Below are 118325 nucleotides of genomic sequence, written 5' to 3'. Positions count from 1 at the left end.
TAATTCACTATCAACAGCTCCACAGATTATCCACTAATCTTCTCACTGTACATTTAGACAATTCAAGCTCTGATTAACTGAATTGCACTAACTTCATTTGTTAGTCCAAAGTTCAATCCATCCATCCATTTTCTGTACCGCTTATCCTACACAGGGTCACAGGAAGCCTGGAGCCTATTCCAGGGGACTCAGGGCGCAAGGCAGGGGACACCCTGGACAGGGTGCAAATCCATCGCAGGGCACAATCGCACACACACTCTGGAAAATTTAGAGATGCCAATCAGCCTACAATGTATGTCTTTGGACTAGGGGAGGAAACCAGAGTACCCGGAGGAAACCTCCGAAGCGTGGGGAGAACATGAAAGCTCCACACACACGGGGCAGAGGCAGGAATCGAACCCCCAGCCCTAGAGGTGCAAGGCAAGCGTGCACACATTCCACCACATAATTAGGGATGTGGCTGTGTTCAGCATGAACCAATCACATTCAATCTCATGTTCAAAAGTAATTATCATACAGCTGTCATCAATGAAATTATTCTGATTAACCCCAAATAAAGACCAGCTGTTTCTGTAGGATTTTTTTCTTCACATCTTTTTGGTTTCATCTGACTTCTGAAGCCGTGGTCTGCAAAGAGCTTACAAAGCCTGTACAGGGTCCCACTGTCGAAAGGAATCGATTAGGAGAGAGGTCCAATAATTTCCAAAACATTAGATATACCATGGAACACTGTGAAGGCCATCATCAACAAGTAGAGAAAATGAAGCACCACAGTGATATCACCAAGAACAGGACGTCCCTCCAAAATTCATAAAAGGACAAGACAAAACTTAACAGGGAGGCTGCATAGAGACCTACGGCAACATTAAAGGAGCTGCGGGAATATCTAACAAGTACTGATTACTCTCTGCATGTGACAACAATCTCTCATCTTCTTCACATGTCTGGGCTATGGGGTAGGAGGGCTAGACAAAGCCCTTTCTCACAAAAAACATCCAAGCTCAACTAAATCACCCCAAACCATGTGGCAAAATGTGTTATGGTCTGATGAGAACAATTTCAAAAGTTATATTTGGTGCCATATTTGGTGCCACATCACCAAGAGTACACCATACCCATGGTGAAGCATGGTGGTGGCAGCATCATGCTTTAGGGCTGCTTTTCTTTAGCCAGAACTGGGGCTGTTATCCAGGTGGAGGGAATCATGAATAGCTACAAATACCAGTTGATTTTAGTGCAAAACATTCAGACATCTGCTAATAAGCTGAAGATGGAGAGGAATTTCACATTTCCACGTGATAGTGACCCAAATCATACATCTAGATTAACAAAGGAGTGGCTTAACCAAAAGAAGATAAGTGTTTTTGAATGGCCTAGCCAGAGCCCAGACCTGAATCCAACAAAAAATCTGTGGAGTGAGTGACCTGAAGCAGGTTTTGCACAGGAGACGCCCTTATAATTTGATAGATCTAGAATGTTTTTGCAAGAAAGAGTGAGAAAATATTGCCAAGTCAAGATGTTGCTGATAGACTCTTAGCCAAAAAGACTTGAGTGGTGTAATAAAATGAAAAGGTGCTTCAACATTGTTTTAGTTTAGGGGTATGCACACTCAAGAAACCTTGAAAGTAACCAGATGCAGAAAGGAACCCATCCTCATCTGGGTGATACCAGACACCAGACAGCAGGTTCTGTTTAATCCTAAAGATTGCTGATAATATAAAGCATATGGTGGATAATTCCACTATTAGGGTTCCATTAATCTTTGTAGTGCTTAAATAAATAAATAAATAAAAATAGATTTTCATTGATTTTAAGAAAATGTGCATTTAACCATTCAAAATGTGTTGACCCAACTCAGATAACAATAAACTCAGAAAATAAACTCTGTAGAGAAACCCTTGTAGAAAATAAACTCATTTTCTTTGCTGACACTGGCTGCTTTTTGCTCTTAAATCAGTAACATGGTTGAAAGTAACATGGCTGAGGATTTTGGTGTTGTTGTTTTTAGCTTAGACTTACAGCAAATACATCAAATCTGGTTAGCTAGCATTCATACTAATGACATGATGACAGTAAGGACTTTCTAATGATTTACTTCAAATGTATTGTTTTAACTGATCATTTACTTTCAATTTATGATTTGGTTTCCAAGCTTGTACTTTCAAACTGACTTTGTCAGTCAAAATCATAAAAAATTAAAAAAAGAATCTCCACTGCGAACCTCCCATTCACCCACATCCCAAAGGTGTTCTGTTGGACTCAGATCCATAACTGGGAAAGCCACTGACGAACACTGGTCTCATTATCGTTGTTCATGAAATCAGTTTGAGATGACTTTTGCTTTGTGACATGGTGCTTTATAATGCTGGAAGTAGCCATTAAAACATGGGTAAATTGCAGCCATGAAGGGATGCACATGGTCAGCAACAATACTCAAATACGCTATGGCATTCAAGCGATGATTGATTGGTACTAACAGGCCCAATGTGTGCCAAGAAAACATTCCCCACACCATTACACCACCTCCACCAGCCTGGACTGTTCACACAAGGCAGATTGGGACCATGGATTCATGCTGCTGGTGCCAAATTCTAACCCTGTGTGCCTCAACAGAAATTGAGATTCATCAGACCAGGCTACGTTTTTCCAGTCTTCAAATGTCCAGTTTTGGTCAATCTGTGCCCAATGCAGACCCAGCTTTCTGTTCTTGGCTGACAGAAGTGGAACCCGATGTGGTTATCTGCTGTTGTAGCCCATCCACCTCAATGCTTTTCTGCTCACCACAATTGTACAGAGTGGTCATCTGAGTAACTGTAGCCTTTCTGTCAGCTCGAACTAATCTGGCCATTATCCCTTGACCTCTCTCATCAACAAGTCATTTCCGTCAGCAGAACTGATGTTTTTTCTTTATTGCGTCATTCTGAGTAAACTCTAGAGACTGTTTTGCATGAAAATCCCAGGAAATCAGCAGGTACAAAAATACACAAACCAGCCCGCCTGGCACCAACAATCATACCACAGTCAAAATCACTAAGATCACATTTTTCCCCATTCTGATGTTTGTGAACATTAACTGAAGCTGCTGGCCCATATCTGCACGATTTTATGCATTGCAATGCTGCCACATGATTGACTGATTAGATAATTGCATGAACGTATAGGTGTACAGGTGTTCCTAATAAAGTGCTCAATGAGTGTATGTAGGACTGAGTTTTCACAAGAGGTTCACTGTTTAGCAGTATGCTCAATATTGCATCTTATTTTCTATAGTGCACTATTTTGGGAGTTTTGCCATTTTGTTGCCATGCTAGAAATCATAGTGGAGAGATCCTATGTAGTGTATTCATGAAATGCCACAATGCACTGCAATACAGGGTACAGAATACCCATAATCCACATAATGCCTTTTGTACTGAATAGGAAGTAGGGTGTCATCAGACTCAAAGCAATATTGCTTCAAGATGACTTCCATTGCAGATGCAGGCAGATCCCACTCTTACACGGTATTACAGAGGAATGAAAACACTGCTATATAAAAGAACTAGTTATGAACGATTTGGTTTATGGGACATATTGGTACTCTTAAGCCACTGGGGCTTTGGGGCTTTTCATTGTCAACACTCAAAATCTTTGAATTATGCTATTCTAGTCAGGTTCATCAGTAACAATGACAGAAATGAGTTGGCACAGCTAGTCACAGCATGCTCATAGAAAAAAAATTGAGAATTGGGACACAGCCATAACCCATTCTGCTAAACCCAGGGCTTTCAGATATGGTAGGTCATGTCTTACTGTATACTATACCCTGCATTTTGGACTGCATCCTCAGTCTGTGTCTGCCCTGCCAACTTAACGTGAGCTGGCCCAGGAGCCAAATATGCACCTGCATAATTTTATACTGGAGGCAACTATATATTCCTAAAATTGTAGTCACATAATTGTTATGAGTATATGGATCAAATTCAGAGTAACTGTGTTTTATTGGTAACTATACAGTAGCATTATATGCTATCCTGGTGAATTATGCTATTATTGCACCACTGTCTTATACTGTATATTAAACCATCTCTGTTATGTGATCTATCCATTATCCTGAATCATTTCAATTGTTCAAAGGTCAACATCTACTTTTTTCACATTCTCACTGAGATATGTGATTATTAAGAGAATCAGGGTGAATGAATTATTCAGATTGAGTGGGAGGATAATTTCCTTCAATTACTGCAATCACAGTGAGAGTGTCTTCTTTGATTCATAAGCACTTCTCCAAAGTTAAGTAAGTAAGTATTTGACCAAGGAAACTGAAATAATCTGATGTGGTCTTCCAACCGAAGCTCTTACAGCTCTTACTTACACTTATTTATTGCTACTAGTGATATCATTTCCTATTGTTATGTCTCTTAACAGTAGTAAGTATCTCTTCTTCCACATCTTGCTACATACCAATGTAATAATCAATGAATGAGAAGTACTGTTAAAGCAGTCAACAACTCAATACAATATGAAAAAGTGCCTCTCTGATGCAATATGGTATGGTGCAATAGTGTGCTACAATGTCATTTGCATTGTGCAAACAGTTTGATTTTAACCGGAACTGGCAGGCACACGTCACACTACCTTTACTGGGAAAGAGAGGGACAAAGGTCATGCCCCATTCACTGATGCCAAAGAAAATGTATTTGATTTTAATTCTAAATAATACTATACTAGTAAAATAAACAGATGCTACATGGTATTGCACTGTACTAATACAGAGATGCTCATATCATCATCGCCTCCCATATTGTATCATAAATATTGAAATCACTACTTAAAATGAAACTACTGATTAAAAATGGTGAGAGCAGAAAGTCATTTATGGTAAAAGTGCAATATATTTTGCTGGGACAGGATCAGTCTTAGCTCCCCAGTGGAGCTGTCTAAGAGTCTTGTCTAAGACTATTAGCAAGAGGACACAAGACATAGCTTAAATTGGAGATATGACCTTAAACTTATGTCAGTGAAGAAGAAGCTTAAGTTGTTAAAATTAAATCAATTTCTTCCAAAAGAGATCTTTTTTAATTGCAAAAAAAAAGAGATGCAGTGGCTGGTAGCTGTGGGATGATAGAGGTGACTCTGCTAGCATGTGTAAACTGGTTACAATTTAATAGGGAAAAGAAGTAAAATGAAGAAACAATAAGTAAACAAATACTGTACATGTGTCTCAGTAAAGGAATGTGGTTTGAGTTCAGTTGGAAAAGTTATTAATAAGTATAGAAGAGTAATCCACTGGAAAACCATTTAAGTATCAGTAAAAGGCTAATAGTCCTAATAGTCTAAATGATTTGGATGTCCTTTCCAACCTTAGAAGCTGATTTGTTTAGTAGTGCTGTAGTAAAGACTGCCATTGTCAAATCCACGTCAAGTCCAAGACAAGGACTAAGAGAGATCGAATCAAAACTGATTCTTAAATGGGTCGAAGCAAAGTAATGGTCGAGACCGAATCCATCAAATCCTTTTCAAGGCCAACCCTTTACTTCAACTAGTTGGATTTATTGGTGCATTGTGCCAATGATTTTCTGAAAGAAGGATTTACTTCCTGTCAAACTTTATGCATAAGAAAAGAAAGGACAACATGAACATTATTTTTTCAAACTCTCAGTTGAGACCAAAATCATATTTAGCAAGATCAATAGCCAAGACCGAGACAAGTACAAGTACAAATGTCAATAGTTCTGAGACACGTCAAAGTTAATACAAAAGAAAAAAATGTCTCAAGCCCAGACTCAAATCCTACAGCCCTAATTTTTAGACATGGTGATGACTGACATGAAATGATCAGTATGTACAGGACTAATTTTATTCACCAGCAGTGCTCAGCACAATATAGCAGGTAAAATACAAACCATTTCATTAAAAAGTATACTCATAAGGACTCCTAAGTGGTGCAATTGTGAAGCATCCGTCCTATAATCAAGAGTCACAAAAAGACCAAGAGAGCATAATTGATCTCTGCTGTCTCAGTGGGAAGGAAGACATTCCTCTCTCCTCTTTTGATCAGCCATTCAAGGGTATCTGTGAGCTTATTTATACAGAAAAGACATTAAATGGGCAGCAATTCAAAAAGATGCAAGAAGCACATGGCCGGTGCTTTATCATGTGATATGAGAGATTTTGCTAATAGATAGGAATTAGCAACGACTAAATTTGGAGAAAATGGTTTAAACAGTGCACTTAGCTAAGTATAGTAGTATAATATAAATAATACAAATTGTCAAAGACAGCTATTTAAATGCAGTAGAGCTTTCTGTATCTCCACTGACATGAGTTTGAGGACAGGTTTGATTGAAAAAATGTTATTTTCCTCATCATATGTGTCCTCAATATGTGTTGGCGGGGGAAATGGCCAAAAGTTCTGTTCACACATTTCAAAAATAGCATGTGGATCACAACCTAATCATTATAAACACAAACGCCAAGAAAGTGCCTAACCATAAGTGGTTCATGTGGTGTGTTGTTATGGAGAGGACTGACATGGCTGGGATATAAATGTTTTGGAGACCGTAAAGGCATCTGTGTTGGTATCACCTATATTTTGCTTAACTTCCTGAATCTAATTCAGAGAGACTTACAGTACTGAGGTGGGAAAGAGTCTTATCAGCATGGCGTTTGAACACTTAAGAAAGGCATTTTATGGCCAGACTTTATTAAACAGGAATTATCCACAACCCAACACCCACAGTCTTGATTAGTAGCCCTGAATAAAGACATAAAGTTAATGTTTAATGTCTGTGTAATCTGGATTTTTACCTCTGCCCATAAAAAAAGAAAGCAAACAGATTTGTGAGTCACAGTTCAAATTGCAGACACCGCATTTCTTGCTGTGCTGCTCAGGCATGCCGGACTTAAGCTTGTTCAATTGCAAGGTCAGTTGGTTTGTTGGTAGTGAAATATTGCCTCAGATTTTAATGATGGCTTCTAGCGCACATCACTTATCTTGAGCGATGGGAGCGGGTAAATGAGTTCTGAAGGCACTTGAAGTATTCTTTGTGTTTGATTTGTAATGTTTCCTTTTCATAAACTTTTTCATTTTTTTTTAAAAAATGAATTTATAAAACGAATAGGTCAAAATAAACTATAATGAGAGACTAATTAGTGCTATTAAAACAAACACAATGATTGATGAGTAAGAAGTCTACCAGAGATGAAGCTCAGATTTACACGATTGTCCTAGTACCTCAAATGTAGTTGACCGAGATATATTTAGTGTCTTACATGTTACTAATAAATAAGGAATGATTATCGCTGCCACTTTAGCATTGTGTAAACTGTATGCCTAAATCATCCTACAGTTGCCTCAAGCCATGTTAAGCTATTCATTACCTCGATAACAGACTGGCACGTTTGGTTTCTTACAATGTATGACACAATTTTATCTATAACAAAATGTTAAAGGCAATCTTGGAGCAGGAATTTTTTTTTCAATATCACATAGTTTAGTATCACACCATACAAACATCCTCATACTCAGGTAGATGGTACAACCCAAAGTTTGAAGCCAGAATTGCATGTCAGTTACAACAGTTACAGTGTATTTTAGCATTGCTGCATTTTTTTAGCAACTTCTGCTATGGGAAATCATGATACAGCTCACACACAAGCAGCATTATTTCCCTCTTTACCTGTCTCTAGCAGCGTATGCCTTTCTAACCCACGTGGGAGGTATTTATATAACTCTGCTGCCCACATCTAGCATATATTGGCGGGTGTGCATGTGTGTATGTTGTTGTGAGATTGGAAGTCTAATAATGTCACAGCTCTCCTCAGCGTAGGCAGGCAGGTCAGTGTGTGTAGTTCATAGGTGGTTATGGCACTGTGTCACTACCCTGTGAGTCATTTGTACAAACAAACAGATGGAAGGCTGACATGAACAGCATGGCTTGCATATTTATCATTTTCTGTTATACAGAATTTTTAATGTCTGTGATCTTATTTAAGTGGCACTTAAATTGTGCATTGCTAGGTCATTAGACTCATTCATTCATTCATTCACTCATTCATTCATCTTCTGTAACTGCTTTATCCCAGTCAGGATCATAGTAGGCCAGAACTCTGGGCGTAAGGCAGGAATACACCTTGGATGGAACACCAGGCCATCAGAGTCCTCAGGGCACCATGCACACACAGTCGCATACTCATTCACACCTAAGGGTAATTAAGAGTTGCCAATCCACCTACCAGCCTGTTTTCAGGAGGTGAGAAGAAACCAGAGAACATGGAGGAAGCCCAGGTGGACACAGGAAGAACATGCACAGAAGCTCACGGAAAATAACCCGAGGTCAGGATCAAACTGGGGACCTTGGAACTACGAGGTGGCAATGCTTGAGTAGATGCAATTAAATTGAAAGCATGTTTGACAGTTCCATCATTATTCTTGCAATAGAAAGGAAGAATTGTAACAGTTCTCACTATAGTGCCTTCTTAAATGAATCGATTTAGCCTACATGGACAGTGGTTAAGGTTCTGTGATAACGGCTGGAAGGTTGTGAATTCAAATCCCAAGACTGTCCTTAAGCAAGGCCCATAACCCTGGACTGGAATGAATACTACCTCTTTTGTAAGCTGCTTTGGATGAAATCATTTCCTAATGGATTAAATGTAAATTAAAACCTCTCCTATGAGTTTTAAAATGGAATTGTATACTCGTAGGCATGTGCTGCCATCTAGTGTGTAGACTTCAATGACACATCTTCCATTGACAATTTGGACCTGTCACATTGAAGTCCAAAATGTTATACTAAAGCATTTAATGTGTGAATTAATATTTAAGTGATTGTAAATAAGTATTGATCAGTGTGAGAGTGTATAATAATATAAAACAGTCTGACAGTAATCTGTGGAATAATCCACAATCTCATTTTAATCTACCAACAGACGAAAAAATTGACCCTTAATTAAAATTGGAAAGTAAATTCTAAAAAAAAAAAAATAGTTACCTGTCTATTAGCTAACAGTTAAAATAAAGCTTATTAACAAGCTGGAGAGCCTACATTATTAAATATTAAATTAGGTATTAGAAACATTATACAACTTGTAAAATCCTAACAGATTAATCATATCAGATTAATCCACAATCTCATTTTTAATCTGACTACCAACAGACAAAAAAATTACCCTTAATGAAAACTGTAAAGTAAATTCTAAAAAAATAAAAATAAAAAATAACAGTTACCTGTCTATTAGGAAACAGTTCCCATCCCAAAGTTGATTATTTTTCTACAAGCAGCAGTGTCATATTCCTCTAATATCACAGCAATTTGCCAATTATTTCAATTCTGTTTATTTATTAATGAAGTACATGGTTTGTTGTATATATGCAATAATCATATATTAATATGCTTTTAATATTATTATTTTACACACTCTGATACTGAGTGTGAGAATGTGTGTGTGCAGCTGGTGTTCCTGGGATAGGTTCCAGATCCACTGCAACCCTGACCAGGATAAAGTGGATACTTATGAATGTAGATGAACAATGAAGGAAGGAAGGAAGGAGTGGATGAATGAACTCATTTTCCCATGCCAGTTGATAGTCAGAAGACATGACCCAGCACTGTCAACCTGCAATGCTGTGCATATCTGCAAACTATAATTTCCATTAAGATGAATGTTAAGGTTCTAAGGAGGCTCAAACTTAAATGCCTACAAACTGACATGTATAAAATTATTAACCGTGTTTTTAGATGCTTTTACTCATTTCAAACATTAAAGTTTCTTGTGCTATTGACAGATATTTTTGCTTCTATTTAGAAATTAGTGCTTAAAATATAAATAAATGATTTCAAGCATGAAATTAGTATAATGTGTCTAAAAAATAGATTTAATAATCTTATATTTGATTCATTGTAATCTTAAATTAGGAAATACTAGATAAATGTGACTATATTCAAGACTTTTCACTTATTAAGATGTTTTTTTTTTCTTTTTTGCAGCAAGGGATACAGAAAGTGAAAGAGATATAGAGAGAGTGAGAGCGGGATATAGTGAGTGAGAGGAGTAGAGAAAGAGTGAGATAGAGAAAGTGCAAAAGGTATGCAGAAAGAGTATGTGATGATAGAGAGAGAGCAAGGGAGGCACAGAGAAAGCTAAAGACTGGGATAGAGAAAGTGAGAGAGGGATAGGAAAAGAGTATGACAGATAGAGAAAGCAAGAAGGAATAGAGAGAGAGAGAGAGAGAAAGAGAGAGCTTTAATTGCACTAGTCTCTGTGTGTGCATTTATTTTGCTCCTGTTCCTATGGCGACTGTTTCGGGCCGAATAACACTCCTCCACACTAACACTCAAAAGCTCCTCTGTTTCATAAACCTTGCTGTAATCAGGGCTAAGCAAAGCTATAAACAAGCTTGGTGGATTCAAGTGCATGAAAAGACCCCTCTCCTGCATGTCAGAGATGGTACAGGCCTTGTCTCAAATTGTACTTTAATGATGTGTACTAATAATCTCAATTTTAAATCCAGAAAGAATAATTTTTTGTTATTATTCTATAATTAATAATGATAATATAATTAATTAATAGAATTATAGGGAAAAACACTAGGACAGGGGTGAGTTTAAAAGCATATCCATCCTTGGACTCGTTATTGTCTGACCTTGCCTGGTGTTCACTATTGATTTCTTTCTCTTTCACTGGAGTTAATTAAATTTTGGACTAAGTTCTGCAGCTTCATTAAGGCCTAATCTTAATGAAATGATAGCTTTGGAGCAGGGAAGGGTTGCTGAATTGGGAATGTGGGATTAGCTTGACTAAAATGACCATTGGACGTTGTCCATTACAAACCACGCTTGAGCTGAAATACAAATACAGCAAGAAGCATTATGGAAGCTCTTTTTCCATAGGTTTCCACAGGTAGTTACAGCTGAGATTTGCAGTATAATATAAAATGACAATATATATATATATATATATATATATATATATATATATATATATATATATATATATATATATATATATATATATATAAAATATGCCATTTGTAGACCCACTTTAGCTCAGACGTAATCCTTTCTCCCTCACTTCATTAACTGTAATAATACTACAGCAACAGGGTATGTTTTATTTGTTTCCTGACTCAAACTAAAAGGTGGTCACCAGCTTTTAGTGTTGTGATGCTGATAACACAGTGACACCTTGAATGTTTGCCTACCAAATGTGTTCTCTCACTAAGTTAATTATTACTGTCACTTGCTCTAAGTAAAACCACGGCAAAGACAGCGAACTGGGCTGAAATAGAGATTAAAAACAAAATCTTCTGTCCAGGAATCAGCAGAACTGTAGATACAACAAAAATCTATGTGTGGTGTGTTCAGAAGCCAGATTACGGTGAGCCTGCAGTTTCAAGGTATCCAGACTCCTGCTGATAGACAATATATCGCACGAAGTAGGGAAGATCTTATTGCTGTTTTTTTCTTGCCAGAAGTGTGATAACAAACAACACAATTAATGAAATAATTCAGATTTATGTGCTATTAAAGTAAACGGCTTGGTGATAAATAAACCCGAAATAAAACCAATAAGCAATGGCATTTTTGGTCAGATTATCTCATCAAATCAGAATTCAGAGTATATATCAATATGCAGCCATATTGGACAACCAGAATCACTTTTCGCCTTTGTGCAATTCAGATAGAGAGGTCAAAGGAGAATGGCCAGATTGGTTCGAGCCGACAGGAAAGGCTACAGTAACAAAAAATAACCACTCTTTAGAACTCTAGGAGCAGAAAAGCATCTCAGAATGTTAAGACGTTGAATTTTGAGGCGGTTGGGCAACAACAGCAGTAGACCACTTCAAATTTCACTCCTGTCTGCCAAAAACAGGACTCCGAGGCTACAGTGCTCACAGACGCACTGAAACTGGACAAACAATGTTTTCCACAGAACTGCCAATCACAGGATTTGCTTGTCAGTTACAGAGAAGATGGAGGTAAGGCTTTGTTTGAGGAATTCTGAGGCTGAACCTTTTAATCCTACATTACAATAAGTATTAAATAAGTGTCAAATTACAATAAGTGAATGAATGAATGAATGAATGAATGAATGAAAGCCTTTATTGTCATTGTATATCTCTGTATACAACGAAATTAGGAACACTGCTTCTGACTGGTGTTAGAAATACAAACATATAACATTAGACAATAAATAAGACTATAAAGTGAGTATACCGTATGGTATAAAAGTATGTATGTATGTACAGCATGTATACAGTATAGTATAAAGTATATACAGCAAGTGACTAAGTCATAATATTGCACATTGAATATTCAGAACATTCTGTATAAGTGACCAGTGATAGTATTGCACATTAACCACTACACTGGGGTAAACAGTTTAGTATAGACACGCAGAAGTACAGATTGAAATGGAATAAGTGACCGTAGTTGAGTAAGTGACTAGAGATAGTAATTGCACATTTACATTCTACATTTAGTGCATTTGAGAGTTTAGAGTCCTGATAAATAAAGTGATCAGGTGATAGTATTGCAGTGAGTTATTGTCACAAAAATATGCCAAAGTGGAAGGTTTTCTGTATAACGTCTACCATAATATCTCATTCAGACAGAACCCAGTCATAAAATTTAGTACATCTGCATGCTACACATTTACATAAATACTTCCTGATGATGGTGACATCATGCTGCCATACAAACAGAAATCAATATTGCTAGAGTGGAAGGATGACAGTTCTTATACACTCTTGTCTTTCCAAACACAACAGAGACAATTGCATCATTGTTCTTGTGTACCAGATAAACTGTAGCAATGCAAATACAAGCAAATTTTACCTCAGACAGCTGCTACACAAATACAGTCAAATGATGATGATGATCTTGAATACGTATGTCTGTGTACAATTAGGTCAAAGACAATTCTCTCAAATTGCATAATTATTTACTAATAAATCCAAGAAGACATTAATGATTGTACTATTGCAGTAAAAATCCAGTGTTATGAGACAACAATTAACATTGCTTAAGGAGTGAATATTCCTATTAAATGTTATACCACACTAACATGACAAGCTGCAAGAGAGAAAAAAGAGAGGGAGCGAATGTCTATAGCTGCTATAATGCAAGTGATAACAGGAACTAACTTGTTTTGAGGATTTTCCACAACATTATTACTATAAATGGATAAAAAAAAAAAAAGTGCACCATGTTGTTCTTTAATGGATTAAAAACGTGTTGGCAAGTTGTTGTGGTATAAGAGGAATAGAATACTCTGGTGAACAGTAACTCTGAGAGTCGTTGATTATTTTTCCTCTAAAAGCATGCGCCGTCATTTTTTATTCCTTACATTAAAAACAAGGAAATTAAAATGAAACGTTATGTATAATAAATGTTGTCAGACAATCCTGTGTATATATTACTTTTACTATTGTATAATATTTATGTATTATATACATATTACATTTGTATATCCTTTAAATGGAACTTTTAGTGTTTTCTATGTGTATGTGCTATAAAAATAAATAATTGATTACTTCCATAATTACCATTGGGTGGCGCTTCTGCCAGACACTCTCTCATTCTCCTGACCCTCAGAAAGAGTCTCTCTCTCTCTATCTCTCTCTCATTTCTGTTGGTTGCTGGGTGTCTGCCTTGGTTACCACTTTTCACAGCAATGTTGTGGCACTAAGCTGCATGAAAATGTATGTTGCTCACACAAGTAAAACCAAATTCATCCATCGTTGCTGTTGATAATATTAACACAGAAAATGTATGAAATATAAACTGTTGCAGTACTTTCAGTTGGGTTTTATCTGGGCTCTATTACTGCACTTTTTCCTCCAGCAAGTGTGGTTTCACACTATTCTACTGAGCAACACAACCCACAAAGTTATTTATATATACACTGCACAGTTCACACACAGAAGCTTCATGCAGCGATGATAGAGCTTCATTACTGTTTTCTCATGGAAACTGCACATGGTAAAGGCAGCTATTTAGCCCTTTTAATGCTGCAGCTTCTTGCTAAAATCCCCTAAAATCAAATCCAAATCCTCTTTTGTAATGATGGCCTGAAAATACGAGAAGTAACGCCTTTTTAAGGGGAACCCCAAATTTTCCACTATGTATGGGTCAACTCTATGTTAGTGTGGCCAATAGAAACTTTGTAGAAGTGTTATGGCTACATAACATCTATTGTAATGATGAAGCAATAGAAGGAAGACAATCTTTAAATCAGGTCAGACTGCAGTTTGCTCTCTGACATGCACATGTTGATAAATTGAATTAGGAGAACTTGCAGAGAGGAAGCCATGGTCTCTGTAACACTTCTCTTTGGCTCTCACAGGGTTTGGCCTTCTCACAATACTAACCAAAATGTATGATGCAGCGACACCTCTAATCACCTAATCATTACATTTCAGGCTAGAAATCCTTTTACTGTGTATGTACCCTCTAGGGTATGTCTTGAAAATTTTTTGTAGTTTATGTATCTTTCGCCATGGAAAATGTATGTAGTGTAGCTTTAATACTAAATTATAGTGCATGACTGGAGCACTGTTGTGCCTTTAAGGGTCATTTAGATTCTTTGCTCTTTTGTACATGTACTTTTTTTTTTTTTTTAACAAAAATGAAAAGAGTCAGACCGAATACTTATGGAATAACCTAAGGGAGGAAAGAGAGTCATGGCCTTAGGCCAAGGGCTCATTTTGAAATTAAATGGACAAAGTCCAGTCAAAACATTATGGACATTATGGACATCCTAAATACATGATACTCAGTTTAAAGTCTGAAACCCACATTGTACATTGATAAACTCCTGCTCTTCCTATATCAGGACAAAAGTTTGTCCTCTTGCTTTGTCCTCTTGCGATTTTTATTAAGGCTGCTCAGCCTGATTGATTATAATATACACCCACACCCATGCATGTTCAGGAAAACAAAAATTATGGCACTCCTACCTCAAGCACTACTCAACTTGATATATTAGGCCAATTACTCAATCATTAGGTTTTAGTTTAATTACTCAACATTGGTTTAAATTTCAGACTTCCTACATCCATCGTAACATGGTGCATATGGTTGCTTCTGTTATCATGTGCAAATTTACCCATATCCCATTTTCACCAAAACCAAAAGGTGTCCTGTGTTACAATTGTAACAGTTGTACAATTGTAACACATGGGTCAATTGCAACACCACCAAAAAAATGTTGTAAGTATACATGTACATTAGGAAAATGAATGTTAAACAAGCATACATTCATTACTCTATGTGATATAGCTTTGAGGGTTGGGTACTTATAATAGGTCAATGGATCTAATTTTTTATATCATATTAACCTTTATTACTGTGGTATGGTATAGGGTTACTATAGTTTAACAATACTTCTATGATTTCAAAGAAATAAAAGGATAACATCTTTATGCACTCTGCATTGAATGCCATTCATTATTATACGGCGGGGAATTAGTGGGTACGCCTATTCTGTCTCAGTGCTGCCAGCTTTCACTGGTCTTAACAGTCTGAAACCCTCTGAAGGAATTTTAATATAATTAAGTGTTACAGTTGTACCACAGGTCACGCCCCTGATTTCTCACCTTCCTGCACACGTAGTAGCATACACAAACTCTGAAAACTCTTCATGATAATGATCACAATTAGTGTGCACAACTCCACAGATTTCAGTTTTTGAACTTATAAGGAAAATATAATATTACAAAAATACTTCTGGTTTCATTAATATACCTATATGTTACAAAATAGGTCAAATATCTCCAGCAAGACTGAATCAAACTGTTTTTTTTTTTTTTTTTTTCAGGTGGACATGAAGGAGTGACGTATTTGCATATGCATGTATATAAATCACAGTTGCATGTAGGGCTGGGCAATATGGACAGTATCATATCACAATATGGATAATTTCATATCTTGAAAAGGTACAGTCATGGGAAAAAGAAAGTGCACCCTCCTTCAATTCTATGATTTTATTTATCAAGGCATAAATAACAATTGTGTGGCCCTCACCAACTTCTTCACCAACATACAAATAACCTCAGATGACAACAAATAAACACAACAGATTTAAATATATCGTCATTTTTTCCAAAAAGTAAACCGACATTCAGAACCCAGGTGGGAAAAAATAAGTACACTCTATAATTATTGTTGCTAAAGGTGTAGAACCACCTTTAGCAACAATAATTTGAAGTAAACGTTTTATGTAGGAGTCTCTCACTTCGTTTTGGTGAAATTTTGGCCCAATTCTCTTTACTACATTGCTTCATTTCACTGATGTTTGAGGGCAGTTGTTTATGCACAGCTCTCTTAAGATCATGCCACAGCTTCTCAATGGGGTTGAAGTCTGGACTTTAACTTCGCCATTCCAACACCTTGACTTTTTTTTTCTTTAGCCATTCAGGTGTCGATTTGCTGGTGTGCTTGGGATCACTGTCCTGTTGCATGATCCAATTTTGGCCCAGCTTAAGTTGCTGGACAGATTGCCTCACATTTGTCTCAAGAATATTCTGCTATAAAGTGAAATTCATCATTGTCTCAATGACTGCAAATTTCCCAGGTCCTGTGGCTCAACTCATCTCAAGCTCAACTCATCACCCCGCCACCACCATGCTTCACAGTTGTTACGGGGTGTTTTTTGGTGACATGCTGTGTTTGGATTTCGACAAAAAAAAAATGATGGCGTGCATGATGACCAAACATCTCTATCTAGGTCTCATCAGTCCAAAAGACATTCTTTCAGAACTTTTGTGGTTTGTTCAGATGCAATTTTGCAAACCTAAGTCATGCTGTCATATTCTTTTCAGAGAGAAGAGGCTTTGTCCAAGCCACTTTTCCAATAAAGCCATACTTCAGTCTTTTTCTGATTGTAAACATAAACATTTATGAACATAAACATTTAATGTGCTTACAGAGGCCTGGAGGTCACATGATATAGCTCTTTCTTTATATCTCTGAGCATTAAACGGTCTGACCTTGAACTGAATTTGCTGGGACGCCCAGTCCTGGCAAGATTAGAAACTTTCTTGAAGGCTCTCCATTTGTAAATAATCCTTCTCACTATAGAATGGTGAATTTCAAATTGTTTGTGGAAGGACTTATAACACTTCCCAGATTGATGAGCAGCAACAATTGCTTCTCTGAGGTCATGGCAGGTCCTTTGTGTTTGGCATGATGTAGACACACCTGAGTGCTCCAGAACACCAAACTGCCAAAAGTTCTGCTTTTATAGAGATAGTCACACTTTGTGGTGATTAACTAATCTTGTGCATTTCATTAGTAAGACTTGGCTGCTAATTACTCTCTTAATGATTGTGGAAGTAGGAAGGGTGTACTTATTATTTTTTCCCCACCTAGTTTCTGAATGTTGGTTTACTTTTTAGGAAAAAAAAAAAAAAAAGACTACGTATTGAATTCTTTTTTTTTTTTTGTAATCTGAGGTTATTTGTTTGTTTATAGAGGTTGGTGAGGACCACACAATTATTATTTAGGCCCTGACAGATAAAACAGACTTGAAGGAGGCTGTACTTTCTTTTTCTCAGAACTGTCACAATATATTACATTTTAAAAAATCTATACAAAATAACTGCATGCGTTCGTGACTGCATACCTTACAAATGACCGTTTTCTAGTTAGTGTCTGATTTGTTATGCCCAAATGACAGAACTACCTTCCTTTTTACGTACAAGTTCCTCATCTTTTAGTCAGGCTGATGCCTGTTCTGTGTTGGAGTGTTGTGGGGAGTTTCCTTCTGTGTCACACTTCTCCATGCTTGTTTTGTTTTAGTTATAGCACACTGCTAGTAGCTCCTAGTGCCGACCTTAGTGATGTTAATCGGCTGACGAAAAGTGGTCTTTGAGACATTGGTGATATAGGAAAATATCTATCAGTAGACATTTTTCTATTGTCCTATGATATTCATTGTCATATCTCACAGCCCTTGTTGCATGCATGCATAGGAGAAACAAGCATGTTTACTGCTTTGGTATCAAATGTAAAACTAAAGAATTGGTGCTTTTAGTTGCACTTGTACTTGAAAAGTGCAGAGAAGGGATATAGAAAGCACAAGTTCAACATCCACGAAAAACAATAAGTAATTAGACTACAAATACTATTTATAGTTGATATATTATATATTATATTTATATATGTTACTATCTCATCTCATTGTAAATGTCATTTACAGTACTGAAGTACATATCCTCCATTATTCATTATTAGTCTTGACTGTTTGACTGTGTCTAATGTGTGAGATGGCCAGGAAAATCCTGTGGGATGTTGCTAAGGCTGACTTCTGGAAAACAGCCAAAAAGAATTAAAAATCAAGTTTTTCTCTTTTCTTTTTGCTTTTGGAGGTAAGCGATGTTTAAAATTCTATAACTTTACTTCTTGTTGATATACACACAAAAGGGATATGTCCATCCATCCATCCATTCTCTGTAGCGCTTATCCTACACAGGGTCGTGGGGTCCTGGAGCCTATCCCAGGGGGCTTGGGGCACAACGCGGGGGACACCCTGGACAGGGTGCCAACCCATCGCAGGGCACAACCGCACACACACTCATAGAATTTAGAAATCCCAATCAGCCTACAACATGTCTTTGTACTGAGGAGGAAACCCCGAAGCACAGGGAGAACATGTAAACTCTGTGCACCCAGCCCTTAAGGTGCGAGACAAGCGTGCTAACCACTAAGCCACCATGACCCCCAAAATGGATATGCAGTTTTCAGAAATATGTAATGTAAAAGATTTGGCCCTGTGAAGGGTTTTCCCAGGCCGCCACAAACATCTGTGCATGTAGTGCCTCTCTCTAGTCCATTCCAATCCACTCACTTCTGCTCAATTCACTTCACGTAGCGTTGTGACTCACTTCAATGAGTCGATTCTTTTGAATACGTTCAAAAGAATCGATTTGGAGTTTGGATGAATTTGATTCACCATTCCAGGCATCCATTGAGCGTAGGTTGCTAAACATTCCTACAGTACCTACTTTGCTACTTTGTAAATATAAAAACCTAGTTTGATAATGTATTTTGTAACTACAGTCATATTGTAGCTCAACAGCCGAAACAAGGCCCTGTTTAAACTATTCTAACTGAATTCGCAAAAAGACGAATAAATGTTTTAAATGCGAATTCAGTTCACAGAATCGACTCGCTTAAAAGAGTCACATAAGGTAACGGTTCGCGCGCGACGTGCTCATCACTGTCCTATCGGTTCGTGCAAGCTAGCTAGGTTACATCTAAAACCGCATACTAGCATACTATATAGTATGTCAAAACAGTGCGCAGTCCTGCGTGGCGTAGTATTTGATGTACTGTTTAGTGGGGCAGTATGCGGTTTCAGACATAGTCTCATCTGTGGTAGAACTAGAAGCTTTCGTGGGACTTAAACCGGAAACCAAACTTTTTTTTCCACCTCAAACTTGTTTCGTTGCTGAGTTGAAAAGAGGAAAAGGGCGATGAGCAGAAGCAGCACGGCAGCGTTACGACGCGCAGTTCCCTCTTTCTCAGCTTCGCATCATGTCGGCTGTGAGAAAGTTGTCAGAAGAAAGAAGTAAATTACCCACATCTGGCCTGAGATAAAGTGTCCGTCGAGTGTTTTTTTCTTCCTCTCCTTCACATAACGGACTCTTAGTGCTTTATCATGGGAGATGTGAGTATGCGTTATTTTCTCTGTTTCTGCTTCCTGCTTCTTCTGTTGACTTTCTTTACAACACATAACTCAGATCTGCATTAACACCTAGAGTGGTGTTTTTAAGTTTATTTAGCTCTTACAGTCTTTATCTGTGTTCAGGAAGCACTGTAAGTGTTACTTCGACATTTTAGACGTTAATTCATCACTTTCTTTTCATCTTTAATCTTAATTCAGCAGCTTTTTAAAACTGTGTACAACAACCTGGCCTCCAAAGAATCACCATCATCAGGCTTCACTTGGAGCACTAATGCATCTTATTCTGTTTACTTGTGTGTCTGTGTGTGTGTGTGTGCGTGTGTATATATATACACACACATACACACAATGTATATAAACACACACATACACAAACACCTCATACATACACCTGTGTGTATATAAACTTAAGTCTTTCTATACATATACACACACAAACATGCCATAAAAATATATATATAAGTTTATATATGTGTGTATATGTATGTGTGTGTGTGTATATGTGTATATATATATATATATATATATATATATATATATATATATATATATGAAGTGTTTGTGTATGTGTGTGTATATATATATACATATATGTATATATGTATATATACACACACATACACAAACACTTCATAAACTTATGTGTGTGTATATAAACTTATATATAAGTTTATGAGATCTTTATGTATACGTGTATATATATATATGCATATATATACACACCCAGTTTTACACCCATATATGGTGACTGGTGGCTTGTAACTGAGAGTGGGCGATTAGACAAAAATCTCTTATCACTGTACCTGAAGCGGTTTCCATGATACATAGAAAACGATGTAGTCCCTAAATGTCAAAACCTGTACACAACCCTGTTTTTTTCCAAACACAACAAGAAAATGGTTAAAAAAATTAAACAGACATAATCATAAACAGGGCAGACAGACCCAGGTCTAAACCAGTAAACATGGAACTAGGAAAAGAAACGTAACACAAAAAAAATAGATACAAGGCTTAGAATAAATAGAATAAACAGCCAGGGATGTGGAAAGCCATTTAATATTGGGGTGCTGGAATTTTATGCAGCATACATGGAATATGTGCTATCTATATATTAATATTATTATTTTAGCAGCTGCAGTTAAAGGAATCCTGAACACGCACAGCATCCTTGTAAACAACAACACTTTGCGAATACAAAGTGTAACACAGAGGGTTTAACTAGACAGATTAATTAGGGTGAGATTAATTAATCTTAAAATTAATTAATTAGGGTAAGGAAAAGGTGAACGCAATCAGGGAAACCAGTCAGTGACAAGATGAGACGGAGACGAGGAGGAAGTAAAAATGAAACACGTGTCATGTATGCAGCGTATATGTTATATAATGAATATTGTTAGCGTTTGCATATATTTCAACTTTGTTTAAATAAAAATATTATATGATATTAAGTTAACAAGCATGTACAACACCATATTTTTTTTTACAAATGCAAAAAAATGTAAACTAATTAAACACTGTAAAATAGTTTAGCATCCAGTCAGCTACATGTATTTAGTTTTACTTAGACATTGGGAAATCAGTGTTTAATTATTCTATAAATTTCATGAAACCCACAATTTGTCAGTGTTGTAGAAGTACTGACGACACTCGTAGAAAAGTGTATCGCAGCACACCATATCTCACATTACATAATACTATAAACCATAAGCTAATAAGGAATGTAGAGAACAGGCCTGAAGAGAGGTCCTATTTGAACTAAACAACACCTAAGCACCTGTTCTCACACAACACAGCATTTCTCCCTCTGTACTAAGATAGCCATTGATCGAATAATGACATTTGAAGTCATTTGCATTGCCAAATTTAAATATTGTCACATTAATGTCTACAGAAATATGACTACTATATTGAGTACTGGAAGGAAGTAATTACAGTAGACTACAGTCAGTGTTATAGAAGTACCTGTTATACTCTCCGAAAAGTACATTCAGATAGAATGTGTATAAAACCCTATACCCTATATACACATTAGTGTCTTATCTTTAATGCCTTTCCTTTTCTTTTTTTTTTTTAGTAATAATCTTATACGTTGATTCAGGGCATAACCAAAGCTTGCAGTGCAGGGGGAATCACAGGAGCAAAATTGGGAAACGCTGTTTTACAGCAAGCAACAGCCCTTTCCGCTATTGCACCGGTATCCTGCAGCACAGTGCCAGCCTTTCTCCACCTGAATTTAACTAACACAGGTTAGCATTTTGAAAGAGGATGGTAAATTACAGCTCAAACAACGGCAAATTATGTACTTTACTGCACCTGTGTCAGTACTAAGGAAAAAACTCCTTGATTCAATGTGTATTTTTTGACATGGCTTATATTCAGACCTGTGTTACAAAAAGGCGGTTACTGCACCCAGAGAGAAAGTTTCAGTTTCAGGAAATGTAAAGTAAAAGAGGAAGTTGTGCATTTTGCAGCACTAAAATGGGCGTTGATATTAACGCTGGCTGTGTAGCCTTGCAGATGTTCGATAAGTATGAAGCATCTGCTTTGGCAAGGTGTGGTGAAAATGCAGATGTGTTTTTCTTTAGACATAACCCAGTGCATTCCTTAATTTCTTTACTTAATTCTGTAATTTTAAAAAGTGCTTGGATCTGGAGCCTCAGCTCACGACTGAGTCGCTGTCTGCCTCTGTGCCCTGTGATGAGCCTATGAAGCTATGAGGTGGCGTCTGTTTCTGGCTGTGTTTACTGAATGATAATGAGGGAATGGAAAATCAAGCTCCATTTAACATGGCAAGGAAAGAAAGACTAGCTGCCTGCAGTGGCATTAAGCTGTAGATGTGGGTACTTATGTGAGCTTTCATAAAACATACAAAACTGGGAGTGTTTTCTCACATGAGGACACTGGGTCCAGCCCATTGCCTGATTCTCTCTGTCTGGCTCCCTCACATATAGGGGTGGGCAGTATGATATGATTATTTATACCACAGCACTGTTGAATTCTCGAGTCTCATAGAAGGTGTTGAGTAATTCAGCATGTAAACGGTCCTATAATAAATCTTCCATCGCAGAAAAGTCTTCAAGACAGCTGACTTTGCACTTCCTGGTTTCTCTGTAAAATGACAAGCTGCACTTTTTTGTCTTATACCTTCCAAAAAAGTGAGACGGGTGAGGGAATGATCGTTTCGAGCTACTGCATTGTAAGTGATAACAGGAATGGACATTCCACAATGTTAAAAATACGAGTTAATAAGCATCATGTGTCATTCATTAATAAATTAAAAGTTGTAATTGTTGGCAGATTGCTATGGTATAAAAAGAATAATACACATCAGGATCTTTTTGGGCAACAAACTTATTTTTCAACCATTTTTTAAATCTTTGCCCTTTTTCTTGTTAAATATTTTTATAAGCACTAAATAATGTGGTGTTAGGCAGGGTGCAAATGCTTAAACTCAGAAATCATTGTCAAACTCCATAGCAGAGGTCAGAATAAGGGTGCACAGGTAATCCGTAATGTAAAAGGGGCAAACAGTCTCAGGTCTAAACCGGGAAACTCAGGAACTAGAAGAAGAAACACGGAAAAAAGAATGAGGAAATACAAGGCTCTGAGTTGACATAAACAAACAGACTTCACAAATACAAAAGGTATCAAAGAGGGTGTAACTAGACAAACTAATAAGGGTGAAATAAGGATAAGGTGAACATAATCAGGGAAACCAGCCAATGACAAGATCAGATGGAGATAGGATAAAAACAGAAATTAAAAAGCACATGGCTAGACTGTGTGGTCTATATATATATATATATATATATATATATATGGTCTGTATAGTCTACCCCAGTTCTCGTGTTCAACATTTTAGACCTGCTAGCTCCTTGATAAGTTGATATTGTGTTATTTTCTACTCTGTTGCACCAGTCTCAAAGCACTGGCACACGCCACCTCAATAATGCATTTCATAAGAGGGCAGCCATTCACTCTTCGGTCTTCGCCTAGCCATTGTTTTCGGCTACAGTACACATTGGGCAAGTGTGTCTCAATTCCTGTTAACACGAGTGGATTGATTTAGTTTCCTCTTTTTTCACGGCGCTGCAAGAACAGGAATCCGTAGGCATTGTGTGCGAGTCCTGTTCTACCCAGTAGTGGATTCTGGATTCTGCAAGGTGATTTCACCTGGTTTCTCTCAGCCTACAATGATCTGATCATCCTCTCTGTAATAATTTTACTCATTGTTCATGTTTGTTGGAGAGACTGAGCCAAAAGAAAAGTTCATTATTGTTCCACTCTTCATAAAACCTTAAAATGGGTCATTTTAATCTGAACATTACATAAGTGTTAAGAAGTCCATTGGAGGAAACCACCCGTGCATGCAGATGATTCGACTTTAGTGGTGTGTTGGTTGAAACCCAGCAGGTCAGCCCTCTCTACAGAGTACAATATTAGATTCATCCCAGATGCAGCCTTTCACTTCGCTGCGTGCAGCTTTTATGTGGAACACATGTTGGTTAAGGTGTGACCTGCTCAAAACCTCCTAGAAGCAGAGTTATGAGGTCTTAGCCGACTCATATTAAATATTGTAGTAATAATAACTAGTAATAAATAATATAATATAAAAATTTTTATACTACAGCACTGTTGAATGCTCAGTGTGTTGATTAGTTTTCTATACCAGCAGCTCTGACAGTAGGTCTGGCTGCCAAGTTTATACCAATGCACTCGTACTAATATGTTATCTTAGTTATAGTAACATCTTACAAAGGGGCTTGTACGGCGAACTTAAAAAAAATCATATTTTTAAGTGTGTAATTGATGGTACATATGTTCATGTTTTATGTGAGAAGACATTTATTTAGTATTTTTGGAAGGTGTCTCCAGTGTTAGCACTGTATAACAGTCAGAGGTAAAGTTTTCTGACATTGGCAAGTCTTTCGGATGAAGGGCTTTGTGGTTTTTTTGTGGTAGTATAACAAGCTGCAGTTTTTGTTTTATTAACTTATTAAGAAAAAAGGCTGGTGAGGGAACAACTGTTTATAGATGCTACTGTATAATATAAGTGAGAACAGGAACTAACTTGTTTTGTGGATGCTCAACAACGTTAAACGTAACTATAAATGGAAAGAATGTATGGAGTGTTCAGGGATTTTTTTTTTCCTTAACCCACCTGACTTTTCTTTTTCATGATCATGCAGTTCCACACAGAGGAACTTTTACAGGCTGACCTTTTACATTAATATTTGCAGTCAAGCACAGTCAGCCAGTTCCATATCTTTGTTGGTGAATTCGTTCTAAGAGCAGAGCTTCCTGTTTGGCTAACCCTTATGATAGTGTGTCTCTGATCACTTCCTGCCTAAACCTAAAACCCAGAACCTCCTCATCTGCTCTAGGGTGCGGGCATTCGCTGACAGGCGTCTCTGTCACCTTTCACATTCGTTTGTTTAATGCTCAGAGCCAAATGGTGCTCTGTGTGTCCAAACTCCTTTATGCAGTATAGATTTTTCCACTATGAGTCTTCAGCAGCGGGGGAGTTGGGATGCAGCATGCACCGTGCTCCAGTTTTCCCGTCTGTATGTGCAAAACAAAAGAGCCTCTCCGATGTCCACCCCCACCTCTCCTTCCTCGGTACAGACAGGCAGAGCCTGCGTTGGCTTGGTTGAGTGAGGACGTTTCCTGGACAAAGGCATTGTGTGGCACGGTGCTACTCCTATTATTCTGTCCTTTTTTTTCCTCTGTCGGCCAGCTGCACCTTCCCTATTAGCGCTAACCCATCCCTGCTTTTTCCAAAGTCCAAGAGAAAGTGGAAAAACAGCCCTGATGACTTTTTAAAGAGACATCCTGCATTATTAAGCATTTATACACATACATGCAATAACATTTAACTGCTACTGCCACGTATGGATTCAGAAATTAACCTGAAATGTGCTTCACCTTGACAGGTAGTATTCTTATAGCAGTAGAGAGCAGTTCTATGATATTTTATATGCTGGATAAGATAATACTTCATCTTACTTCATCAGAGGTAAATCAAATAGAGAACTACTTCATTTGGGTGCTGTCTTTGATAAAAGTGATAAGAAATTGCTGCAAAATATAAACTGTAAATTTGCCTCCTGTTCCTAAGATCTAACCTCTGTTATGTGAGTCATCTATAACTCCTACATCAGCAGAAAACACTAACCACAATCTACCCACTCTGCTCTCCCACCATAATGCCCGTTCAGGAATTTTAAAATAAATGCCAAACGAAGCAGATGAGTTGTCCCACTGTGCAACTTTGACTTCCTTCCCTTCTTTTTTCTTCCCACATGTGCTAGGATGTTAAAGATGAGCCAGCCAAGCCCAAAGAAACAACATTCAAAGGCAAAGCGGGCTGGTTGAAGAAGTCCTCAGGGAAGTTCCTGGGCAGCTACAAGGACCGCTACATCCAGCTGGACAAAACTGAGATTGCAGTGTATGAAAACGAGGTAACGAGACAACTGATTCACCATGGACTGAGAATTATCCTAAAATAGGAATATCATTTACAATCTCAGTAGCTCAGTGGTTAGGATTCTGAGTTCCTAGTGGTTGTGAATTAAAATCACAGAACTTCTAGATCACCAAAGGGCCCATCAGAAAGATCCTTTTAAACCGTTAACTGCTCCAGTGCACTGTACAAATCCCGACCCTGTTTGCTAAGCCCAGCTTCCTTTCAATCTGGGATATGTGAAAAACAATAATTTCACAGTGAGAATAAAATACTAATTTTATTAACAAGCATGAGAAGCTTATGAGAAGCGTACATACAAACTGCATGTCTAAATCACCACACACTTGCTTTAAAATTGTTTGTACTGTATATATAATACCGTTCATTCCATTTTAAGAGTGAACTCTGTGCAGACATACAGAAATATGCCTACAATAAACACCTTGAATCAAAAATACATTTACATAATTTATCTCTATAGTTCTTAAAGAGCCTATTTTTCTCTCTGCATTTTTAACATTTTTAACATATAAACTTGAAAGTTTTGCTCAAATGCTTCCATTTATGGCCTTGTTTAAATCTGAATGTAAACAAACCCTTTCTCCACATTCACCCAGGACTTACAGAACTGCGTGGAGCGTCTGGACTTGGAAAACTATGACAAATGCCATGAGTTACGCAGCCCTTTCAAGAAGAAATACAGGCTGATACTGATACGAACGCCCAAGAGTGCGAGTAAGGTAAGTCTCGATGCTACCAGTTAATTATGGGTAACATTGCGATGTCAGACATGGCACACTGCAGCAGTCTTCTCTTGTCTGTAATATAAAGACGGGCTCTCATCGATTAACAATGCAATGCAAAGCAAGGGCAGATCAGCAGTCTCTGACGTCAGCGGTTCAATATGGCATGCAGGAAAAGCACACTAGGTCTTTGTGTGGGCTGCTATGAGTCAGACCCATAAGTGTCCAGATTCATCCAGTCCCTATATCACTCATTCTTCATGCTTTTTCTCCTGCTAACATTTTGCACTATTAAGGATGAACTTTAAACAGGAACTGAGTACATGACAGTGTGTAGTAGAGCTAACCGGAAGTGGTTAATCACATGGCATGATTCGTTACATTGTTTGCGTTTGTGAGTATTTGTGATTGCACCATCGGAAGTGTTCTAAAGTATTTTGAAAACTATATGGGTGATCTATATGAGAGATAAAATAGCCTAATATTATGTAATGACGATTCGTCTGTAATGTTAAAGAGAATTTTATTGGGTTACAATTTTAACGTAACACAAAACACTAAAGAAAGAGGAACATCTTGTTCCCCACACACAGAGGTAAAGCTCACACCCCCACCTATCGCTGAGCGAAAATGCTTAGCTGCTTCGCTTTACGGAAAAAAAAAATGTTTGAGCCTGAAATCAAATGGAGTAGATGTCATATCAGAAAGCTGTCTCAAATCGAAATATTTAATTATAAAAATTATAATTAGAAATGATAAAAATGTACCATCTGCATTTAGTGTAGTTGTATGCAGATGTTTAAATGTAGCTACTGAAACTTTTTAAATGATGTTGAGAGTAAAGTGATCCAGCTGAGAGTAAAGTGATTCTGTCTGATACGCTGCAGGCATATTTATGCAACAGATTCTTCTCATGTTTCCATTCAGGTTCAGACATTTGCATCAACCGTACACCTCCTGACTCTATTATATTAAAGTGAACTTTTGTAACATTATTCTAACTGAAAAAGCGTTTAATACTTTCCCTTACTGTTGGTAAATTTAGACTTTGAATCCCACTGATGCTCCAGTCTAAAAGAGCATCATCGGCCCTGCTGTCTAAATGGGAAGGACAATCTTCCGCTTTCCCTTGTCATTCGGATCAACACTAACCCATTGCAGGCATCTGTTAGCTCACATAAAGTCATGCTGTTTAATTAATAAGAGTTCATCCAGGTTTCAACTTTGCACTTGACTATGATCGAAAGTAGTAAAAGTAATAACATCAAACAAAAATCGCTTAATATTCAAACTCATAAACATAGATTATCAATAAGAATAATGAAATTATACTGACTGCTGGTTGTTCTGGGACACACTGTATGTTTCTCTATTGATGATAAATGCCTTGATGCTAATGTGGAAGGTGGTTGTATGTTATTGTATAACCCTGGAATTAATCATGTATACCCCAACTGAAGGAGGCAACACTGTATCACACTAAGGGTGTAGTTCAGTGTGCTTTGTTTGGGAGGGTGAGAACACAGCAATCACACTGGGGTGCAGACCAAAACAACCGCTCCAAAAGCGTGTGAAGAAGCTGCTCTCAGTCCGGTTCCAAGTGAATTCTAGCGCTGTTTGAGTGCAGGGATAAAGAATCAACCTGACTCCAGGAAATGAAGCAAACATGCTTATGCTTTGGGTTACAGTCTTCTTTTTTTGCAGACGTGAGCTGCTAAACTGAGCTGCAAGGCACAAACTGAGCAAAAGTGCAGAGCTGTAGCATGCAGAAATTAGATGTGTTTTGAATATTTCGACCAAAATTAAATACAAGACACAAAATGTTTAAACTCATTATTTATTTATTTATCTAAGCATTTATTTAACACTGGCTCAGCGTCCTCTGTTTCTGTGTTTTTTGTGATTTTTACAAAGGTTTATTGACCTTTTTAAATCAGTATTTCTGACCCAAGTTTTATGAGGACGTTTTCAGCCCTACATGCCCGTTTGTCAATGTTTTGTCGCTTTTTGGTTTGTTTAATCAGACTGATAGGTGTGAAAACTCCCTAAAGAAAGAATGGGTTTGTCATTATTTTTTTTGCAACACACTGTCTCTTCTGGTGCTGACTATCCTGCCTCTTACTATGTCAGAAATAGCGTCTACTCAGTTTTGGTTTCACCTCTGCGGTTATTATAGCATTCCACGGTGTCCTACTGCATCAATTTCCCTTAGCTCAATTCCATTTATGTTACAGTATAGACATGCTGTTCTTTTAAAGTGTGTAATCCTTAATGAACTATGAGCTTTGAGCTCTAGTAGAAAATTCCCAGCTTCGCGTAAAACAGGAAGAGCCTTGAGAAATGCAAAAGAGATACCTAAGTAGTGAAAAAGGTAGTATTACTAACAGATGATGAAAGTTAAGCTTTGGCGAGCTCCTCAGAACTCAGCAGCTGTAAAAAGAATGTGCGTGTGCGTGTATAAAGTCTGCCTGTCACTTTTTCCTCTTACTTGAACACAGTGACCAGCCAGCTGTGTGAGTCAGACAGCTCAGCGTATGGCTTCATTTTAACCTTCAGCCTCATTAGCTGTAGTTCTACGAAATGGAGCTTTAGAGCCTAAAGGACACAGATTTAATAGCAATTGCACTTGTAACAGTTTGGTGTCTGTTGTAGATTCTGACTATGGTTTATTTTGGCTAAGCTAAGGATAAGCTAAGAGTCTGGAATACAGACTACTTCAGAGACACATGCTGAGTTCAGCAGCAACCAGGATGTGTATCGCACTTCATTTAAACGCCACTCACCAGAACAATGGACTGTATAAATAAACTTAGAAATAACTGAAGAATAAAAAAGAACACTCTGGGGATTTGGGGGGTTATATAAGAACGCAGATTTATTTTGCTCAGACTAAATAATTTTTGGTTCTTATGAGTCTTGTTGACTAGTAAGATGAATACTTCCTTTAAATGAACAGCAATATACACAATGTACAATTCATTACTTTTTCCATGCCATTGTACCTTATATCTTTAAAAAAAAAAAAAAGAAGTTTGTATATTATTTATGAAAATGACATAAAACTGGAGCATTGGCTTGTGGGGATACAGGCAAAGTCTTGCTATTTCTGTGACCATCTGTACAGGTTGCAGGTTTTTACAGCGTAAGTGTAAAAATTTGAATGAATATATCAAGAGGTATGATTCACTGATATCCATTCAAATGAACTCATTTCATTCCCTTTGCTCAGCACAGTGGCATTTTCATAATGATATCACATATCACATTGCAGTAATTGTCTGGCTGTTAGAAACCATGTCAAATGTGTTTTCTGGGCCTGTGGTGTGCTTTCATGGGCTAAACTCACATGGGTGAGCACTGTTGTTGTTACAGTGTCATGGTTTCATGGTTTATCACAGTGGATGATCAGACATTTACCTCACCATTTACTTTTTCAAAAATACTGATGGATTGAAATGCATTTCCATCTATTACAGTCTGCCTGTTCTTTTTTTTCTTTTCTTTTTTTTAACCTGATCAAGTTTCTTACTCCAGTGGTTCTCCTCTCATTTGTGTCCAACTGTGACTCCCCAAACATTTCGCAATCATTCCATAGCAGCCTCTTTATGCCGGAAGCTACAATGAAACGCTTTAACTGTGTAATCCGCTACCATTGTAAACATGTTACACTGCAACCTCTGCTGCCACTCCTGGCATGTTTCTAGCTTTATCATACATGATGGCTATCGCAGAACATAGCACAGAAGGACACGGCATTGCTGACCAGAACTAAACCTAAGCAATGGCGCTTTTCCTCGCAGCCATGTTTTTTTTTCAGCTTCTAACAATAACGTGATAAATAGTGACAGTGTAATAAAAATATGAAATTAGGGCATTTAATCCTTGTTTCCTTTGTTTTTTTCTCTCCACTTTAATACGAACACCTGTACAGTTGTTCATTTACACAGTTATCCAATCAGCCAGTCATGTGGCATCAGCACAGTGCATGAAATCTTGCAGATACAGGTCAAGAGCGTCAGTTAATGTTCACATCAAACATCAGAATGAGAAAAATGTGATCTCTGTGACTTTATCCATGGCATAGGTGTTTGTGCCAGATGGGCTGTTTTGAGTATTTCAGAAACTGCTGATCTCCTGGGAATTTCACACACAACAGTCTCTAGAGTTCATACAGAATGGTGCAAAAAACATCAAGTGAGCAACAGTTCTGTGGGTGGAAACGCCTTGTTGATAAGAGAGATGAAAGGAAAGATTGTTTCGAGCGGCCAGGAAGTGTACAGTAACTCGAATAAGCACGCTTTACAACTGTGGTGAGCAGAAAAGCATCTCAGAATGCACAACACATCAAAACTTGAGGTGGATGGGCTACAGCAGCAGAAGACCACATCAGGCTCCACTCCTGGCAGCCAAGAACAAGGTGTACAGGTGTTCCTAATAAAATGGACAGTGAGTGTACAAGGATATGAAAAGCAAAGTACAAAGCTTTCACAGAACTGGGTTGTAAGAAGTGGGACAGGACATTTAAGGCTTTACTTTCTGACATATACCTGTTTAGAATAATGCATGCTGAGGCATTTTACAGAACCAATTACTGATCTCTTGGGTAACATAGGAAGCTAATAATTTTTGGAAACTTTGCTTATTTGCTTGTAGGTCAGTGATGTCAAACTGCAGGCTCAAAATCAGGAAGAGAAAGAAGCTTGGATTAAGGCACTCAGTGATGGCATTAACAGGGCAAAGAATAAAATCTTTGATGAGGTATCCAAAATATATTTTTTACATTTTGAACTTGAAAACAAAGAAACTGAAATGTGCATGTTTTTTTTTCTTTAGTTCAGTTAGAATGCTGACGTTAGCCTCTAGTGGGACAATCTCTAGTATACTTCTTTACTACAGTTTAATATTTATACTTTCCCAAACAAAATGTTATATCATACTTATATCATACTTTATATTAAAATATTTTATTTATATATGGGTGATCACATAAAAAAGTTAATGTTTTTTCACTGCAGGTAAAAGTAGATGAAAGTTTATCTTTAGATCATGTAACACGTTCTCGACCGAAAGGAAACCGTGGTAGAAGACCACCAACCAGGATACACATGAAGGAGGTAGGCTGAGATGATTTAGACACACATGCTGTAGCAGCATCAAGAGATTGTACTGTATGACACAGCTATATTTGTTAATAACCCTGAAAGTTAGGTGACCAGGCTTTACTGATTAAAATTCTGAATTTTTTTTAAAGGCTGCAAGCATTTCATCAGATGGAGTCTTGAGACTGGACCTTGACACTGTTGACAATATGCCTAACGGTGCCCACTTCTTATTGGATGGTGCTGATGGAGAAGCCAAAGTGGCTCCAGCTAAATCTCTTGATGATATTGCGGAAGAACCTGCAGGTGAAGATACGGCACCTCAGAAGAAAGTATTGAAGCCACCAATGCCTCCATCAAAGGAGAACAAACCCAGTGAAAGCCAGGACAGTGAGAGCAAACATGAAGAATCTGCCCCACAGAAGAAGATTCTTATGCCACCAATGCCACCATCAAAGGAGCAGAAGCCATCTGAAAATACAGAAGAGGAGAAGGGAAGTGAGGAGGAGACAGTTGTGAAGCCACCCATGCCTCCGTCAAAGGAGAATAAACCCAGAATAAGTGCCAGTGGGGATGCCAGTGAAGACACTGCCACAGAGAATGGTGAGTCCGAAGCAGTTACCACTCCTGGCAAGTCCAGTCCAGTTCAAGGTGAGAAAGATGCTCCTGAAATCGTCCATCCTCCCAGTCCACCATCCAAAGACATGAAACCCAAGCAGGCAATCAGCTTAAGTGATAAAGAAATTCTTTCAGAAGATGATGAAGGTTTTAATAGTAAGGAAAATGAGGAAGATGAGGCAGAATCAGGTAAGACAGAAGACGAACCATTCATACTCTCAAATAAAGTCCCAAAGCCTCAAGGAGTCATGTGGGATTCACCTTCTTCAGCAGTGGAGAAAAGTTCTGTTGACCAAAATGCTAATAAATCTGCTGAAAGTGTAGTAACTACAGTAACACTTGAACCTGCAAAACCTGCCAATGAACTCAAATTAACTCCACATTCAACTCCAGAGGCTATTAAAAAGAGTGCTGCCCCCCCTGCTCCACCAAAAAAGAAACCTCTTAAACCACCTGTCGTAACAGAGAACCAAGCGGTCCAGGACGACCCTGTGGTCTCAGCTGTGTCATCCTCAGTTGAAAAAGGCTCTGACAATGTGCCATCAGATGAAACAAAACCTGCCACTCAAGAACCAAAAGAAGAGCGTAAGATTGTTATCCTGCGTCTCAGTAATTCAGGAGCAAGTGAGGAACCGGATGATATATCTGGAGTGGAAGCGGAAGTAAAGTCTATAGACAGTGGTCAGCTCTCTGCTGAAGACTCTGAAAGTAGTGAGCAAGTTACGCCATCCACAGATAAGCTGCAAAGTAGTCTGGAAGTCTTAGATGGTGTGACCAGCGAAGAGGAACTGGAGACACCAGACAGCAAGGTCCAGAAAATGGAGGATCCACTTTCAGCCATCCTAACTGTTAAGCTCGAAGCCACTATGGATGACTCCATCCCAGTTGCTGCAGAAAGTACATGCACCCCTCAGATCTCCAGCCCTGCTGCATCACTGAACTCCTCCATCAAGAAACGGTCTGCATCCACGGGAGACCTTCTTGAGGAGATGAAGGGCTTGCAAAGTAAAGTGTCCATGGAGCTTGAGGAGACAGGAGAGCTGCTCGGTAAAATAGCACCCAGAGGGTCCCCTGAAGCCGGACAAGACAGCGAGGGGGTAACAGACCCAGAGATCCTTCTTGCTACAGCAATGGAGAAACTTAAGAAAGCTGACGAGTTCCTGAGAGAAGCCAAGAGTTTTAAAGAGCAGGAGAACAAGAGCAATAGAACAAGCTGGTAATTGCAGAAGATAAAAATATTGGGGTAATGTTATGTTAATGGAATTAATGGAATCACAAAACCTACAAATGATCAAGTGCAATTATACCCCATAACTTTTTACACAGGACCACCGCATAGTTAATGGGTCCATCTAAAACTGTTTCATAACCAGGTACCATGGATTAAACTAGGGATCCAATACTGAGTATTGATATCAAACCAACATTGCCCAGAAATGTTGGATCAATGAATCCCTGAATTAAACTTTTAAACGTGATTTATGAGCCCAGTTGATGTACTTGATGACGGAGATTGTGGAAACATAAGCATGACTGCTTCTCAGTGGATGTCAGCTTGTATTCTTGCTTTCAGAATTGTATTCTTTGATGTTTTCTGCACTGGGTTAACATGACGCTTATCCTCATGTCAGTTTGACAGTTTTCAGTTAAAGGCCTCCAGCACTGGTATCCAACTAGCACTTAAAATTATGATTATGGTAATTTAATAGAATAGTGTTGCACTCAAGTTTCCCTGCTGTGTTATATGAGCTGTACTACAGTACAGCGCTTAACCACCTTAGAGCATCTTACTTTAGTGTTCCACACACTATCACACAAGCAAGGTCACATGATAATGAACCTAGTGTCAGGTTACTTAGCCTGATGTTAAAAATAATGCAGTGGCCTTGTTGAGGTTTTAAGATAAAGTACATGGGAACTAGCAACTTCCTGTGTGATATACATCCTTTTATCCATTTCACAGTTTATACAGAGAGCATACATATTTTCATACTGACAGTGAGAATGCAATTTGAATTCCTCTGCTTATTTCTAATTGGTTACCATATATACCGTATTATGCTAACAGCAATGCTAACTTTCCATTGTCTTTTTAAGTGTTCTTTTTTTAAGCGTCAGGGCGTGTGCCATTTTAGTTTGTTATTATCAGTGTTTTTATGTGTAGAAAATGCAGTATGTGATCCAGTTACTCAGTAATAACAACCCCCTTTTTGTATGAAATTCTGGTTATATATTAATACTTTATTTTTATTTCAAACAAAAAAATTATTAGACACGTGAACAGGTCATGTGGTACAGGTCATAGCCCTGCATTTATAGGTGTAGCCTACTTACCAGAACATTGCCGAAACATGATTCAAAGAACCTAAAGTATTTTTCTGTGAGCATCCACATAACATTTATAGTTACTTTGTGTAGCAATATATTAGCTCTTTTTTTTTTTTTTTATAAAGGATTTCTTTTTGTAAATAACATGTCTACCAATGAATTGCTTAATATTTAAGTTATTAATGTTCTGGCATCCTGGTTCCTGTTTTTTGAAGTAAAAAAAAAAACTAATATCAAATTTACTCAGAGATCCCAGTGTACTGATAAATTATGTTTACCATTAAAACTATAAGAAGATCTATGATTATATATTGTAATATATTGTCAGTGACTGCATTTACTAACTGGACTAATAAGTTTCCTTGATGTCTTTTGTTTAATGTGCAAAAAAAGATTTTTAACACACTGCTTGCTAAGCATGTCTTAATAAAAACGTCTTCCCTACTCTGGTTATAAAGATTTTTTTAAATGTTTTTTTTTTTTTCATTTTACACGTGTGTTATAAACAAATCAAGTGAAAATGATACTTGGAATTTTTCACATCCCCAAAATACGTGCTTATGAAGTTTTAACGGTTTCACAATGTGACTCTTGCATTACTACATTTACAAGAAAAGGGCATCTATCATCACTGACAGTGGTCGACACTGCATCAGTGAGGATGTGAAACCTTTCATAACTTCTTGTTAGTAACCTTGATATAGAATGTAATGACAGAATTACAGGTTCTCTCACTTGATCTCGTTCCTGTGTCTCTTACACTAAAGTCTGGTGTTTTTAGTTGCTGTGGTTCATCTGATTCAGCTCCTAAGGTAATTATCACGCCCATAATGAGCTCAGTCAGAATACGTATTTCAGAAGCTTTCTGAAGCATCTTTTTTCAGTTAGCATATTTTCATGTTTGCATGTATAGCGTTACGATCATTTTTTTTTTTTTTTATGAAATGAACAAGTGTTAGCTGGTTACTGATGAAATGTAATCTAGTACTGATTACAGTTTACATGACTAAAGATGTAATTAGTTATGTGATGTTTTTAAAGCGTACTTACTTTTGAACTATTTCCTATCTGGATTATTTGATTTCATTAAACTTCTGAGTACAATAATTTTGTACTGCTTTTATAAAAGGAAAAAATCATTTACTCCACATTTACTCACAGGACCAAAAATATTGGCACATTTTCTTCTTCTATACATTTAAGAAGAAGACCAAAGGAAAAACTAATGAACAGAATAATCGTCAGACTTTAGACATCTTGTAAGGTAAAAACCTTTCATATAGCAATCAGAGGTTTCCTCTGGCTGTCCTATCTTCAGCTAGCTACTTGTTTAAGTCACAGACCCATCACTATCTACTACTGACATGCAGCTGCGATGAAGAGATCTACTGCAGGAAACCACACAAAGTGGACTTTATCTCAGTGGTAGTGATGGTATTATTCAGATTATTTTGGTATCATTTGATTCAAATTACATGTAGTATATTACTACACAACACTGCCCAGAACACAAACTGTACACAAATATAGAGCAGTTACAAATAGTCATCCTTTCACTTTCTCTTGAAGGTAATTAGACAAAAAAAAATCCAGCTTGTTACCGGGAAACAAAACAAAACAAAACACTGACACTGGAGACTCCTTACATAAATGTTAAATGAATGTTAAATAAATGCTAAATGTTAGAAAAGCTTCATGATATCAATTATTAGATACATATTTTCTTTGGTAAATAACAGCACATAATTTAATTCTGTTTATTATTAGGCTTAGAAATGATAAAATCAAAACCATCACATTAATAGAAATGACATACAGCTGGAAGTATTATACAGCTATTATTATTATTATTATTATTATTATTATTATTATTATTATTATTATAGTCCAGTGAGGACAGATTTTGGTATTTAAGGTTTTTAGTGTGTTGCACATGAGATACTTCTCATAATTGTCTGAACATGATCCATCAGAATGCTTTCTGGTTTCTTTTCAATGACACACTTGTTTATAAAAAATAAATGGAGAAAGGTGATGAAAACTAAACTCATCGAAGTCAGTGTGTTTGTGTGTCTGTGGTATAGTAGTAGATGTGTGGAAGTGGGCAGGTTCAATATTACTGGTTCCACCATAAGCTCTGAAAGCATTACAGAGAAGTGAGAGACATGGTGAGGAACTGACCATGCGGCTTGGCTGCTTTGCTCTCTCCAGGCTTATATCAGTAGTGACTTCCTTCGACTATAAAGCACTGTTCCCTTATTCTGTACATAGATAGAGGAAGCCCATATCTATGCTTCTATAGTAAATGTAAAGCAAAGCAAATTGTGTACAAAGTCATTCAAATTGCATTACCAAGTAATGTACCTGATTAACATAAACATAACATTAAATGATAAATTAAGCAGTATACTTATAGAAATAGAAGCAGATTAGGAAAGGAAAACAGTACAGAAGTAGTAATAATGTAGTTATGTGAAATGATGTAACATAATAGCATGCAACACTACTGAATCTGTGGAGTTTATTGTGTTCTTCCCATGTTCGTATGTGTTTCCTCTAGGATCTCAGGTTTCCTCACACCTCCCAAAAACATGCCAGTAGGTGAAGTGACTACACTAATATTGTTGTGTGTGAATGTGTATGGGCTTGGTACCCTGCAACAGACTGGCATCGCATCCAAGGTGTTTCCCCGCGTCACGTCCAGCGTTATTGGGATAGCCTTCAGATCCATCAGAACCCTGATCAGGATGAAGCAGTTACTGAAGATGAATTAATGACTGAATAAAGGAGGTAGGCAGTCTAAATAATCTGAAATTTTAACATATTTGGCCATGCAAATGAAAACAATACAGCATGGCAGTGAGAGCATCATGGTTGTTTTATAATTTCAAAATCACTGAGTCACCCATGAATTCCACAGTGTACCAGAGAATGTAAGATTAATTAAGAATGAATTCTGCAAGTATTCGAAGCATGACAACTTACTACTGGTTAGCCTAAACAGACAATGAACCAAACCCTGGTCTAAATCCAGACGAAATCTGGTGCTTCTGTTTTAAACAAACTGCACATGTAGAAACAGCTTTGGCCTTGGAGTGGGCCAAAACATCTCTCCATTAACTAAAAGAAATTATTCCTCAAAAAATATAGACTCTAGTTTCCAATTACACCAAATGTCAGCTAAGACATGTTTGGGGTCAGACTTTTTTTTTAGTCTTGCACAGGAGCTACAAGGTTAACATTCTTAACAAGGAATTGTACTAATAGACGTCCGCCTCACCTAAAATCTTTTCCTCAAAAACATACTTAAATCTACACGTACTCACTATAAGCAACATTGTTAAGCTGTTTAAGCTGATAAATAAACAATCTTGTAAAATATCAGGGAGAATCTGCATTTACTCAGTTAAGTTTGTAAGTCATCATTTATACCAATATCTGCATAACTTCCATAAATTTCAACTTTAAACTTAGGCAGGGAATGACGCCAATCTGTGGAAAAAGTCAGTCTGGTTTCCAGGATGGCCGCCCTCATAATGTTACAACATTCAGCTGCACTGTAAAGTGTTGTTCATTTTTCTAGATTAAGTCATACTGTGTCCTAAAACACATCAGCAAGTGTGTGTGGGTGACATTACTGGAAGAACTGAATGTGGTCTGAGTCTCTGAGGCAAATATTTACCGAATAGGTTTTAGTTAAGATAGACTTTGATTATTAGTTATCTACAATAGCTCCACTGCTAAACTAAATAAGCAAAGTCGGAGGGGCTGATGGGCAACACCTATGGTAAAAAATTGTTTCATTTGATTTCTGGCCAAACTGGTGTGTGAGAGCAATGGTCAGTTATTTAGCTTGTTTTCACCATTTACTTTAGTGCTGCAGGTTTAACAGTGCACAAAAGTGGTTGATTGGGTCACACTGAGAAGTGAAAAATCACACATTCACTGAAATAACTTCTAGGCCTTCTGATGTTATGAACTGGACCTGCCTCAGTAACAGTGCACTGTCTCCCTCTGCTGCTGGGGGTTCGAACTGTGTTTCACTATCACATTATGTCTCAAATAGCAACACGGTTGGCTAACATTTTGCAGTTTCAATATTAAAAAATACTGAGGATGTCTGTAATATTCTCACTTTTATTAGAACGAGTGCATTAATATTAACATTCATGTTACAGCTAGAACTACCTGTGCTTTTATACGAAAATAATTTACACCTTCTGACCACATTCATCCATGCTGTGGTATTTAAAAAAAAAAAAAGTAACCAAATTATAAAGTCAGTGTGTTTGTTAAGCCATTAACATAGAAACATAGAAAGTGCACAATAATGTATTTTTTATAGGTTAGGTTGAGGGTATTGTGGTTCCTAAAGCAACATACACTCACTGAGCACTTTATTAGGAACACGTGTACACCTATACATTCATGCAAACTAATCAGCCAATTGTGTAGTAGTACTGCAATGCGATTTCAGTGATTCTGGCCATGGCATGCTTGTTGGTGCCAGACGGCCTGTTTTAGAATTTCTATAACTTTATATAACTGCTGATCTCGTGGGAAAGAGAGAGGTCAAGGGAGAATAGCCAGACTGGTTCAAGCTGACAGAAAGGCTACAGTTACTCAGATGGCCACTTTGTACAATTGTGGTGAGCAGAAAAGCATCTCAGACTGCAGAACATGTCAAACCATGAGGCGGTGGGCTACAACGGCAGAAGACCACATCGGGTTCCACTTCTGTCAGCCAAGACCAGAAAGCTGAGGCTGCAGTGGGCACAGGCTCACCAAAACTGGACAGTCGAAAACTGGTAAAACGTAACCTGGTCTGATGAATCTCGATTTCTGCGGAGGCACACAGCTGGTAGGGTCAGAATTTGGTACCAGCAGCATGAATCCAATGTGCCTTGTGTCAACAGTCCAGGCTGGTGGAGGTGGTGTAATGGTGTGGGGAATGTTTTCTTGGAACACTTTATGCCTGTTAATACCAATCAATCATCACTAGAATGCCATAGCGTATTTGAGTATTGTTGCTGACCATGTGCATCCCTTCATGTCCACAATTTACACATCTTCTAAAGGCTACTTCCAACATGATAATGCACCATGTCACAAAGCATAAGTTGTCTCAAACTGGTTTCATGAACATGACAATGAGTTCAAAGTTCTTCAGAGGCCTTCCTAGTCACCGGATCTGAATCCAATAGAACACCTTTGGGATGTGGTAGAACAGTTGGTAAAGCTGGTACAGTATGAAAGGAAAACACAAGACAAGGATGTTTAATTTTTTGTTGTTGTTGTTGTTTACACTGCTGACTCATGACTGTGCTGTACAACTCAAATCACTGAGACAATTTGCACTGAGACAATTTTTTGCACACTACAGCTCTGTATATCTGTTTTTCGTTTTTTAACATATTCTATTTATGTATATTCATATTCTACATTTCATTCCTCTAAAGGCTGCTAAACATTTATACATAACAGTCTACAAGTTTTTATTTTATTTTATTTTATTTTATTCTGTTTTTATTATGTATCATTGTTGGACTGTGGGACGAAGCACTAAGGAAAAAAAATCACTACATTACATCACATGTATGTAATATGTATGTGATAAATAAAGAACCTTGAACCTTGAACCTTGAAATCACAATCAGTCCACTGATGACACAGGGAGGAGGTGGAGCAGCTTGCATCTCTTAATGTCACTGCTGACTTCAGGAGGATCCGTAATAATCACCATGTGAGACTTTTTTTTACCTGCTGCTACTTTTTCTTTTCCTTTTTTTAACTATACTGTTACTTGATTTTGTTTCTACACTTGTCTTCAGTCTATAGTTTACAGACAATTATTCACACTGGTTTCTCCTATGCAACATTGTAGTGTTGTCTTGTGTTATTTGTCCTGTGTATTTATTGTACATTGTTGAAGTCACCTAACCAATGTTATGTAGTCACATTTTGTAGTCCTGTGTACCATGGTGCTGTATTTTATGTTGCACCAGGGTTCTGAATGAAACAAGATTTGGCTCATTGTATAGGGGTTATACAACGGAATGACAATAAAAACCCACTTAACTGGTCTTGTGAATGGTGAGTTTGTTCGGATGTGAGATTGCAGTGTGTTAACATACAGTGCCCTCTTGTGACATTTCATAAACGCTGTTAATCAACACAATTTCTTCGGTTAAAATATCTGGGACCACTGCTCCACCATGCTGCCATAGCTTGTTAGCTAATACATAAAAATGATTTTAGAATTAATGTATCAAATAATTCTTCTAAAAAATTCTCACTTGGACAATGTTTGAGGATATTTGCTTCATAAACCGACATGCTGAATTATGTACATTCATTAGAGTCACAAGTCTTTGATGCACAGCTTCAATTGAAAAGCATCCATTACAACTTATCACCTGTTCTATTCAGTACGGCATAAGTATTTCTGCATTGCTATTCATTATGATCATTTACACTCACTTTATTAGGAACACCTGCACATTCATGCAGTTATCTAAGCAGCTAATTATGTGGCAGCAGCACAAGATACAGGAAAAGCGCTTCAGATAATGTTCACATCAAACATCAGAATGGGGAAAAAGTGTGATCTCTGTGATCAGCCTAGAACGCAGGTCTTTGGACTAGGGGAGGAAACCAGAGTACCCGAAGCATGTGGAGATCATGCAAGCTCCATACCCACAGGAAGTGGGAATCAAACCCCCAAGTGCTAACCACTAAACCTTGTCCTCCAACGTGGGACCATTCACAGCAATTCACAAGTGAAGAAGCCGCAAGCTGAAATAGAGCATCAGAATGAATCAGGCAGATCCAGAGGGCCAGAAGAGCCACTGTAGTAGAGGTGTCAGGATCAGGCCCTGGCATCAATCAGGGCACATAAAAAGCATATAATAATAGTAATACAATCTAAATAAAGGAACAGGTGATTAAAAACAACAACAATATTATTATAAGAAAGAAGAAAATTTAAGAATATGTGTTCTTGTATAATAAAATCTTAATAAAGGAACAGGTGATAAAAACAACAACAATACTATTATAAGAAAGAAGAAGATTGCAGAATATGTGTTCTTGTTGGTCTGGTTTTTCATTCCATCTATTTATTCATACACTACAGACAATTTAGAGATGCCAATCACCTTACCACACATGTCCTTGGTCTGGGGGAAGGAAACCGCAGTAAAGCCTACAGGGAGAGAATAAGCAATCAAGACGGCCCTCAGGGTGCAGGCAGGAATCAAACCCGGACCTCTGGTGATGCGAGGCAAGCGTGCTAACCACTAGGCCACCGTGTCCTCTCGTGCGTCAATCCCACACAATGAAAAGATCATTTTTGTTTGCTTAACCATAACGCTGGGCAGGTGCAGGGGCTGGCTGGCTGTCGGAAAGCAGCAGGCTGAGCACTTCAGCACTATTTTCCTTCCTCCAGGGCGGAACTGTAGCGAAAAAACCTTTATATGTAACTGTATAGCGCCTTTTATACAATTTATAGTTTAGAGGCTAAACAGTAGATATTTGGTTTCCGTGACTTTAAGTGTGAGATGTGTAACGGTAATGAAAACATGAAAGTGACTGACCATGAACCCCGCCTAGTCTATTCAGGACGTTTTCGACACTGTTTGGTTCATATTCCTGAGTAAGCTGATCCTGTAAAACACTGAAACACGAATATTTCGAGAACATTACCAAGAGCTGCTCATGAATGTAGCTCAGGGAGGTTTAATACAACCTCGGAGGAACCGGAGCTAAGCGCCGCTAGCCGCTCGAGTCGTGTGAGGATTTGTCAAACGCTCATTTATTTATGTTTACACAAATATATCTGCTACAGGATGGAGGACGGCTTGGCGTCAGAAGACGACATCTGTGAGTAAGCTTATAATTTTGAAATATTGCAACAACCGTCTAATTACTGAAATGTGTCCGTGTGTAATTCTTCTAAATGTTAATGTTTTGTCGTTAAACTCTTGTAGGCTTCACTTACAGAATGTGGCTCCGTTTCCTGCTCAATATAAATGATGACTGAACTATAACATTCACTGTATTAGCCCTATAGCTAGCACATATTCCACTGTATGGAAATTAAATGGTATTAAAAATGGCTTTGAATGTTTAACGGTTTAATGAGAACCATTTATACTTAAAGAACCCTTTGAAAGATATATTTATTGTCCTAAAGGATCTTTTGCACCACAAACTGTTTGTCCAAAATCCAGAAATGTTCTTGTTAACTACACACACTTAAAAAACAAAACAAAAACAAACAAACAAAAAAGTTCCTTTATTACTCCAAAGGGTTCTCTAGTTTGCTGTTTTAAGGGAACACTTAAAGATTCTATGGTGAACCAAAAAGTGAACCAAAAAGTTATTAGACAGTGTTACAACCCCCTTCAGGAATACACAATCTTATAATACACAAGGATTGAATCCAATTGTTCAGTAGCTATCTTTGAAATCTAGCTGTCCTGGAACCTTTGACTAGATTCTTGGTAGAAGATTTGATATATTGTTGATATATTGCCATATTACCACCATTGTGCATTACTATAAAGAAATATACCTTTAACCGAGTGGTAACAGAGTACAAGGATTTCACACTCACATAAAGTAGTAGTATAATTGCAGTATTGTATTCTGTCCACATTCTGAAATCCCAATAATGTTGCATAATTGTGTATATCGGTGTTTCCCACACAAAGGTAATACCCTTGTATATTGATGAATACCCAGATATATTTAATCCTATTTAAAATGCATTTTATGTATTTATTCCCAGAAAGCAACATGCCTTATTTGCGGTAACTTGGGAAAAAGAGAGGGAGAGAGAGAGAGTAGAAATTATATTACCTGTTGAATTTTACTGCTAGCTAATAACAATTGTAATTGAAATTGTAAGGAATCTAATAAATTGTTCTGCATTAGCAGTTTTCTTGTGCACGTTTATGGGTCAGCTCCAGCCATCATACTCAACTCTCATATTCTGTGTTCTGGGCACTTTGTGGCTATAACACTTTGCATATATAGCACATTACCGATAAGTATAAAGCAACTTAATTCCAGTCAAGAATGGAAATAAGGAGGAAACCTATCCAAGTATATTTCAGTCCTGTGGGAAACACTAAATATGGTAACTCATCTGTGTTTTGCTCCAATATTGTTGTATAATGGTGAATTCTAAGAGTGGGACTGATGGACTTACTTTTAGTCAGCGATTGTCCTGAAAATTGGATATTGCTCAGTGCTTTTACCCTGTTGCCATAGAAAAAGTAGCATGTTTGTATTTTGCATGTATGCTAGAGGACCTTAGTGAATTCTGAGATATCCTTGAAATGCACAGAAATCCAAGAATGCTGAAGAAATGCTGGACTTGCAGGGACTAAGCATTGTGAATTGTTTTTGCAGTGCTGCACTCGGAGAAGGTGTTTCACAATGCTGCAAAACGGAATGACACAGGAAAGATGCTGGAGCTTATTAGGAAGGGGGTGGACATCAAAGTTAAAAATAAAGTAAGTCTCTTGCAACCAAGAGAGCTGTCCTGAACTTCAATTGTTCTTTTGATTTATGGATTGCTTTTTTTTTTTTTTTACTACTTGTTTTTGAAAGTTATATCGTCCTACTTAAACCATGCAAAATAGCCAAACACACAAAATAGTTTTATACAGAATAACTACTCAAGTAAAAAGAAAGGCAAAGTCAGCATTACACCTTTTGAAATCATTGGAGTTTCAGCAGTATGCAGAAACGAGAGGAAGCCCGTTCACCGGAAGTTGCCCTGCACTCCAGATATTCTCTTTGGAATGCTTTGTTTTGATCACTTATGCACCAGGGCAACGGAAACCGTCTCTTTTCTGCTCTTATCACAGGATATGACCCTTAGTTCACCTCATACAATAAAGTAAAACCACATCTCTGTGAATATCACTGAAATTTTCTAGTCAGACTGACATATTACTGTTTGGCTTCATGCATGTCACCATCTTGAATGTTTTGCACTCTATCTGTTTGCGCTCTATCTGTTGTGCCTTGTAGATCTACATTTATACTCTATTTATATGTATCCATTTGCATTTCCATTTGTATTTTTACATCCTTTTTGTTTTTTTTTGTTTTTTTTTTTGTGTGTTATCTGTATGCACCTAGGGTCTGATAGTAACATAATTTCAATTCTCTGTATGTGCTGGACATGTGGCAGAATTGACAATAAAGTTGACTTTGACTTTGACTTGACTTGACTTTTCTTACCATTTAATTTCTAGCTCATTGTATGAGTATCACTGGGATTAATAGAACATCTTTTCAGTTTCACCAATGTCATTTCCTTATGTGCAGGCAGACAGGAAGGCACTGCACTGGGCTGCAGGTGCAGGTAGTGAAGATGCTCTGCGTCTGCTGCTGGAGCACGACACTGAGCTGGATGATGCAGACAGTGTATGTATGATATGCTCTGTGAAAAAAAAAATTGCATACACTTTTTCACTTTTTCATAAAGCAATTATTTAACTAGATTTTGAATGGAAAAATTAAAATAAAAAAAACAGCTAAATTTACTGATTAAGGCAGAACTAAGATCTGTATAGGCGTGACCTCACATTCTGCACAACGGAACTTACATTCTGACAACTGAGACTCCCAGCCTGCTATGCCACTCAGGCAGAACTAAACACAATGGTGCAAGCAGAAGAGTGTTTACTCTCTTTATTGAGGACATCAAGCAGGAAAGCACAATTCTGATAGCTGTGTGGGAGGAACAAGGAAAACCAGTCATGTGAATAGTGAGGTTAAATATTATGTGAAGTTTACACAAGCTCTCAACCTTCTGCTTTGTACAGGAACAATTCTGGTGAGTTGCATACAGGAAAGTCACCAGATCTCAACCCAATTAAACACCGATTAGAGATTTGGAGTGATGTTTTAGGCACCAGATAATGGAATCTTCTTTTTGGAAGAATGGTGTTCATCCCTCCAGTAAAGTTCCAGAGACTTATAGAATAGAACCTATACCAATATTACTTGTAGTAGCCCAGCACTTTATTAACACCTTTTGTTACTTTTTTTCTTTGATCTATCACCCCTCTGTATAAAGAGCTGCTCACAAAATATCACAAAATGGCTGAACATGCTTGGGGAGTAAAGTGAGGAAGGCTGTCCTTCCTTTTCAGAGAGAGTAATCATTTAATGCTCTCTTGGACTCACAATGAATTCACAATCTCCTTATACCAGGGTGCCTTTCATTATCTACAATTTTGGTGACCAACATGTATGAGATAATTCAATTGTTCTCATATTGAATGGGTGAAAAGAAAAAGAACACTTTATAGACTTCAGTATTAATCAGGGTGTTTTCACAAAGATAAAGAAATTGTCCCTTTTACTATGTCTGAACTGAGAACAGAAAGCTCTGCAGAATTGCCCAACTGATGAATATTCCATGAGCCGTGTGCTTAGGCACCTGCTAAAACATATAACCAAAAATAACTCTTAAGTATTGTTGTTATTTCCTATTAGGTATCCAACAAGATGCATAACCACCTGTAGTAACATTATTTTCTGTGATATCTACCTGATACACTCGTACTCAGCCCATTCAAAATCTAACTGCAACATCACCATAGGATTATTACTGGTTAGATAATTATTTGGGAGCTGGACCATGCTGGTATGAGTATATCAGACACATTTATCAGACATACCCTATAAACTGACAATTTGCATCTTTCTGTTACCAGCTAAGATGCACGCCTCTACAAATTGTGTGTGTTTGTTTTCCAGTTTGGCATGAGTGCACTGCTGCTGGCAGCGTGGTTCGGTCACCTTAAAATATTGCAGATCCTTGTCTCATCTGGTGCCAAACTCAACTGTGAAAACAAAGTAAGGCACACATTGTGATCTAATGGTGGGGTGGGTATGCATGGTGGGTGGGGGACCTTTAATTCCTGTGCAGAATAGACCATGTTACCCACTTAAAGTAAAGAACACATGAAATATTTTTATATTGAAATATTTGTGATGTGCTTAGTGATTCTGGTGCTAACTTGTTGGTTGGTACTGTATTTGTGTTATTCCTATTTGTGGGTTGTATGTGGTTGTATCCAGAGCTGTCATCAGAGGAGGACATTGGTCGTTTGGTTGATCGTAGGAGACAATTTTTCAACAGTCTCAAACAAAACTGATAATGGACAGATTTTGCTGTGAGCTCCTAAAAAAACAGATGAGAAAAAAAAAAATTTCTCATGTTAATGAGAAATCCAATATAGGAATAGTGGAGACACTAAATGTTGGACTCCAAATTTCCAGAATGCAGTGCAGCTGTAAGACACAGCTGTGTTGATTTACAGCAGAGACTCGGCTTGGCTAGTTAGCGATCTATGAGATGACAAGCTCGATGGTGTTGGCTGTGGTATTCACATGAAAGTTGAAGCTTTGGAACCTGATCTTGAGCAGATTGTACAGATGAGGACTAAAGCACTGCTGCATCTCACTTTAAGTAGAGGTGAATACCTACTAGTGTCACTATCAGTGAGTAGTCAAAATGCATTGTGGGTAATGTAAGAAACAGTGAGCCAAAGTGAAAACAGACCAACTTGTCAATTAAAGTTGAAAGCAAAAAGAGTAAACAAAAAAAAATTGACAATCAGGGATTTTTCCTTTAAGGTAGTGTAATGTCTATGTAATTTATAGGAGAGAATACATTACACTTGTAGTGGGTCAGCCAAACCTCATGAGTGGAGATCATGTTTTTAGGGCATGCTTGAACATACCCATGATAACTCATAAGTTACTTAGCTTATAAGATGGACCAAGTATATTAGTGCAGAGAAAACAAGTAAATACTCAGCTCTGGGTATAAAAGGACTGGAGTTGGAAGTCAGTGAACTAATGTGAATTTTTAGAAGAATCTGGTATTAAACTTCTCTTCACTGACTGATGCAATCCTGTTCCTCAGAATGGGCTTAATCTTCTGCACTGTGCTGCCCAGCGAGGTCATATTCGTATTCTGGAGTACATCATGGAGGATCTGGAAGATGTACGACTTGACAGAGTTGACAAGGTGATGATCCACATTATACATTCGTCCTCCCATGTGATTGTGCAATTAGCATGTGCTCTGGATCTTTTTGTATTGCACTAAAGATGCATGGGTACCCTCCTGCAGCCATTTCAATGCTGCATCAAAGATGCAGGTACAACATAAAAAGTTACGAATGGAACAGGTTGTGTAAGGTCTAGATTTGAGAATATGCAAAGCCTGCACCCAAAAGTAATTCCCACCAGCTTTTACTACCAGTCACTTCTTTTTTAATGAGTTTTTATCAGCAATGAACATGTTAAAAGTAAGGAATAAAACACAACTGGGCATGCTGTTATATGAAAATAATCAGTGATGGGGCTGTGTGTTGCCATTACCACCATGAAGTTGACTCAGTTTTCTAATAACAGTTCTTTTATTTAAGTTCTTTATTTGTCTTTTACTACATCAATTTGCAAAACATAACAAATTTATATTGATTAAAGAATGACAGTGCCCTATGCGTATAGTAACAGTTAATGTTGTGTAACTTCTGAGTTAGTTTCCATTATCACATACATTATAGCAGCTATAAACAGTCATTCCCTCACCAGACTCTCTTTTTTTCTCTCTCTTAATAAGACAAAGGTAGTTTTGTCATGCACTTTGTCATGTTACCAAGAAACCTCAAACCCTCCATCCCGAAGATTCTCCTATGGTGGAAAACGTAAAGTTACAGCTTTACCTTTACAGACACTGGAGACTCCTTCTGAAAATGCTAAATAAACATCTCCTCACAGAAAACCTTACCATATCAACAATTACACACCTATTTTAAAAATCTGTTTATGTAAAGCATCTACCATACAAGTTGTTTCTATAAAAACGGTAGCAAATTAGAGTGAGTGCTTTAATATAAACCTGTGAGTTTCCTTGCAGTAAAACTACTGGCCGAGCTGCTGTTATAGAAATATAATCAACACCTTCTGATCAATAAAAATCAAGAATCCAATAGCATATGCTAAAATTATATATTACTTATGGAATATTTAATTCAATTCAATTCAATTTTATTTATGTAGTGCTTTTAACAATGGACATTGTCACAAAGCAGCTTTACAGAAATCTATAAATTCAGGATATAAATCTTAAATTTGTAAACTTATCCCTAATGAGCAAGCCAGAGGCGATGGGGGCAAGGAAAAACTCCCTGAGACGATATGAGGAAGAAAACCTGGGGGAGCCAGACTCAAAAGGGAACCTATCCTCATCTGGGTGACAACGAATAGTGCAATTATAAATAATTCCCTTCTAAAGCTGTGTACTATATGGTCAACAATTGTAATTCTGTAAACAGGAACTATAGTTTTCACACAAAGTCTATTTTGTTGAACTTATCAACTGTTCACTGAAGGAGACTTGAGTGCAAAACTGTTCATGGAAATTGCAGTCCTAAAGCTATTAAAGCAATTGTAGTCCAAAGCCATCTTCTGGTTTTTAAGTGGTGACATCCACAGTAATCTCATGCATCTTTAGGCTGTCTTTTCTGGGGCCATCCCAGGCAGCAGTGAGTGATTATCAAGTGATGAAAACTCCGAGTAGGGCATTTGGATGGTTCAAGGAGGTCTGGAGAGCAGAAAGGGTCAGGATCACTGGTATCTGAGGAGTAGCATGTGTAGCTCGACAGAGGGAGAGAGAGAGAAAGAGAGAGAGAGAGAGAGACAGATTATTAGGTACGCTAAATGTCACGTAATGGTTAAGGACTATGTACATTGTGTTCAGAGGGCACGCAGATACTCCGGCAATACTAGCTATGACAGCATAACTAAAAGGGAGAGCCAGAAGGTAATACAGACATGAGATTACCCTGGGACATAAAGCGGCCAGCCGCTTCACCGTCACAAACCTGAGTGAAAGTGGGGGCCGACAGCATGCAAACATCCCAGTTCAGCACAACACATTATGCCCGTGAGCCCTCTAGATCTGCTCCTTTACCTAGAAAAAACTATTCACAAAAGGCTTGACTAAACAAATATGTTTTCAGCCTAGACTTAAACACTGAGACTGTGTCTGAGTCCCAAACACTAATTGGAAGGCTGGTCCATAAAATAATAACAAATAGCCTGCAACTTTTGATCGAAGTAGGCGTGGCGGATCATCGCTCAGGTAGTGCAGCGCAGTCACATTTTAAGATTTAAAAGTTCCTATGTTGAATCATTCCCTTGTTGATGTTGACTCACACCATATGGGTGGAAGAGCTTGTATGGTTTTGAAATATAAGCTTGTACTACATAAGCATAGACAAACAGGTTCTCTTCTTCTAGAAAGATAAACAGAGTAGTGATTGCATAAACCTTACTGTAAAAATCCAGTTAAATATTAGACACAAGGTTTTGTTGACTCAACTGACTAAAATACTTGTTACCACCTAAAACATGGGCTAAATGTGGTAATTGAGAGACCTTTGTACCTTCTATAGGTTGAAGGTAATGTCTTAAGTATAGCACATTAAAGTGATGGCAAAACATAGAGCCATACTCCAGGTTTGGTTTATGACTTTTCATAGTTGATTGCAAAAATAAGTTAAAATTAATATAAGTTACTATTGACAAGCAGACTACTAAATACTATATCTTTTAAAGAGCCCCAAGTAGGACTTTTCTAGTCACTAAGAGCAAAGCACAAATGTTTTAATGAAATGTTATGTAATATTGGAGAAGATAGCTTATTAACACCATATAATGGCTTTCCGAGGTAAATAGTTGGCAGTGATATAATTCTGATGTTTATTAGGAATTGGTGCATGCTGTCCTATCTACCCTGTGTCCCACTTGTCCTGTGTGTCAGTCAGGTAAGACAGCATTTCACCTGGCAGCAGAACATGGACAGTTGGAGGTGATGGAGTATCTTATTGGCATGGGCTGCGCTCACGACCTCAAGGACAAGGTAAGACACAGCAGGAGGCGTGGAGTATTTCAGCTCCATTGCTCTGTTAATTAAACCCCTTCTGGGTCCTGAAAGACAAAGCCAATGAGAAAGTAAGCATTAACAGCATGCTTGCATCAGTAACGTCTAATGAGTCAAGTTCTGAACAGTTCAGTCAAAGATGAAATTTACACAGTCTTCCTGTTTACCCCAAATGTAGTCTGTCATCCAAGACCTGTTTGGTGTCTAAAGTTTGTTTCGTAGTTTTATACTAGAGCCATATAGACAGTTTAATAACATACTATCTCCCTGTACTAATATTTATAGATTTGTAAATATTCAAGTCAAATTAGAACTACAGTGGATATAAAAATCTGCACACCCCTGTGCAAATTGCAGGTTTATGATGTAAAAAATGAAACCAAGATAATCATATCAGAGGTTTTCCCACCTTTAATGTTATATAGCAACCAACAAATTTCAAGTGAAAAACAAATTGAAAGGTTTTAAGGAAAAATTAAGAAAAATACAAAACTTACTATAACCTGGTTGCAAAAGTGTGCACATCCTTTTATAATGGAGCATGTGACAGTGCTTATTGGTTAGCATGTTTGCCTCGCACCTCCAGGGTTGGGGGTTTGATTCCTGCCTCTACTCTCTGTGCACGGAATATCCATGTTCTCCTTGTTCTTTGGGGGGTTTCCTTCGGGTACTCCGGTTTCCTCCCCAGTCCAGAGACATGCGTTGTAGGCTGACTGGCATCTCTAAATTGTCCGTAGTGTGTGAATGGGTGTGTGATAGATGGTTAATTCTGAGCACAGTCACATGCTCCATTATAGGATGGGTGTGTACACTTATGCAACCTGGTTATTGTAAGTTTTTACTTTTTTCTTCCTAAAACATTTCTGGTTTTTTTTTTTCACTTGAATTTTGCCAGTTGCTATATCACACTAAATGTGGAAAAAGATGTGACGTGATTTATCTTGGTTTGTCTTAGATTTTTACGTGAGACAAACCTGCAGTTTTAACAGGAGTGTGAAGACTTTATATATCCACTGTATATTATCATCTGAATCACTTCTAACACATCTTTTAGACTTCAAACTTTGGGGCACACCTCCTAATTGAGTCTGATATTTGTGTGTAGTGAAATCAAACTATGTGCTAAGGAATAAAATAATTTTGGTTTCGGTATAGCTGCTTCTACCAGTTTTGATCAATGATGTTCTTTTGTCCATTTTTATAGATAAAAGCATGTCATAATGTCACATTTACGCTAAGGTGAGAATGCTAATATTCAAGTGTTGACAACATGGTGGCATCCCAAATCCCCATAAAGCAGATGGTTCATTATTATTTGCAGTGCTATGATGAGAGTGCTAATGTTACAATTGTGCTGTTTGTGCAGGAGGAGAACACTGCACTCCATCTGGCAGCGAAACACGGCCATGCAGAGGTTCTCCAGAAGATTCTGGAAACAGGGGAGAACATCAATGAGAGGAATATTGTAAGAAAAACTTTCTTTGACAGCTCATATTGTATGAAAGGCTGCTTTATGACTATTTTATTCACACTGCACTGTGTTCTGTGGTGTAAATATTTTAAATGTTGCTTTCTGTCAGGATGGTCTGACCGCTTTACACTTGTCTGTGGATGGAGGGCATTATGACTGTGTCAGGCTGCTGCTTGAGGCTCACTGCAACATCAACGTACTCACAAATGTATGTAAAATTATTGACTAAAGTATGGTGTATGGTTATTGTCTTTGCAGTTTATGAATTATTTGTATTATGCTGTGAGAGTTTGGATAGAGGAGACACTGTATCTTTGAGTATTTTCAGTGATTTGGGTAATTTGTGTGCATCCGGATCATGCCTACTAATGAAATTCCTTGATTCAGATTTTTTTAGATGGTAAAGGCTTGGTCGATGTAAAAAGCTAATGAATATAACTGTTTGTGTTGTCCTATGATGTGCTTGTACTTTTTTGTTTTAAACTACACTCCCATGATTTAATTGTAGACTGGATATTGAGTGCTTTTCAGTCCCTGGATAATATTTTTTCATTTGTCTAAGTCTAAATAGTTATTATCTATTATCTATTATTTTGCATCACTTTTTCAAATCTAATCTCCAAATTTGAGTCATTTTATTGATTGTTAAAAGGCAAATATTTTCAAACATTTGATGGGTTTATATCATGAAGAATTCTAATGAAACTGTTATGTTACTTGATATATGAGCCTTATTAGCCATGTATTTATATTTGTTCTCCCCCCATCCCTCAGAGGAACATGACGGCTCTTCACTTTGCAGTCCAGCATGGATCTGAAAGAGAGGTCAGGCTGCTTGTAGAAGCTGGAGTAAGTGTGGACTCAGTGGACATTGTAAGTACCAGAGCTAGCTAGCTCATAGTTTCCTAACCCAGTCCATGGGTCTGCAGTATGTTATTATTCTCTCTATTATTTACTGTATTGAAGGCTACCACCACACAAACATGTGTTATTAAACCATTTTTTGGTAAATGGTCACTAGTACTGATGATAAATACTATGCCATTTTATGGAAATAAAAAGGTACTGCCATCTCATCATAGTATTTTAAATGTAAGTGTTAACCCATTTTAAGTTATGGAAAGGTAATATACTGTATATACAAGTCTGCAGTATTAAACATTAGCAATATATGATTTTAGTTTATTAAGAGGTAAAAGATTTTTAAGGGATATAAAAGTTAAAACGAATGGACAAACACTGCATTAAAAGAGCCGTATCTAGATCAGTACACGCCCGCACACAACACTAAATTACAGAGGCATCCTGGGATTTGCTGCCCAGGATGACTGGTGGGATTTCCACCAGTCCATAAGGTTCCACATAGGTCTGTGTTGGTATCTGTTACGGATGTATCTGGAAAGTCGTAATCTAGCCACAAGAAAGGAGATGTTATTTAAGCTGTTCATTATGTAAGCCTCCTGTGGTTTTATTATATAGTAGATCACTTAAAATGAACCCATATATTAACTGACTCTACTATATCATTCCTTATTAGAACCATACCACCGCACTACACTTGGCGGTGTTCAACAACTACACAGAGATTGTTAAAATACTCATTGATGCAGAATGTGACCTAGATATACTTGATGAGGTGAGTACACATTTTAATCTAGCAAAAAAAAATATCTAACACAGAGTCACAGTTTGTTCGAGACCAAATGGAATTAAGTTAAAGTGTTTCATAAATTGCATACTGTAGGTCTGTTTCCAGTATACTGACAGTAGTTGTTATTTTTCCACACAGCGACATCAAACAGCTCTGCACATAGCAGCAGAACACGGGCGCCAAAATATAGCTGAACTGATCCTCATTGCTGGGGTTAACCTCAAACTTCTCGACAAGGTACAGCTCCCAGGCCCAGCGTTATACCACACGAGTTTAATTGTACCTATATATACTACACTGTGCATTTGATTAAATGAATGAGCACTTCTATAATTCACCATTTGCAGCAGGGAAAGACATCACTGGACATTGCAGCCAGAGGCAATCATGTGAACGTGGTCGACATGATTATCAGAGCAGATAGATTTTATAAATGGGAACAGGTATGGCCATGTGCAGATTGAATCATGTTTATGAAAATGTGAGTTCTTAACATGATTCGTATTTCACAGACATACAACTCCATAGATATACAAGAGGCAGTTTTCACTTTGATTGAGTCTCAGTTTTGCAGGACAATATGAGCTCCGCTGGATCGTTAGTGGGAAGAAATTTAAACTTCAAACAAGATCATCAGCAGGAGACACAGCATATTCGCTCCATCTTATGGAAGTTAGCCACCAAACACCTGAAAGCTGGGGAGTGGAAGACACTGGCGCAGCACTGGCACTTCACAGACGCGCACATCCGAGCCATAGAACATGAGTGGACAGGTACAGCAATTCTAAAATGATATGGTGTTACCCATTAGTATACTGAAGTGGTCTAGTATTACCCTTTTTGATACCCAGAAATGCTGTCATACTAGCCTTTGCTACCTTGAATTGTATCATGTTACACTTTACTACCTTGAAATGATTTAGGACCATATTCAGAGTTGGCGACTTACAATGGATATAAAAGTCTCCACACCCCTGTTAAAATGGCAGGTTTTTGTGATGTAAAAAAATGAAACCAAGATGAATCATGTCAGAACTTTTGTACCTTTATTGTGAAATTTTAACCTATAAATTAAACTGAGAAACAATATAAAACAATAAAATAATAAAACAACCGACCCACTAGTCAACCGGTTGGTGTGCTTTGGGTTGTTGTCATGCTGAAAGGTGAAATCCCTCGTCATCTTAAGTGTTTTAGCATAAGGCTTAAGGTTTTGTGCCAAATTTGACTGGTATTTGGAGCTATTCATTATTCCCTCCACCCTGCTTGAAGCCCCTGTTCCAGCTGAAGAAAAGCAGCCATAAAGCATGATGCTGCCATCTCTATGCTTCACAGTGGGATGGTGTTCTTTTGGCGATGTGCTGTGTTTTTTTTTTTGTTTTTGTTTTTGTGGCAAAAATATTTTTGGTATTATGGCCAAAAAGTTCAACTTTGGCCTCATCAGACTATAACACATTATTCCACATTGATTTGGGAGATGTTTTTTTTTGGTTATAAAAGGCTTCTGTCTTGCCACCCTACCCCATAGTCCCATAATGTTGCTGTGGCCTCTTGGCAGCCTCCATGATCAGTTTTCTCTTGGTCTTCTCATCAATTTCTTAGTAATGTCTCCGTCGTGCCATGTTTTCTCCACTTGTTGATTATTGTCTTTACAGTGTTCCATGGTATATCCAATGCCTTGGAAATTTTTTGTAATCCTCTCCTGATTGATGTTTTTAAACAATGAGATCCCATACCTGCTTTGTAAGCTCTTTGCGGCACATGGCTTTTCCAGTTGGATGTTATATGTTTTATAAATATATATTGCAGTTTCACAATAAAGGTTCAGACATGATTTAACTTAGTTTCATTTTTTTATATCACAGAAACCTGCCATTTTAACAGGAGTGTGCAGACTTTTTATATCCCCTGTAAGTTCGAAAGATACCGTGATATTTATGCATTGAAAGTGTTCAGAGTGGGCATAAGCAGGTACTGGGCTCCCTATTCAGATTATGCAAATCACCTGCATGTAGTTCACGCACCTGAGGTTTCCAGATTTTTCTTGGGGCCTCAGAATTTTTTATTTTTTTTAAATAGATCACTGCTTTCAAAAACAGGTGCTTGCCTTTAATCCTGAAAAATCAGGGGATAGAACAGAAGAAGCAGAAAATTATTTTTATGCTATTTAGCTGCGCTACTATGTAAGACACAAGCAAGGGACAATTAAAAAATAAATAAAAAGGAAGATTAACATGATATATGAGAAGATTGTAAGCATTTGCCAGTCTATTGTTGTATAAATTATCCTAGTTGTAATTATCACATTTATCATTGCAAATTTGTGTAACAATATGGATTCCACATTCATTATTTGGCAGTCTATAGAATAGCACTTGATCCAGCACATCCTATTTTTTGCATAATGAATTAGAACTACAGTGGCAGAAAGCATGAAGCTTAGGCATGGGTGCTTAGACAGGTAATGAAATCAATCATTTATTTATTTATTGATTGATTGATTGATTGATTGTGCACAGTTATGTGTAGCCGTGACATACTAAATCAAGGTCATGTTTTGAGTTGTCTACTTAATAAAATAACATAAAATGCACCTGAAAGATATTGTACATGGATGCTGTAAGTGTGATAGTGGTTAATGTATCTGTCATTTTAAGGTACTAAAAGCTATAAGGACCATGGACATCGCATGCTGCTGATCTGGCTGCATGGTGTGTTGATTGCCGGAGAAAACCCCATTAAAGGCTTGTACGAAGGGCTGATGGGAATCTCAAGGATGGATCTGGCAGGTGAGAATTCAGTGGTAAACCTGAAGCATACTACAGTACTGTAAAAAAGTATTTGCCCCTTTCTTGGTTTCCCCCTACTATTTCTTATTTGTCACACTGCAGGGTTTCATACTGGTGATAGATGACTTATTCCTTAGACAAACAAAAAATACTTTGTATTTACTCAGGTTCTCTTTGTCTCATATTATATTATATTATCATACAGTGTGACAAATAAGGAATAATATATCCAGAAGTACATTTTCATAGCACTGTATAAGCAGGGACAAGCCCAAAACTATGTGTCAGAAAAATATTCGAAAAGATATCAGAAAATAATGCTTTAAGGGGAATCCTCTGACAAGCAGTTATGATTATGTCTCAGCAGGCATTATCTCACTCTGGCATTGTTGCTTTTAATTAATAGATAATAAAATATTTTTATGCCCTCCAGTCAATTTATAGCCTATTTCTTTTCAACATGTTCAAAAGAATGAGTTAAATTGTGATGGTGAGGTGATAGAGCTTCCATGTTCATGGTTACATTTCAGCATCACATAGCATCAAGAGCACTGATTTAGAACTGTTATAAATTAATGTTTGACTGGATCTACTGGTGTGTTTACATCATAAATTTCTGCTTTTGTCAAGGTTAGGCAAACACTCAATACACATATTGTTGCTAGGAAATTTGAAAACAATCACTGAAAATAAACTAGCTAATATTTAAGGCTATTGATTTAGCTGCTTAAAACATAGCTGCTAAGGCTTTGTAAACTTCACCATATTGAGGACCATCAACGTTGTATTACAACTCAAGAACAATTGAGTTATCTGAAAAAATTCTGACTTTCATATGAATGTTCTCATAAACATGGTGAACACAACTCCACTTGAACACAGGATAATGCAGCAAGTTAAACATGCTAGCAACTTAAATATAAGGATTTGTGACATATTTTGTATTGCTGTTTTGATTATCCTGAGTATGGGAACCTTTTTGCTTTCTCCCCACAGAGAGTACGCGACAGCAGGCCAATGCAGACCCCAACACTCCTAAGAAGTGCACAACAATGTGAAACAGTGTTGTCTTGAAACACGCTGAAGAAATTATGTTTACAGCAAATAATACAAGATGAAACACAGACCAGAGCTTAGTATGCAATAGAATATGAACCCAGTTTTCCTCAACAACACACTGATTCAGTGAGTTTTGAAGGGCTACTACAGTACCATCTGTTGATTCTTGCAACAATGAAAAGTGACAAATTGAGCATTTTAGTTTTATGCAAATAGATAGAATACTGTGAAGCGACAAATCCAAATCCAAACCCAAATGACTGGGTAAATTCCTCAGATGCGGGTTGTCTGATGTTCCCCAGTTCTACACTCCCAGCTTTTAGGTCCTACTTACATTTATTTTCTATAAAATTAGCTTTCAATGAAACTTGGCTCAGATTAAAGAAACCAGGAAAGTTATGAACACAATATTTCGTTCAGAGATAAAACTGAACAATAGCTAGGAGTCTTTCCATTTTCAAACAACTGCAAACAAAAATTGCAAACCAGCAAAGCCAACATGGTGATAAATTCTGCCTATAGTTTAAAATGTTGGACAGCACAACAGTAGCTCCTACTATATAATATCACAAATGAAAACAGTAGCTGCTTAGTACAGTTTTAGAGGCAAACTGGACCAACATCAGCAACTTTCAATTTGTCATGAATCCAGGGTTAAGAGGCTACAGCTACAAGCACTGTGTTACTTATTTTCCAATAAAGAAACGTTATTATAATTGAATCCGTTTTTATGAATTGCATTGCCGGTGTAATGTCATTCAAGCGTTATCATTAAATTAAGCAACTCGCACAGCACTCTTTAATTGTGGCTGTCTCCTGAGCTAGGTTTGACTAGAGGTTTTGGCTCACTAATGACTCTAATGACTCAACAATTGAGGAGCCAAATTGTGTAAAATGGAGATAAATATCCAACAAAGGAGACTTGTCAGTGTTTGCAGTCTTATGCTGGAACAGTCACTTTCTTCTCTAGATCTTATCTTATTCAGTGTTTACTATGTCCTGCTAATATAATATGAAGATTTACATTTACATTACATACATATAAAAACTTGTTATTTAAGATAGCGCTACTGTTTTTTTGTAAATAGAGTCACTGTTTACACTTGTGCACAATGCATGGCTTTAATCTGATGTTTATATCACATGTTGTAGCATGAAAAGCATCATGGCTTTTAATGATGTCAAGACTTGGGTTTAACTGTGACTTAAAATATTAAAAAAAAAAAAAAAAGCTATTGACCCATACATAAGCATACATAGAATGAAAAGGTTTAATTGCTTGAATGTTTAATTAGCACTTTAAGGCTACAATCACAATATTTTGGGAAGAGAATCATCCTTTATTTATCACATAGATGTAAAATTTGTAAGATCCCAAGCAGATTGAATTATAGCATTTATATTTCTTTAAATGTCTTTCAAATCTTTTTTCTGATGTTGTGTAATATACTCAGGTAACAATTTAGCTCCTAAAAATGTCCTGATTACAGCTTTAAAATGCATTTAGGTAATGGTTATTATTATAATAATTATTAGTGTTGGATAATAAAGGTAAATAAATGTCAAAAGACTAATGAATGCCTAACGAATTATTTATTTATATATAATTCATGCAAATAGTAGATGGTGAACAATGTAGGTGTTAGTACATTTTTTAACTAAATTTGCCTTTTAATTCAGTAAAGCTGAAGGGAACCAAGTTGGAGGCTCTGCTCTAAGATAAAGCTGAATGATCTCGTGCTCCTCTCATGACTATCAGGCGTCCTAGAAAAAACAAACCTTTGCCATGTGAAGCATAGAGTAAAGAGTAAAGTGCTCTTAGCAGAAGAGCCACAGTTAAAACTCAGACCTGAAAACACTGAACCTGAGCAAGAGCAATCTACTTACAATCCTGGGATTTGAACTCATCTTCTGATTATTAGTATAGAGAACCTTAATGCTGTGCCACCTCTTATAGGGCAGCGAAGGTCATCCATCTGGGAGAAGATTAGTTTTAGAGGCTACAAGCATGAATATGGTCACAGGGAGGAATTTTTTATTTCATTATTTGTATTTTTAGCAATCAGACAGATACATTAACCTTTTCAGTAAACAGAACATAGTTAGTAAGAGTATTCTGACTGAAATGGTTTCCTTAAATTTGTATCATATCTTAACATACTGTAATACCAAAATGTGATTAATAAAATACTGAATCTGAAGTTGACACAAGCCACTTGTCCTTTATCAATGTTCAAACGACATGTGATCCTCACAGGAAAAAAAAAATCCACTCTAACAATGTGGATTTGCCTGAGTGCAGCTGAAAGCACACTACTTTGTTCAACGATGACTAAATTAAGAAGCTTTGGAAGAAAGCGCATTGTTACATTGCAGTTAAGCATTTTCTTCTTCCTAAGTATCTTAATGTTTAATACAAACACCATCTGACATCTTAAGCAATGTGTGACTCGCTTAATTTTCTCTCCAGCGCTAAAGCTTATATAAGTGTGAATTAAAACTATGTTCACAGTGAATTAAAGCCATGCTCATCATAATTGGCCTGCAAAGATTGAGTTTAATAGCTAATTTAATCCTGTGCAAATAATTTAAAGGAATTGTTCAACAAAACCCTAATTTAGACATTTTTTCACTTACCACAAAGGTAGTGGATCAGTTGTTAATTCTGCACTGGAGCTACAAGCTTAATATAGCTAATCAGTAATTGAAGTCTCTCTCACCCAAACTCTTTTCCATAAATATTTGCCTAAATCCTCAAACACCTGCTTCAAAAAACACTTATGCAATGTAATTTTTAAATACGTAAATGCTTAATTATTATTATGCAGATTTATCTATAATTCAGCTTTCAAGAGGCTGTGGCATGTTGTATAAGTTAGTAGTGTAAAAATGGTGACCAAATGCAGAATGATGATAAATTGAGAAAAAAAAAGGACAATTACAGATGTCCTAGATGGCTGTCCCCATCATGTTACAGTGTTCAGCTACACTAAGGTTGGCTCATGTTTATAGATTACAGGACGTGACATTGGAAGTCATGAACAACTGGTTTTGATCTGATTGAGATATTTACAGGAAAAAATTGGGGTGAGACAGGCTTCTACTTTTTTTTTTTTTTTTTTGGCTACATTAAATTTCTAGGTCCACTACAAAACTGGACCTAGAAATTAACCAAGCATGTCCTGGCTAATCAGCTGAACATTGTGCATTTTTTATGCAAATTATTCTTTTAAGTAATTTCATAGTAAAATGACAATGATTCAGCTGAGGCAGAAATATTTTACTTAGTATAACACAGTTATCAATATACATCTTTTCCATCCTTCCAAACCTGTGACATTTGTAGGCTCTACCTTTAATCAGTGCATGAGTAACGGTAACAAATAAATGCACGAATACAATAACAAAACAAAAGCGGAAAAAGACAAGACTAATCAAATACAAGTTATAAGGCAACCAGTTCAAAATGGCATCCTGTGAAATAAGTACCCATTCTTAAATTATTTACAGTCATAATACATATCAAAATATTGTTTCTGGAAAGTAAAAATAGGCTCTTTTAGTTCGTCATTTTGATTGAATCCACTGTAGAAAAACATGAAGCCGAAAGAAGGTTTTTCCCGGCATGTGACGTGTAGCACTGAATTAAGGAGTCAGTGCTTCTGTAATCGGCTCAGTGTAGGCTGTGGGTCAGGGGATCTTCTTATGATTCATCGTCGCTCTCTCTAAGGTTATTCAGATTGCTCTTTTGGACCTCGAGCTCCTCTGCACTAACCATAGCAGGGTTGATGGCAGCGTATCTCGTCCCATGGAACTGTCGCAGATGTATCTACAGAGCCAAACAATGCAGTAAAATAATAAGAATATGGAAATTCAAATATGCTCGCCCTTTTATTTTGCAATATATAAATCACTCACTTGGATGTAAAGGTTAACTTCGGCGCTTCGACAAAGGTAAGGAAAGTTGCCGCCGGTTTTGAGGTGAGCCCTCCTGGCGTTAGGATACAGTTTATACATTTCTTCCTTTGCCTCATTTGAAAGAGCACTCTGATCAAATACCTGAAAACACAACAGCATGAAGTGACACGTACAAACATACAGTATAATGCAAAAGCAACTGAAGTGTGGAGGTTAATTATGTAAATATTAGAAGAGGTAAAAGCCTACATCCATAATGGTGACTGAAACATCCTTTATTTTGTGAGGTTCGATGTAGGAGTTTTGGCAGTTCAGCGTGAGCCGGGACGCCAGTTCACTCTGGTTCAGGCTCTCCAGCTGAAAATACACACACAAAGACAGCACTTTGTTACCCTATCAGCAAGGAATGGGGCAAATGTGCACTAAGCATTGGAACAAAGCTTTCTTTAACAAATATCTGTGTAGTCACCTTTAAGACCAAGGTACACAGTGCTCTGGACTCAATGAACAAGCACACCATTTTCAAACTAATGTCATTTTATTAAACATAATGGAATTCACTCTACACAGTATGCCTACAGCCCAATTTTCAACAACTCTGATACAGATAACATTTTTCTGCAATAATATCCATTGTTGGTTTTAAGAGAGACAGCTTTTTAAACTTTAAATGAATTTAAACTTAATGTAAACTTTAAATTTTACAAAAAATTTGGAACTTCAAACTATGGGCATGTTTTCTTTACAGGAGTGTGGATTGAATTAATATTATTTTATAAAAAAAAAAAAAAAAAAGCAAATTAAAAGTGTGATAAACCAGTCCACATCCTGTGTACAAATTACTGAAATTTTCTGACTCTGCTTTAGTCTCTCGTGGCTTCATTAAGTTGTGTGTGAAATACAGTATACGATTAAATACAAAGTAATACGATGTCCTGGATCAAGTGCTATTTAATAAGTTGGCAAATAATAATAGTAGAAGCAATAGTGTTACATTAAAAACTTGCAGTGATTTATGTGATAATTACAGCGAGAGTTAAAATGTCATCTGGCAAACGTCTACCCTTTCAAGGAAGACTAAGAAATGAGTTTTAACTGACAAGTATAGGAACGACAAGGCCAGTTCTTTTGTTTTTGCTATACACTGATTACATTTGAGTTGGATGAAAAGATGAATATGCGATGATAGATCAGAATTTCAGCTTTCATTGATATTTACATCTAGATGTGTTAAACAACTTAGAACATGGTACCTTTTGTTTGAACCCACCCATTTTTTAAGTGATCCAAAATACTGGAACATGTGACTGACAGGTGTATCTTGCCCTGTTGCCCTGTTAGATTTATTGTTTAAACAGTTAATAGCTCTGAATATCTACTCTGTTTGAGCCCTGGGTTTTGCCTATGAAGACTGCATTTGTTGTTCAAAGGAATAAACCAAGATGAAGACCAGAGAGCTGTCTATAGGAGAAAATCAAGCCATTTTGAAGCAGAGAAAAGAGGAACAATCGATCAGAGCCACTACACAAGCATTGGGTGTAGCCAATACACCAATTTGGAAAGTCTTGAAAAAGAAAGACACCGCTGGTGTACTAACAACCAGACATGTATCAGGTTAGCCAAGGAAAACAACAACAGTTGATGACAGAAACATTGTGAGAGCTGTGAAGAAAAACCCAAAAACAACAGTCAGTGACATTACCAACAACCTCCACAGGGCCTCTACCAAAGTGATGGAAAGGCCAAAGTGTGGAGAAAGAACGGATCTACTCATGCTTCAAAACATACAAGCTCATCAATTCAAATGGTGGAGGCTTGCATGGCTGCTTCTGGAACAGGCGCAATAATTTTTATTGATGGAAGTCTACAGAAACATTCTGTCTGCCAATTTACAGAGAAATGCATCCAGTCTAATTGGGAGGAACAACATCATGCAGCAAGACAATGACCCAAAATACACTGCTAACACAACAAAGGACTTCATCAGGTTTTAGACTGGCCAAGTTAATCACCAGACCTTAACCCAATTAAGCATGTATTTCACCTCCTGAAGAGGAGACTGAAGGAAAGAATTGGCCTTGCCATTCCAGTACTTTCAGAGGGGAATGTATGTTTCCCTGAATTCACTCCACAGCTCCACAGAACTGGAACTACTACAACAAAATGAACTCATGAATATTAATTACTCACTCTGTCCACCATAAAGTCAATGGCATCTGCCATTTTGGGGTCAACAGGTCCTTTGGCAAAGTTCCCAAGAACAATCTTCTTAAGCATAAAGGCTGGCATTAACCAGAAACTGAGGGAAAAAAATAGTTAAAAGTGAGGAAATGTGAGGATTTCAAAAAAGAAGTATACAATATCAAGTGCAGGACTCTACCTGTTAGCGGTCCATGTTTGGTTAAAAATGGATGTATCGCTGAATGAATTGCACAAGATCAGAGAATGCACTCGAGGTGATTTGTGTGTAACCTCTGCAAATTTCTGAGCCAGAAATCCTCCCAGGGAAGCACCAAATAAGTGCACCTAGTTGAAAAGCAACAGGATCAGTATACTTTATGTGATTGTAAGATTAGACTTTCCGAAGTAACTGGACAAACCTTGTCTAGTTGCAAGTGGTCTAGAAGTTTCTTAAATCCATCACAAAATTCCAGAAGATCCCAATAGACTGGGTACTGGAGCTACAGCAGAGATATGACAAGTTACATGACTTAACTGACTTGCTGCCATTAAGTGATACACCAGAAATTAAGTCCATGTTGAACCAAAATTAGGGGTGTTCAATATTTATGATCCATATTTATGATCTCTGAAACGATAAAGTCTAATACTACACACAAACATCTCTTCATTACAGTATCACATTAATGAGAAAAGTTATTAAATCTCTTCTAGATTCTGTGTCTGTGAGTTCTGAAGAAGGACTCCTTTATGCCCAGGTGTTTCCTGTGTTACTTCTTCTTTCCTCTTTAGTCACTTGACACATACAACATCCAAACACTGACAGCACTATGACAACTCATTATTTAAATGTATTAATGTATTATTTAAGTCTTTCTAAATATTTATCATAGAAAAAAAACCAAACTGTGTTTTCGAAGCCTTCCAGCATAAAACTACATTTCATGAAAATCTTTAGAATAATTTGTGTGGCCTATTTAATCATGTCACACTTCCACACTGGAGTGGCGGATATAACAATGGCTGTTGTGGACCTTACCGAAATAACACGATAGCCCCAGCCAGTAAGAGCCAGCACTTGTTGGAAGAAAACTTCAGCCGTGCCACTCACAGGAGGAAGGAAGATGATCGGGCACCTGATGCTTTTTGGCCCGGCGTCATACAGCGACCAGACTTTGCTGTCATCATCATCCACAATAATCTAAACACAACAAACATGACAAAGTCACATTACTAAAGGTGCTGAATCACAAGGTGATCACATGGTACTTTTTATGACCAAATGAAGCACTTTAAGAAGCTGTGGGAAAAAAAGACCATAGAATATTATCTGTATTAAAAAAATTAACAGAGCTTGAATGTGAAATTACATAATCAGACCACACAAGCTGACAAAGTTATGATAAATAAGGATATACTTACTCTTTTGAGGGGCACTGAGCTTCGAAACCAGTTGTAGTCAGGAGACATTCTTATCTCCTCCATCTCTAGCAGAAACAGAATAAATCTCAAGGTTTGGAAGAAATTAAGCTATTTATATCAACTTTACAGAAAGACAATCTTCCATCAGTTGAGGGTGAAAGCTTCCTCCCCACACCCACCCACACACACACACACACACACACACACACACACACACATCCCTTGTACCACTACAGTTTTAGTGCATTAGTGCTGCTGAAGAGTGGAAGAGTAGCAAATAAGACTAATATTTTTACTGACGTTAACATCTACGTAATAAAGTGGGCTCAATCCTCAAAGACTCAATGCTCCTTACTGTAGTGCATGCGTGCACTACATAATATAAGGAAACTGACTTCTACACCCTAGATAATGAACTATATGCTCACATGCGAGTCATTTAGGATTCAGTCTTAGACTAAAACGCACTTTGTTTTATCTATTTAAATAAAACAAAGAACGGATGACACCACTTCAGAACAAATAAAAGCAAAGCTAATCAGATACTTTAACACAAAACAATAAACCAACTTTTAATCCCCATGCTTTCTTCTTTAAAAAAAAAATAACGTTAGCAAGTTAACAATTTGTTTACAGACAGCCAAGCAAACAACTCCATGTACAGCAGGAAAAGCAGGTAACTAAACAGTCACATTTCTGACAAATCAATAAGCTTCATAGTACTGCATTTTTGAGAATTTATCTACCTTTTTTCGAAAATCGTCATCCACGGATTAGCAACATTTTAGCTTTCCTTTAGCAGTCATATGACAGTTGACTTCCGCATCTAACATGGGTTGGACTGCTCTGCGCATGCGCGGATGTTTTTCTACAATGCGCATGCTCCGTCTAAATGTATCATAAAGTATTATTATAAATATAATCATAAAATATGTATAGTAGCTTGAAGTGTTAACAATATGCAAAAGCTGTTCAATTTTAATAATTTAATAATTATATATATATATATAATTATATATATATATATATATATATATATATATATATATATATATATATATATATATATATATTAATTATATTATTAAATTATATTAATATATTTATTTAATTTAATAATTACTTGTTAATAATTTGTACAAATATTTTAATTGTTTCATTTTTTTATTACTCCTTTGCAAAACTTCTTAGGTGTCCCTTTTAGGACATTTGGTTCAGACGTGTTAACATTGCGACAGGATAAGTCTGCCCTCGTCATGTTTATCTCACTCTGGTTTAATCTCAAATTGATTTCCATGGGGCACAAGGTGCACTATATAAGGACACAGAAACCTGTTATTTCAAACCCTATGTAGTGCACTAAGATAGGCAGTAGGACGTCATTTAAGATCCAACCAGGCTAACACAGCTAGTTTAGCCTCCCACCAAGTTAGCATTGCTTTGTCACTGAGAAGAGATTGCTCTTAGCTGCGTGTGCATTTTAAATAACCCATGGACATTTCCTAAAAATAACTGATATCTTATCTTTGCCCCAAACAGAGCAGTTTAGCACTAGATTTATTATTATTTCACCAACTAATTTCCCTTGAAAAGCTTAGGAAGCTAACACAGCTAATTGAATGGTATGGTAGTTAGCTAGTTAGCGTAGCATTTCAGTATTAGCTAGTTCTTAGCTAGCTGATTTAGCATAACAAAAATAAAACGAAGCCGGAAAACATGTCCTGTGCATGCACTTCAGCGGCACGACTGCTCATAACTTCAGCCCACAAAGGTAAACACACTTTATTTTCTGTGCTCATGTTTTAGCTGCCTAGCTAACAAGCTACTTGACGTAAGCTAATTTACAAGCTACTTGACGTTAGCTAATTTAGAGGGTTTTCCCCCGATATTGGTTAGCTAGCTAACACATCACTCTGTTCAGGCTTGTCAGCTTATACTCATGTCTAATGATATTATGATTCATAATCTCATGTCTTCTAACTGGGAGCAACCTAATATAAAAATCATTCGTGCTTTGGAAGAATAAAGTTGTTAAATGAACAAACACGAATAAGAAATACGTTTTAAGCTGACACCTAGGATATTTAACTTGGTTTATTCTTCCTCTTATTTCCTTCTTCAAACAGCAGTTTGAAGGACTGTCACATTCCTTACAGAAATATGTCACAAGCGTTAAAGGAAACCTTCAGCCTCAAACACATTAAATATGTTTATGCTGGAATATTTCTGATGTGTTTAGTGATTCTGGTGCTGATTTATTGGTTGGTGGTGTGTTTTCCTTATTCCCGTGAGAAGTCAGCGGTTGTGTCCCGCGCTGACGTCAGAGGGTGGACATTGCTAGTGTACTTGCAGTGACGTGTTCAAGGAGGGTAAATTTCACTGATCTCAAACGTAAGGGGTAACGATCAGGTTTTGCTGTTAGCTCCTAAAAACGAGCTTCTGTTCTCACTCACCCTTTTCCAGCATTGTTTAAAGTCATGTTAATGACAAATCCAGTGTAGAAGCAGTGCAGAGAGTAAACGCTGGACCGCTGGAGTCAAAGTTCCAGAATGCAATGCGGCTAACAGCTGCGTTTGGCTCGAGGTCACACCATGTAGTTCCCAATCGTTAACTAGTAAAGGCCAAAAAAATACCACCTCAATGTAAAAATCCTATTCATCAACTTGGGGTAGTTTTTTCAACTACGAGTTTCTTCCCCATTTACGGAGCGAAGTCAAATCAACATGGCTGCACACAGCATCAGAAATAAACAGCGTAGCACTTCTGACCTTTAAATGGGTTATGCTGTATATACAAGTATTAGTTTTAGAGCAATCAACATATAGATTTAACAAGCGAATATATCTGCAAAACTGACTATACTGTTTATGGAGAAAAATATGTGTTGCATTCCAACCTGCAAATTACCATTTATGAGGTAAATCGAATGTAGTGTTAAACTTAAATTTGAGAGTTAGAATTTCTGATCTACGACTAGGAAAAGCCAAAGACAGAGCCCCCTTAACCCTGAGTTCAGCAAGTGACATCCAAGCAACATGGCTGCTCACACCGTCAACAGTGAACAAAAGAGCACTTCTTCACTTTTAAACATGTTATACAGTATGTACTAATGTTTGCTTTATATTAACTAACTTACAGACATCGCTTGTTAAATCTATAACATTGACTATAAGGTTCACTGTTTTGAGGAAGTAAACATACCCATCAGCTTGAATGTACAGAGGTCCAAAATTACATAATTCCAAATTACGTAAATCGAACTCAGCAGTTACAGCAGGACAACAAGCATGATGGCGTTGATGTTGGTATTAATTTTAGAAGCTATATATAGCTACTACTGTTTCTTATTGGAAAGCTGGACAGTGCAGACCCACATGTGACAAGAGGAGCAGTCGCTACACACTCACAAGAGAAAAAGTGACTAGTGTGAATGTAGGGTTATTCTGTGGCAGTACCTTCATCACTAAATGGTATTCCTGTTTGTAATTGCAAGTCAGTTAGTTAACACTTGGTGTGTGGGTGTGTATATATAATTAATTAATTATAGTTTGTTTGAATGCAGGGTTCTCAGGCTCCAGAGTTCAGCTGCTCTCTCTGAGCCGACCAGTGACTCACGAAATCCGTCTGACACGAAGTGTCCCTGTCAGACCCTTCTCAGAGTCGTCTGTGTATTATGCGTCTAAGGACGGAATCAAAGATGGCGATGGTGGAAAGGTAGACTTCTTTTTATATTGAACTTGCATGTTATGTTTTATCTCTAAATCAGGATGTTTAATTCAAACTGAGTTGCCTATCTGTTTTTTTTTTGTTTTTTTTTAAAGAAATCTGTAAGTGAAGGAAGTGGCAAAAGATCCAGCTCAGGCAACTCGGGGAAGGGTGGCAGTCAGCTTCGTTGCCCCAAATGCGGAGATCCCTGCACACATGTGGAAACATTTGTTTGTGAGCATTATATTACAGTTATTCAACATCTTATCTGTAGTTACTGTTATAACTTGCTTCATGATGCCCACATTTCCTAATGTTATTGTGTCACTTGGCCTTCTGCATTTCTGTGTGGAATGTCTGGCTGTACACTGGACAAACTGTTACTAAAATTAACAGCTTGCATAACTTCACTGTGTTTTCCAATGGCCAGTAATTAGTTTCATTCCTAACCTACCAGCCAAGTTTTTTGTTTTTAAGCATTTGTAGTGCTTCTGTGGTTTTTGGAGAACATTGTACACTCGGGTCCATAAATATTTGAACATAGACAAAGTTATTGTTAGTTTAGCTGTCTGCCACAGTATATTGGAGTTGAAATTAGTATAACTTCATAGCTGAAAGTGCAAACTTTCAGCTTTAATTTGAGGGCATTTTACATTCAAATCAGGTGAACGGTGTAGGAATTAGAGCACTTTTTTTATGTGGTTCAGATCAGATAAGATCACCCTTCAGGAAGTAGGCATATCTGTGTCAAAGTCAACAATCAAGAGAAGGCTTCACAAGAGTAAATACAGAGGGTTTACCACAAGATGTAAACCACTGGTAAGCCCCCAAAACAGGAAGACCAGATTAGAGTTTGCTGAAAATATCTAAAAAAGCCTGTACAGTTCTGTGGATAGATGGGATAAAGATTAATCCCATCAGAATGATGGGAAGAGAAAAATATGCAGAAGAGAAGGAGCTGCTCATGATCCGAAGCGTACAACCTCCAAACTCACCAGGAACAATAAGCCAATAAGCTACAACAGTCACTGCTGGCAGTCAAGTCAATGACTTGTGATTAGACCTGAAATACAATGAAATTACACTTCTTAGTGCATCTGTCACATAAAACAAATAAAAATGTTCAGGCATTTGAAGTTTGCCTAATTTCTGGTAGGCCATGCATCATCATCCTCATCATGATCATCATCATCATCATTATCATGCTTTCTGAGATTCAGAACTTTCTTCTCATGATCTCCAGTGTTGTTTTAGCTTAAGTTAGTTTGCTTAATTTCTGGGCCGTTTAGCACATAGTAGTTTTGGTTATTAAAGCGATGTGATCAGTGTTAAATGTTTGCATCCCTGCTTGGTCCATCTTTATTTGGCTTCCATTTAGATTTGTGTGGTTGTGTATGTCTTCTAAAAGCATTTTAAACTCTACTCTAAGCAGGTTATGATGTTTCTCTTTGTCAGCTTCAACTAGATTTGTCAAATGTGAAAAATGTCATCACTTTTTCGTGGTCCTCTCGGAAACGGACACAAAAAAGAGTCTGAATAAAGATACTGAATCAGCTGCCGAAGCTGTGAAGCTGGCTTTCCAACAGAAACCCCCACCACCCCCCAAGAAGGTACCTGTATATCATGCTCATGTCTTTTTTTATTATTGTTATCCTTCTTTGAGAAACTGAACATTTCTAGAGTACTTACACCAAAAAAAAATCTTATGTAACTTTCAACAAATGAAGTTGAAAGGAGCAGGGCCTCCTTTGCTAGCTTGTTATTAGCACGTCTGAATGATGCATTCCTTTCCAGATCACTGAACTTTGTGAATTTGTTTTTCAGACTAATAACTGAAGACGTGTTTTAAAGTGCCTATTTTGTTCTCCCTTTTAATTAGATCTATGCCTATCTCGACAAGTATGTTGTGGGTCAGGCCCATGCAAAGAAGGTGCTCTCGGTGGCTGTGTACAACCACTACAAACGCATTTATAACAACATGCCAGCTGGCTCCAGACAGCACCAGGCAGAGGCAGAGAAGCAGGCCTCTCTCACTCCCAGAGGTTTGTACCACTTATGTGGTTTATATTGCAAAGAGACACTGCGAAGAGAACGTGTGTGTGCGTATGAAAATTTGATAGTTTGAGTCAGTTTAATCACTTGGTCTTTCCAGCATCTGAGAATTACTTTAAACCTTTCTTTTTAGAAAGAGCCAGCTGGTAGGTTTGTTAATATTAGGATAGAAGTTTTCAATAGTGTGACAGGTGTGCTGTCATAGTGCTCTGTAAAGTTAAGCTTTATCCCAATGGTCTAAAGTCTTGTTGCATGTAAGTGTCCTTGGTTTTTACTGCTGCATTGTGCAACATTGAGCATTGTTCGTGATCTAAGCATATGCTGCTTCCCAACCACATCCCTAATTTTTTTTGGCATCAGGAGAATAACCAGCATAATAGGTTGTTTCCGTGTTGAGATCAGTTAAACAAAACATGTTTAACATAACATGTGTAATAACATTTTTGCTTAGTCATTAAATCAGGGGTTCCCAAACCAACGGCTTCCCACATGGGGTCACTGGATACACAAATGGAGTTGTGAGAGAAACTCACAATCTCCTTTTGTTTTATTCTTTTTTTTTTTAAACAAATTAATATTAGAAATATTTCTATGAAAACAGATTTAGTGTGCTAAAATTTTGACATGTAACTGGGCACATTCTAACAAGACACACTTAAATGAAGCGTAGGCTTGCTATTGTAGTCTTTTTCACTATCCTGACATGCTACACTGTCGTATGACTTCAGCAATGAAATCTCCGTCTATCTACTCCACAAAACAAACTAGTGTTGTGTCTTAAATCACATACTTATGTACTATGCTAGACTGTTATTTAGTACTAACTGGTTATCCTATTACAGTTAGTGTTTGGATTTTAAAAACCTCTCCTTTAGCTTTCAAACCTACTGTAAGGTCTGTTGTGCATACCAGTCTTCTGGATTTTCTAGATTGTAAAATACTTTTGAATGTAAGGTCAGAGATTTAAATTTGAGCAGCTCAGGACAACAATCACGATGATGGTGGAACGTTTTAAAGAGAAGTCATGTCCAGCTCTGATTAATGTTGCTGCACATGAAATCGCTAAACATTTTACAGTTTGACTTGATCACCTGACAGTGAGGGATGCTTTGACTCTGATGTGCCATCTACTGAATGTCTTTTAATCTGTCAGATGTATACAAACTATACAGGCGAGTATGTGAACAATGCACACTCACACATGCACCGAGTATAAACCAGGCTCCTCTGCTTCGTGTCGGAAAATATCGCACCACCCATGTGTGGATTATTTTCCTATAATACCACAATCCATCATGGCGTACTCCATATGTATCATTCGAAGCTGGAGGTGATGGCAGAGATGAGATGCGCCCTTTCAAACACACCTCCTGGCTGTTTGAAATGCTGTGTCAAGAAATGCAAGCTCACCCTTCTGATTAGACTAGTAAGTCAGTGCAAGGACGTTACAAATATGTTACTGACATTTTCCAAATGTTTAAAAAAAAAATGTAGGGTGGTCAAGGCTTGGGGTCTCAGAAAATTCATAATGTCCATTTGGGATGATTTGGCCAAAAAGTTTGGGAACCTCTGCTTTACATTATATTTCTATTGACATTTTATTCCCTCTTTTTTCTTTTTAGGAATTAGGCCCTGACTAAAATAATAATTTGCACAGATACCAATTTCAAGCAGCTTTAAAGATTACAATAATGGATAATATCAGCCAATAAAATTTATATGGTTAAAAATTAAATGGCAGTGGCAATCCAAATGAAGAGTATACAGTTAAACAGTAAAATATATATACAATTATAAAATACACATAAACAAGCCTCTGTGACATTTTAACTCACACAAACAACAAACACCTAAATAACAAGAAGATTTGCAAAGTTGAATTCAAACAACCAGACTTAAAGAACGTTGCCTGGTGTCTCTAATTTGTGCAAAAGAACACAGCATTTGAATCCAGTGATGCTATAATCCATCAATAGGAGTCCCAGAGAGCATAACTTCACTTTACAAATGTATTATATTCAGACAAAAAAAAATCACTTGCCGAAAGCTGCCGTGAATGAGGATTATTATTTTTGGAAAATAATTTTTGGCTGATTTTATCGGCCAGCTCATATATCAGTCGGGCTTTAATAGGAACCGTGACTGCATGTTTGTGATTTGGCATTTGTACAATTAAAAAGTTTTTTAAAAAACCCTAACTGCAAAAGAAAAACTTGAAGTTGCTCAGAGTAAAATGTGTATAATAGTAGTGATATGTTTGTAAATCTCCTACTTTTTCTGTAGAGCTAGAGCTAAGACGTCGGGAGGATGAGTACAGATTCACAAGTAAGTGTCTTGTTAATGCCTATAACCTTTATGATTTCTCCTTTTGCTTTCTGTAATTCAGGTTTATAATTTCTATAAACCTGCAGGCAGACCGAATCCCTACACTTTCTGTTCATTTAATTTGATTCATTTCATGAACTGCGTTATTGTACAAATGCCAAACTCTGTCTGTTTTTACTTTGTTGTTGATCCGTGTAAGTGCGTTAGAGAGGATGTTGGGGTGGTGTTCTGGGGCATCATATGTAAAAATTAAAGTAGAAGACTTATGGGTTTGTTTTCTTCTGATCGTCTAACTAGGTTAGAGAAGCAGTGCACACTGAATGTAAGGATTGATTTTTTTTATTGATCTTCCAGGGGAGATTTCAGTCTCCTGCATGATTTAGTTGCGAAATTTCAGCAAATTCATGATGATCTGTTGAGTAATTACAGTGTTTGCTTTCACGTGGTGCCAGTCACCCATTACATCATCTTTTGGATTTTTCTTTCATCGTCTTTTTTCCTCCCACACTGGTCATTCATATTTAACTTGCGTTGTCCATGTTCAATGAGCATGTTGCTACAGGAAATCTATTTAGATCCCCTCTGTGGCTCAGCTGTTTTAGTCATGCAGCATTGATTTCTTTGAAAGACAGCAGTGACAGCAGTTTACGGGTTACATTGTCCTGTAATCCTTGAAAGATTTTACTAGCGGGCCAAAGTGTTCTCTTGCTTAAAGAAAAAAATCCACCATCAACAGTTTGCATATTAATTTTTATAATTAACATTTGACCTTCAGTAGCATTCAAGATTTGTTATGATGAAAATCTTTCAAAGATTTTCACTTTGGTTTATTGTTTCCTGTGTTATGGAATTAAATCTGTGCCAAAAGTATTGAACTTAACTTTTCACGAAATGGACAAAAATATACAATGAGAAAGAAGAAAAACACTCTGAAACTGAAAACAATGGACTCCGTGGCAAAATGTAACATGGTCTTCAAATAAACAGCATTCTTTATTAACAGTATTCTAAGCTTCTTTTTCACTAAGCATGGTTTATGAATGCGCTGCCAGAGTTGCCAGAGTTTTCGTTTACGCTTTCAAAGTTTTTGTTTACACGCCGCAAGTTTACGTTAGCAATTCTGGCATAAACTTCTCATGTGGGTGGGCTTAATAGCGATTTACATTGGTTAGTGAGATCTGGATCGAGCGCTCCCTGACCTGAAAGTAGAGACTTCAGTGGCGCGAATTATGGAGAGTGTTCTGGATGCAGTTCTCTGTATACTTACAGTGTTTGCACTTTGTAGTGGAAATTCCTTACTTCCTTACTTCCTTAGTATATTAGTTCCTAATTAATATTTGAGGTTTGGGTAGTCTTATACGACTATTTTTTCGAGATGAGCTCTCGGGAGCATCTCTACTTCCAGGTCAGGGAGCTCTCGAGCCAAATCTCAAAATCTCACTAGCCAGAGCTCATTCATAAACCATGCTTAGCGAAAAGGAAGCTTGAAAAACTGGTAACGAAGAATGCTGTTTATTTGAAGACCATGTTAAATTTTTGAGTTCATTGTTTTCAGTTTCAGAGTGTTTTTCTTCTTTCTCATTGTATATTTTTGTTCGTTTCTTGAAAAGTTTGGTTCAATACTTTTTAGCATAAATTTAATTCCATTCTGTATTACTCACAATGCAGTTTGACTACCTGCTGATAGTGGTGCCAGTAGGATTTAGCTCTTGCATCATATATACATTGGCTCATTCTGTTTTTTTTTTGTGTGTTTAATTACTATTGCAGAGCTGCTGCAGATTGCAGGGATCAGCCCCCATGGTAATGCTTTAGGAGCCTCCATGCAGCAGCAGGTTAACCAGCAGGCCCCACAGGAAAGAAGAGGAGGAGATGTGCTTGACTCCCCCCACACTGACATCAAGCTGGAGAAGAGCAACATCGTATTGCTGGGCCCCACAGGCTCTGGTATGGCAGCTCACACGTTTCATGGAGCCTAGCTGAGGAAAGAGGAGCTGTGCCTCCTACACTGAGACTGACAGGCACAGTGCCAAAGGAGACATAGTACATTAATAATAAAAAGAGCTGTGCATGTGGTATGGTGCATTCTCTACAGATATAGTGATGCCCAAATCCACAGAGTCACGGTCACCAACATTGTTTTACTGATCAGTGATAATGTATCGTTTGTAGTGAATCCGAGGTAATGATTGAAATGTCTGAATAAAGGTCAGGTAAAGGCCACACTGTGCAAATGAAGCCTTAAATGGTGTGAAATTACAGATGTCGCAGCCTGTGTGCTTGATCAGTATGTTAGAGACTGTACTGGCTGTGCTAAATAAATATTATTAGTGCATGCATGTTAGAGTTTTCGAAGTGCATCTCAGCAAAAAGCATTTTAAAAATGAGAGGCAAATTTGGGAAACCTTTTGTGTCCGTGATGCAGGTAAAACTCTCTTGGCCCAAACTCTGGCTAAGTGCCTGGATGTCCCTTTTGCGATCTGCGACTGTACTACCCTCACGCAAGCCGGCTACGTGGGTGAGGACATTGAGTCAGTTATTGCCAAGCTGCTGCAGGATGCCAACTATGTTATTGAGAAGGCTCAGCAGGGTAAGAAGGAAAAATACTTCATGATACTGAAATATTCTGCTCTTCCTTGTAGAATGATGGTCATGTAAAACAATGTGTGGGTGTTGTAGTGAGCTGACGTTCGAATTTATTTATTTATTTATTTATTTATTAATTCCATAGGCATTGTTTTCTTGGATGAAGTCGACAAAATTGGCAGTGTGCCTGGGATCCATCAGTTGAGAGATGTGGGTGGAGAAGGTGTGCAGCAGGTCAGTAATGAAGCACTATGCTTAAATGATAATCTCTTGCTACATCTGATAATAAGGCAAATGAGACTGTAGTTCAGTCTGAGTAGTGTTTAGAATATTTGTCACCATAACAACCTACAGCATCTTATAGCTGTTAGTAACTACAGATTTTAGTGCTGAAATATTTTCACTGAAATATCAATAATGTGAAAATATATAGTCCAATGGAATAGATAAAGAATATCTAATACTGCAGCTCCTTATTGTGCATTATTTTGATAGGGATTACTCAAACTCCTGGAAGGCACTATTGTAAACGTTCCTGAAAAAAACACCAGGAAGCTGAGAGGAGAGACTGTACAAGTTGACACTACGAACATCTTATTTGTAGCATCTGGTGCTTTCAATGGGCTGGATCGTATAATCAGCAGAAGAAAGAACGAGAAGGTTTGTGTTTCATGTTATTCATCATCCTGTTTATTGGAAAGAAATATTTCAGCTCTCACTGCAAGATGTACATTAAGTTGACATTGTCGTCTATATTATATTGTTAGTACCTGGGCTTTGGAGCACCGTCTAGCCTGGGTAAAGGCCGAAGGGCAGCAGCTGCAGCCGATGTGGCCCACATGACGGGTGGAGAGGTGGACGCTGTAGCCGAGATTGAAGAGAAGGACCGGCTCCTGAAGCACGTGGAGGCACGTGACCTCATAGAGTTCGGCATGATACCCGAGTTTGTGGGCCGCCTGCCCGTGGTGGTGCCGCTCCACAGCTTGGATGAGGACACGCTCGTCCGCATCCTGACTGAACCCCGCAACGCTGTTGTGCCCCAGTACCAAGCCCTTTTCAGCATGGACAAGGTACTGGGCCAGCGCACACTCTCCTTATTTACTCAAATGCTTATGAATTATAACTAACGGTACATGTGACAGCAAGTAATATTACTTCTTTAATTCAGATTTACAAACTTCAGGTATTTTTTTAAAACATTTTCACCTTGTTATTCTTGGATTACTGACCCAAAATAATTTCTCCAATAGAAATATGATTTTTAAAACTGATTTTTAATATTTATGAGATAATGTTACATTGTTAAACATATTTACTATTGGAAATAGATCATTCTGACCTGATCAGAACATGAAATAGTCAAATCATTTTAAATCTTTCTGATCTCAGAATTGAATGCAAGAAGGTTACATATTTAAAGCTTACAACTCCTCTTACGTTTAAACTCTTATTTCATTCTAGTGTGAACTCTCTGTGAGCACTAATGCTCTGCGGGCTATTGCTAGAATGGCACTTGAACGGAAGACAGGAGCCCGAGGACTTCGATCGATAATGGTGAGTGCTTATGCTTGTCCGCCATGTATATGTGTCCTTCCTAGTGCTCTTGTGTTGTTAATGTTGGTGGTGGTGTTGTCCTTCTACAGGAGAAGCTGCTACTGGACCCCATGTTTGAAGTCCCTCACTCAGACATCGTAGCCGTGGAAATAAACGAGGACGTGGTACTGGGGAAAACATCACCTCAATACGTAAGGTGAGAGCTCACGAGGAGGAGGAAATTCTGCTGAATCACAGTCATTAAGTATGACACATGTTCCAAGACACTGCTTTGAATGTGATGTCCTTTTGACAGAGATTCATTTCCTCTTCCTTAATTTTAGAGTGCATTTTTTTTTTTGCCTCATCATGCTGTTCAAGGAAGTAGCCAAGAGCACATGCACATGGGTGCTGAAAGTTAACTTTGATCACGTGACCAAAACACACTAATGTAATGTTGGATTTACTGAATAATTGCTTACTTTTTAGGCACTCTATTATAAACACATGCCTATAAGTGTACATTCAGAGACTTTAACCTATCCATGCAATATTCTTTTGTGATAATTCTCTAGCCCTTTATCAGTGTGAGTTTCTGAGTTTATGAGCTGGCTATTTTTAGTTGGCTTTGGCAGACTGTTCTCAACCCAGCACTGACATTGAGCATAAACAAACAGTAACACTGCTGTGCTGTGCAAGGTACACACTGCACCTTACACTCACACACACACACACACACACACACACACACACACACACACACACACTATCAGTGTCACTACTTGGCTTAGAATGAGCTATAACTTGTTCTAATGAAGATCAATAAAGCATAGTTAAATATATGATATATGATATAAGTGCATGGTACATGTTCCAGATGAACTGATATTGGATGTCCATTTAGATCATGGAAAACAGGTGATTGTACCTCTTTTCCATATGTGTGTAAATTGAATTACATATGGAATAAATCACTTTGGGGTGTAATAGGAAAATAATGAACTATGTGGCAATGAATGCAGCCAGACTGGTACCATGATGAAGCTGATTGTTTTCAAATAACTGCATGTCCCTAAATGTTTATTCCCCCGTTGCAATTTTACATTTACTAATGAATGACACATCATGCTTTTTAAATGTTTATTGTTCCATTTATTATTGTAGAACAACTGCAAGACAGGTTAGATCCTGTTATCACATGTTACAACAGCTATAAACAGTTATTCCCTCACCAGCCTTTTTTTCCCTCTGTTCTGAAGTTAATAAGATAAAAACCTTGTCATGTAAACACGGTGGAAAACCTCCAAAGTGCTGTCGTTGGAGACTGTCCCTAGAGATTCCTTCCATAAATGTTAAATGTCTTCTTCCAGAAATCTTCATCATATCAATGATTATACAATTTCTTTGTTAAAACAAAAACAACATAATTTTAATGGTCCGTTTATTATTGATGTTAATATATGTGGAGCGTCCACCATACAAGTCCCAATATCAATACAAATGATAACGTATTAGAACGAGCGCATTAATATAAAGCCGTGATTTTACATTGTTGGAGCTGCAGTTATAGAAAATTAATCAACACGCATTTTCTAACTGTTCAGAATTGAGAATTCATTAGTCCTGTGCTTCTTGGAGAAGCAGCTATTCAGTGTGTAACCCCCCCGCCTTTTCCCCCCCACAGAGCCCCGGCTAAAGAGGCAGCAGAGGAGGAGTACGACTCAGGAATAGAAGAAGAGAACTGGACCAGGCTGCAGGTTGATGCAGCCAAGAATTAATACAGTCAAAGTAATCTTGTTTATGCTTCTTGTTTAAGCTCTTAATGATGACCTGTTTCAGTCCGTTAAGTGATTATTCAACACGCAAGTACTTCCGAGGGCTCATGTACAAACAGAAATGCAGCCCTAAATGATCTGTCCTAATTTGTAAGCTGTAAGTTACAGTGTGGTATATTACATATATCCTGAATTTTGTGAAGAAAATTGTGTTTAAGAGAAATGTACTGTATTAACCACGCCTCAGAGTGAGCGACTGTTAATATTAAATGTAAAAAAAAAAAATATTATTTTATTCCTTACTAAATGAATGACGTGTTTGATTTTTATGAACTCTTTTTGAACCAGATAGTTATGGAGATTTAAGGTCATAAGTTCACTTAGAAAGCAAAATCCATATCCAGTCATTTTTCTTTATTAATTGAACACGTTGGTCATAATGTCACATGCAACAGTTTAATTATGATAGTTATCAGTCAAGGTACTTTAAACCTTTATACATGTTAGTTGACAGTGCTACATGGCTCTTTTATAGGGAAATGACTCTGTATTGTGGCGCCCCAGATGAGCTTCTTGCCAGAACTACTTTGTAATGAGTTTTTACAGTTCTTTATCAGAGTATCTGCTGCTGTCACTGTTACTCAAGCCGCAGTATTTTTGTGCATGGGTTTATTTTAATGGACTGATTTCAATGAGAAACTAAAGGATGATACTGCTGCCTCGGTGGTCCTTTCTGAGCTGGAATGCTTCTTGCTGTAACACATTACACGGTTACTCCATTTAATGCAGTCACTTCTGCTCTCTCCTGCTTGCTTGCTTGTGTGTATAGTCTACAAGTACAACTCGATTACAGCCTTAAATCTCTCTCTTCCTCAGAACAGTTTGGTGTAGCCCCACTCGTTCTGCAATTTTATTAATAAAGTGGTGTTACTGGGCCAATATTTTTTTGGGGGGGATTATGATGGCCTTCAGTTTGCACTATCTTGGCTGCTTAAATTGTGTAAATTTCTGCTTAGCCTTAACATCGCAGGATATCATTAACATCAATTATTTGTTCTACTTCCTATAGTTACAAATCTAATGCTTGTGAATTTTCCTCTGCAAGCAGGAGGGAGTAACGAGGCTAACTTATTTAATCATTTCATGTGTGGAACGGGAAACCATCAGGCGTTGGGGTGTGTACCGTACATAAATGGTGTAGCTCGATTTTCTCAGTCACACACACCTTCCAAACAGCGTATTGCAAGAGCAGATGTATCAGCTACAAGAGCAGTTTTGGTCTAATCCTATTATTAATCTAGTGCTGCAGAATGTAACCTTTATGTTTCAGTTGCCACAAATTATTTTAGACAGCTGATTCTTGATCAAAACTCTTACTCCGAGATGCTTGATGAACTTGAGCCCAGCCTTCATCAGTCTTTTGTAGAATGTCATGTAAATGTATGGATTAATAAAGCTGTCCTTGACTTTCTAATGGGCTCCGGATGAATTTCTCCCAGATCAACATATTGTATCAATAAATACATTTTGCTATTACATTCATTTACATTTATGACTATATGACTGAAAATACAGCTTTAACATCTGAAAAGGATTTGGAACAATGTAAAAGACATGAAGAGCTTTGAGAGATTGCCTCTTTCAATCAAAATTCGCAACACTTGCTTCTTTGACATCCTTGATTTTTCTGATGTTTTATCGGAGGCAAAAACAGTGTAAATATTGTTCTCAAATAAAGAAAATGATCAGTTTATGTTTATGATTGGTAGTCTGTTTAATAAAAGCCCACTACAACAACCTGCAGCCTGCTCTTTTACACAATTAGTCAGGAAAATTATGAGAATCTTAATACCAGTGGTGTGTAATGAGGGTGACGGTTGGAATTATTCCAAGGGCCTCAAGGGGACCTTGGGGAATGAAAACTGTTAAGGCAGGGATGAGGCCCAAAATTTGTGGAGACCCTGAACAAGATCATACTAAGCAAAAAGTAAAGAACTACAGCAGCATAACTTGGTCTTCTAAATAATGTAGGACAAGAAAAAAAAGAGCATATAAATCTCTCATGGGGGTATTAAAGCTTTACAGCAGCATAATAGTAAGATGATAATGTGTTAGAAGGTACATTAATAAATATAAATATGATATTAGCAGTGTTAATGTGGCAAGAACACAAAATGAATGGTAGCAGCATGATATAGAGCAGTAAATGGGTATATCAGGAAATTACCGGTGTAGTATACCAGAGAATTGTACATTTGCAAATATATAAATATATAATGTCATGATACGTATTGAAGAACAGAAATATCAGCAAGAGACACCGTACAGCAGGAGAAGTTCAAAAAGTTAGTCATTATGGTGAAGCTCGGTGTTCAGAGGGAACATGAGCTTGAGCGATATTGCTTATGTTGTGGAACTGAATTGGGTTACCTCCGTTTCAGAGGGGAACCAATTTCAAGCTGTACAGGAAATGATTGCTGACGTTCCGGTGTGGTGCCTTGTTGTGCCTCCCTGCGCAATTCTGCAGCCCAAGGCCCCTTTGGTAGCCGTCGTGTCCGACTGATACAAATTTATACTTTTTTTTTTTATTTATTTTTTTAAAAAAATGTATACCAACAAATTAAAATAGATTAACATAGAGTGTCCAAAATGAGCAATAGTAAAGTAATAAAAAGTTTAATCATTTCCACATTTTGTTGGACTGAAAGAAGGCGTTAAACATAGCTTTAAGCTTTGCTCTTTGCTACTTATTGTCGTTGTACTGTTTTATTTTATAAGCAAGACGTTAAATTATTACAACTGACTATTAATTAATTAACGAACTGTGTTTTGTATTTAAACACAAAACTTTAGTTGTCGACAGGCACAAAACTTTAAGCTAATTGGTAGGACCCGGGGTGCAGGATGTACAGAAGATGAGAGATATGACATGACACCGGAAGTGGTGGAATTTTAAAGGCAGTAGATAGACTCAGAGGAAGAAAGCCGTTGGTTGAGGAGTGTGAACATGGACAAACCGCAGCAGTATCATTATTCCGGAGGGACACCGCATCAACCTCCACATCCACCGCATATGGCACCGAGAGGAGACTTTCCCGCAGCACCTCCACCAGAGTCGTGGGATGTTTACCGGCAGCACCAGACTCCGCCGGTTCCACACCGTCACTGGCCCCCGTTTCCCCCGGCACGACCACCGCCGCCGCACGGGTCTCTTCATGTTTACCCGTCCCATCTGCCTTTCGACCCCAGCAGACCTCCTCCTGGTTATTTCGCGACATCTCCAGCACCGACACCTTCTTCTCCTGCAAACCCTGGACACAGTGAGGATCCACCTCGCTTTCATCCACCCAACAGAGCTTACCAGTCTAACATGGATAACTATCATAGAGGACATTTTGATCAGAGTGGCAGCTTTTCAAACTCTGCTCCTCCATCATATCAGTCTAGTTTTCAGTCTAATAACAACATCTCGGCTCATAATTACCCTGTGGACCATCATAAGCAAAGTGATCCATCACAGGTTCCTCCTGATTACTCTGACAGAAGCAGCAACAAGCAACATGAGGATGCTTGGCAGAGAAAACAAGACGAGCAGTGGATTCATGCTTTCTTACAAAGAAGAAGAAAAACAGCACCTTCTTCTGTGAGGCACTCTCCCCCAAAACAATCTGTGTCGGATTTCAGAGAGAAGTTGTACACTGCGGTTAAAATGCTATCTGAGCTCTCTGAGGTGTGCCAAACGTTAAAAAACAACCTTGAGAATGAAACTGCATGGACCGACTCGTACTCAAGAGCAGTGGAGCTGAAGAGCAGCCTGGAGGAAAGCCTGAAGACTCTGAATGATCCGGACAGAGTGGACATGGTGAAGAAGAAGCTGGCTTTGATCAAGAAGAAGCGAGCACGCATGCGCAGGAAGAAAGCCGAGCGCGAGGAGGAGAAACAAGAGCAAGAAGCACGAGCAGCAGAGAAAGAGGCGGCCATTGATAAGCACCAGATGAAGAAGATACAAGAAATCGAAGAAAAAAACAGGGTGAGAGGATTATACACGCAGCAGGGGGTGCACTAGTTTTGATAACGGAGATGTTTGGAGACAGTCATCACTGCAGAAACAAAAGTCCAGGGGTTGGAGGTGGGCCTGATCCAGCTCCTCCTAGAAGTCTAACTCCTGTGTGGTCTGAGTTGTCTCCACCTCCTGGACTTTTGGCTTGACTCCACCCAGGTAGCAGGAGCTAGATCAGGTCCAGCTCCACCTCGTGGACTTTTTGTTCTGCAGCAAGGTGTATTTGGCTGTCTGGACTAAAATGAAATGCACATGTATTCCTCCCATGTCCACATGGGTTCCTCTGGGTTCTCTGGTTTCCTCCCACCTTCCAGAAACATGCCAGTAGGTCAATTGGCTACACTAAATTTGCCCATATGTACCACGACCAGTGTTCCCAGGATAGACTCTACTGGTTCTACTGCAACACTGACCATCTTCAGATGAATGAATGAAATGTACACAATCTGGCTGTTATTTCAGCTGTTGTCAGCTTAGACATGATTGGTGCTGAAATGTACTTCTTTAGTTTTCTACTAATGTAGGTAACAAATAAATATATTTTACAGCCACTAGTTTAGCCTCATCACACAGTCTGCTTAATCTGCGCCGAGTTCAGTGGTCAGACTTGTTTATGTGGTTTCTGACATTGCACAATGCACTGTTGTTTATTAAAAATGGGCCAGAAACGTCACAGAACTAAAAACAATCATCCTCAATGTTTTTAAGTTGAATCACTTTCTTTCCTTTTCTTCCTAAGTAACGATGGCATAAGTTAACTCCTATAACATAGCCTGATAAATTCATAGAATCGTCTAGTAATTTGAATTGGAAAGCATGCAGGAGTTCTGTCCTGAGTGGTTCTGCTTTCTGTTCCCGAATGCAGGAGCAAGAACTGAAGCTGGCGGCCGATGCTGTGCTCTCTGAAGTCAGGAGGAAGCAAGCTGATGCCAAGAGAATGCTGGACATCCTCAAAGCTCTGGAAAAGCTGCGGAAACTCCGCAAAGAAGCTGCATCCAGGAAAGGTCAATATTTGTTTTGTTTTTTCCTCTCCTTCCTTAAATTTTGCCTAGACAGTCTTCATGTACTTATGCCTCACCATTAACCTCAAGTCTAACACTTGTGTGTTCTAACAGCTCACTCCTTTATTGCCTTTTTCCCCTCAGGCATGTTTCCAGAGAAGGAGAGTGACGAGGTGTTTGAGGGCCACCTGACGCGGCTCAGGACTCTGATCAGGAAACGCACGGCTGTCTACGGGGCCGAGGAGAAAGCACTGAGGGTCATGCTGGAGGGAGAGCAAGAGGAGGAGCGCAAACGTGATCATGAGAAGCGGCAAAAAAAAGAAAGAGAGAAGCTGCTGCAGAGGAAACGGGAGATCGACATGATGCTATTTGGAGGTAATTACCAGCGAAATTTCAGGCTGTGGATTCCGATAGCAAACTCACACAGTGTGTGGGCAAATACTTCTTCCAACCACCACAAGTTGGCAGTGTAATCTTGTTAATTATATGAACATAAGATATTGTTTTCATGACTTTCTCTAGCAAGTTGTTTTTAAAACCGTTTTATCAGCAAAACATTTGTTTTAGTTTACTAAGATGTGTGTTGGTGTTGGTTACTTCTTTCTACCAGCTGAACTGCCTCTTGATCATCCGCTTCAGCCGTACCAAGAATACTACACCCAGGCAGAGAGGTCACTACCTGCCCTCGTCCAAATAAGGTGAAGAACTTTCCAGCATTAGTTTATAACTGACTTTGTCAGCACTTTCCTGACCTGTGTGTGATCTAATCTCATTGCAAAATGAGCCTACACAGATTTCATTGATGCTGTTGCGATTCATCAGTTTCTTCTTTGATGTCTGCTGAAATTTTAGGGTTAGGTCGTCATGCTAATTAGTATTTTCAATAACAATAATAATAATAGAAATAGAAAGCAATAATAAGCTTGAATACTACTGATGTAAGTCGACAAGCCACATTTTCTGACCTGCTGGTCAAGTTGCAGAACAAAAGCCAAGTGTTCTGTTCAATTATTTGTCTTTTATATGTCTTTTACCCTAGGAGAGACTGGGATCAGTTTTTAGTTCCTGTGGATCACCCTGATGGTTCCACCATTCCTCAGGGCTGGGTTCTACCTGAGCCGCCAGCTGATGACGTCTGGGCCATCGCTCTGGAGAAATAAACATCTAAGGAAACCACATCCTATTCATTACTGAATGTAACTGACTGATATTTCAAAGATTGACCATTGGACTATGACTTGGCGCTGTTTTATGGTGCACCAATCTCCAACTAAAGACAGCTATTATTTATTGTACTATGTAATACTTTAGAAGAATAAACTGTATGTACTGAGTTGTTTATATTGAGTGAGTGTTACTGTGGTTTCTTTTGAAAAGCTAAGTTGAGGAGTGATCAGCCCTGGAAGTTCTCCAAATTTAGCCACAAACCATGTTGTCTAGCAACGGTGAACTTAGTGATCACGCTGTGTAGCATGACAATAACAGAATTTTCCTCAGGAATGTTTATAGTGGTCATGCTGACAGTGCAGTGTTTACATCTAATCATTACAATGCAAAAATTTACAGAAAAGCATGTTTTATTTTAAAATGCCAAAATGTCTGGTTTTTTTGGCTTTCATTTTTTCTTTAATGTTTTAAATCTGCTGTATTTGTTATTTGTATTAAATGATCTGAAATGGAAATGGGCGCAGGTAAACAGCTGATGGTGAGGTGTTATGTCTGTGGATTAGTGGAGCAGAGGGTTATCCCTCTAAGCAGGCTCACAATAACATCACAAACACACACAGCTTCAGCTCTTAGACCACACGCACTCCAGAAAACACAGGTGGGTGATGCACATGCTGTTTGCTTTGGTGCAACTTTTCCAAGTAAAGGTTTGCTTGTTATCTTGTTTTCAGATGTGTTTTGGGGTAGGGCATTGATTGGCTGTAAGATGGTTATTTGTGGGTTTTGTATAAGCATTGGGCTACTTGTTTGAGAAACGATCTTCAACAGGTCTTGTGGTTTTGTCTATAAATGGTCTAGATAGTAAACAAGGTGTTTTTTGTTTGTAATCCTGTCTAGACGCATATTAAAACGTGATTGTGTCCTTGCATATTTTTATTGGATAACACGATGTGTGATGATTGCTGCCTTAAAGATGTAAAAAACTCTACTGTGTCTTAAGTAATGAATCACATTTTTTCAGAGCTTGCTGATGTTCTGAATCAAAACAAATTAGTGTAGTGTAGAACCAGTTCCAGGTGTAGTTCACTTCTATAGGTAACCTATCATAAGTTTTACTGACCAGATTGTGAGTCTCCTGTTCCTGTTCCTCACAGTCCTAGGAATTAGACCACACTGCATTACTTTGATCTGGATGTAAAATTCTCTCTTCTAGATGGATAGCAGTCCCAGCTCTGTTGGATGTGCAAGTCATCTGACTTCTTGAACCTTCTGGCCCTGCTTCATAAGAAGGAAAACAATTTAGGAGATTTTACTGAGCATCTGGCCTGGTTTAAAGGTCTAAAACCATCTGCTTTGGATGGTTTCAAAGCAGCAGGATCAGTTAAGGATCCTGAGCTGAACAGATTTCCTAGTATTCTCCCATGGGCTTTGTAACAAGGCTTTGCCGGCCATGATCATGTTGTTTGTAGTTATACTAGATCACTAGGCAGTAAAAGCCAACTGTCCATCCAGATATAAGCTGCCATTTGTACAAAGATCATGAACAACAGTTCCCCAGTCCAGATCTTTCATGAGGAAACTGTCCACAAAAGCATTTCTAAGAGGACGTGTGTTGCATCAGTTGGTACCTGCAAGTCAGATGGTGAAGACTGTGTAATCTCTAATCCCTTAATCCTCTGTCTGCATCCACAATTTTGTGATTAAGGCAGGAAAACCAAAAGCCTAGGGTTTTTTTTTTTTTTCTAAGAAGCATTTCAGGAGAAGATCTGGGTCAAGTGCTTCTGCAGTGCTTTTAGGAAAATCAATACTGGCTGCTGTAGCTTTAGTCCAAATCAGAGCAATCTAAACATCTCTTTAATACAATAGTAATTGATTGTGTTTTCAGTGAAACGGAGAATGTCTTGGCTGGATGATGTGCCCATCAAAATCCCTCTGGGCTCCCTTGGAGAGGCCAAAGAGGAGGTGGAACTTGTCACAGCTCCAGAAATCATTGTGCCAGACTATCTAAAGATCCTCCAGGAAACAGAGGTTGGAGAATGTTTGTTACATTTTGGTGTTTTCCAAATGATGTACAAGAGGTTTTGGCATGACTTGCTAGCCAAGCCACTTGTATTAGTTCTTGATGGCTCAGTAATGATATGTAAGAAGTTACTATTTACATTTACAGGAGCAGTTTGACACTGACAGACCATTTCTTTTATGAAAGGGCCTTCTAAATGCCATAGTTGGAGTTTCTCCCTTTTTATTGCTTGATGGCCTGAAGTATTTGGCTAAGCTATGTACTGTTTTTATGTATGTTTTTATGTCATCTTTACAGAGTGATGCTCCTCAAGTTAGCTACATATAATTTACGTATAACATTAGCAAGAGGGTGCTTGGTTTCAGAGTTTAGTGCAATATGTATAGAGCCTGTCCCAGGTGCAATGGGTACAAGGTGGGAATACACCCTAGATAGGATGCCAGTTCATTGTAGGGCATCACACACACACACAAACACAAGTTTATATGCTTATTCACAACTAGAGACAATTTAGCATAGCCAGTCTACCTACTGGCATGTTTTGGGAGGTGGGAGGAAACCAGAGACAGAGACAGAACCAGGGATGTGAGACGGCAAGACTACCTGCTGCGTGACTGTGCCACCCTAGACGCTAACCTGTTTACATTTACAATTACATTACTTGTTCATGTTACACATTCTCAAGATCTCACCTAGGGCCCCACAAAACCACACAGACAGTCCAGCTCTGCATATCTGTAAACAGTCTGATTTGAAATTATGGCCAAAAGACAGTCCTATCAATCACTTTTAACTAAATTATGTCATCCTTCTGGACTTCACGATTAATTTTGCAAAGGATGTTGTTGTTGGAAATGCTTTTTTGGACTCTGATAGCTCTGGCTTCACTGTTGGATCAGTGTAATTGAACCAGAACATCTGCTGGCTACAACAGCTCCTTTAATTTAATTATCACTAAGCACCAGCAGCGTGATGGGAAAACATACGGATCACTCATCATGTGCTGATGTGCTGGCAATGCAGTGCTCTTTATTTACCTTTGAGGCCTACCATCATAATGGCTGCCAACTTGCTGTTGGCAAGTTTGTTCAAATGGAAGTACTGCTCAGAACATGAGGTACGGTCGGCATTGCGACACAAAACCTTCTATTTAAAAAGTCTGTTGCCAGACGACTGTTCTTCCTATCAGATAGTGTTGTGCTTTTTTGACCAAATGCCAACAATTCAGTTCAGATGCTTTTCCATTAATGTGAGTGGAGAGCCAATCACCTCTATTATCTGATCTGACATGAACTTGTGAGAGCCTTTTATGGAAAAGGCAATGCTGCATTTCATTCAAGTTCTGTCTCATACTTTCCGTTCTCCATCCAGAACCAACATTTGCTGTCTCTTTATGTTAAATGGAAATGAATGGACAAGACTGTTGAGATTGGCTGGAGTTTTGATTTGCCCCTTGAATGACTTTATTGAGGTTCTCTTAGTCATCATAGTGATGAGGTCAATGCAGTGTCCAGTGGGATTCACATTACATTACAGCACGTCTTAGATCCATGCTATGTTATATACCCTGGCATTTTGACAGAATTCAAACAAGAAATTGCATAAATTACTTCAATCACCCTTTCAAACATTCGGTTCCTCAAGCATCTGGGCTACTTCAAATATTATTTCAATGGTGGGTGGTGAAATTTTTAATTTTTCTTTTTGGTTTCACTCCTGCTGTAAGTAGAGTTTTATGAATATAAATGTTAGTTATCGTTGATTAAAAGTATGAGGTAATGCCAGTGAAATGCAAAGGTTCCCTGTTTGTCTCTTGTATTGACAGTATGTCTTCAGTCTGGAGAACTGGGTTCTGACGGGTGTGCAGGGTGGCTACAGTGTGCCGAATGCACTCCACCCCAACACACCCTCTAAGGCAGCGACTTGCCCTCCATACTGGATGCTGTTCAGCAGTCCTCAGCAGAGCAGGCTGGCTAGCCGCTGGAGCAGTGACTTCTGGGAGCCCAATCCTCGGCGACGCAGCCGGAGTCTTAATGCGGCTCAATTCCGTGCTATGAATGACAGAGTCAAGTTCAACATTTCCAATTCGGATGACAATGACTCTTCTGATAACGAGGAGGCTTCTTTCACAAGACCAAAATGTAACAATTCAGGGTTAAGAAGACATGAGCTAGAGATGAAAGACTTACATTCCCACTGCTCTTCACATCCCCTCAACCTACCTTCATGTTGTGGCCTCTCCTCACAGCAGCGCTCCAGCATCCTACAGTGCTCTCTCCCAAATCCAGAAGCACAAGGAACGAACTTATGGAAAATCCAGAACCATGGAGACACATTTCATGAGCTTTCTGCAAGCCAGCAACTTTTGACCCTTGGGCATACAACACCCCTCACGCAGGTGAGAAACATGCACCTTCAAGTAAGCTTCAAATGCCTTCAAATGCCTTCAAATCCTATTTTGTCGACTATTTTTGATAGAATTATTAATTTATGGTCACCCATCACATCACAAAGAGTATGTTGTTGATTTTTGCATAGATTTCGATACCAGTTAGACACACTATCTACTGATCAAGGTCTGAACCTGTAATAGTTGCCCTCATAATGCAAACACTGGTTGCATCATAAGTAGCTTTAACCAGCAATACCCATATGATTAGGATATTTTAGTATTCAGAATGAGCCATTCACATTGCACGGTGCTAAATTTATTTACTTAAGATTAACCTTTGGGCTATTTGTGGCTAGCAGTGTTAGCTATTAATAGTGCAGACTTTCAGGTGACATCATTCCCTCATTCTGTCATTTACATCTCCCAGCTATTTTTACTTCTTTATCAGTCCACATTTCTTAGCTGTCCCTAAAGATTGAAGTGGCTAATAATAACCAGTGTAAAGACGTTTCCTGGAATCTGCCCTAGTTGTCACAAGTTGGTTTGGATTAGCACAGGGAAAGGCCAATTAAATGTCTTTCTCACCAAGGCTAAGTTTCAAGGTCAGCATTGAGGTGAACTATCAAGGTCCATGACATCACCTACATGCTCTGTCCCATACTCAGAGTACTGTATAATTTCCATGCAGGTTGAGTTGATGAGGAAAAATAACAGATTCTTTCCAATGGAAAGAATGAAAGTGGAAATAAAAATGAAAAAAAAAAAAAAAAAAAAAATGAACAGAATCATAAAAGCACAGTACCATTTAGAAATCCCCCACTAACAGTCCATGACTAAAATGACTATACATGGTTTGTTTAATTGCAAATCAATACAATACAGTGTTCAGGTTAAACATACCTAGCAGTAATAGGCATAAATATAGGCTCATTTAATTGGAAATACAACTAGTTAAAGTAGAAAAATAGTAGTAGCACTAAAGCAATGTGTCACTATATATTTGTCTTTTGTGAATTTCTTGGCAACAGTGCAGTGTTTCCCTTCTTCTCTTCTCTTGTGGAAACTAACTGACTTTCCAAACCAGTGTTGCTGTTTTCCCTCCAGTCTCCAGGCCTGATCTCTAGCGTGCCCCCAGCCCCCACACGGCCCCTCGGTTCCCATGCAACAGTCCATGACTCCTCTGTGGAACTGCTCTCAGCTCTCAGCCCTGAAGAACAGAGGCTCTTGGAGGCCGTGACAGAGCATGGGTACCCATTACGGACAGCCATCATTGCCCTGCAGAAAATGGGCCATCGGAGCCCAGAGCAGGTTGGTGGGGTCCGAGGGGTAATGGTTTATTAACAATGTTGCAGGATTAACATAAAAGAATTCATTTCAAAACTAGAGCGGAAGTACATATTTGTAAATGAAATACATATTTGTATGCTATAGGATGTAAGAATTTGAAATTTTACCCTCCGATAGGACAGTGCATTTGTACGGTACTTGTGGAAGAATGTTTGGCAATGTGGATTGTGCTGCATTGTACTCTGCAGTGCTGATTAATCATGCACACTAAGTGGTATGCCTAAATAGTAATGAATAGTATGTAATATGGTAGTTTCAGATTTGGTAAATATGGTAATTTCCGATTTTTTTTATTTTGATTATTTTTGGATATTTGAGAATGGTTTAAAAAACATGGTCGCCGACAGGGATAATCTGGCAGTACTGAGATTTGACTTCCTAACTTTCTGGTTACTAGTGTATAGCCATAGAGAAAGATTAACTTTGATGTAAATATCATGTATAGCAATTTGGATGAGATATAGACTGGTATGGCATTGTGAAAACTGGAGCCAGGTTTGAATGGAAGCTCAGCTCTAATGCAGAATATCTTCGGTGTCTTTGGAATATAAACACCAGTATGACCAGTTATTAGGTTTGCAGGGTGAAGTATGCAACCCTGCTTTGATAGTTTGTTTATGGTGCTGCCACTCTTCAGAGGCTTGGATTAAATTTCCCAAAAATGTCTTTAGGAACTCTTTGCATTATAATTTCCCATTATTCCCACTGAGGATCCTTTGTAGTCTTGAAAATTCTAACTTTCCCTCAGCCATTACTTTAAACCTTGCACCAGCATTTATGGAATCAGTTAACTTCTAACCAAGTAGCATGTTCAGAATTATGGGCAAATGTGCAAAGAATACAATTCATGGTATTTCAAAAACACTATTTAAGACATCTTTTGACTATTAAGGCATTTGGTCCAAGTCAGATAAACTGCTTAAAGAGAGAGATTTATTACACTGTCCTCATTTTGACCTCACTGGTTTCATGTTTCCAGTCTTTATATCATATGGTACAGACAGTACCAAAGTCCATTACTGTGAGTAAATCCTCACAGTAACACTTGGAAATTGAATATGTTTTTCTGCAATGAAGACATTATATAATATCTTCCACCGTCACCAGATGTTTTATTTACCTACCTGTTCCTTCACTGTGCATTTCAGTGAAGCTCCTCTTTCAGGAAACAACATCTGGTTTCAGGTACTTTAATCTAATTCTGGTCATGATGAGTGTGTACAAATAGCATACCACAGCAAAATAAATACCATACCTCCCTAATGTTTCCACCACCAGCTGCATTAACTGTTCTCAGTGTCAAAGAGGCCGGGAAACCTGTTTGAAATTAGCAAAACTAGCTTTAGCAGTGATGCTAAAATTGTGGGGAAAGTTATTTAGAAACTGTGGCTTTGTGGTAGCAGCATTGCTCTGGTTAGCAAAGGTTTTAAAAGTTTCCCATCCCTTCTACCCCACCAGCTCTATTGAAACTTCCTCATCAGTTGCAAAACAGATATAAGACCAATCAATTTTGTGATTTGTCAATTTGTAATGAGATACTGGCTGTCAAAATGTCCATCAAAACAGAGAAGTGCGCTTACCCACTCTATAGATAACAGCAGACAAAGTTTTAAAATGAACTAAAATGAACAGAACTGAATGTATTAATCAGTAATTATTTCCTCACTGATGCTGGTGGGAACAGAGATCAGTCAAGTAAAGAGACAACAGCGAGAGTCTGGTTTGTCAAAAGCAGTGACATTTACCTCAGGAAATTAGACTGATGTGGATGATGCTGATAATCAAAGTGGGAACTCATTTCCTACTGTAAACTGTAATTCTTTAAACTTTTGCAGTAATGTTGTTTTTCCATAAGTAGATTAGGCTAGAAATGTAAAGGTAGGTAAGGCATCTTTCAGTAGAATTGGAATGAAAATGTTTAAATGCAATTTTCTCCCTTTCACCTTTGGAGGTAATGAGATTTTAAAATGCTAAAGCCTGACTTGTGATTGAGAGAAACATCCTTCTGTGCAGTGCAGTGGCAATGATGGTAATGCACTAAAGTCTGTAGTTTTCAGAACTATATATTCAGAACATAGCAAAATTTGATCATGTGAGAGGTTTTCCCATTCCACATATATAAGGAACTACCCAGATATACACTATATGTCCAAAGTATACACCTGACCATCATACCCATATTTGTTGCCACAAAGTTGGAGGCATGCAATTGTCTAGAATGTCTTTATATGCTATAGAATTATGATTTCTTGTTACTGGAAGTAAAAGGCCCAAACTTGTTCCAGCATGACAATGCCCCTGTGCACAAACCAAGGCTCATGAAGACATGGTTCGCCAAGGTTAGCGTGGAAGAAGTCACGTGTCCTGCACAGAGCCCTGACCTCTACCCCACTGAACACATTTGGGATGAATTGAAAAGCAGACTGCACCCCAGGCCTCCTCACCCAACATCAGTGTCTCACTAATGCTCTTGTGGCTGAATGAGCACAAATCCTCACAACCATGCTCCAAAATCTAGTGGAAAGCCTTCCCAGAAGAGTGGAGATTATTATAGCAGCAAAGGGGGACTGACTCCGTATTAATCTCCATGGTTTAGGAATGGGATGTTCAACACACACATATGGGTGTGATGGTCGGTTGTCTAGATTTCAGTGGTAGTATTCTTGTTTTTCTAGGGTAAATGTGAAATTATATGATCATTATAGGTCTGGGATCACTTTTGAACATTATAAATTGTACATTAAAAAAGAAGAGGTTATAGTTCAGCCTAAGCATGACAAAAGGCTCACACCACTTCAAGGCAGCTATGCAGATTCAGAGTTACTTTGCAGGAACAGTATGAGATATCCTGGAATCTAAAAGAAAACGCTGATGTTTTATGATGAGTGACATGCTGGATTTAGTGCCCAATGAACTGAATGTAATGGTCTTTGGGATTTCTGTTAGTTGTGCAGTGATCCAGTCAGCTTGTTAGTAGCAGGCAGTAGGCCAGTAAGATGATCAGAGCTGAATCAACAGCTCATGTTGTTCATGTGTCTAATCAGACTGTCATGCCATCATCCATTTCATGTTCCACTCTACTACTTCAGTTCCATTCATTTTAAAGCCACAGGAACCACCATGCAGCTTGGGTTAATCATTCTTGCTATAGACCTGGATGATGAATAAGTTTCTAATGTTTTATAGGCAAATACAGTCTATTTTTTGGGTAATGGCCTGTGACATAGTAACAGAGTAATATTTGTAAAAAAAAAAAAAAAAAATAATAATAATAATTATTATTATTATTATTAAGAAGAAGAAAGTAATTATAGTAATCCTTCTTTCCCATAGTGTACACTTTTTTTGAAATATTATAAAGTTTCATATTCCTATCCAAATAATTTGTAGTTAACAAACTCAAAGCCTGTCAAAGCATTGATGAATTTCCAAATATCAATGTGCCTTATACCACTGTGTTGAATTCTAGATGGTGTTGATAAATTTTCTGTAACAGCAGCTCTGACACTTGTACAGAAGGGCTGCATGATAAATCACAGGTTTATATTAATGTGCCCATCCTAATACGGTATTGTTTATGTAGTAACAAATTATACAGTGACTTGCATGACAGATGCTCCACAGATTAAAAAGTGTGTGTAATTGTTGATATGGTGAAGTTTTCTCTAAGGAGACATACATTTTTGGAAGGAGCGTCAGTGTTTTATAACAGTCAGCGATAAAGCTGTAAGTTGTCAGACATGGGAAAGTCTTCAGGAAAGTGGAGTTTGTGGATTTTCAGTAACATGCCAAGCTGCATTTTTTGCCTTATAAACTTCAAGAGGAAAGAAGAGGCTGTTTAGAGCTGTACATAAAATATAACATTTATATTACATTTATTTATAACATAAAACACGTTTTGTAGATGTCAACACGTCCACACCATTAAACAACTTGCAACTGGATAAAAAAAAGTATGATGTGTTCTTTAATAAATAGAAAAGTGTAATTGTTGAAATATCGAAATGCTGCGGTATAAGAGGAATAAAACACTTTAATTACAACATTAACGTCAACAGTCGACATCACACCTCACCACTATTGATTATTGATTATTTTCCTATAACAGCATGCCCTGTTTTCCTACTTATTACTTAGTGTTTTCCTACTTATTACTGTTATTGTTGTCATGCTGGGTAACAATGGTGCTATGTAACCAGACGAATGGATCTTCTCCTACAGATCCTGAGTTACCTGGTGGCATGCGACCATCTGTGTCAACTTGGCTATGATGAAACTCAAGTAGAGGAAGCTCTGGAGATGTTTCAGAATTGTGAGACGAAGGTAATTGTTTGTTTGATATCCTAAATTCAATATATATATATATATTTTTTTTTTACATATTTTAAATTTTTTTTGTAATTATTATTACAATTTCCAATGTGTAATATAATTTCAAATGTGTTTCACATTTTACAGTTGATTTTGCAAAATTTGGTAGAATATACAGTATATACTGTGTGTGTGTTTGTGTAAACCATAAAATTACTTTTAATCAGCTCTTTACCATTAGCTGTACCTATTGTATTGACTGTCGTGTGTTTGTGTTAACAGTGGTGTTGAAACAGGTCTTTTTGTCTGTTTTAGGCCAAGGAGTTTCTTCACCTCCTCACACAGTTTCATGAGATGGGCTTTCAGCAGAATGCTATCAAAGAAGTCCTGCTAATGCATGGGAACCACCGTGATCGTGCCCTGGAGGAGCTCATGACGCATGTCGCCTGATCAGCTCAGCCATACAATCCATTTTGTATATTGATGTTGGCGTATAGTTAAGGCTGTGGCCTTGATGGAAGCACTGTGCACTGCACATATGGAAGAAAATTCTCTATGCTCAACATATACCATTAGGAAACTGTTTTTGTTACTTTTTTTTAACACATTTATTGATTTACTATGTCAATTGTGTTATACACATCATTTTTTAAAATCATGATGTAGAGGATGAATATACTGTATATGTTTATTTCATTTATCAGTATAATTATCCTGTCAGGAGGTGTCTCCATGCACAAAGCGAGAGTTTGATTGTTTAAGATGGGCTGTTTTTTCTTGATGAAATGTCCACAGATAAGCTTTTCAGTCACTCCTAGGATCAAATATAACTAAAATGGACTGTTTGCCAAAGAACACTTGGCTGACAATGCATGATTAAAGAAAATGAAACAATGAACACTGTTTCTGCTTCTAATTCCCTGCCTCCAAAGGAGTCTTGAAGAAAATATGAGCTTTCAGCAAGTGTAACTGTCTCCCTCATTTGTCAAGTTGTTGGGATATTAACATTATTTCTTCAAAGAAAGAAGGAAAGAAAGAAAGTTCTGTTCTTATGAACTGTTTAGATTCATAACAGTCTCCAGGAATGTTAGAGATGTTTGCTCTGTTGATGGACTAATCATCAATGAAATGTATTAACTAATGCCTACATGACTCTAGCCATACTTGACTAAATTGTCTGTAGCACAATTTAAAAAGAAGTGTTTTTTTGAGGACTGCATAATTTGAGCAGAAGTCAAAAAGACCTTTCACGTGGGGGAGTAGAGTGTTGAGATAATTTTGTTGATATTTCTTCAACTATCCTATCACTCTTTTCATCTCACTATTCCTCTGGCACAGACAAACTAGTGACCAGAGTCTTACAGAATTATTTTTGGGTTAATGATGTTTTGTTGCTGCTCATTTGTAGCCCTAGAAACAAAACTTGCAATGGAGAACAGCATTATGTAAACCACTTGATTTTTCGTAGTCAAATCCAAGTAGTCTCCATTTAGTTTCAGTCATACAGTCATTTGTCCATTTAGATCTGTAAATGCTTTATTCATTCATTATCATTATTTCATCTTCAGTAACCACTTTATGCTGGATTTGGAGCCTATCCTGGGAACACCAGGTGGCAGGCGGACATACATCCTGGATGGGGTGCCAGTTCATCACAGGGCACAATGCATACACATTCACACACTCATTCCCATCCAGGGGCTATTTAGTGTAGCCAAACCACATACCAGCATGTTTTGGGAGGTGGGAGGGAACCAGAGAACCCAGAGGAAAACCATGAGCACATGGGGAGAACATGCAAAACTCCACACAGACAGTAACAAAAATATCAAGTACATAGAGACATAGCTAAATTCATTTTAGTCAATATTGTAGAAGCACCATGCACTATGCCTTGGCTAAACCAGGGAATATGAAAAGGCAGAAAGACTATTATTTGAATAAATAGATTACTTCTCTATAGGCTGAAATGGTTATAGTGTAGTCAATAATAGCACTCAGAAGAGCTTGAAAGGACGTGAGAGGACGCAGTAAAAACTTGGCCATTTGTCAAATTCTCCTTTCCCAGAGGCCCTTTGGTTTTCTTTGGTAGTCTCAGGAGAAAAGTCCACATGGAGCCAATTCTTGGAAATCCTGTCATCTCTTTTTTCGTCCTCCACTTGTTGTCCTCAATGGCATACTCCACTGTCGCTCTGCGGTTCACCGTAAAAACAGAATCACCTCTCACCACTGCTGTGAATAAAGCTCCTTTGCTGTTCTCATACTGTCCCTGCATGGCTGTCCACTGACCTGAGGTCAGGTTATAACAGTCCATCATGCATCTCAAGAAGTCATCGCATGGCCCGTTCCTCATCACATACAAATTGTCCCTGTGTGCCACCATACAATGCCCATAACTTTGATGTCTTATCATTGTGGTCACTAGACTCCACTCATCCCTGTCTACTAGGTACTCGTAGATCTCGGTGGCATCTTTTGGTTTCCACAGACATATGAATATCCTACCCATGGTCTTGGTGCAAGCTACAGCAGTAGCAGGTCTTGGAAGATGAGCAGCAAAGCTCCATGTGTCTGTGGCCACGTTATATTTTTCTACAGATGACATGGTGGATCTTTCAAACTCTCCACCAAGTGCATAAAGAGAGCCTTCATGCCCCACCAGGGTACAGTTATACCGGAGCTGTTGTGGGCTTGAAAATGTAGTCCAGGTATCTGAGGTCACATCATAGCAGAAGCCAGAGTCTACAACTTTATTGCTAATGTCATACACACCTCCAACAATGAAGATCTTGTTATCAAGGACTGTAACCCCAGCCATGGTGGTGCTAGTGTTAAGTGGTAGGTGAGTGAGAACTTTCCAGTCGTTCTCATCCTCATCAAGGTAACATACTGTCCTCATAAAGTCCTGAAGCAGCTTAATGGTGGGTGAGTGGGTCCCAATGGTAACATATTTACTAGGAATAAGAGATTCAATGTAATCAATAAGTTCCTTTGGCAAGCACTGTATATCCTCCTTGAGGTCTTGGTACATATCACAAATGAACAAAGCTGCACTTTTGAACAGCTCCCATAAGCCATAAGTGGCAGCTGAGTGATAAATGAGGAGGCAGTTATCAGAATTAACAATGTTTACAAGATGTTTAACAAGAAGCTTCACCTGAAGGAAGGCGGCACACTCTACAGCTTCTACAATTTCATCACTATCAAGGATAGGTCTCTCACCGTGAATCACCTGAAGTGCCACAAGAAAGCCACGAGCGTTCACTACTTGAAGGCAAATTTCCTCTTGCTGGCATTCCTTCATTCCTGATTGGAAAAGTGCCCGGAAGTATTCGCAGTTGTCTTCCAGGAGGGTTTTGTCCACTGTGAAAACATTGCCAGCTAGCCTCACTCTCATGGCTGTGTTTTCAGAGACTTGAGCTCGACAAACCATCTTAGCAAGTCCTAGCTCTGAGCCAGCACAGCTGCTAGGCTCCATCATCACAACCAGTGATTTTCATTTAGACTTCTGATGGCAATGAGACGCATATCATATCGTACTTCACTGCAGTGAAAGAACTATCTAGCTTGCTCCACAGCCGGAAAAAGACAAATCTACTTGACTGAGTAAACACTGTTTGTGTTTCCCTTAACAGTTACAAGAATAGAATTGGCTATACATAGAAGCAAAATTCATTGCATGAGTTTCATACATCATACATCATCGGTAACAGAGTCAGCTGTACAGAAAGCAGAGACAGATTATCGAGACTGCAGAAGGCAGCTATTTTACTCATGATTAATCCCCTTTTGTTCTTCACAGCAATGCAAAGAATGTAAATCTGATACTCACAGGTGCATTACTTGGGGCTACAATAAAAGCACAATAGCCAAGGTTAAATTTGTTACATTTCGGACATACCAACTCTCGCACTAGTATTCACTCAAAATAAAACCTGAACTAAATTTTAGTTCAGTGATTGACCTCCAATAACACACGTTTCAAATATCTCACCTGGTCTTTTTCCATCTTTAACTGTTCAATTTTGATGATCCTGTGCCCACTGGAGCCTCAGGTTCCTGTTCTGGGCTGACAGGATCCCATCTGCCTTAAGTTTCGATGTGCATTCTGAGATAATTTTCTGCTCAAGGCGATTGTATAGATTCTGTATTTGACTTACAGTACTGTAGCAGTTCAAACAAGTCTGGCCATTCTCCTCCTATCCTCCTCTCATAAACGAGGTGTTTCCAGCCACAGAACTTTCACTCTCTGGATGGGTTTTTTATATATATAATTATATATATAATTATATATATAGTACTGTGCAAAAGTCTTAGGCATCCTATTTTTTTAGTACAAACTTTGTTATAGATTTTTATTTTATGACTACTACATTATTGATTCAGTACAAAAACATTTTAGAATTCCTAACATTAGTTTTCCAGCACAAAATTAAATGTTACAGAAAAATGTTTGTATGTCAGTAAAGAAAGCAGCATATTACATAAGAGACCACTTTTTTGGGACAAAAAATCATAATGAAGGCTGCTGAGTTTTGCTGCAAAAATAAGAAGCAAGTGCGACAGTCAAAGTCTCTAGAAGAACTGTGGCTGATTCTGCAAGATGCTCAGTAACACTTACAGCTCATTTACTTATAAAACTGCACACACTGTACCTGAGACGACTTTTTTTTTTTAAAAGCGAAGGATCGTCACACCAAATATTGACTTTGTTTCATTTATTACTGTTTACTGCTCTTTATAGTATTTTTTAATGTAGAAATATTTAATTTCATTATTTTTCAAGGCATCTTTGCTCTACAGCATTTCTTTGCATGTGCCTAAGACTTTTGCACAGTACTGTGTGTGTGTATATATATATGTACAGTTATATATACATATACATACAGTTTGTGAAATACTCAGACTAACCCATCTGGCACCAATAACCAGGCCACAGATAAAGTCACTGAGATCACGTTTTTTTTTTTTTTTTCAAATTCTGATGTTTTGATATGAACATAAACTGAAGCTCTTGACCTGCATCTGCAAGATTATGTGCATTACGCCACTGCCACATAATTGGATAATTGAATGGATGTGCAGGTTTACAGATAAAATGTAAATTGGTCTCATGGCCTCCATTAAACATTTTTCCATCAATGGTATAATGGTTTTAATGAGTTGAGTCCATTCATTCTACAATTACAGATCATTAGCATTTAATCTACTTGCAATAAATTACTGATTAGGTTACCATTAAATATTACCAGACTCTTGTAGATTCCCAGTAGAAAGCATCAAACACAAGCACATAGGAAAAATGAAAAGGAGTTTAAACCATTAAAACTCAGTGGAAATGAACATAAACTTCTAATAGTTATTTGTTTTAAGGATATTATGATGATTATGATTATGATTATTATAATTTTTCCGTAATTTCTCACTGAGTCATACTGGTACCATATAAAGACTCTTGCCTTGTTTCCCCCGCTCCAACAGGGTATAAACATTCAGGTTTTTCCCAAGGAACAAAACTTTCACATGATTATTTTGGGTAAGGCAACCAGTGACCCCAGATTGCTTTCTTCCTTTTGGAGGTGTGGTTTCCAGATGGTCAAGAGCACGCAGACTCCAGCCTACACACACCAGTGCAGCTGAACTTTTAAGTGCTGTCGTTCTCAGACTCTCCAGCTCTCAGCCTTGCCAAATATGATTCATTTCAACAACAAGTCTTTTCCAACTAAATCTACACACCTCGAAGGAACGCTGAGTGTTGGATTTGCTTGTTATTAAGAAATGTCACCCACTGGAAAAGCATAAGAGGATGCAGCTGTTTTTCCAGAGAAGTGTATCAGAAGATCCTAAGGAGATCATCCAGGAGAAGCTGTCACGGAGCTGAGAGAGCATGTAGGCTATCATTTTTAGAAAGAATCAAGACTTTTTCCAATGCATTATTGCTGTCCTGCTCGGGATGTCTATCATGTTTGGGAAAGCAAGGACGTGCAACATTGTTCCTGAACACGAACCTGCAGAGTGCAGTATAGTAGTTCTGGGAGCAATAGGCTCAGGCAAATCAGGTACGACATTCATGACTATAGTCTGAATTTATTTCTGAAACCGTATATGTAGTAATATAAGCTTTTAGGAAAATAAGTTTACTTTTCTGATATATAAATTTTTTTTATATAGCTATGAGTATGAGTATGACTATTTTATTTTATGAGTTTTATTATCATAATGTAAATGCAGTGGCAGATTCATGAATCTTTTACATTTTTACTCTTCATTTTATAAACTTATTGAGTCCAGCAAATAGGCTATTACAAAGATGAGTCATGGTTGTGATAGAGTAATGAGAAATTAAAATCTTTTCCTAAAATAGGCAAAAGTGGAACTATCAGAACTCCCACTTTATATTTTATATCACATGAGTATGTTTTCTGGGACACTGGCTTTCCCATGGCCCTAGAGGAACTTTATATAAGCGGTAGCAATTTACTACTTGTAGTTACAGGATGTTTGTGTTCTTCCTCTTTGCAGCTCTCACGGTGAAGTTCCTCACGAAGCGTTTTATTAGTGAATACGACCCAAACCTCGGTGAGCTGGTTTTACTTTTACCTTAAACCCCTAAAGTAGACTAAACATCTCCAGACTTTTCTCTTTTTGTTCTTTGATCATTTATGACTTCAAGTCCAGAGATTAATCAGGCTTTTGAATCGAGAACAATTGGTGCAGTGTAATGCAGAGAATTTGGGATGAAGAAAAATATCCAATACTTCAAAGCTCATATGTAAACCTTTCAAAACGAGGTAATAAACCCAAGTTCCAATATATCATTCTGTCATCTTGCCTAAACCACAGCCTGTTAAATCGTCAGTCATATGGTAACCAGATGGACAGCTGAGACTAAATCCTCTCTTTGATTCTGAAAGGAAATCTCTGAGCCATTATATAACTTATGTAGGGAAAATGCCACATAAAGCAAGTGCACATGGTTTAATAAGTATAATGAGAGATGTCTTGTAGAAATGTCTTGGCTGAAAAAAAACTTTTTACATTATGTTTTTAGAGGACACTTATTCATCAGAGGAAATAGTGGACCAGCAACCTGTTCTGGTCAAAGTAATGGACACGGCAGACCAGGTAATGATTTACAGCATGTTATTTATTCAAGTTTATTAAAATTGTTGCTTAAGGATACACATATATTCTTAGAACGAGAGGGATCAGAGTGAGTTTTAGATCTAATAAGTTTGATACTGATTAAAAATTATGCATAATACAGGTTTTTAGACTTCCAATATAATCATTATGATAATTTTTTTGTACTTCATGTTTGTAGTATAACAGAAGCTCCAAACGACCTGATCTGTAGCCTCCTATTTGGTTTCCTTTTTTTTTCCCAGGATGGACCGGTGAACTGTGATCGCTACTTGGCCTGGGCCAGTGCATTTCTCATCGTCTACAGCATTGATAACAGACTCAGTTTCGAAGTGTGTCAACAGTATGTGGAGGCTGTGACACTGTACACTAAAGGCCTGCAGCCTGAGGCTCCCATCATTTTAGTGGGCAACAAAGTGGACATGGAGAGATACAGGTTTATCTCAACTCACTGTTCAAAATCTCTAAGCTGCAGTTTTTTTTTGTCTTGTTTTTTTTTACATGCTAAAAGAGTCAGTTTAACAGTAGTTAAAAAATGGTCACGCCTGCTTTATATTTGCCTTGCTTTCTGTAGACAGCATGAAAAATATTCAAGAAGCTTAAAACCTTCTGTTTGCATGTTTGTCATTAAAAGGTTGAAGCTTAAGTTTAGACAAAACACTTGAATCACTTCTACCATAAAATTTAAATTCTAAATAATCTAAATAAATTGTCTAAATGAATATTCTGGTAAAAGCTGAAGTATAGCTTAAAATTCTTAAATGAACTAGTATGAGAGTATGAAAATAGAATAAAATTATGCATTAAGTATGAAAGTAAAAGTACAAGAAAGATTCACAAAAGAAAAAGACATCTCGCTCAAATCACTCACTGCTTTTAGTTACTGATGGTAAATTAATGCCTGTTTTAGCAAGGAACAGTGGAAAAATGAGGCTAACTAACAACAGCTTTATTCCTGATCTCTCAAATAGCTGCTAATGCTAATAGCTAACTGTCACAGTACAACCTGCCTTAATAAATGTAAAGTGTATGTAGTAACAGATGGATTACTGTGATATGTCTTAGGTCTCATCTGTTAACGTTTAGCTTTGTTAGGAAATCTAACCATGGATCAACTCATTGTCGCTGTCTGATTTTAAAATGTCTCCTTATGACATTACAAATATATAAAGTGATGTGTACAGGTGATGTGGTGTTTGAAAATGTAGGAAGTAGAGATTTCTCTTTTGAAATGTAATAAGCATAAGTATTAGAATAAATAACAAGTATTAGATGAAAGAAAAACTTTTTTTCCCCAAACTAAGTAAAAGAAAAAAAGCAAAGCTACTTAAAAAATAGGTGCAATTACTTTAACAAATTTAACAATGTTCTCTCTCTTGATAGTGAACAACTTGACTAGTTGTAAGGCAAGTGTGTGATGACTTAGACATAAAGTTTATGTGATGCTAAGCTGATAGCTATAAGTTTCCATTAGTTGTTAACCATATTAGCCTCAAAGCACCCAAAGAACCAAACTACATTTGGGGTAAGGGAAAATTGTTTAAAGTTTTTTGGGCTGCAAAGGAGCAATAAGACATATATATACTTTTTAAAAAACAATATAGCATGAGGAAACAATATTTAGAAATGGATTTGACCAATTAGGAAACAGTCAGTGGTAGCTGAGTGTTTTTAAGTTTTGTACACGTGACTGTCAGAAAGCTGGATTGGATAAAAGTGTCTGCCAAATGAAAAAAACTTATTGGCAGTCTTTGCTTTCTTTCCTCAAAAGCAAATGGCCTGTGTGGTATTCAAATCAAAATGGGCATCTGACAGCTGGGGTTTATTACAGTAAATGTGCACCGCTAATTATTTATACAAGAAGATAAGCGGTCATTTGTGCAAGACTTTTAAGGAAAGCTTCATTTTATGGAGCGTAGTGTGAAAGCAAATGTTTAATTTTTCAATTTGTGTGTGGTTGATATTCCATCAAGGGCTTTCTATAGACGCCAAGGTTAGAGATATATCTGTGTGTGTGTGAGTGTGTGTGTGTGTGTTCATATGTGAGTTGAAGAATCAATTAATCTTAAAAGAATAGTTTGGCAAAAATCAGATTCACGCAATGTTCCCCTTTTAACAAATGTAGACATGTTTGATCTGTCGTGTGCTTCTTTAGTCTTACACTGGAACTACACGATTAAAGAGATGGTAGTGAAAAGTAATGGAAATCTGTTTCACCTCAAATAGTTCCCATAGATACCAGACCACACACTTGAATCAAAACACTTCCAGATCCTAAGTTGCAACGTGCCAACGTGGACACTGCAGAACCCCTGAATCGCATCTCATTATTTCGACTTAATAACTCATTGTCTCACGATATTACATCATTATTTCAATGTAATATCTCATTATTTCTGAGTAATGTTTTATTTCAACTGTTGTTGTATAAAATGTTGTAATTTTGAGTAGTTAATATCTCAGCATTTCAATATAATAGCTCCTTATTTCAAGACTTAAATCATGATAGCATGAAGCCGAAACAATGAAACAACAACAGAGGCCTTTTTTTTTTTTCTTTTTACAGCTTGTGGTTCAGGGCATTCATAAGAACACTGTATTAAAAAAAAGATCTTGGAAGCTGGAATCACTATTTTCTGCAGTGCAGTCTGGTATTATTCCACCCCCTTGGCCCGGTCTCTCAGAGTTTGAAGCAGAATTGTAAAGTTATTTAAAGAATTTAAATTTGTTGATACCTACTATCCTGTCAATTGCAGTAAATAGATGAAAATCTGGGTATGTAATTAAGGAAAAGATTTTGGGTGAGATAGATTTCCATTATTTGTTAGCTAACCTAACAGCTTAAGTGCAGATCTAAAAAAAATGTTGGACACCAAACATATCTTGGATTGGGTTGACCACATTTGTGGAAAATTTGGTAAATTTCAAATTCTGCTAAATGGATCCTGTAAATCACAGGTTCACAGCCCTGGTCCTGGAGTACCCCATTACTATTTCCTTGCTCCCAACACATGTGATCCAATTACTCAGCTAATTACCAGCCCCTCTTGAGTTGAAGTGGTTGTGTTAGAGCAGGGAGCTCATTAAATGTGCAGGACAGGGGGTACTCCAGGACCAGGGCTGGGAGCCTGTACTGTAAAGGAATGGTTTATGAAAGTATGCGGGAACAGATTGTGATGTAAATGAGGTCCTCATTATTATAAGTTCTTTGTCCTGGCATTAGAGATTTTTGGATAAATGATATTTTTAATGATTTACTCTCATTAGCTGTGGAACTGATTTTGGGCTCTGCCTCTCTCTGTATCTCAGACAAGTGAACAAGGCGGATGGTGCAGCCCTGGCTGCTCGTTTCGGCTGCCTGTTTTTTGAGGTGTCTGCTTGCCTGGACTTTGTGTCTGTGCAAAACGTCTTCTATGAAGCAGTCCGGGAGGTTAGACGTGAGGCAGAGAGGAGTCTTTCGCTTCGGCCTCTTTACATCAGTGAAGACAAAGCACCAATCAGCCTCTCCTCTGCCTCGCTTCTGTCACCCTGCTATAAGGAGCTGCCCACTCCGGCCACAGCCAAGCTAGTGACTGTGAAGTCCTCGAGGGCCCAGAGCAAGCGCAGAGCACCCACACTCACCCTCCTCAAAGGCTTCAAGATCTTTTGACTCAACACTGCCCCCTTATGGTGCTGGAAGATACAGTCAGACTCAAGGATGCTTGTTAGACATTGGCCTGCTGATGACGGGCCATGAGGAAAACTTGGGAGCGCATAACTTTTTGGTCACGTGTGGAGTGAGACTATGAAAACTCTCACTCAAACTACATTAGTGTCACTTCTAAAAAAAATGTTCACGACTGGTTTGTTTAGCTGTTTCCTGTATATGCAAAGTAGTTTGATTGCATTAGCTTAGTAAAAGTGCGTTATTCAGCACATTAGGGATAATTAATGTTAAATCACTGTTAGTACTTTGGACTGAGGAAGAAATTACCTATGTTAAATGCAATATTTTATATCACAGATATAACCAATGATAAAATCCATGTGCCTGAAATAATAAAATCCAAAAGCAGGATATTGTATGCATCAGGTCAGATTTAATAATTAGATCGTTATGTTCCACTTACCCCAAATATAGTCAATTACCTAAGACATGTTTGGTGTGTAATGTTTGCTTCTTTAGTTTACACTGGACTTGCAAGGGTCATGTACCTAGCAAGTAATGATAGTCTATCTCCCCCGAAATGTTTTCCATAATACATACCCAAATGCTCTTGTACTTACTTTTAAATTACATTGTTAAGCTACAGATACCCCCCTCCCCCCGCCCAAACACACACACACACACACACACACACGCACACAAACACACACACACACAGATTTCTTTTTTTTTTTTTTGTAAAATAGCAGGGATAATCTATATTTACACTTTTCTGTGTTCAGAGTGGAACTATATTATCATCAGCATAATGTCCAGCTTTCCAGTATAATTTTGACTTCTCAGTTTAAAAGGAATCAAAGAAGTATGCTGTGAGACAAGACAACCAAGCTGCCAGTGTGTTAGCTAAGTAAAACTGAGAAGGACTGATCCCAGTTCAATCCTGAGCTTGGGTTCCTCTCTGTGTGGAGTTTCATATGTCCTCCCCATGTCTGTGTGGGTTTCCTCTGATATGAGGCAGTAGGTGAAGTGGTGACTCTAAATTGCCTCTAAGTGTGAGTCTGTGTGTGCATGGTGCCCTATGGTGGACCGGTGTCCCATCCAGGGTGTATTCACGCCTCACGCCCAGGGTTCCCAGCACAGACTCTAGATCCACCACGACCATGACCTGACCTGACAGTTACTGAAGATGAATAAATGAATGAAAGTATGAATAAATGAATGAAAAGTTGGCTGTTGCATAATATTACAGTGTTAAGGCATATGGTGTAATTTTCTTCATTTATGTAGATTGTTGTAAGACATTATTGAAGAACTGGATGTGTGTTAAGATAGGTATTCCCAATGTGTGAGTATATATTTATGGAAAATAATTACATTTAGCTCTGAATGCCCCAAATTTAAAAAAAAAAAAAAACACTCTGAACAGATCTTGGATGATCGCCTACATCAAGTTTTTAATGTAACTTTTGGTAACCATCTAATGCCTAGAGAAGCTGCATTTTATTTGCACACAAGGTGTATAAACATATTTTCCTCATTACAACCTGAAGATCAACAATCCCCTTATGGCAGATGGATCAGATGCAAGAACACCTCTGTATATGTGAGTTAATTAAATATGACTCAAACTTGTTTTTATTGCTTTTTCTGAACTTTTCTTATTCTGTACATTGAAAAGCGACATTGCACTGTCTAAATTTATATTATAGAAGGTCAGGATATGGCATATTTTATTTTTGAGTTTGTTCCCACATGTCACAGATCATAATGCCACCATGACCTCAAAAGCCACTTGTCTTATCTTGTATCTAAATGGTTTTGATGATTTAGACATCAGTCAGATATAACAATTCATTATAATATTCATTATGTATTATATTCAGTGTAATACTGGCTATTGGTTCTGTCACCACTCTATCATAAATCATACCTAGAGTATAGAGCAATGAAATATGTCATTAAAAAAGCCATCAAAATAAATATTCCAGAGCATATTGTGTAAATACACTTGAAGGCAAAAACAGGATAAATTTAAATATATAGCCAGATCTGTGCAGTAATATAAAACATCAGTTAATTTTTCAGTCACTGTGAGTTCCAGTAATTAAAAATGATTTATAGATAAGCAACATTTTTAATGTTGGTATTTTGGTACTCACATGTATTTACAAGATGGCAGGAAGATGTATCCCAAAATTAAATCTAATTTCATCTGTTTTTTCACATCATAACAAATAATTCACACTATCTATCATTAATGGTTAGTATAATTTTTGGACATATTTGCATTACGTTATTGTTAATGTCAGTCTCAGTGCTGGAATATTCCTGCACAGCATAGTTCAGTGCTTTCCCTGGTGCATTTCACCAGATTTAACTTGTTTAACCGACTCATCCCAAGCCCTGTTCTTTGTCTTTATCCACCATTATCTTAATCAGCCTTTTAGCACTTTAGCAGCCATGTCAGCATTTTGCCTTTACATATTTTGAATTTGGAGCTGGTCAAATGGTGGATCAGGGGACTTGTAAAAAAACAACCCTAAATATCTTCAGCATAATCCCACATTCTCAAAACCAAGTTTTAAAAAAATGACCTTTGGAGATATGTCTATATGTAGATCAACTGGACACAGACACTATAATTAAAGACACCTAACATATGTCTGTTCTAACAGCACATGACAAATTGCCTCTTATACCACAGAAATTTGCCAATTATTACAATTTTTAATTTATAAATGAACAACACATACTTTTTATCCATTTATAGTGATGTATAATGTCCATGACACAAGTAACTGGTGAACACTGAGGTGAACTCCATGACACAAGTAAAAAAAACAAGCAAACAAACAACAAACACAGCTTGTCATGTTAACAAGGTAGATGGAAAAAAAATCCAAAAAAAAAAAAAAGACTTTGCCATGGTGGAAAAATTAATGACTGCTTCAAAGTGCTGACACTGGAGACTCCTTCCATGAATGTCTCGTTATAGAGAGGTTTGAGAGAACTATTGTATGTTTTTTTCTTTGTTAAATAAGAAAATGCATTTTAATCTGTTTATTATTAGTCTTAGATTGTGTGAAGCGTCCACCATACAAGTTCCTGTGAATAAGCTGGAAAACTATAGAAACGATAACGTATTAAAATGAGTGCATTAATACGAACCTAAGAAAACTGCTTTTATAAAAAATTAAACAACACCTTCTGCCCAATCAGATTTGAGTAGAGAACAATAGGGACTCTCTGTCTTGGTCTCATTGTCTGTCTTTGGCTTAACTCAACAACTCCATCCATGTTTTTAAAGGCTTAATCTACAAAGCAACATTAACCAAATGCAATTGGGGGTTTGGGATTGGTTTATTATGTTAGAGCAGAGAAAGTCCTAAACTGTGCAGTTCTCTTAACCAGCCTTTTAAACTTTTACGTTTTAATTTTTCTAACAATTCAAGGTAAAAAAATGGGAATTTGTTTTGAGATTTGCTTTGTCTCTCAGTTCCACATCAAATATCCTCCTCGCCCCCCTCTTGAGAATCAGAGTAGAGTTTGGAGACATTTCCGTCCTTCCAAATGACCATAATGTCACCAGGCTTCAGCGCCTCGGTCTCACTAGCTCCCTCCAGTGGTTCTTTGCTCTCTAGTTGTCCATCTTGTGTTTGGCCAGTGTAGTAGTCTTTGTCCCCCTTGACCTCAGTGATGACTTGAAGCTCCTCCATTTCCACTTTCACTGTGGCAGGAGATGCAGCAGTGGTGGCCTTGTACTTGGCTATTTCTCGCCGATGTCTGCAAAAAATCCTATTATTTACCCATTCTGTGCAGACATACAATAGATTCTTTTTCACTTAACCTGCTAACCTTTAGCATGTAATCAAGGCATTCAATTCTCAATGCAGTAAATTCATTGTGCTTTCATGTGTGTTAATACTGACTTGTTACCCATCAGTCCAATGACGCAGAAAACACACCCCAAAAGCAGAGCCACAAGAGACAAGCCCAACATGGCAAATTTCCAGGGCGTCGCTGTATAAAGAAAACAACTTGTTAGTGTACTAAACATTAACTACCATCCTAAAGCTAATTAAATACTGCTGGATGAAAGCTAATAACTTATGGTCATCCCTACTAGTAACTTATGGTCATTAGGTTTCATTCATTACTAGCCATGTCAGCAGTATTTAAGTAATATATAAGGCAAAGAAGCCTTACACAGTTCTCCACTTACTCCAGATGCAGTTGAGCAACATGACGACAGACAGATGTTTGCTTTTTATACACTGGATATAACTAATAAGTAATGAAAATGTGACTACAGAATATGTAGATATCTGCCTCACACTGCATCCATTTCAAAAGATTTGGCATTTAGGACTGATTGAATCATCTAAAAAAATGTAAGGACATTGTAAGGGTACTGGGGACACCAATTTGGACAACCCAAAATGCAATTTTTTTCTTATTCCAGTGCTAGACAATAAAAAGAAAAGCTACTTAAATTTGCAACAGAGACACATCATAGGCAAAGAGGTTTCATAACACGCTCTCCAAGCCGTACCAATCAGAGTTGAAAATGCGACAGAAAACTGGAAGTATGGTAATGGATAATTTAGCTCCACTTTGCTTTAAACTTACGTTTGGAAATACGGATGTTCCCTGCAATTTTTAATTCTTTTACTGAGCTTACTTAGCTTAATGATGTAATTCAAAAAAAAAAATTGAAATGAAAATGAAATGAAATTGAAAACATGAAAATTTGGCTGTGGAATTACAGAAAAGATTTTGGGTGAGGTAAACTTCCCTTTCCTGTCAGCATTAGCCTCATAGGTCCAGTGTAACAATAAAAAAGTAAATTTCAGACTTTTGGCTTTTCAATTAGATTTGAGGTAAGAGGAATATTGGGTCATTTTTTTCACTGCTCAAGTATGTGTAAAAGTATTTTATAGGTTATAGGTGGTGAAGTTTTATGAGCAGGGTGAACCGAGAGACAAAAGTTCAGATGCCACAATTTATAACTGCTTTATGATGCCAGTTTTATTTTAATGAATGGTATTTCATGATCTTTATCTTTGGGTTACAGGTCAGAACTCAGCCTGATACGACTGTTTAATCATATACCTTTAATATATCAGTGATAAAATTCTGTTTAGCTTTTACCAGATACTGCATAAGTATTTTCTAAGTCTGTGTGTTCTTAGGATTAAACAGTACTTTTGACTTTATTTTAAAAAATATTTTACCATGTCCAAAGGACAAAAGTGGCAGTCCCAAGGTCAAGCTGTAATGAGTGTCATGACAGTAAACAAGCAAGGCGATCATGTCTGGTGACTATGTCTATGGAATGCCTTTTATACAGTAACTCAGCAGTGTCAATCCCAGGTCCTGGAGGGCAATGACTCTGCACGGTTTAGTATTTTAATGCTTTACCACATCCTCATTGGCCTCTCAAGGGCTTGCTAATTAGTACAATGTGAATCAGTTATTTTAAATGAGCAAAATCGCTCAGCTGTGTAGTGCTGCAGCTGCACCTTTTCTAAATCATGCTTATTTATGTACATGTATATGTATGTGACCAGTTATATCTTTCATAAGAAATGATAGAAGTAGCAGATGCATACTCACCATCTTCAGTGCGGTAGTACCACCTGAGATACTCTCTCTGTTCCTCTGTCATGATGTTCTCAGTGGCTGGAAACTCATCTGTTTCACTCTGTCTTCTGGATCCTGTTTGGACAAATCACAAAGGTCTCTTCTTCTCTCATCCATCAAATGACTGTATGCTATATATCAATATAATAGGTTCAGGTTAGCGTCCAATCATTTCATTTTAAAGCATCCAATCATGTTAATAAAATAAATATCAAAACCATGCCAATTTGTCATCTGTGGTGACCTTCTCATGCAACACAATGTAGTTAATGTTGTAGTTAACACTGGGTTAACAGTGTTAACAGTGTTGAACTTGAGGATGAGTACCCCTGGCCTTACTTCAATAAAATATATGAATATGCTAAAATATGCAAAGACTTGTATGAAATGAGGTTTCTCCTTTGCCTCCCTAGAAGACATGAACTCCATCTCATTTGAAAAAGCATGTTGAGGTGTTACCTGACTATATTTATCAACGTTAGCCTGTTTTCTTTGCTAATGACAGTTTAGACTAGCATCGATTCCATAAACTAATATAAAAGTCAGATTCTAGCTAATGGTAAATATTGTTTATTCACATGATATTTTACTTCTTATTAATTCATTAGCAAACTACTGTATGTAGCGTTAGTCTTGCAGTCTTCACCAGCAAACTTACAGAGATTGAATGAAGTTTTCAGGCAAAATGGCATAGTTGTTTAATCATCTTCTATCAGTATTAATAAGGGTTACTATTCAAATGAAAACATGACATTAGCTTAATTTCATCAGTTAAAAATATACTTTTTATTTTGTGATATCTGAGTACATTAAACAGTACTCAAGACAAGCAATTTTTTTTTTCATTTTCACTTGTGTACATTGTTGGCTGGATACTTCCACTTTTAACTGAGTAAGATTTTGACACATTATCTCCGTGCATTCACTTAACTATAATTTCTCATTACTTTATATTGAACATGAGAATATTATATATTCATACTGTATTACGTATACTACTATTGGTCAGAAAGTGTTGATTATTTATTTATATAACCGCATGGCCAGCTGCTGCAGTGCCAGCTGCAATGTTTACATGAATGCACTTGTTCTAATATGTTATTGTATGGTGTTGTACGAACTTGTGTGGTAGATGCACCACATTAATAAAATAATTGTTATTGTTGGCAAATTGTTGTTGGGTGATATTTGATATTTCTTGTATTGATATTTCTTATATTGATATACTAATTTTGATTTCATTGAGTCCCTTATTAACAGTGCATGATTACTATATTTACACAAAATATTATCTCGTCACATTGGCCTACCAATATGTCACAGTTTCATATCTGGGACTCACTCAGCTTCTCCTCCTGACAGATGTCTCCTTGATCTAGAGACCTCCACCTGGTGCTTTTCCCCGTGGTGGTCAGAGCCAGGCTTCCCCTGTGCACACCTAGCTCCAGGTTGTTACTCATGCTGATGAGCCTGTTGTTCATACACTGCCACTGCAGTTCATCTTCACCATCACAGTCGAGAGTCTGGACTGGGTCACTGTGGAAGGCAGACAGGCACCGTTGTGTGTGTACATTCATGAGGAACGTCTGCTCTATCCAGATCCATTGCTGGAGCTCCGAGTCCACACTGCATCTCTTTAACTGAACTCCAGCATCTCCGAAGGAGTCCTCAAGGCACAGGCTTTCCACTTTGTTGTGGATCATGAAGCTGCTTGTTCCTGCATGAGACAGGTATATGATAAATATGAATCTGTTAACATTTTAGATGAGGAAAAAATATTTTATGCCATTTTCTAGGTTGATACAGCAGTAATTGAGGTAATATTTTTTGTAAAAAACCCCTATACACATATAAAACACATGTTAAAGATTTTAATATAAAGAGTAGTAAACAATGAAAAACTAAACCAAATCCATATTTGTCATGGCCAACTTTTGCCTTTAAAACTGCATCATGTCTCCTATTCCCCCCCTCGCACCTAGCGCTGCATGCCGTTCCAGTGTTTGTTTATGTTGTCACATGTGTTTTGTTTTGGTTCAAGTCTTGTTTCCACCCATGTCTTGTCCTTGGTTGTCTCCCTAATGTGTTTTGATTACTGTCACCTGTTTTGAGTTTCCCCCTTAATTAGTTTGTGTATTTATAACTCTCACGGTTCTTTGTTCGTCACAAAGTATACACTCGGGTTCATTTAATACCAGTCTATGCCAAGCTGTTGATTGGTTATTGTCTTTCTGGTTCTGCTGTCATTCCAGTGTCCTCATTTTGCTCTTGCCTAGACTTGTGATTGTTCATTTTGCTCTTGTCTCACAGTGATTGCTCATTGCCTGGCCCTTGCCTGAATCTTACTCTGCCTTTGGATTATGTTTCTGTTTTGTTGGCTACATTTAAATAAAACCATTGAGCACCTGCAGTTGTGTCCACAACTGAATGCTGGCACATCAGTTCTCCTAGCTACCGTGTTGTATAGTTTAGAAAATTGTCTGGGAGGTTTTTCCATGCATCTTGAAAAATCTGTTAAAATCCTTCTGTAGACTTTGTCTTTTACACATACACTATATTACCAAAAGTATTCGGTCACCCATCCAAATGATCAGAATCAGGTGTCCTAATCACTTGGCCTGGCCACAGGTGTATAAAATCAAGCACTTAGGCATGCAGACTGTTTTTACAAACATTTGTGAAAGAATGGGCCGCTCTCAGGAGCTCAGTGAATTCCAGCGTGGAACTGTCATAGGATGCCACCTGTGCAACAAATCCAGTCGTGAAATTTCCTCGCTCCTAAATATTCCACAGTCAACTGTCAGCTTTATCATAACAAAATGGAAGAGTTTGGGAACAACAGCAACTCAGCCACGAAGTGGTAGGCCACGTAAACTGACGGAGAGGGGTCAGCGGATGCTGAAGCGCATAGTGCAAAGAGGTCATCGACTTTCTTCACAGTCAATTGCTACAGAGCTCCAAACTTCATGTGACCTTCAGATTAGCCCAAGTACAGTACGCAGAGAGCTTCATGGAATGGGTTTCCATGGCCGAGCAGCTGCATCCAAGCCACACATCACCAAGTGCAATGCAAAGCGTCGGATGCAGTGGTGTAAAGCACACCGCCACTGGACTCTAGAGCAGTGGAGACGCGTTCTCTGGAGTGATGAATCACGCTTTTCCATCTGGCAATCTGATGGACGAGTCTGGGTTTGGAGGTTGCCAGGAGAACGGTACATTTCGGACTGCATTGTGCCGAGTGTGAAATTTGGTGGAGGAGGAATTATGGTGTGGGGTTGTTTTTCAGGAGTTGGGCTTGGCCCCTTAGTTCCAGTGAAAGGAACTTTGAATGCTTCAGGATACCAAAACATTTTGGACAATTCCATGCTCCCAACCTTGTGGGAACAGTTTGGAGCGGGCCACTTCCTCTTCCAACATGACTGTGCACCAGTGCACAAAGCAAGGTCCATAAAGACATGGATGACAGAGTCTGGTGTGGATGAACTTGACTGGCCTGCACAGAGTCCTGACCTGAACCCGATAGAACACCTTTGGGATGAATTAGAGCGGAGACTGAGAGCCAGGCCTTCTGACCAACATCAGTGTGTGACCTCACCAATGCGCTTTTGGAAGAATGGTCAAAAATTCCTATAAACACACTCCTCAACCTTGTGGACAGCCTTCCCAGAAGAGTTGAAGCTGTAATAGCTGCAAAAGGTGGACCGACATCATATTGAACCCTATGGGTTAGGAATGGGATGGCACTTAAGTTCATATGTGAATCAAGGCAGGTGACCGAATACTTTTGGTAATATAGTGTACTTCCATTTCAGCAGGTAATTCTAGACAGCCTCTGTTATAGTCTATCTGTTGTTTTTAAATAATGTTTTCCTGTAACAGTAAATTTGTTGGAATATAAACATTTGGAACATTTGGAAATCTAAAATTTGGTCTTTTTGTCCTCATAGCAATGCAGAAGACATAAAAAAACATCTAAGACAAAATTCATATAAAGAAATAGTGCATAAGACATTTCCACAGTGCTGAAAAGTATTCATTTCTTTTTCATTTTTTAGTAAGGCTTGCAAAGAAAGGTTCAGGGCATCTAGTTGAGATTAGTGGTGTGCATTGGCAGTCGGATCGCGTAGGACGCAACAAAAAAAGTGACGCTTTCGCAAACAAACAAAGCCAAAGCTCATTAGCATGAATGTGACTACTCAACCAGCTACATTTGTTAGAAAATGTTAGAGTCAGCAAAAAAAAGTACACCCAAAAATAACTGTGTGAGGGTGATTAAAGAAACAGTCCGATGTAGCTGAGGTTGAGGAACTGTCAGAGACAGAATTTACAGTGGATATATACATACAGTCTTAGAAAAAGTGGCTCTTCATGGATTCATAATAGACAAGTTTGTATACTATATATTCCAAGTCACACACATCTCATATTTTCATATAATCAAATCAAAAAAGTTCTCCTATGTAAGCTCTGCAACAAAATAATTCAGGTGCCAAACAATATTAGCTTGTCTAAATAGGATATATAGTTTACTTTACCTTGCCACATGAGGCACAGTGTCATCCACACCCACAGCATTTCCGCAAGATGATCCAGTGCAGTCTGCTAGCACTGCATGAGAAATCACAGTCTATAAAAATACAGGATGTACAATGCGGTAAATCTGCCCTGTTGTTTTTCCCACTAATTTATATTATTAAGATGCATCATCTTCAGAATGAACAGACCTACAGTGTATGTCGTTGCTGTAATCCCTCTGTAATTAGAGGACAGGAAGGCAGATTTGAGCATGTTCATGTTCAGTTTGTCAGAGCATGCCTGTTTCTGAATCATTAACTCCTGTTTTTCGCTTTACTCTTCATCTGGAAGCTGAAGCAGCACCAAAAATATCTACTAAACTAGTGACAGTTACATGGTTTAAATTGACATGGCTAGCTTTATAAGTTACAAATACGCATAGTACGAATCGATATGTTCATAAATGATAAAGGATATACAAAAATCCCTGACCACTGGTTAGCAAAGACAGCCAACATAGAACAGGCATTTTAATTAAAATGACACAGATCATAATATCATTCTATAGTCTTATCAGCCTTCACCAGACAGATATGATTGGAGACTCCTGTGAAAAATCCAGGCCCTGAAAATACAATCAATCAATCCTTAATTGATACCTCAGGCTTATCAAAAGCATGATAGAGGATGAAGAAATCACACACACACCTGGAATACGCAGCACAGGCGTCAGTCCGAACAGGAACAGAGTATACACCTGCACACACAAGGCACTGTACTCGAGGCAGGCAGCTTCCAAAGATCATATGGGAGGAGATTTAACCAATTCATTCTTCACATTTTACAGTGCAGTTTGTGTCCTTTAATGACAGGATGAGATTTCCGTTCTTTTATATTCATTTGGAGTTTTATATTAACTTGGACTTCTTGTTGAGTTGAATAGCTGACGTGGCTGACTGCTATGCAAACCTGACCCATTATAGAACTTGAATTTTAATGAAAACTCTACAAATTTGTAATCATATTTTCATACAAATTACAATATACATCCATCCATCCATCTTCCATACCGCTTATCCTACACAAGGTCTTGGGGATCCTGGCGTCTATCCCAGGGAACTCAGGGCACAAGGCAGGGGACACCCTGGACGGGGTGCCAACCCATCGCAGGGCACACAAATGGCTATATATATGTTGTAGGCATGTGCTGACAAACTGTGATGTTCAACATGTATGAGGATGCTCAAAAACATGGACAGAACTGCCACTACAGATACATCTATAAGGTAGCATTTTTAAAAATATAATAAATGCACATTAATATCAGAAATCACAATAATAGTATTTAAAATGTACATTCTCTATTTCAGCAAAAATTTTACTTTTTATCTTTATGCTGCATAAATGTCACTGTAGAAATATTTTCATATTATATGTGTAATATAAATATTAAATCTGCTCTCTTGTGTAAACAGTTACTCTACTGGCTCTTCTTATTTATAGTGTTATATATGTTTGTTCCAGTTTGTAACCTTCTCTTTTCCACAAGGCCATTGCTGGATGTTTGGTATGTGTAGGTGTTTGGATAGCCTTGTGGTTTGCCTTGTGAGCACACATAGTTTCTGACTTAGCGGTCAAAAACCCTCCACATGTGGTGTTCAGCGTTATTTATTATGGCAGGAGCTTTGAGTCACTCA

The 118325-nt window shown here is 37.8% G+C and overlaps 9 protein-coding genes across 16 annotated transcripts; 6 read left to right on the top strand and 3 right to left on the bottom strand.

Moving 5' to 3' along the window:
• Window positions 1–19198: 19198 nt before the first annotated feature.
• plekho2 (pleckstrin homology domain containing, family O member 2) lies at window positions 19199–35372 on the top strand. The gene is made up of 6 exons (XM_026930526.3): window positions 19199–19656; window positions 25986–26135; window positions 26758–26880; window positions 31537–31641; window positions 31899–31997; window positions 32135–35372. Exons 1-6 carry the CDS (start codon window positions 19648–19650, stop codon window positions 33818–33820), a joined length of 2172 nt encoding a protein of 723 aa, XP_026786327.3. The 5' UTR covers window positions 19199–19647; the 3' UTR covers window positions 33821–35372.
• Window positions 35373–42279: 6907 nt separating this feature from the next.
• Window positions 42280–59946, top strand: ankdd1a (ankyrin repeat and death domain containing 1A). 2 transcript variants are annotated; one of them, XM_026930614.3, is made up of 15 exons: window positions 42280–42813; window positions 44346–44449; window positions 45273–45371; window positions 46713–46811; window positions 47887–47991; window positions 50797–50895; window positions 52283–52381; window positions 52497–52595; window positions 53162–53260; window positions 53925–54023; window positions 54177–54275; window positions 54386–54481; window positions 54613–54811; window positions 56696–56827; window positions 57824–59946. In XM_026930614.3, coding segments are annotated over exons 1-15 (1491 nt in total). In that variant the 5' UTR covers window positions 42280–42812; the 3' UTR covers window positions 57886–59946. The 2 variants fall into 2 exon arrangements, with proteins under 2 accessions (XP_026786415.3, XP_026786414.3); XM_026930613.3 differs by having other exon boundaries at window positions 42282–42809; window positions 57824–59945.
• A 477-nt stretch (window positions 59947–60423) lies between these two features.
• spg21 (SPG21 abhydrolase domain containing, maspardin) lies at window positions 60424–66284 on the bottom strand. Its single transcript, XM_026930615.3, has 9 exons — window positions 66154–66284; window positions 65408–65470; window positions 65025–65186; window positions 64405–64485; window positions 64185–64330; window positions 63995–64103; window positions 62054–62161; window positions 61805–61945; window positions 60424–61715 (listed from the first exon to the last, which is right to left on the bottom strand). Exons 2-9 carry the CDS (start codon window positions 65468–65470, stop codon window positions 61590–61592), a joined length of 936 nt encoding a protein of 311 aa, XP_026786416.1. The 5' UTR covers window positions 66154–66284; the 3' UTR covers window positions 60424–61589.
• Window positions 66285–66740: 456 nt separating this feature from the next.
• clpxa (caseinolytic mitochondrial matrix peptidase chaperone subunit Xa) lies at window positions 66741–80857 on the top strand. 2 transcript variants are annotated; one of them, XM_026930547.3, is made up of 14 exons: window positions 66742–67178; window positions 68970–69121; window positions 69229–69346; window positions 70568–70722; window positions 70992–71154; window positions 73448–73489; window positions 75260–75436; window positions 75915–76079; window positions 76221–76309; window positions 76571–76735; window positions 76843–77145; window positions 77537–77629; window positions 77719–77825; window positions 79293–80857. In XM_026930547.3, the coding sequence occupies exons 1-14, from the start codon at window positions 67124–67126 to the stop codon at window positions 79384–79386; spliced, it is 1878 nt and encodes a 625-aa protein (XP_026786348.2). In that variant the 5' UTR covers window positions 66742–67123; the 3' UTR covers window positions 79387–80857. The 2 variants fall into 2 exon arrangements, with proteins under 2 accessions (XP_026786350.2, XP_026786348.2); XM_026930549.3 differs by lacking the exon at window positions 73448–73489 and having other exon boundaries at window positions 66741–67178.
• Window positions 80858–81879: 1022 nt separating this feature from the next.
• On the top strand, window positions 81880–85791 carry pdcd7 (programmed cell death 7). Its single transcript, XM_026930326.3, has 5 exons — window positions 81880–83413; window positions 84309–84447; window positions 84589–84819; window positions 85055–85142; window positions 85484–85791. The coding sequence occupies exons 1-5, from the start codon at window positions 82391–82393 to the stop codon at window positions 85602–85604; spliced, it is 1602 nt and encodes a 533-aa protein (XP_026786127.3). The 5' UTR covers window positions 81880–82390; the 3' UTR covers window positions 85605–85791.
• An 892-nt stretch (window positions 85792–86683) lies between these two features.
• ubap1lb (ubiquitin associated protein 1-like b) lies at window positions 86684–96369 on the top strand. The gene is made up of 5 exons (XM_026930901.3): window positions 86684–87639; window positions 89457–90029; window positions 91128–91331; window positions 95592–95693; window positions 95997–96369. The coding sequence occupies exons 1-5, from the start codon at window positions 87508–87510 to the stop codon at window positions 96129–96131; spliced, it is 1146 nt and encodes a 381-aa protein (XP_026786702.3). The 5' UTR covers window positions 86684–87507; the 3' UTR covers window positions 96132–96369.
• Window positions 96370–96596: 227 nt separating this feature from the next.
• Window positions 96597–99265, bottom strand: kbtbd13a (kelch repeat and BTB domain containing 13a). The gene has a single exon (XM_026930787.3). It carries the CDS (start codon window positions 99160–99162, stop codon window positions 97666–97668), a length of 1497 nt encoding a protein of 498 aa, XP_026786588.1. The 5' UTR covers window positions 99163–99265; the 3' UTR covers window positions 96597–97665.
• Window positions 99266–101282: 2017 nt separating this feature from the next.
• rasl12 (RAS-like, family 12) lies at window positions 101283–108103 on the top strand. The gene is made up of 5 exons (XM_026930815.3): window positions 101283–101740; window positions 102204–102260; window positions 102733–102806; window positions 103070–103260; window positions 106134–108103. Exons 1-5 carry the CDS (start codon window positions 101635–101637, stop codon window positions 106471–106473), a joined length of 768 nt encoding a protein of 255 aa, XP_026786616.1. The 5' UTR covers window positions 101283–101634; the 3' UTR covers window positions 106474–108103.
• Window positions 108104–109159: 1056 nt separating this feature from the next.
• On the bottom strand, window positions 109160–117496 carry si:cabz01068815.1 (solute carrier family 51 subunit beta). 6 transcript variants are annotated; one of them, XM_053238327.1, is made up of 8 exons: window positions 117337–117496; window positions 117213–117253; window positions 116838–116866; window positions 116649–116740; window positions 113456–113830; window positions 112087–112188; window positions 110400–110490; window positions 109160–110253 (listed from the first exon to the last, which is right to left on the bottom strand). In XM_053238327.1, the coding sequence occupies exons 4-8, from the start codon at window positions 116686–116688 to the stop codon at window positions 109974–109976; spliced, it is 888 nt and encodes a 295-aa protein (XP_053094302.1). In that variant the 5' UTR covers window positions 116689–116740; window positions 116838–116866; window positions 117213–117253; window positions 117337–117496; the 3' UTR covers window positions 109160–109973. The 6 variants fall into 6 exon arrangements, with proteins under 6 accessions (XP_053094302.1, XP_053094301.1, XP_053094303.1 ...); XM_053238326.1 differs by having other exon boundaries at window positions 116649–116721; XM_053238328.1 differs by lacking the exon at window positions 117213–117253.
• Window positions 117497–118325: the final 829 nt, after the last annotated feature.

The sequence above is a fragment of the Pangasianodon hypophthalmus genome, chromosome 11 (genome assembly GCF_027358585.1).
Source record: "Pangasianodon hypophthalmus isolate fPanHyp1 chromosome 11, fPanHyp1.pri, whole genome shotgun sequence".
NCBI classification, from domain to species: domain Eukaryota; kingdom Metazoa; phylum Chordata; class Actinopteri; order Siluriformes; family Pangasiidae; genus Pangasianodon; species Pangasianodon hypophthalmus.
Note: the sequence above shows the minus strand (reverse complement) of the source record. Positions and strands in the feature narration are given on the sequence as shown.

What these genes read in the sequence shown, in the direction of transcription:
- kbtbd13a (XM_026930787.3), bottom strand. Translation starts at nt 99,162, where the DNA reads ATGATGGAGCCTAGCAGCTGTGCTGGCTCAGAGCTAGGACTTGCTAAG.
- spg21 (XM_026930615.3), bottom strand. Translation starts at nt 65,470, where the DNA reads ATGGAGGAGATAAGAATGTCTCCTGACTACAACTGGTTTCGAAGCTCA. An exon ending in GCTCAGTGCCCCTCAAAAGA is followed by an intron (nt 65,187 to 65,407) that starts GTAAGTATATCC and finishes TGTTGTGTTTAG; the next exon opens with ATTATTGTGGATGATGATGA. An exon ending in AAGTTAACCTTTACATCCAA is followed by an intron (nt 61,716 to 61,804) that starts GTGAGTGATTTA and finishes TTGGCTCTGTAG; the next exon opens with ATACATCTGCGACAGTTCCA.
- clpxa (XM_026930547.3), top strand. Translation starts at nt 67,124, where the DNA reads ATGTCCTGTGCATGCACTTCAGCGGCACGACTGCTCATAACTTCAGCC. An exon ending in CCCCACCACCCCCCAAGAAG is followed by an intron (nt 70,723 to 70,991) that starts GTACCTGTATAT and finishes CCTTTTAATTAG; the next exon opens with ATCTATGCCTATCTCGACAA. An exon ending in GCTGGGCCCCACAGGCTCTG is followed by an intron (nt 75,437 to 75,914) that starts GTATGGCAGCTC and finishes TCCGTGATGCAG; the next exon opens with GTAAAACTCTCTTGGCCCAA.
- ubap1lb (XM_026930901.3), top strand. Translation starts at nt 87,508, where the DNA reads ATGTCTTGGCTGGATGATGTGCCCATCAAAATCCCTCTGGGCTCCCTT. An exon ending in AGATCCTCCAGGAAACAGAG is followed by an intron (nt 87,640 to 89,456) that starts GTTGGAGAATGT and finishes TTGTATTGACAG; the next exon opens with TATGTCTTCAGTCTGGAGAA. An exon ending in ATACAACACCCCTCACGCAG is followed by an intron (nt 90,030 to 91,127) that starts GTGAGAAACATG and finishes TTTTCCCTCCAG; the next exon opens with TCTCCAGGCCTGATCTCTAG.
- ankdd1a (XM_026930613.3), top strand. Translation starts at nt 42,776, where the DNA reads ATGGAGGACGGCTTGGCGTCAGAAGACGACATCT. An exon ending in GACTTGACAGAGTTGACAAG is followed by an intron (nt 47,992 to 50,796) that starts GTGATGATCCAC and finishes CCTGTGTGTCAG; the next exon opens with TCAGGTAAGACAGCATTTCA. An exon ending in ACATCAACGTACTCACAAAT is followed by an intron (nt 52,596 to 53,161) that starts GTATGTAAAATT and finishes CCCATCCCTCAG; the next exon opens with AGGAACATGACGGCTCTTCA.
- pdcd7 (XM_026930326.3), top strand. Translation starts at nt 82,391, where the DNA reads ATGGACAAACCGCAGCAGTATCATTATTCCGGAGGGACACCGCATCAA. An exon ending in AGAAGCTGCATCCAGGAAAG is followed by an intron (nt 84,448 to 84,588) that starts GTCAATATTTGT and finishes TTTTCCCCTCAG; the next exon opens with GCATGTTTCCAGAGAAGGAG. An exon ending in CCTGCCCTCGTCCAAATAAG is followed by an intron (nt 85,143 to 85,483) that starts GTGAAGAACTTT and finishes CTTTTACCCTAG; the next exon opens with GAGAGACTGGGATCAGTTTT.
- plekho2 (XM_026930526.3), top strand. An exon ending in TTGCAGTGTATGAAAACGAG is followed by an intron (nt 26,136 to 26,757) that starts GTAACGAGACAA and finishes ACATTCACCCAG; the next exon opens with GACTTACAGAACTGCGTGGA. An exon ending in CCAGGATACACATGAAGGAG is followed by an intron (nt 31,998 to 32,134) that starts GTAGGCTGAGAT and finishes TTTTTTTTAAAG; the next exon opens with GCTGCAAGCATTTCATCAGA.
- si:cabz01068815.1 (XM_053238327.1), bottom strand. Translation starts at nt 116,688, where the DNA reads ATGCTGTGGGTGTGGATGACACTGTGCCTCATGTGGCAAG. An exon ending in ACTGTGCCTCATGTGGCAAG is followed by an intron (nt 113,831 to 116,648) that starts GTAAAGTAAACT and finishes TGTCTCATGCAG; the next exon opens with GAACAAGCAGCTTCATGATC. An exon ending in ATTGGACTGATGGGTAACAA is followed by an intron (nt 110,254 to 110,399) that starts GTCAGTATTAAC and finishes GATTTTTTGCAG; the next exon opens with ACATCGGCGAGAAATAGCCA.
- rasl12 (XM_026930815.3), top strand. Translation starts at nt 101,635, where the DNA reads ATGTCTATCATGTTTGGGAAAGCAAGGACGTGCAACATTGTTCCTGAA. An exon ending in AATAGGCTCAGGCAAATCAG is followed by an intron (nt 101,741 to 102,203) that starts GTACGACATTCA and finishes TCCTCTTTGCAG; the next exon opens with CTCTCACGGTGAAGTTCCTC. An exon ending in TGAATACGACCCAAACCTCG is followed by an intron (nt 102,261 to 102,732) that starts GTGAGCTGGTTT and finishes TTATGTTTTTAG; the next exon opens with AGGACACTTATTCATCAGAG.